Below are 113,503 nucleotides of genomic sequence, written 5' to 3'. Positions count from 1 at the left end.
TATGGGTTCATCAATAATACATATAGTCTCATAAAAATATATAGTCTTATGTGTATATTAAAATAAGTTTAACAAGGATAAATATTTAGCTTTAACAAATCGAATATTCAAGCCAATTTAAAATCTGTTGATAGTAATCTTATAAGTATAATTATAAGTTCAAAACACCGTATATCAAAATAATTATAAATACAAAGCTAAACAATCTATTCTTAATATATAAAAGTAGATACATAAGTTTATCCACATTACTTTTAAAACATTTTTTTCTTTCTACTAATGCCAATATGCCATGTCACCAACATTGCTTACTTGGCAAAATATTAGAATTAACCACTCAGTTTTTGCCAAATCAACTATTATTTCTAAATCAACAACAAAACAAAAAACAAAAATTTGTAATCAAATTTGTAACCTACAAAGACATTGAACCCATATCCATATATTTATTATATCTCACCGTTATAAACAATACAATAAATTTATAATTCCAATAATTAATTTATTAATTTCTATAAATAACTCATTAAATATAATAAACATTCATATTACAAATGTAATAATAATATTATTAATCATAATAAATTTTACGTTACAAATATTTAAATTTCATACTATTTGAACTATTTATATAAGTCTCTTATCACTATTCCTTCAAATGACATCAAATTTAGCACAAAAAATTTATTTCTGAACTACACAACATCTCAAATAGTCAAACTTACTCAATAGAGCATCAATCTTTGGACAATATCACCAAACAAAAAGACAATTAGTTTATCAAAGTTCGCGTGGTTCATCTATAGGAAACATTAACACCCACAAATGAAGAAGAGTCTCTTTGCTTAGAAATGATTATATTAGATGAAAAGGTACAAAACAAACATATTTATCATCTTTTAAAATTAAATTTACAAAAAATACTTTAATTATTTTTACTTTTTATATTATTTTATAATACTTTATATATAATTATATTTAATATCGTTAAAATTATACTTCTTTTAATATACTATTCATTATTCTTTTTTAACTAATTATGAACTATGATTTACTAATATTGCAGGAAAGAAAAAGTCTATACTATAAAAAATTTAAAATAGAAGATACAAATGATTTGTATAGGCCAATTAAAGGTATAATGAAAGCAAACTTTTCACTAGGGGTGTGCATGGGCCGGGTGAAACTGGGTTTGATGTGACCCAGACCCGACCCGAAATATATACCGGGCCTATTTATTAGACCCGAACCCGGCCCTAGACCCGATGAAACCTATATACTTTCGGGCCACGATTATATCGGGTAAAAACCGGGTGAAAACCATGTCGTTAACATTATATTACCTTGATACCTTCTTCTAAGCTAGCATGTGAAAATATCCAAATTTCCAAGACTCCAACCATTATTTGACATGGTAAAATTCACTTAGAAAAATATAACAAGAACCAACTCTTCTCTAAAATTAAAACATAACCATAATCAATACTAATATTGTCTAATAACACCAAATATTTAAATCAATATAAATAATACAATATTATGCATTAGTCTAAAATTTTATGCATTTTAAACATAAAATATTAATTTATAGTCTTATAATAACTAATAACACAAAATATTAAGGTTTACAATACTTAAATTCCACATAAGAATAGCCATCATCCATCACTAATAACACAAAATATTAATTGTGTATGATGACCGGGCCGACTTCGGGTGACCCGAGCCATGGCCCGCACCCGACCCGAAATAATGACCGGGTCTATTTTTGAGACCCTTACCCGGCCCTAGACCCGGTGAAATCACACAAAAATAGCCCCTAAAGTGTTCGGAGTCGGGCCGGGTCTTCAGACCGGACCGGGCCATGCACACCCCTACTTTTTTTTTTACCAAAGATAGGAGACTCGAACCCGCAACCTCTTAATTGAGTATGGGGAGACTATGCCATTTGAGCTATAACTCATTGGCATGCACACCCCTACTTTTCACTCACAATTGTTGTGAAAGAAATTAAAGATCTAATTTTGAACATTTTTCAAGACTATTTTGAATTTGCATCACTTGAGACATTGTCTGACAGAGTGGGTTAAAGAAAAATACTAACAAGTAATTTCATTTTATACTATTTCAATTATTTTTATTAAAAATAACTTATTCAAAAAAAATCTACACATTTTTGTTCTTTTTATTGTAGATGTCATTGGAAAAGTACATCAAGAGATTAAGAAGAAAGAAAACCATACAAATTCAAGACACACCTTCCGAAGAAAAACATACATGTAAAGATGGAACAATAAAATAGAAAGTGCATACAACTCAACAATTCATAAAGAACATACCTTCACAATAACCTCGACAGAAAGAAGAAAGCAACAATTCTGACAATAACTAATAAAGAAAAAGGAGCATGAGCGCCACATAAGAACACTAAATCCATCAACTAAAACAAATGCAAAAATCAAACTATCAAATAAAAATGTCACTTTATACAACTTTAACTTCCAAATCTTTTGTACTACAAATTATTTTAAATAAAACACCTTTCAAATTTAACTTTAGGTTACACATATTTAATTTAATACTATAAAATATAACCATTTTTAATATTTATTATATACTATCATTAATTTACCATTAGCACATTGTGCGAATCTCATCCTAGTTATAAATATAAAACCTACTCATATCGTAGTCTTAAGGGACTGAAGAGACAAACTCAGAGTCGAATTAAAAGTTGAGATAACGCTACATTGCTAGCTACTCACTCATTAACGATATGGGATGCTATCGTCTGACCAAGTCTCCTGGGGAATATCTTATAGTTTATCGTACCCTCTTATAGGACACTTCTCAAATTGGAATTGTAGACACCAAAAGTTGTCTTTATTATCTTTATTCTAACAGGGCTGGACTAACTCACTAACTTACCAAAGTAACATGCCAAATTTCCACATGCAATGCAAGCGATTCAAAATTAAAGCAACATGATGACTATCAACTTGCCTTCTTCATTGAGTTACATTGTATCTGTCCATTCTTTAATACTCGTTCATCTATCCTTCTCTGCATTTTCATGGAGCACTACCTATCCTTTCTTCTATTATTATTACTCTTCACTTTTGCCACTTCCTTAGACACCATCACCTCTTCTTATATCCTTAAGTCCCCTCAAACTTTATGCTCCAAGCATGGTATGTTCCACCTTGGATTCTTCAACCTTACCACCAACTCATCAACATCATTTTACCTCGGAATCTGGTACATAACCAACCCCCCTGTCGTCTGGGTTGCTAACAGAGACCAACCTATCAAAGGTGATGATAGTGTAGCAGTGCTCAAGATATCCGAGGATGGAAACCTTGTTGTCATGGATGCACGTAATAATGAGATCCTTTGGTCAACGAACGTCTCAAACATCGCATCCCCCAACACCACAAGTGCTCAGCTTCTCACCACCGGAAACCTTGTGTTGCAAGATAACGCCACAGGGACGATACTGTGGCAGAGTTTCCAACACCCCACAGACACGTTCCTGCAGAGCATGAAGATTAGCGCCAACAGGATCTCCGGCAAGAAAGTAAAACTAACCTCGTGGAGAACTCCTCATGATCCATCTACTGGAGACTTCTCTGTGAGCCTTGAACGCCTTAGTATCCCTGAAGCGTTCATCTGGAGAGGGAAGAGTCAACCTCACTGGCGAAGTGGCCCATGGAACGGTCAAATATTTCTTGGGATACCCGAGATGACCGCAAATTTGTATTGACAAGTTCTACACGAGTGGAAAAGATGAAGAGAGAAACGGCACTTACTATCTTTCTTATAGCTATGCAATTCGTAATGTAAGGATGTTCGCGTTGGGTGCTGAGGGAAACTTAAATGAGTACTACTGGGATTATTCAAAGAAGCAATGGTCCATGATGTTGTCTGCTATCAACACTGAGTGCGGTGTTTATGGCAAGTGTGGAGTATTTGCAAGTTGCGACCCTAAAACTTCACCTATCTGCACTTGTTTGAGAGGGTATGTTCCAAGGAATGTAGAGGAGTGGAACAAACAAAACTGGAGCAGCGGCTGTGTTAGGAAGACACCTGTGCAGTGTGAGAGTGAGAAAGTCATAAAAAATAATAGTAGTGTTGAATCGGTAGCAGTAGAAGATGGGTTTGTGAAGCTTCAGAATACCAAGGTTCCAGACTATGCTGAGTGGTTGTCTTCCATTGACTTTGACTGCAGAACTGCGTGTTTGGGAAACTGCTCTTGCAAAGCGTATGCTTATGATGTTGGAATTGGTTGTATGCTGTGGAGTGGAAACTTGATTGACATACAGAGATTCTCAATGGGAGGAACCGATCTTTATATACGTGTTCCCTCTTCTGAGCTTGGTAAGTGTATTATATTTATACATATATGTGCATGCAGATGATTTCATATTTACTTATTTGTCTTGTTACTTTGGTTAATTAATAGATGAGCAGAAGAAGAAAAATCATGCCTCAGTGATCATTGCAGTTACAGTCTCAGCAGTAGGAACTATTGGGATTTTGATTTGCGCGTTTATCCTGTGGAAAAGAAAAACTGCAATAAGAGGTGATATATCATTATTCTTTCTATATACCAAAACTACATGCTTTGCCAATTCATGATATTAATGGCTTCTGCAGAATTAGTAGTTAGTTGTATATGACTCTTGAATACTACTGTTTCATCATTTATTCTATTGGCATTATATGCTGTGCAGTTTACAAACATAATGAATAGTGTGGACCATGTGGTATTCATTGTCCCCAAAAAAATGCTTTCCTGTTTTAATTAATTTGTACTTTGATACAGAGAGAGCAAATTTCAGAATACCTACAATAAGCAACACAAAATACCCAAGCAAAGTCAAACTCCCGGAGCTTTCCCAATTTGAGTTTGGAAAGCTTGCAATTGCAACAAACAACTTTCACTTAGCTAATAAGCTGGGGCAAGGAGGATTTGGACTAGTATACAGGGTATTTTTTCCCTCACATTGCAATTCACCATCCCACAAAAGACAATTTTTGTGTCGCTATAGTTCATGAAAATGTTTTGTAGGGAACATTGGAAGATGGACTAGAAGTAGCAGTTAAAAGACTTTCAAGAGCTTCATATCAAGGACTAGAAGAATTTATGAATGAGGTTCTAGTAATATCAAAACTTCAGCACCGTAATCTTGTTAGACTTCTTGGATGTTGTGTAGAAGGAGATGAGAAGATTTTGGTGTATGAATACATGCCAAATAAAAGTTTAGATGCATATCTGTTTGGTTAGTTCTCGTTATCAACCCTTTTCTTATCGATAAATATGGTATGTTTATCAAAGAGGCAACGACTATTTGGTGAAAAATATTCTCATCTAAAAATATATAATTTGTATTCTCGTCACTAGTTTATCCTTTTAATTTTTTGCAGATTCATGTAAGCAAGTATTAAATTGGGAAAAACGCTTTCATATTATTGAAGGAATAGCTCGAGGTTTACTTTATCTTCACAGAGACTCTCGACTAAGAATTATCCATAGAGATTTGAAGCTAAGCAATATATTACTTGACGAAGAGCTAAATCCAAAGATTTCAGATTTTGGAATGGCAAAGATTTTTTGCCACACTGAAAATGAGGCAAATACTATGAGAGTTGTTGGAACATAGTAAGAATTTCTTTTGATTTACAATTTTAAATATAAAATAATCTCATAGTCAAGAATTTTAATGACAAATTTTGTGCAGTGGTTATATGTCACCAGAATATGCTATGGAAGGACTATTTTCAGAGAAATCTGATGTATTCAGCTTTGGTGTTTTATTACTAGAAATTGTCAGTAGGAGAAAGAACACTAAATTTTATGAAGATGCAGAATCTTTGAGTCTTTTAGGATTTGTAAGTCTTCTATTTACAAAAATCTTATTTCATCTGAATGACACAAATTTGATACTGATCGAATAACTAGATCATTCTTATTGATGTTTGTAGGCATGGAAATTGTGGAATGCTGATAACATTCCACCTCTGATAGATCAAGAGATATTAAATTCGATCTGCAATGAAGATATAAAGAGGTGCATACATATTGGCCTTTTGTGTGTACAAGAACTTGCAAGAGATAGGCCTACAATGACTGCAGTGGTTTCAATGCTTAATAGTGAGACTGTTAATCTTCCTTCTCCCAAGCAGCCAGCATTCGTTCAGAGGCAGACTTTGCTGGATATAGAGTCTTCTATGACAAGTGATGGATTATGCTCCATTAATAATGTGAGCCTAACAAATGTCCAAGGAAGATAACCGATTGGCCACAATGTTGGTTCAAAATAGTCACATTATGTATTGAAACAACCTTGGTTGAGAGACAGTAGCATTTTGTTGAAGGGTCTACTTTAATAAGGCTGGGATTTTATGTAATATATTACTTTACCATCATGTTTGTTGATTGAGTTAATTAAGTACACTAATATTTAGAAAATATAAAAAGTACTGCAAGATGAAATCAAAAGTGAAATGCGTGAATCACTTGAATCAGTGCTGATAGAATAACTAATCAATTTTTTAAAAGATAATATAACCCTCATAATTAATTAAATTGAGAAACTATTGCCCAAAAATTTCACATGTCCATGACAGTGACATAGAGTTGATTAATTTGCGTATACTGTAACACACAATTGGTTGTAGCAACAGTGAAGAAATCCAAAAGCAAGATAACATCAAACTCAATACATGCAATGTTGAGTCTGCAGCGGAATTTTGACTTCTAATAGATAGAAAGTAATATGAAATTGAACGTTACTTACAATAATACACTCGCTATATAATTATTAAAGAGAAAAAGAAAGAAAATGAATAATTGCTATGGATGTGAATTCCTTTGATTTTAATTGAATTGAATACATTTTGATTTCACTCGTTTATATAGTTTCCTAACTTCTATAAATAACAAGAGAGCATACTATAAAATAGTTTCCTATAAAAGCTCTTTAACTATCCACCATTTTCTCTCTTCCATCCTTTGTCTGCCTCCCTTTGTTTTCTCTCTGCCTTTCTTTTATTCTCACAATTCTCCACCTCGTTCACAATTTGAAATCTACTCAAATTTTGGACGATAAAGTGTGGTATTCATATCCAGTTGCATCATTTTTACAATGACTGCCTACGTACCGTTGTTCAGGATCAAACCAATCGTAATTCCTCTATTTCTCCATGTAATGCCTAACATGAAGCAATATTGAGCAATTCCAAACAGTGTTAGAACTTGTTTCCTGACACTACTTTAGTCAGCATATCAGCAGGATTTTTATCTATGTGTACTTTTATAAGAGAAATATTACCTTTCTCTATAACATCGCGCACGAAGTGATATCTTACATCAATATGCTTGGTACAAGCATGATGAACCTGATTTTTAGCCAAATGAATTGCACTTTGACTATCACAACTCAGATTCACGCAATCTTGCTTCAACTCTAAATCATCTAGAAGACCTCTTAGCTACAATGCTTCTTTCACCCCTTCTACTACTGCCATGTACTTAGCTTCTGTAGTAGATAGTGCCACTGTAGCTTGTAACATCGATCGCCAACTAACTGGAGCACCTTGTATTTTATATACATAACCATTCGTAGAATGTCTTCTATCTAGATCTCCAGCATAATCAGAATCAACAAAGCCGCTGATTTGACATGATTTTCCACTAAAGCATAAACATGTGTCAATGGTACCCTTCAAGTATCTTAATATCCACTTGACTGCTTCCCAGTGTGCCTTACCCGGGTTTGCCATGAACCTGCTAACAACACTGACTGTCTGTGAAATATCTGGGCGTGTAGACACCATAGTATACATTAGGCTACTGACTGCACTAGTATCAGGTACATTTTCCATGTAAGCCTTATCCTCTGCTGTTGTGGGAGATTGTTTACCAGAGAGCCTGAAATGTGGAGCCAACGGCGTTACCACTAATTTAGCATTTTTCATTTCAAACCTTTCAATGATGTGCTCAATGTATCCTCTTTGGCTCAAGAACAATTTTTGGCTTGATCTCTCTCGTTTAATTTCCATGCCTAATATTTTTCGTGCATCACCCAAGTCTTTTGTTTCAAATTCTTTACCAAGTTGAACCTTTAACATATCTATCTATGCCTTGCTCTTAGAGGCAATAAGCATGTCATCCACATACAATAGAAGATAGATATAATCACCTCTAGGAAGCTTACGAATGTATACACAACAATCATAATTACTTCTGGAAAAACCTTGTTTTAACATAAAGGAGTCAAATCGCTTATACCATTGCCGAGGAGATTGTTTCAATCCATATAGCGATTTCCTCAAGTGACATACCTGACTTTCTTTACCCTCAACCTTGAAACCCTCAGGTTGATACATGTAGATTTCTTCCTCTAAGTCACCGTGCAAGAATGCAGTATTTACGTCTAGTTGTTCCAACTCAAGATCACCATAAGCGACAAGACTTAAAAGCACCCGTATGGAAGTGTGTTTCACCACAGGAGAAAATATCTCATTGTAATCAACACCTTCTTTCTGTGCAAATCCCTTTGCTACTAACCTAGCTTTGAATCTTGTACCATCTGACTTAGTAAGATCTTCTTTTCTTTTATACACCCACTTACAATCAATTGCAGTCTTTTCCACGGGCAATGGGACCACATCTCATATCTCGTTCTTATGAAGAGATTGCATCTCTTCCTCCATAGCGACCAACCAACTCTCTCTATCTTTGTCTTTGATAGCATGTTTGAAGGTGACCGGCTCATCATCCTCCACTGAGAGTGCATAATCTACCAAGTTTACCTGCCCATAATGTCTCAAAGGCTTGTCTGACCCGAACTTCTGATCAAATTTATAATTCCTCTTTGGCCTAGTATATACCAAAGAATCCTATTGTTGCTGTTGTAATGCATGTGCATTTTCTCGCTGAATTTCCTCATGATTAAGTTCATCCTCTGCATCATCTTGAGTAGCATTAGGATGCTCCACCTGAACATTACTAAAGTCTATTTGTTGGTATTTAGATTCTATCTCCACCACTTGAGTATTTGAAGTTTTTCCAACATCACCATCATCTGGCACCATATCTTTAGACAAAGCTACCACAGATCGTTCATCAAAGGTAACATCCCTACTAATTACAAACTTAGAATCATTTACACTCCAAAATGCGATAGCCTTGAAACCCTCTTGGATACCCTAAAAAGATTGCCTTCTTAGCTCTATCATCAAGCTTATTATCTTTGACATGATAATAGGTTGTGCATCCAAAGACTCTGAGTTTCTCGTAATCTGCATGTTCCCCTGACCACACCTTATAAGGTGTGTCTCCATCTAGAGAAGAATGTGGGGATCGATTCAGTATGTAGCAAGCTGTAGCAACCGATTTTGCCCTCCATTCCTACCTAACCCGGAATTAAAGCGCATACACCTTGCCTTCTCAAGTAGCGTACGATTCAGTCGTTCGGCGACTCCATTCTGTTGTGATGTTTCTCTAACTGTCCAGTGTCTTGCAATGCCTTCTCGATCACAGAACTCCTTGAAAGCCCCATCCGTGTACTCTGTGCCATTATCAGATCATAGAGTTTTCAGCTTCCTACCTGTTCGGTTTTCAACCATTGCTCTCCACCGCTTAAAAGTATCGAATACCTCATTCTTATGTTTGAGGAAGTAAATCCAAACATACCTAGAATAGTCATCAACAAAAGTAACAAAATACCTGGAACCACTTTTGGAAGTAACTTTAGTCGGGCCCCAAACATCAGTATGCACGTAGTCTAACAACCCTCTGCTTTTATGCTTGCTTGTAGAAAACTTCACCCTATATGCCTTTTCATACACACAATGCTCACAAAATTCCATTTGTGGTTTCTTCATATTCTTCAGCAAACCTTGTCCACAAAGCAATGATAGACCTTTCTCTGACATATGTCCATGCCGCATGTGACATATTCTTGTGCAATTTGTTTGATCTCTACTTCCACCGATTCCAACTGCTAACTCACCTGTGACTGTTGTTCCCAAAGGAAAATAAAGATTACCGTGACGAACTCCCTTCATCACTACCAAAGAACCACAAACAACTTTTAGTACCCCATTTTTGCAACTATTTTGCAGCCATTTTTCTCCAACAAACCTATGGAGATAAGATTTTTCTGCAAGTCTGGAATATGCCTCACATCCTTTAAGGTTCTTACTCCTCCATCATGCATCTTGATTCTTATAGTACCCAACCCCACAGTTTTACAAGCACGATCATTGCCCATTAAAACTGTGCCACCATTTATGCTTTCATAGGTAGTAAACCACTTCCTATTTGGACACATATGGTGAGAGGCTCCTGAATCAAGAACCCACTTACCGAAGATTTCATGAGATTGTTCTGTTACACAGTAACAATCCTCCTCATCATTTGAGACGTAGCTTGCTTCCTGCTTTTCTTTTGGGTTGTCATTGTTCTGTTTCTTGAAAGTTATCTTCTTATTTGGACAATTTGCTTTGAAATGTCCATCCTCACCACATTTAAAGCATGTTCTCTCCGCGTGAGGTCTAGATTTTGGCCTAGACTTTCCACGCTTATTACCTTTTCCTCTTTCATTAGTCCTTCCTCTAGCCGCGAACAAACCTTGTGCTTGATCATTATACTCTCTTCCATTTGAAGATGACATTACACTTGCAGCAACCTTACGTAGATCATCCGCTAAAAGTGATGCCCTCGTCTCTGTCACGGCCGAAAATGAGCCATGACTGGCGCTCAGGAAAATAATCCCTCAGCAAGCCTAACCGACTCAAATATAAGTTGAATAAAAAAATTACAAATATTTTAAATAAATTTACAGTTTCTAAAATGAATAATTATATATTTAAAAAACAAAAATAAAATAAATATGGATGGATCCTGCCTGTGACATGGAGCAGATGACATCTTAGAACTCAACAAAGAACAGATACCCATTGCAGATCATTACTCTTGAATCGAAAGGCTCACATAATCAAATATTTACTCCTGAAAAATATTTTTAGAAAATATGGTGAGTTTTGCAACTCAGTGACTAGACAATACATCTATAATCGACATGAGACCATATAAACATCATTATTAAAGTAATTTTTAATTAGAAAATAATAGTTGATAATAATAGGTGAATCAACAAGGGAGTTCTATACAGAAATCAAATCAAAAGTCCACACATGGGCGGCTCCACCTCTATGGGTAGCCCTTTCCTCTTGTGTGTCCTAACAGAATAACAGATCTAACGTGTGGCCTACACGTTAGGCTAGCAACACCCCTGCTAGCTGGAGTCTGAGTTAGATACATCTAAGTTAACGTCATAATCGCCGTTAACTATGGTTTTCTAATACAAGCCTCCCAAACCAATTCAAAACATATAGTTTCAAATACAATAAATCTTTAATCTCTCAAATATATAAGGTATCGAATCAAATCAACCAGATAATACTTTTTTATCAGAAATCTTTTAAAATCATATTTTCTCAATCATAAAAACATATTTCATAATTTCAAAGTGAGTGCCAACAAATACTTTAAAATTTCAAAAGGATATATCCGAATAAAATCAATATTCTAAAATAATATAAAGCTTTATTAAACATATATATAGTCTCATGTAAAATTTTTAAAGTATGAATTTCATAAAAATAATTATTCAGTTATAATAAATCAATTATTCTAATCAAATCAAATTTCTTCAATAATAGTTTTATAAATATAATTAAAAACTCATAATAGCATAAACCAAAAGCTTAACGGTTATAAATGTAAAGCCTACTCACAGCATGGTCCTAACGAACCAAAGAGACGAAACCCGTAGTGTCAAATTAAAGGGTACGAAACTGCGTAGAATTTGGACCAGAGTAGCGACAAGATGGAGTTGGCGATAGTTCTGGGAATTTAAAATAGGCAAAACTAAAATCGAATTAAAATAAGGACAAGATAGAATAAATGGTGGCATAATAGGACATGAAAGCTAGAGCAAAATCAAGAAAAAAGGCTGGACCGGGATAATGATAGGAGCGGTTTAGCTCTAGCAACACCAACAACTCCGGTGGCAAGGACGATGGCTTGGCTCAGGTACATCCGAACGGCAACAGGAACAGCGCAGCAACGGATGGTCCCTCTTCCTTGGCATTTCTCTCTCCCCGAGAACTCCTCTCTCTTCGAAGCTCTAAATCTGCAACTACGACAACGGCGGCGAGGCTGGCTTTGACGGCGACAGCTAGGCGTTTCTTGGCGGTAGAGGCGCGGCGGCCATGGCAGCAGCAGTTCCATCAGTGACGGTTTCCTCCAATCATGTATCTCCAATGACAATAGCGGCTTTAGAAAGACAAACCAAAAACAGGGGCAGAGCTCAGCAGCAGTGACAGATTCTTTCCCCACCATCACGTTTCTTCCCACGGCGGATCCAACAGCAGCGGCTCGGTCGGCAACGCCGGCTCGGTCGGCAGCAGCGACCATGGAGGCTTCAGCGATGGTGACCAGCTTCAACGGACTCCTCTGTCGCGTCCTCTCTGCTATGTGAACTCTTATCTCTCTCTCTCTCTCTCTCTCTCTCTCTCTCTCTCTCTCTCTCTCTCTCTCTCTCTCTCCGTGCTCGTCGACAGTGACAGAAGTGGCGGCCACGAACCCTAGTAGCGGCGGCGGCGGATCAATGGCGATGGAGGCATGGCGGCGTTTCCTTCCTCTCGGCCTTGGCTTGCATCACGTCGCCCTCTTCTCTCCTCTGTGGCAGCATTGACGATGGCAGAACGAGCTCGGCGTGCAGCACCAGGCGCGATGGCGGTGACAGCGGGACGCAGCATGGCGGTGATGACTGGGCGCGGTCCGGTCTCCCCCTACTTCCTCTTCTTCCCTCGCGGCTCCCTCACTCTTTGAATCTCTCATCTCTCTCTTCTGTGGGTATGGCTGGTGGCTGGGTAAAGGGTTTCAAGGTCAGGGTTTCCTAATTTGGGAACTAGGGTTTCTGATTTGGAAAAAAGATAAGTAAGGGTATTTTAGAGATTTTACATTCTACCCTTCTTACAAAAATTTTCGCCCTCGAAAATTGATATAACTTGAAAAACTTTACTTGGTTTTAGCACTTTACCAAACATGAGAAAGAACTATAATGAGGTGCAAAAATTACAAGATAGGTTTCTCTTAAAATGATGCGGTTGACATTCACCGACTCACATTCCCTTGACAGCTCAGATGTACATAGCACTCTTTACTTCGTTCATCAATCTCCTCAAAATACAATCTTACTTCATACTCTCCTTGGTTTGTAGTATATATCCATGGAAGCAACCAGTCTTACGTCATGTCTTAGAATTTCAACTTTGCGAACTTCAGCATTGATAAGCTGTGTCCTAATGAACTAATGTATCGTTTGCTATCTGGGAGTCGCACGGCACGTGACACTGAAACAAGCACGAGTTTACTCAAAAGAATTCAAAACTTAGGAAGAGAAGAGCAAACCTCACCGATGGTGTTTGCACGAACGTGGAAGGATGCTTAAGATTGCAATTAAGCAATGATGTACAGAAACAATGAAGTGTCCCAGAAAGAGAGTCAATTGAATCTTAACGAGAAAATTTGAATCAAGAAATTTTGATAAACAATAAAAGAAAAGATAGTGCATTAGGTCAAAACAAGTTTAAGTGGAATCAAAGAAGTACAAAGTTCACCAAAAGAAGGTAACCAAAGTCAATGGAAAATTTTTTTTTTGAAAGATTTAAGTGGATGATTAGGGGCACGATAAGGCAAGAAAGGAATCAAATCAAAAACTTTTTCAAAGAAGATTTGGAACAAGAATTCGAAAATACTAGAAGATATGATGTATCATAGTAAAGCAAGTTCAGATTACATCAAGGAGTTACATAATTCACGTAAAGAAATGCAACATCAACACCTATGTTGTCGAGAATCTATGGGATAACCAAAAGCACGATAAGATCGAGATATCCATAAGATGTAGGACATGAAACAAAATAATCAAATTTCATTTTAACAAGAATTAAAACAAGGAACTTCCGATATGAAATATAGCAGAATGAACGATACATCAAATCATGCGGCACGATTATAGCGCATACTTCAACACATTCCATCCCAAGAAGAATACCTAATGTTCCCAAACTTAACGATTACCATTACTTAGATAAAAGAAACAAAAGAGTTTAGAAGAACTATTTCTCACAGGTTATAATTTCTAGTCCTCCGTATGCACCATGCTCAACAATCATACTACAAGATGTGACAACGCTAGATAGAATATAGATTTTTTTTTCAACAAAACTAGAAAACGAACAAAACAAAACAAAGTCCAGTAGAACAATATCATCATAGCATGAGAGGCTTTAGGACATAAGTAAATGTTGAAATCACCAAAAAAGCTTCACCATATTCCTTATTCCATAACCATTCCTCATCATCATCATCAAGACTTTAAAAGGGCCAAAAAAATAATGAGAGTATTGCAAATAATTGAGAGTAGATTAGAAAAAAGACATAGATGTTGTATCCAAAATTAGAAGCTAGCATATAAAAAAAATAGTATGACTTGAAATTTTTTATTTATAAACATCAACAACCATAACAAAACGAAATATTCAAAAATAATCAATCAAAGCATACAGATAAAGGAAAGATTCAAAACAAGCAAATGCAACATATGATAAAATTCGAAATAAATGAATCAATTAAAAATAGGAAACTCATGAAAAGAAAGAAAAAAAATTGATAAATTTTACATCTTCAAGATCAAACTATGACCAATCCATACCCATTATTTCTTAGATTAACAAGCTATGATGGAACAACTCAAGATCAAACCCAATAACTCAAAAAGAACTCACAGTACAAAAATTCATTCATCAATTTATTTAGAGTTTAGACATCCTCAATTTTCATATATTGCAAACAAGAAATTTTCCAATCTCCATCGCCCATAATTTCAGTGCAAGGTGTCAAATATGAATGGGCTGGCAATTTAAAATATTTCCGACATAGTTCTATAATCATAAAAGAAAACATATGCAACATATAGGAGTTTATGCCACAATACAGTATTTGTTGTACAAGCACATGGTTCTCAAGTGAGCATTACCATACTAATCATATAAATTTAAAAGGAAAATTTCTTCCTTGATATCTTAAAAGTGAAATATCTAAAGAAAATAGCATCAACTAATCGAGAGCCATCACTATATCATAAAGCCAATGACGTATAAGTTGAGCAATTAGAACTTAGTTTTTTCACTCTTTGTTCATGGAAGAATAACAAAAATAAATAAATAAATAAATAAATAATCACATAAGTATGAAAGTCAAGTTTAAGCCATAAACACTTTATGAATAAGATAAGACACGAGAACTTCCTAGCTCACTATTAACTAATTTTAGCAATTTTCAACCAAGATTCATCAAGTTACAACCACATCAATTACCAATTCAGCAACAATTACATATTATTAAACTACTTTACAGCAGCAACCAATAACCTCATGCATCCCTCAAAAGCAATTAACCCAGATTACTTATTTGTTATGTTAGTTACTGAAATAATCACTAATCAAGCAACGTATATCAGCAAACAACTATCTAAATTAATGGCTAACACTCACATGCAAGCTACAATTTAACACATATTCAAGATAATCATCATATGCTTTATGATCATTAGTTGAATATAACAAGGAAAAAAACTTTTATATAAAATTTGTTCAGCTTTAAGAATTTAGATATCTAGTCTTTTTCGTTCAAAATCAATAAAAATTCTTTTCAATATGCAAGATCTATAATCCCAATCTCATAAGGCACTACAAACCAAGAAAATTAATCTCTCTAAACTTCTTAGAATAAAAACTACTTGAGAGCAGAAAAATTTTCAAAAAAACTAAGGTTGAGAGAATTCTCAAGTTTTAGATCTTAGCCAAGAGCAAAATTCATTATCTAATCACCAACAAAAAGCAAGCATTCATAATCTAGATATCACCTAAACAATCAGAAAAATAGTTCCGTAACAAAAAAGTCATATTTGACAACATAGTACCATAATAAAACCAGATCAGCAAATTAAAAAAACTCAACCGAACTTCTAGATTGAAAAACATTTTCAATCCAGCCAATTAATCACCCAAATAATTCATTACACCTAAGAAGAGAAAATCATCAATCTAACAAACAACAATAACACTTCATTCATATGTTTATCGCATAATTCTTATCCTTGAGCAACTGAATAACAATTTTCAAAATTATTGATTCAAAAGAAAGATAGAATCACAAATAAATCAAACCTCATAACTTCAAATATTATTAATATAAGAAGAACAAACTCCAATATCCAGAACAAAGCATCTCGATCAACAACTAAGCAAATTTATGCAATCCGTAAATTCAAATAAAGTTCTATAAAGGAATTTAGATAATGATGCACATCAAACACCAATCGAATCTTCTAAATAAGGCATAAAACCTTGTCATCAGGAATCGTACGGAACACGAAGACGAAGAAGAATAAAGTATGCATTTACAAAAGCGAGAAAGATTAGAACTGGCTACAAGAGAAATTACGAACCGGAGCTAAACCTGAAGCCATTGAAAAAAACACGTTCAAGAAATCTACCAATGGATAATCGAAGATTGGGTAGAAGAAAAGGATAAGAGTAGCAAAAGCGGCAGAGGACGCATCATCACAATAATCAGAAGACAACAATGACATAGAGGACAACGATGACATTCCTATAGGCCTCTGATAGTACCACAATTTGTACAAATAGGCGCGCTTCTATTTATACAATTGTGATCCTACCATAGGGTACTTGCTCCATATTACACAAATTAAACCTAGGCACTGATACCACTTTGTCACGGCCAAAAATGAGCCATGACTGGCGCTCAGGAAAATAATCCCTAAGCAAGCCTAACCGACTCAAATATAAGTTAAATAAAAAAATGACAAATATTTTAAATAAATTTACAGTTTCTAAATGAATATTATATTTTAAAAAAACAAAAATAAAATAAATATGGATGGATCCTGCCTGTGACATATGGAGCAGATGACGTCTAAGAACTCAACAAAGAACAGATACCCATTGCAGATCATTACTCTTGAATCGAAAGGCTCACATAATCAAATATTTACTCCTGAAAAATATTTTTAGAAAACAAGGTAAGTTTTGCAACTCAGTGACTAGATAATACATATATAATCGACATGAGACCATATAAACATCATTATTAAAGTAATTTTTAATTAGAAAATAATAGTTGATAATAATAGGTGAATCAACAAGGGAGTTCTCGTACAGAAATCAAATCAAAAGTCCACACATGGGCGGCTCCACCTCTATGGGTAGCCCTTTTCTCTTGTGTGTCCTAACAGAATAACAGATCTAACGTGTGGCCTACACGTTAGGCTAGCAACACCCCTCTAGCTGGAGTCTGAGTTAGATGCATCTAAGTTAACGTCATAACTGCCATTAACTACGGTTTTCTAATACGAGCCTCCCAAACCAATTCAAAACATATAGTTTCAAATACAATAAATCTTTAATCTCTCAAATATATAAGGTATCGAATCAAATCAATCAGATAATACTTTCTTATCAGAAATCTTTTCAAATCATATTTTCTCAATCATAAAAACATATTTCATAATTTCAAAGTAAGTGCCAACAAATACTTTAATATTTCAATAGTATATATCCGAATAAAATTAATATTCTAAAATAATATAAAGCTTTATCAAACATATATATAGTCTCATGTAAAATTTCTAAAGTATGAATTTCATAAAAATAATTATTCAGTTATAATAAATCAATTATTCTAATCAAATCAAAGTTCTTCAATAATAGTTTTATAAATATAATTATAAACTCATAATAGCATAAACCAAAAGCTTAACGGTTATAAATGTAAAGCCTACTCACAGCATGGTCCTAACGGACCAAAGAGGCGAAACCCGGAGTGTCGAATTAAAGGGTACGAAACTGTGCAGAATTTGGACCGGAGTAGCAACAAGATGGAGCTGGCGATAGTTCTGGGAATCTAAAACAGGCAAAACTAAAATCAAATTAAAACAAGGACAAGATAGATTAAATGGTGGCATAATAGGACATGAAAGCTAGAGTAGAATCAAGAAAAAAGGCTGGACCGGGATAATGATAGGAGCGGTTCAACTCTAGCAACACCAACAACTCCAGCGGCAAGGACGATGCCTTGGCTCAGGTACATCCGAACGGCGACAGAAATAGCACAGCAGTGGACGGTCCCTCCTCCTTGGCGTTTTTCTCTCTCCGGGAACTCCTCTCTCTTCGAAGCTCCAAATCTGCAACTACGACAACGGTGGCGAGGCTGGCTTTGACGGCGGCGGCTAGGCGTTTCTTGGCGGTAGAGGTGCGGGGGCCATGGCAGCAGCAATTCCATCAGTGACGATTTTTTCCAATCCTGTAACTCCAATGACAACAGCGGCTTTAGAAAGACAAACCAAAAACAGGGGCAGAGCTCAGCAGCAGTGACAGATTCTTTCCCCACCATCGCGTTTCTTCCCACGGCGGACCCAACAGCGGCGGCTCAATCGGCAGTGGCGACCATGGTGGCTTCAGCGATGGTGACCAGCTTCAACGGACTCCTCTATCGCGTCCTCTTTGCTATGCAATCTCTTATCTCTCTCTCTCCGTGCTTGTCGATAGTGACAGAATTGGCGGCCACGAACCCTAGTAGCGGCGGCGGCGGATCAATCGCAATGGAGGCACGACGGCGTTTCCTTCCTCTCGGCCTTGGCTTGCATCACGTCGCCCTCTTCTCTCCTCTGTGGCAGCGTTGACGATGGCGGAACGAGCTCGGCGAGCAGCACCAGGCGCGATGGCGGCGACAGCGGGACGCAGCATGGCGGTGACGACTGGGCGCGGTCCGGTCTCCCCCTACTTCCTCTTCTTCCCTCGCGGCTCCCTCACTCTCTGAATCTCTCATCACTCTCTTCCGTGGGTGTGGCTGGTGGCTGGGTAAAGGGTTTCAAGGTCAGGGTTTCCCAATTTGGGAACTAGGGTTTCTGATTTGGAAAAAAGAGAAGTAAGGGAATTTTAGGGATTTTACAGTCTCATCCATGGTCAGAGTGTCACCCACCAGCATCAATGTCTGCACCAGATTTTCATAGGACTTTGGAAATAAAAGTAGCAATATGAGTGCCAGGTCTTCATCATCAACCTTCACATCTATATCCTTTAAGTTTGATATGATCCTATCAAACTTATTGATATATTCTCGGATTGAGGTGCCTTCCTCCATCTTGCATGTATACAATTTGGATTTTAAGTAGATCCTGTTAGTTGGAGTCTTTGTCATGAAGTTACTCTCTAACTTTGTCCAGACGCCTGCTGCAGTTGTTTCTTCGTTCACCAAGAAAGCAACATCCCTCTCAAGGCATAAGATTATTGCAGCCCATGCCTCAAGATCTAATTCTTCCCAATCCTCATCTTTCATTCCTTCCGGCTTTTTCTCTTTTTTCACTAGTGCCTTGTGTAACTTTTGTGATATAAGCAGATTTTTCATCTGCATCCTCCAATAGGAAAAATCATTTTTCCCATTGAACTTCTCGATTTCATATTTGCCTACTTTGACACTACTACTAGTAGAAGCCATTATATTCAAAATTGAATTTTACCACTCAAATAATGAATAATATAATGTTGGATCTAATACCAATTGTTGAGTCTGCAGCGGAATTTTGACTTCTAATAGATAGAAAGTAATATGAAATTGAACATTACTCACAATAATACACTCGCTATATAATTATTAAAGAGAAAAAGAAAGAAAATGAATAATTGCTATGGATGTGAATTCCTTTTATTTTAATTGAATTGAATACATTTTGATTTCACTCATTTATATAGTTTCCTAACTTCTATAAATAACAAGAGAGCATACTATAAAATAGTTTCCTATAAAAGCTCCTTAACTATCCACTATTTTCTCTCTTCCATCCTTTGTCTGCCTTCCTTTGTTTTCTCTCTGCCTTTCTTTTATTCTCACATGCAAGAATTTAAAAACTTAGTTGAATCTTCATTACATGGATCAAACATGTTATTGCGCTAAAGCTAGGTCATTACCCGAAAGCAACACGCTATATGGCTCGCGTACAGTGTCACATGAGCATGAGCCTCTAAATTGGTGCCCGGGTGTAGTGTCAAATGAGCAATGGTTCTTGCGTTTTCGTGAACAGACAATGATAAATAAGTTAGTTCACAAATAAAAAGGTAAAGGTAAAGGTCGGAGCAATAGAAAGTTGAGATTTGGGACATGAAATAGGCACTCTAACAGGAAGATAAGATTTTCTTAGGAGGAGATTTAAATGGCCATATTGGAAGAGAAGTGACTAGATATAGAAGTATTCACGTAGGCCATAGTTTCGGGGTGGTCAATACCAAGGGTAAAACTATTTTGGACTTTTTCTCAATCTTTGATCTTCTCATCGCAAATGCATGTTTTATAAAGAGAGACGAACATCTTATAACCTATAGGAGTGGCATGACAGGTTCACAATTCAACTTCTTTTTGTTGAGGAGAGTCGACCGAAAATTTTGCATTAATTGTAAAATTAATTCGGGAGAGAGTTTAACAACACAACATATGATACTCGACATAGATTTTCGCATTGAGTAAAAGTTGAGGAAAAGACATCATACGAAAAACTCAAGGACGAGGTGGTGGCGGATGACAGGTGAGGAACAAAAAAACTTCCTAAGACAGGTAGGAGAAGAGGCAAAGTAGGAAGGGGATGGAAGCGCAAAGGAGATGTAGAGGAGGATGGCAAAAGTTATTAGAAAAATAACAAAAAATATTTTGGTGAATCTAGAGGGATAGACCAACAGACAAGGAGTCCTGGTGGTAGAATATGAGTGTACAAGAAAAGATAAAGGAAAAAAAAGAGTGCTTTAAAGAGTAGTCTTTGTGCCGCAATGCAGATAATTGGAAAAAATATAAGGCGGCTAAGAAAGATACAAAGTGGCTGTAAGTGAAGCAAGAACAAGAGCATATAAGGGTCTCTACCAATCTTTAGGCACGAAAGAAGGAGAAAAAGATATATATAGAATCGCAAAGAGCTGTGAAAGAAGAACGGGAGACTTGGATCAGTTTAAGTGCATAAAAGATAAAGACAGAGAAGTTTTAACTCAAGATAAGAAGATCAATGAAAGGTAGAAGAGTTACTTCTACGAGTTATTTAATGAAGGATAGAAGAATCTTTCGAGCCTTGGTCGGTTATGCACGAGGAAAGAAGATCAAAACTTCGACTACTATCAAAGGATTCGAGACTTTGAGGTAAAAGAGGCTCTAAAGTAGATGAAAAATGGCAGGGCAGTAGGACCTGATAATATTACGATTGAAGTTTGGAAGGGCCTTGGAGAGAAATGCATCAATTGGTTAACTAAGCTTTTTAATGAGATTTTAAGGTCAAATAAGATGCCAGATGAGTGGAGAAAGTGCACCTTGTTACCTATCTACAAGAATAAGGGGGATATATAGAGTTGCGAGAATTATAGAGGGATCAACCTCATGAGCCATACCATGAAATTATGGAAAAGGGTGATAGAACGGAGGCTGAGACAAGAGACACAAGTAACAGAGAACCAATTTAATTTTATGCCAGGTAGATCTACCACTAAAGTTATTATATATCTGTTAAGAAGGATGATGGAGAGGTATCGTAGTAATAAAATGGATCTATATATGGTGTTTATTGATTTGGAAAAAACATACGATAGGGTGCCAAGAGATGTCTTATGGAAGGTTTTGGAAAGGAAGAGAGTAATGATTGTATATACTCATGCAATTAAAAGACATGTATAATGGAGCTACAACTAGTGTGAAGACTCAAGGTGGTGTGACAGAGGAATTTTCTATTGGTATAGGATTACACCAGGGATCATCCTTAAGTCCATACATTTTCACATTAGTCTTGAAAGTACTCACAGAGTATATCCAAGAGCCTGTGCCATGGTGCATGCCTTTTGTCGATGATATCATCCTTATGGGAGAGTCAAGGAAAGACCTAAATAAGAAGTTAGATTTATGGAGAGAAGCTCTAGAAGTGTATGGTCTGCGCATAACGTAACAAGACGAAATATTGGAATGTAAGTTCGGCCGCTGAAAGGAAGACCTTAATAAGCTAATACAGAGGTGAAGATTGGAGAAAACATCCTGCAAAAAGTTAAACGTTTTAAGTATCTTAAGTGCATTATATAAGATAATGGAGACATTGAACATGATGTAAATTATAGGATCCAAGCAGGTTGGTCAAAATGGTGGAGTGCGTCTGATTTTATACATGACAAAAAAATTCCTTTAAAACTTGAAGGTAAATTCTATTGCATTGTTTTCAGACCGGTTATTCTTTATAATGCAGAGTGTTGGACGGCCAAAGGGGAGTACGAACATAAGTTAAGTGTGACAGAGATGAAGATGTTGAGATGGATGAGTGGTCATACGCAATTGGATAGAATCAGGAACGAAGATATAAGAGAGAGAGTTGGAGTAGCACCTATTATAGAAAAGATGGTAGAACCACGTCTCAGGTGGTTTAGACATGTGAGAAGAAGACCAACAGAGCACCCAGTTAGGAGTGTGGATGAGATGGAAGATGGATAAGGAGTGAAAGGCAGAAGAAGCCCTAGGAAGATCATCCATGAGGTGGTCAAACGAGATCTACATGTAAACAGTTTCTCTGTAGATATGAAACATGATAGAGATCAATAGCGTCATTTGATCCATGTAGCCGACCCTACCTAATGAGACAAGGCTTTGTTGTTGTTGTTATTGTTAATCTTCCTCTGCCAAAGCAGCCAGCATTCATGCATAGGCAGACAATATTGGATAATTGTGATTGATTTATTCGTTGAAAATTTGGAGGCCAAATTTTTTAAGAAGGAAGAATATAATAACCGAATAATAATTATATAAAAAAAGAATTTGTAGAACCCACTCCACCTGATATTTTCTTCTTTCCCCTTAACCTTAACTTTATTAACATACACCTCACCATCCTTCTCACTCAATCGCACAAAAACAAATATCTCTCACTCTCACAATCTCACGACACACTTAATAAAAGAAAGGAAAAGAGAAGAAGATAATGATACTGAGAACAGAAGAAGAGAAAAGAAAAAAAAAGAAAAGGAGAGGAGGAAGAGGGGACGACGCCGGCAGGGCTGCTGTTGCCATCGGCATATTGAGAGAGAGAGAGAGAGAGAGAGAGAGAGAGAGAGAGAGAGAGAGAGAGAGAGAGAAAAGAGAGAGAGAGAGAGGGAGGGCGAGCTGATTCCACAGACCCGTCGGAGCTTGAGGAGGAGGACGCGATGGCCACCAGTGCTAACGCCTCTGTTGCCGTCACCATGGAAGGAGGCTGCCACGGGAGTTATGCTACTGTTGGGTTTGAAGGGAGATGGAGCTCGCCGGAGCTGCTTTGCTCTACTCCGTTATTGTCACCTCGAGTCTTCCATGTTCACTAGAGTTGAAGCTCACTGCCAAACTGCACTACGCCATTGGAGCCATTGACGTCCACCACTGCTGTGTCGCTGTTGTTGCCTTTTATCATCATTGTTGCCTTCTTTGTTTAGTGTTGTCACCTTAACAACCACCATGGGGTTTCAACGTTTAATTTGACACTTTGAGTTCGATCTTTTTGGTCCCGTGGGACCAAATTATGAGTAGGTTTTACATTTATAATTATTTAATTTTGCATCTATAATTATTTTGATATACAGTGCTTTGCACTTATAATTATATTTACAAAGATTATTATCAAAGGATTTTAAATTAGCTTGAATAATCGATTTATTAGAACTAAATATTTATCTTTGTTAAACTCATTTTAATATGCACATGAGACTATATATTTTATGAGACTATATGTATGTTTGATGAAGCTTTATATTATTTTAAAATATTTGATTTTATTCGAATATGTATTTTTAAAATATTAAAGTATTTGTTGGTATTCACTTACTTTAAAATTGTGAAATATGTTTAAAATTCCTTGTGATTGAAAAAATATAATTGAAAAGGATTTGGATAAGAAAGAGTTATTTGATTTGATACCTTATATATTTGAAAGATTTAAGCAATTTGTATACTACAAGAATTTGGCAAATTAGCGACGAATTTTTGCGAGAAATATTTGTTGTCACTAATCGGTCACTTACTTGCAAGGAATTAGTGACGCACTAACGACAAAATTAATGAGTGGTCACAAAATACCCGAACTTGAGAAAAGCGACTGATTAGCGAGAGATTTACGAGTAAGTTTGTTTCTCGCAGATTGACTTTTGTAGCTAAAAAAAGAGCGGGGAAAATTTCCTCACTAATTTGTCACAAATTAATTAGCGAGTGACAATGTTCTAGCAAATCAGTCACTTAGGGGTTCAATCGAATAAAAGTAAAGTAGCGAGGGATATTATTGTCACTATTCGGTCGCAAGTGTTTGACATACAATTAGCGAGAAACAATTCACACACTAGTTCGTCACTAAATCAACTTTGTACGAAAAGGCAAATTAGTGAGGAACAATGTTACTAGCTAATCCTTCACAAAGACTTGAAATGTATTTTGCGATGGACAATTTTCTAGCTAATTTGTCACCAAAATTTTTATTTTTCGCGAGAAACTAATTTCTCGCTAATTTGTCACATAATATTGTAAAATTCAAAATTAGGGTAGCGATAGAAAACAGTCGTCGCTAACTCGTCGCAATGGATAAACCATTTAGCTAGGGAAGTGTTCCTTGCTAATTAGTCGCTAAAGTGGAAATACGGATATTGAAGTCCTAGGACCTAAGTAGCAAGAAATTTGCGACCATTTAACAACTGAAACACTTCATTCACTGATTTCAAGTCGCTGATTAGTGGACGAAATGCATTTGTCGCTAAGTTGTCGCAATTTTACTTTAGCGAGCGACTTGGCAAATGCAATCTTGTCGTAAAACAAAAGCTATATCCTACCTATTTTGTAGCAAATTACTCGCTAATGTCGTTGGAAATCTGTCGCAGAGTTATAACAAATACAAAGCTAATCGTGAAAATTTTAGAAGTAACTGGTCGCAATTGAGTCACTAATCAAAAGCTTATTTAGTGAGGAATTAGTGACCGCTTAACAACTGATAAACTTTTCTCGCATATTTCATGTTGCTACTAATTTTTTAGGAAAAATGTTAGCCCTTATTCTGTCCTTATTTCATGTTACTATAACCGCTAACCTCTATATAAATCCATAAAAAAATTTTAAGCAAATTTTTCAAACAAGCTAATGTAATTTGTCACAATTCTGTCACTAATCTAAAGCTATTTTAAACGAGAGAATAATTAAAATATTATATATGAGAATTTATTTGCATATGATCGTACAAGTTTTATTGTTAATTAGAATCATTTAGGAATTCATTCAATAAAGATTAAACTGAACTAGCTCTTGAATTAATTAGGATCGTCAAAATGGGCTAAATTCGTCGGACTAGCTCATTTACCTGACTTAAATAGATGGGTATTTAACTCTAAAATCAAACTTGTAAGAAAAGAGAGCCTAAACGACTTAGCTCGACTAACCAAAAAAAGGGCAAATTAAGCTGGTCTATTCTCAGGCCAAACAGATGCCTCTTGTTTTTTTTTTTCCAAAATAAGCTAGTATATTTTTTCTTTTTTGTGGACCTGACCTGAAATTCGACTAGTCCCTAAAAAAAGTGACACGATTAATTTAAAAGTTTTTTTTAGCTAATATTTTTTTTTAAATTGCTCACCCTAAAAAAATTGGAGTTTTTTTTCAATATTTAATAGAAAAAAATTTATCCAGTTGGACTCTGACCATAAATTATTCAGAATAGCTAAAAAATTAATGCGTATAAATAAAGAATTTTCAATAACTAAACTACATTGATACAAGAAGTAATCAATACCTATGTATACGAGTAGATTCAAGAATATATATATATATATATATATATTAGAGTATTCAGATCAGATATATGACCTATTAAATATTTTATATGAATGATTAAGATTAAAGTAAAAAGCCATAAAATATTTTAAAGTGGTCGTCTATTTATCATATTTATAAATCCACTTTTTATTGGTAAAATAACATATCTTATATATATACCTGTACTAATTTTAATTTTAATGGTATTCCTTAACTTGACAAGTGATTAGAGTTTTATTTAATTGTTTGTCACTAGTCAATAAATTATTACATACACGAAATGAGATTTAAATACCAAATATTTATTATGGGCAAAATGAACAATTAAACCAAATGGAAGATAAAATTATATGATTCTACCAAATTTAAAAACGTTACCTGAATCACCCAAAACCATCTTTTTATGTAATTCGAATGAATCTCATTCGAATTAGGAAAATCAAGTAATTCGAATTAGATCAATTCGAATTAGTAGTAATGTTTGTAATTCGAATTTGACCAATTCGAATTATGCATGCATATGGTCTTAAGGTAGTTCGAATAAGCTTAATTCGAATTATACATGCATGAGTGTTAAGGTAGTTCGAATCAGAGTGACATAATTTAAATAAATTTATTAAAAAAATTAATAATTTAAAAATTAAAAAATATATTTTATTTCATGCATTAAAAATAAAGCTAGCAAAATATTTAATTACGAGACTTCTTCAAAATATTTATGAGCTATCAATTTGAATTTCATACAATACTCTTCCGTCTATTCTTGATAGCTCATGAATATTTTGAAAAAGTCTCGTAATTAAATATTTTGTTAGCTTTATTGTTAATGCATGGAATAAAATATATATTTTTTAATTTTTAAATTATTAATTTTTTTTAGTAAATTTATTTAAATTATGTCAAAAAAATATTTTATTCCATGCAAAACAATTTTAAAAAAATGGTTTAAAAGATGTTAGGAGTACTATAAAAATTTGTAATATTCTAGTGACTTAGGTAATTACATTATAAAAATATTTTTTAATTTTAAATTATTATTGACTATGTAGAGTATTTTATTTAAAATTTGAGTACATGCATGTATTTACCTAAGTCACTAGGATATTATAAATTTTTATAGTACTCCTAATATCTTTTAAGCCATTTTTTAAAAATTATTTTGCATGGAATAAAATATTTTTGTGACATAATTTAAATAAATTTATTAAAAAAATTAATAATTTAAAAATTAAAATATATATTTTTTATTCCATATTTCCATGCATTGAAAAAAAAAAAACTAACAAAATATTTAATTACGAGACTTTTTCAAAATATTCATTAGTTATCAAGAATGGATAGAAGAGTATTGTATGAAATTTGAATTGATAGCTCATAAATAGTTTGAAGAAGTCTCATAATTAAATATTTTGTTAGCTTTATTTTTAATGCATGGAATAAAATATATTTTTTATTTAAATAATTAATTTTTTTAATAAATTGATTTAAATTATGTCACTCTGATTCGAACTACCCTAACACTATATGCATGTATAATTCGAATCAATCTGATTCGAACTACCTTAGCTCTCATGCATGTATAATTCGAATCAAGCTGATTCGAACTACCTTAAGACCACATGCATGTATAATTTGAATTGGTCAAATTCGAATTACAAACATCACTATTAATTCGAATTGATCTAATTTAAATTACCGTTGGTTTTTCTAATTTGAATGGCCGTTGATTTTTCTAATTTCGATAGTGTTGGATGATTCAGGTATCATTTTTAAATTTAGTAGAATCATATAATTTTATTTTCTATTTGATTTAATGGTGCATTTTGCCCTATTATTTATTTATATGATATATATCGTTATATTAAAAATTATATTTTAAATAAATTTTACTATATACAAATTATCTAATAACTTATATTCACATTAAACTTATATGTGAGATTTTGGTGGTGAAAATATAAATTATAAAATATAAAAATATTTTTAAATTAAAAAATAATACAAATTATTTTAGTTTATTTATTTTAATAATATTATTGATATTTACATAAATCTTTTTATGTTTATTTAAAATTTTTTATCTATTTATACAAGATTTTTTAAAAGTAATTTAAAAAAAAATCAAAATAAAAATTAAAAACAAAAAAATAATAACTCAAAAATTAAAATAAACTATATTAATTTAAAAAAATTAAAATAAACTATATAAGTGCCGTTTTCAGTACTTCAAATCAAAAATTTAAAATTTCATTATCACCAGTAATTTTCTAATCTACAACCGCTAAACATTAGCCCGCACTACTCATAACTGCACTACCCTCTGCCCACTAAAACCTAATCATAACACACACGTCACACTCCAGTGCCGCAGTCTCCAGCCTCCCCTCTCCAAGTTTCTCACACTCCTCAAGCTCCCACCAGAGGCTCACCACACTTTTCGGCGGCGGATTCCATCACATCGCATTTTGTTCTGCGTCGCTCCTTTTCCAGCGCTGTCGTGGCCTCAATCCAGCGGCTTCGTCGTCTCTTCGATTTCAGCCCCGTTGTCTACGTCATCTCACCATCCAGCATCTTTCCGTCTCTCTTTGATTTCTTCTGTCATAAGCTTTGTTCAGTGGCTGCTGCTGCTATTGGTTGCGTTGCTGGCGGTCCTGCTTGATGTTCTTGTCACTGTCGGTATTGTATTTCGAGTCTTCTGAATCCTGCACCTTTCACGGTTCTGTTATTATTATTGATTCTAAACTGATTTTAAATTCTGATTTTTGTTATGATTACTTGTTTTTGGTTCTGATTTTTGGTTTAGGGTTTTAGTTATGTTCTTATTGTTTTTATTATTCATTCTATATTTTTGGTTCTGATGTATTTTTTCTAATTATCTGGTTATGATTTTTAGTTCTAATTATTTATGCTAAAAACATAAATTTATTTACGAAGGTTACCTTTAACTTGAGTTTCTACTCACTGCTTCTGGTGCATCTAATCACATATGCTTGTATCACAAATTGAAACCTTATGGAAAATTTACTTTTACTTTTAAAATATTTCTTATTTCCTTTGTCAAAAATCTAAAATGATTTTAGATCTAATTGAATGGTCAATCAGTTATTGTTACTTTGTTATTTGTTCAGTGTAAGTTATCTTTTTTCTATTGCGTCTTTTAAGATATGGTCACTGGAGTGAACAAGATGCTGCAATTTTAGTACCAGGAGACATAATCAACATTAAATTAGGAGAGATCATTCCGGCCGATGCTTGTCTTCTCGAGGGCGACCCTCTAAGTGTTGATCAGTCTGCTTTAACAGGAGAATCTCTTCTAGTGACCAAGAACCCCACTGATGAAGTATTTACTAGATCAACAGTCAAGAAGGGTGAGATAGAAGCAGTTGTGATTGCCACTGGTGTGCACACATTCTTAAGTAAAGCGGCTCATTTGGTGGATACGCTAACCAAGTTGGACACTTCTAGAAAGTGCTTACAGCAATTGGTAACTTCTGCATTTTCTCAATTGCTAAAAACATATGATGACTATTGAGGAAATGGCTGGGATGGATGTCCTCTGCAGTGACAAAACTGTAACCTTGACATTGAATAAGCTCAATGTTGATAGAAACTTGATTGAGGTATTTGCTAAGGGTGTTGAGAAGGAGTATGTTATCCTTCTTGCTGCAAGGGCCTCTAGGACCAAAAATTAGGATGCTATAGATGCTGCAATTGTTGGGATGCTTGCTGATCCAAAGGAGGTAAATATAGGAAAACCACTCTCTTTAGGACAAGAAGGATACAGATAAAATGTTTAATTTAACTCATAATTTTAATGTTTTGACTGACCAGGCTCAAGCCAGAATCAGGGAGGTCCATTTTCTTCCATTCAATCCTGTAGACAAGAGGACTGCTCTAACTTACATTGATTCTGATGAAAATTGGCACCGTGTGAGCAAAGTGGCTTCGGCAAAAGGTAAAAACCTGTTTAATTGGCACCTTCTTATGATGGTTATAAGGATGACAGAGGGAGCAGGTATATCCCTTTTGCTTTTAGTAGATAAATGTAGAACAAAGTTATATGTGCAAACTGAATTTTTAACACTAAAAGAAATTGAGTTTGGTATACTTCAACCGATAATCAAGCATACGAGACATTGAATGCTTAGAATTTTGAAAGGCATTTGATAAAATGATCTACTCCTTGTCATAAAATGTGTGTTGTCGATGGTTTATCAACATGATTATATGATGATACGTTTTCAATTATTTTTAATGTGGTTGTAGGAGACGCATTTGTTGGAGGATTCTTTTCACAATTGGTTCAGGAGCAGCCAATAATCTCAGAATGGGTTAGAGCTGGTTGCTATGCAGCAAATGTAATCATCCAAAGGTCTGGCTGCACATACCCAGAGAAGCCCGATTTTCAATGATTCTGTTGCCGCCATCAAATTTTGATTATTTTGAGGATTTTATTGCAATTCGTTTATGCTACTCTTAACTGGTATGTGATTTTTTAATCCCTCAGCAAAAGGGAAAATACGTGAAGTTCAACAGGGAGACATTATAATTATTGATATATTTGAGTCCTCATTATTGTTGTCATTTCCTTTTTTGGTTGGTTACATGTTATCTGTTAGATACGTAACAAGGTGTTTGCACTTAATAATTGTGATTGCCTACAAGGAACCATCGCAACTTAGCCTATGATCTTGGGAGAAGTTTCGTAGGTGCCTTGAATTTTCAGGACTCAACTTAACCACTCTGGTTCATGTCTTCATGATTATATGTATTCAATGATATAATCTTTTCTATGCATATTTCTATTCTTGCATTTTAGATACAAATTCTCAAGTAAAAGAAGAAAGAGAGGAAATAAACACTGCCTTTAGTTGTAGATTTACAATTGGTCTAGCCTTTTGCCGTGGCTTAAATGGGTAAGGAAGGATTTAACCAAACGATAGTTAAAAATTGACAGTAATTAAAGGAAAACAAGACAATCTTTTATATCGGGAAAAAATCTACGAGCATTATATTATAGCGTCAACTAAGCATTGCAACTAATTGACTACATATTATTTCCTAGCATTAGCGACTATTTCATAATTTTACTTTCTCATTTCGAATAGCTTTGGTTTAGCGACAACATCCCTACAAATTTGATTAAGGATTTTCAAAGATTAGCTATAGATTTGCTACAAAATGTGACAGATTTGCGATCATATTAGCAGACAACTTGCAAAAAAATTTTTCGCTAATTACCGTCAACTAAGTATTCGTCAACTAAGTATTCTATTTTGTCTATGAAGTTAGCTTGCATTTAGCGATGACTCTACCGCAGTAAAGTTTGTCGCTAATTAGCGACTACCGTTTAGTCTATTTCTTCTATGGAATTAGCTTTTACTTTAGTGATGGATTTGCGACTATCTAATCGGTAGCTAAAATTGTGTTTGCCTCATCTGCGACTTGTAATTAGCGAGGAAAGCATTAGTTGCTAGGCGGTAGCTAATCCGTCACAAATTATATTTTACGTCAGATTAGCGATGATTTTACGACTTTTTTTGTGGTAGCTAATTGGCCATATTCTTGTAGTATTGTGTTTGAAATTATATATTTTAAATTAGTTTGGGAGGCTCGTATTAGAAAACCGTAGTTAACGGTGGTTATGACATTAATCTAGATACATTTGGCTCATACCTCAACTAATAGGGGCGTTGCCAAGGTAGAGAAAATCGAGATTTTACGTGAAATCGAAAAAATAAATAAAAAACGTAAAACGTAAAATCTTAACAAGATTTAAATCGTAAAATCGTCAGACTTAGTACAAATTTCGTAAAATCGATAAACTCATTTAAAATCGTAATATCGGAAAATTTTAAGAGTTAAATCGAGATTCTAGCTACTATGGGCGTTGCTAGCCTAACGTGTAGGCCACAAGTTAGATTTGTTATTCTGTTTGGATACACAAGAAAAAAGGACTACCCTTAGAGGTGGAGCCGCCCAAGTGTGGACTATTTGATTTGATTTCTGTAATGAAAACTCTCTTATTGATTCATTTATTTGTCACAGCCCAAAATGAGCCATGACTGACGCTCAGGGAAATAGTCCCCTAACAAAACTAACAGATTCGAATATAAGATAAATAAGAAGGTTACATATATTTTTTGATAAATTTACACTTTCTAGAATGAATAATTACATATTTTAAACAAAAATAAAATAAATAAATATGGATGGATCCTGTATGTGACATATGGAGCAGATGATGTCTAAGAACTCAACAAAGAATCGATATCCATTGCAGATCATTACTCTTGAATACAAAGGCTCACATAATCAAATATTTATTCCTAAAATTTTTTTTAGAAAAACGGGGTGAATTTTGCAACTCAATGACTAGACAATACATCTATAATCAACATGAGACCATATAAACATTATTATCAAAGTAATTTTAATTAGAAAATAGTAGTTAATAATAATAAGTGAATCAATAAGAGAGTTCTCATACAGAAATCAAATTAAAAGTCGACACTCAGGCGGCTCCACCTCTATGGGTAGCCATTTCCTCTTGTGTGTCCTAATATATCTAACGTGTGGCCTACACGTTAGGCTAGCAACACCCCTCTTAGCTGGAGTCTGAGTTAAATGCATCTAAGTTAACATCATAACTGCCGTTAACTACGGTTTTCTAATACGAGCCTTCCAAACCAACTCAAAATATATAATTTCAAATATAAGAAATTCTTCGTTCTTTCAAACACGAGGTATCAAATCAAATCAAATAATACTTTCTCATCCAAATCCTTTTCAATCATATTTTCTCAATCTTAAGGCATTTCAAACATATTTCACAATTTCAAAATAAGTAAGTACCAACCAATATTTCAATGCTCCAAAAATACATATTCGAATAAAATCAAATGTTTTAAAATAATATAAAGCTTCATCAAGAATACATATAGTCTCATAAAAACATATAGTCTTATGTGCATATTAAAATAAGCTTAACAAGGATAAATATTTAGCTTTAACAAATCGAATATTCAAGCCAATTTAAAATCCTTTGATAGTAATCATATAAGTATAATTATAAGTTCAAAGCACCGTATATCAAAATAATTATAAATGCAAAGCCAAACAGTTATAAATGTAAAGCTTACTCACAGCGTGGTCCTAAGGGATTGAAGAGACCAAACTTAGAGTGTTGAATTAAAAGGTGAGAAAGGTTGTGTAATACCTTACCACACAGATCTTTACGCCTAGATCGTAAATCAAAGGTGGTAAGACACTACGACTTCTATAAACAAAATATATACATAGAAATATAACAAGGATAATATATCTAGGAGTCTTGAAAGAAAGTTGAACAAAAACGTTAAACAAAAAAACGCATACCACTCGACGTCGATAAAAGTAAACTGTAAGAGATAAGAGAGAAGTATTATAGATACATAGTGAAGAGTTCCAAGGATACAGATAACAAAGCTTCTGACTCGGTCCACGAAGCAAAGACCGGCCAGAGCACATATATATATATATAACCCAACGATATCCAAAAGACAGAATACAAGTCCTAGTTCTCTAAAATCAACTTCTAAGAGGCACAAAACATGTTTTGAAACAAAAGCAAAAAAATACATATAAAACTAAGTACATAATACAAAAATCCCAAAAATACGAATTTTCGCTTCCAAGAAGACAAACCCAGCACGTTCAGCGAGGCGCGTCACGTCTTACATCTGAAAAACAATAAATACGTATGGAATGAGAACCGGAGGTTCTCGGTATGGTAATGGTACCCACATAATTAATACATAAGGTCCCAAGAAGGACAAAGGCATTCCTAGAACTTCCGACATTTGATTCAATCTTATAAAACACAACTAAACCAAAAATTTAGGCAACTAGCTAAGGATCTTCCTTCTAATCTAACACTCCCATTTCCAACTCCTCCGAACCTCCCAACCTCCACTGAAATTATTTATTTTCAAACACAGGTATTAATACAAAGAAATCACAACTTGAATGCAGATACAACAGATAAATAAGTAACAAGTAGTTCATATGTTTAGTTAGGCATTCTCAACAAAGCACACCAAACAAACACGTATATGCATATGATGTATGTTTATCCTATGGCTGATGAGTCTCATTTGTCGGTTATATAGCGAACCCGACAAGTCCTGGTAGCAAACCATTGGACTGTCCCTCTCAAATCATAATCATTCATAATCATATAACACACACCTGTGTATATCCATGGGGGCAAGCTCATCCAGAAAGGTATAAGTGTCCGGCCACACTTACGACATAAGGTCAGCAGAGTATCGTGTCTCAACCTGGAGCACATGGTGGCAAGCCACTACTTTTACCCAAGAAAACTCGTACCTCAGATATTTAAAAATGCAACAAATCACATAATCAATCAATAATCACATCATCATTATCAGCCATAATTCATTATCAATATAGTTATCCGGCTCATAACATAATCAACACTTCTGCAATTATCATCAATGAATTCATATCATCATTACTAGCCATTATTCATTGTTAACTTTACCTCTTTCTTTACCAACAAGATACTTCTTTCCATAATCATAGCCACACTCCGCTACCCAATAACCACCTATTAGGCTTTAAACATAGTTTTTTAGAAGTTTGGAAAAAACCAGAATAATGGTTAATAGTGTAGAAATAGTGAATTTTATTCAACATAGTAGTTTCAGAGTGTAACAAGATTGTCGAGAAGTTAAATAGTGGAAAACAGAGATTTTGGAAAAACAGGGTAGTGTGCGTACACACATATGTGTGCGTGCGCACACTCCACTCAATCTTTTAAAAGTGTGTGTATGCACAAGGGTATGCATACGCAGGCAACAGTAAGTCTTCCCATGTGTGTGCATACACACCGTAGTGTGCATGTGCACACTTGCCAAATTCCCAGTGTGTGCGTACGCACAAGCCGAATCTCACACTCTGCCCCGTGCGTGCGCACACGCACCAGCATTTTCAAAATTCTGCAACTTAACAAAAATTAGTTTTCTGCACCTGTTTTTCGATATCCATAACTTTCTCTACTAAATTCTATTTTCCTCAAATTTTTTTTACCGTTTTAAAGCTGTTGAAAATATCCTTAATTTGAGATAGATTTTATTCAAATCCAAAATTTGAGACTCAAGTTATAGACTGCCAAAGTTCGTTAAAATTCTGTTTTGACCAAAACTTAAAACTCAAGTTTTTCCCAATCTTTCCAAATCCAAAACCATATCAAAACTTACCAAAACTGCATTAAATCCACCCAATCATATCTCAACAGTCCTCATTCATCCAATACTACTCCAACTCGACATTTCATCCGTCTCAACACAATAATTCATATGCAAACAACTATATACATAGTTATCAACATGTATCATTAATTACTCAAAATTCATTATTTACCAAAAACATCCTCATTAATATCACTATCCGTTCATTCCAAAATATACTACATCCAAAGCCTCCAATCTAATCAACTTTTACAATCATAACTCTCACCAATTTCAACATCAAACATAAAAAATCCACATCTCATGCTCATACAATAACTAATCAATCCAACCAACTAATTCAACACCCATTTACATCAAATTCGACAATTATTCTCATTATTTACTAAACATAACAATTCACATATTCATCCTATCCTACGGTCAACTAGCCTAAGTTTTCACAATATATTAAGTATTAATTACGAAAAATCGAAACCATACCTTAGCCAATTCCTCTTTAAGCTCAAAACCACCAAAAATTCAAGCTTCAAGATTCCCAATCAACTCCAATAAATTCCATCCACTAAAGCTTTATTCCAAGTGCTTCAATTTGCTAATTCAACATAATCTCAAGCTAGTTCATACAATTTACTCAAATTAGTACAAAGACACACCAAATTGGACAAATCTCAAGGGTTTAGAGTTTTCTTACCTTACCCATTAATGATTGGAGTAAAACCCAATAATTATTTCATGTTAGATTGTACCTAAACTACCAAAATCATCAAAATCACTCAAAACTCATACAAAAATGCGAATTTAGAAAGGGAGAAGGAAACTGGGAAAAATTTACAAATTTCTTACCACTTTGTTTAAATAAAAATGAAGAAAACTCTGAGATGAACACGTGGTCACAAACGGCTCGTCAATTGGAACTCCGGATTGAAAGTTACAAGGATTTGAAGTTGGAAGTGGAATGAGTTAGGGTTCTCTTACTCTTCTCTCTCCTCACTGTGGATTCCCTTTCCAAAAATGAAAATAGAACTGTTGTGGCTACAAAGGGGAAGAAAGGGATTATATGGGTTGGGTCTTGAGCCCAATATGGGTCTGGTTCAATCGGTTTAGCCCGTTGATCCAATTTTAGACAAAATCCTTTAAAATTAGTATCAAAATTCGTATTTTTAATATTTCTACTTCCCTAAATTATAAAATTTAATGTCCTAATTTCTTTAAATAATAATTAATTTATTGGCTCATTATTTATTAATTTCACAGATTTTACAGGTTGGAATAGAATAGAATCGAACGAAAGAACGTAGAATTTGGACCAAACCAGTGGTAGCAACTTCAATTCAAACAACAGCAACGACCACATCACGGATGTAATCTCGACAACAACAGCAGTATCGCTACTATTTCTAGCCCATAACAAACAACAGCAAAAGCAAATTAATCAAGAAAGACAACACGAAAATAGAGAGAGACAGTAAGGTAGATAAAAGCAGAACATGAATAGAGAGATGTCAAGTACAAGCAGAATGGGATTTGTTTTACCAAGATAAAGGTATAGCAGTGGTGGCTCTTGGCGGCAACAATCATGGCTCCAGAGACTCCGACAACCAATGAAAAACTAAAAGCAGAAGCAAAACAGAACAATATCTTCTCTAGTGACCTCCTCCACCTGCAATGGAGGCAACCACAATGACAGTGGAAGAATAGAAGGTTGGCCTATCTCGCGGTGGTGGAAGGCAGCAGCATCTCGGTGATGAGCTCCAGCAGAGCTCTGTAAGGCCCAGAATCTTTGAAAAGTCTTATTATGATCAAGTCTCAAATCCTACAATTATTTATAGCCTTAATTTCAGAGATTATTTTATTAAAGATAATTAAGGCAAGTTTTGATTTATTGGATTTGAGATAAGCTATGATTATTATCCAATTTTATAATTATTGGATTATTTTCTATATTTGAATTATAAAGTTGATAATTATAAAATAATAAGTATTTTATATGATTTGGGTTGGATAAGTAATATTTTAAATATTAATACTGTTATTTTGGAAAATGAAGAAATTAAGTATATTATTTCTTATTATTTGATTTGGGCATTTTATTGAAAATAATTGTAGAGTTGATGAACAAATAGTATTTTATATATTATTATTATTGGATTAGAATTTATTTCTAATTACTATATTATCCCTATTTTTAAGTGAAATTACTAAAATGTCCCTAACCCTAATTTTTGAAAATGAAACCCTAACCCAGTAACCCGCTAACCGACCCGGTTTCCTTCACTCACACTCAGCAGCAGCAGCTGCTGCCCCTCTAACCTAAGCACACACACAGCCGCAACCTTCCCCATTTCAGCCAGCAGCAACATCTGCAAAAATGAAAGAAAGAAAGAGAGGGAAGGGAGAAACGGATTCGTGGAGGAGAAGAAGGAGAGGAGGGGAGGAAAGAGACTGCGCCGCGCGCTGGGCTTCTCTGCCACCGCGCCGTCGCCGTGACTGCCGGAGTCGCCGCCGTTACGTGTAAGTCCACCTTGGTGCCGGTCGAAGAGGGGTGAAGGAGAGATGTCGAGAGTGAGACGCGATGGAGGTGAGTGAATAGAACTGCCATCACCACCGTCCTGTCCGTGGGGTTGAGATCGCGTCGCCATCTTGGATCCTCGACGCCGCCGCAGTGGAGAGTGGAGCAGTCACCGCCAAAGGAGGTGTTTCGCGCATTACCGTGAGCTGCGAACCACTGACCGAGAAGAAGCTCCATCCTCGTCCCTGCTGTGCAGCGCCGGCGCTATTAGGGTTTCACCGCCGCCATCCTCGTGGTAGCTGGTGTCGTCACCGGAGAAGACCACCGGAGTTGCTGTCTGCTTCTGCCTCGGGATTATGCAAGTTGCCGGAGCCCACTGCCACCAGAGCTGACCAGAACCACCACTGTGGTTGCCGCTGGGATTGTGAACGGAAGAAGGAGACGCTGGTCCTGTCACAGCCGTTCCCGGGGGAGAAATCAGTCGCGCCGCCGTGCCTGGCAGCCGGGAATGCCACTGCCGTCGCCGAAAAATTTGTCGGTAAGGGTTTTAAGTTGATTCTCCTTCCGTTGAGTTTCCGGAAACCTCATTGTTGCTGCGTGTTGTTCAGGTCACCGCTGCCGCTTTAGGTGGCTATCGGGCTGCCGCCGAACCAGTTCGGAGACCGTCGCTGTTTCGGTTCAGCCGTTCCTTCTTCGGTTCGGTAAGCGTTTCAATTGGAAAGCCCTTTTGTTATTGTTCCGTTATCTCAAGCTGAGGTTTGTGGCATTAATTGCTATGAGATTGAGTTTTGGTTGTTGTATGTTGCGATTAGAGTTGCTGAGATTGTTGAGAACGCAAGTGGAGCCAAGTTGCTGGCTGCAGTTGGTTTTGGGTTGAGGCGGAGATGACTCTATGAGACTTTTGGGCTATGGAATTGCGTTTTGAGGTAGGGGCGCTTTCCAAAAACTATAGTTTATTATTGGAATTATTACATATGGGTACTGATGTGAGATATTGTGTATTTGGTGATTGTATCTGCCTTATGTATTATTTGATTGACTCGAATGACTATGGATGTTGGTTTGGCCGAATTGTTGTGTGGCTTGTGAAATGTAATGTTTGAAGTTGATTCCTTAAAGATTTGAAATGAGTTTAATCCGTTGAGGATTGGTTTGAATTGAGTCAATTATTTTGATGATGTGGAAGATAGAATACTCTTGAAATTCAGCCTGTGTTGCTTTAATTGATTTGGTTTTGATAAATGATTTATTGCTGAACCGATTCTTTAAAGCTTTGGAAATGAGTTAAATCGGTTGATATTGAGTTGATTTTTGAAATGGCTTCCTTGAGATATGCCACTGAGGCGACTGTTGGATTTAGCTTGCTTTTGAATTGATTTCTGGTTTTGAGCTGTTGAAAAGGAATGAGAAACGGTTTAGTTGGGACCCGAACCGGGTGGCAAAAGTCCAAGTTTTAGGGGAGGTGCTGCCGAAATTTCTATAGAATCCGAGTCCTTATTTGAAATGTTAATTGGGGAATTTTGAGTTTAATGCCTTTCCTATCTATTTTGAGGATTGTGAAATTATGGCTTCTTTATTACCTTTACTTAGAGCAATTAAGAAAGCAATGAAGTTATGCTTTGAAAGAATTATTGAAAAGAGAATCATGATTTATCCTTATTTTCCAAGAAGAACAGTATGTCTTTGGGTACAAGTCATTTGAAAGAGAATTTTGCTTTGAGGCTGTTTTAAAAGGTAAAGCGGGTTTATGTTTTTCTCTATTAAACACAAAGATTGTCCCTTGGGAGAGTTTTCGTGATTTTAAAAGGAATTGGATTTCGATTGATGAGCCTCATTATTTTGACGTTTTAAATAAGATTCAAAGTATCTTTTGAACTCTAGTTTAACACAACAAAAATGATTCTCTTATCAGTTTGAAACGCTTCAGATTTAATTATGGAATTGAAGCCGGTTTTGTTTAAGTAAAGGAAATGGTTTTGAAAGAAGTAAAGGTTACGTGACTCGGTTTGGCTTAGATCCTATTTTCTTACTCAAATCAGAAAGCCAATGTTTTAATGATTTTAAATGATTTTGGCGAAATGAGATATGTTATTCTCCCCTAAAGACTTGGGACTCTGCCGAGAAACTTTGTTATAAAATCCCATTGTTGAATGGATGATTTTGAGTGTTTCCAAAAAGAATCTTTAACTTGCCATGGTTATGGAAGTTTGGAAAGAGGATGCCGAGAGTGACATTGTTTTCAAAGGGGAATTTACCTTGAGTAAAAATGGCTTATGAGCCTAAAATGATTTGAGAAATGAGATCTTTAAAGCCAAGGCTGAAAAGAGTTGAAACTCGATTTCAAAGTGAAATGAATTGAGGAAATGATTTATGGCTTAAATGCCGACTTTATGAATTTAATGATGTTGAATGGTGGAAGTGCTGTTTTGTTGTGAGCCGGAATGGCTGTGTATGATTATACATATTGGTTGGTTTTGGATTGAACCGTGAGCCGGAATGGCTGTGTATGATATGAATATTGGCTGGTTCTGGACTGAACCGTGAGCCGGATGGCTGAGATGGATGTTGATCCATGGATGAGATTGAATGCATGTTTATGCTGAATCATTGATAAATGTGAATGTTGCACTTCCACTATCTGAGATACGAGTTTCCCTGGGTAGTAGCAGTGGCTAGCCACCACGTGCTCCAGGTCGAGACTTGATACTCTGTTGACCCTATGTCGTAAGTGTGGCCGGGCACTGTGAAAGGCCCGGATGAGCTCGCCCCCATAAATATTCACCAGTGATGGTGATGGATAAATATTCACCAGTGAGGGTGATGGATATGGATCATGATTATGATCAAGTTTATGATGAGTATAACTCGAGTTGGGGATGCACGACAGAGGGACAGTCCAATGGTTAGCTACCAGGACTTGTCGGGTTGGCTCTATAACCGACAGATGATATCATCAGCCACTAGGGACAGGCATGCATCATATGCATTTGTGTGACATTGGTTGGGTGTGCATATTATACTTGGTTTGCATATGTGATTAATTGCTAACTGTTCTACTTGTAATAACTGTTTGTTTGTGCTTGAACTTCCTATCTGTGTTTGCATCTGGGACTCTGTTGGACTGTGGTGATTGATTGATGGTTGGATTGTTTGGGCCTAGGGCCGTGGTTGGAATGAGATGAATCGATGGTTGATTTCGGTTTTGTGTTTCTGGTTTGGAATAAAATATGAAAGGCTATTTTGTTCAGTATAGATAAACCGTTTTGAAAGGCTTTTGAGTTTTTGAGAATTGAATGGTTCCTCTTTCAGAAAAGATTTCCGACTTTACTTTTATTGTGAACCGTTGTTTTTGAAAAGAGGCATAAGACGGTTATTAATCACTGGTACGGTTTATCTTCACGTATCCTATTACAGTAATTCCCAAAAACCCTCTACTGAGAACCCTTTCGAGGATGATGTTCTCACCCCCCTACATTTTTCCCCTTTCAGGATATGGGCGCAGAAGTTACGAAGAGCTTATTTAATTGTTGTTGTGGTGCTCTGTATTGTTTTAGTTATGGCTTACTGCACCCTCGCCTTCATTTGATATAATCTGTAAGAGGGATAGGAATTGTATTGGATTATGTTTGTAACATTATTTATATATATTTATGTATATATATGGATGTACTATTTATGAGTTGTTGTAAGTTGAATGGTATTTATGGATGTACGCTATCGAACGAAAGTATCTTTGGGAGCGGTATTGCGGTTTAAAGTTTCAAACAGGCTCATATTTTAGTATTAAATAATATAAGTGTCGTCGTAATGTCCAAAGCTATCAGAGTCGCGCAGCCGGAAGTGCGAGCTTTGGTAGTTAGGGTGTTACAAGCTCCCCTTTCTCTCTCCCATTGGCGCCCTCCTTCTCTACCCTATTTTCAACTGGGACGGCGACGGTCTCGATCAACGGCAACAGCGGCAACGGGCACAACAATGACAACAGGACTCCCTCCTTCCTCTTCTCCGTCGTGCGCTTTCTTCTTTCTCCATGGAAGGTCTGTGATCTCACTCTCATCTCTCTTGTGCGTCTCTTCTTTTCTCTGCGACGGCAACAGCGGCGCCTAGTCTCGCCGGCGTCGTCTCTTCCCTCTTCTCCCTTTCTTCTTCTTCCTTTGTTTTTCAATCGCTCCTCTTCTCCCTTTCTTCTTCTTCCTTTGTTTTTCAATCGCTCCCCCTCTGATTTATGTTCTCCTCCCTTTTTCTTTTTCTTTTTCCTGTTTGTGGGTGTATGTGTTGTAATGAAATTAGGACAAAATTAGGAATTTTTGGATTAGGGTTAAGGATGGAAAGAGAGGGGTAAAGATAGTTTAAGAATTTTGATAAAATTAGAGGGTAGGGTAGTAATAATAAAAAAAGAAGCTTGGGACATTACATTATTAGTATCAATTACTAATTTCTAATTAAAGTTACTTTGATAATAATATTTATATGGTCTCATATGAACTCTAGATATACTGTCTAGTTACTGAATTGTAAAACTCACTCTGCTTTTTTCAAAAAATATTTTTCAGAAATAAATACTTGATTATGTGAGTCTTTCTATTCAAGGGTAATGATCTGCAATGAATACATATTCTTTGTTCAGTTTTCAGACATTATATGCACCATATGTCACAGGCAGGATCCAACTATATTTATTTATTTTATCTTTTTGTTAAAAATGTGTAACCATTCATTCTAGAACTTGTAAATTCATTAAAAATACTTGTAACTTTTTTATTTAATTTATATTCGAATCTATTAGACTTGTTAGGGGATTATTTTTCCAAACATCAATTATGACTCATTTTAGGTTGTAACATTTTAAAATTCGAAAAATTAGGATAGTAGAAAAATTTTTTTTGTAACATATCTATTTTTTAATTAGTTGACTAGAGTTCGCTTCTCTCTTAATTGATTCCCTAATGAAATTAAATACAATAAAATATTTATTATCTAATATTTTTCTTTCATTACTAAAATATAGGAGCATAGTTTCTCTCACCTTCTTGCGTATTTGTTTTGTCTCTCCTCTTCTAATGGACCGGACCAGATGACCATATATCAGTCTTCACCAAAATGTCAATCCCAAAAGCTTTCTTTTATATATATAAATTTTTGGGTTAATGACTTATCACCCTGACGACCTGACTATGGCCAGTTTTGATAAATAATTTAAATAAGTTTTTTTGAAAAAAAAATTTAAAATATAAGAATTTTTATTAATAGCAGCTTATAAATAAGTTATTTTGTGTTTGGCTTTTTAGTTATAAAAATACTTATTTTAAAATTGTAGTGTTTGAATAAATAACTCAAAAAATAAATTTTTTTATAGAAGAAAATAAATATTAAAATAACGATGATAACAAATACTTTCCAATATTGAATGTTGATTTTACATAACCTAATCACTAATATTGTGTATGATATGGTAGGTGAAAATAAAAAATAAATATAAAATGTGTGTCAATGTATATTTTGTTGCTGTTTTTTATTTTTTTTTACTCCTATTGGCTATTAGAACTCTCTTCTCCTTTATTGAGGTCAAGAATTTGCTATAATTAACTATGAAAATAATAGCAAGCTATAAAATCACATATAAAAAAATAAAATTAAAACTAAAATTTCATACCACAGTTAAATACAAATTTAATAATAAAAAATAGAGTGATAAAATGATAAAAAAAAACTTAGAAGGAATATATGCAGTAGATTGTTCAGATACAATATTGTCTGAAAATGGTGGTGGAGGATCAATACTTCCATCAGATGAATCATTACGTGAAAATGGTGAAGTTTGGAACATTGCGTGAGAATAATGGTGAAATGATGGTGGAAGGCCAATAGCAGACCTTGTGTGAAAATGGTGGTGAAGGATCAGTATTTTTCATAGAGTCAAGAAGAAAAGTAGATTTTTTTTGTTTTGAAATTAAATTTTTTTTAAGTAAGTGGTAGAATGACTTATCAAAAAGTAGAGAAGTCATATATTTCTAATTCTTCAAAAAACTACAAATTAACTTTTTGACAAATTAAAAATTTTTTTTAAAATAGTGCCAAACACTCAAATTTTAACTTTTTATAATCCAAAAAAAAAAAAAGTAGCTTGTACTACTTTCTAAACGGGCTCTATCCAAAAATGGCTATGTGTGTGTTTGGCAAACGCGTTGGAGAAAAGAGAAGTGATTCCACCTCTAAACACACGTTCACGTGAAGCTAAAATTTGTTGCTTATGCATTCATGTTCATGGTGGCTGGTTTAGATGAGAAATTTTGTTCATATAATATATGTTGTTAGTTTTATGAAATTTTTATTCTTTCTTATCTGAATGAGTTTGTTTATGTCACGGCCCAAAATGAGCCATGATCGACGCTCAGGAAAATAATCCCCAAGCAAGCCTAACCGACTCAAATATAAGTTGAATAAGAAAATTATAAATGTTTTAAATAAATTTACAATGTCTAAAATGAATAATTACATATTTTTAACAAACAAAAAATAAAATAAATATGGGTGGATCCTGCCTGTGACACATGGAACAGATGATGTCTAAGAATTCAACAACGAATAGATACCCATTGCAGATCATTACTCTTGAATAGAAAGGCTCACATAATCAAATATTTATTCCTGAAAAATATTTTTACAAAAAACGGAGTGAGTTTTTCAACCCAGTGACTAGACAGTACATCTATAATTCACATGAGACCATATAAACATAATTTTAGTTAGAAGATAATAATTTATATAAATAAGTGAATCAATAAGGGAGTTCTCATACAGAAATCAAATCAAAAGTCTACACTTGGGCGGCTCCACCTCTATGGGTAGCCCTTTTCTCTTGTGTGTCCTAATAGAATAACAGATCTAACGTGTGGCCTACACGTTAGGCTAGCAACACCCTTGCTAGCTGGGGTCTGAGTTAGATGCATCTAGGTTAACGTCATAATCGCCGTTAACTACGGTTTTCTAATACGAGCCTCCCAAACCAATTCAAAACATATAATTTCGAATATAATCAATTCTTCAGTCTTTCATACATACGAGGTATCAAATCAAATCAAATCAAATAATACTTTCTCATCTAATCTTTTTCAATCATATTTTCTCAATCTTAAGGCACTTCAAACATATTTCACAATTTTAAAATATCTGAGTACCAATAAATACTTCAATACTTCAAAAACAGATATTCAAGTAAAATTAAATATTTTGGAATAATGCAAAACTTCATAAAAAAAATATATAGTCTCATGTATAGTTTCGAAAGTATAAACTTCATAAAAAACGAATTATTTAATTCTAATAAATCAATTATTCTAATCAATTTAAAATCATTCAAAGCAAATATAGTGAGTATAATTCAAAGATCATAATAGATATATATCAAAATAATTGTAGATGCACAATCAAATAATTATAAATGTAAAGCCTACTCACAAATTGGTCCCAAGGGACCGAAGAAACCAAACCAGAGTACCAAGATAAAACCTGAGGAAGGTTGAAGTAGAATGGAATGAAAGAGCACGAAATTTGGACCAAGGTAGTAGCAACAACTTCGATTTCTCACTGCAGCAACCTCAACAACAGCCCTAGTATCAATGACATAGAACAACCACAGTAACAATGGCAGCGAATCTAATAGCCTACGGTGGTTTAAACTAAGCAAAGACAAAAAGGGACAGCAAACATGATAGGACAGAGTCAATAATAGAGCTTTATGGCAAGACAAGTCAGAACAGGTTTAGTCTTACCAAAGGAATAAGAGGATGGAGCATCAGCAGCTCCGGTAACCCCCCCCCCCCACCGGCAAGGGCAGAACAGGCATAAGCAAAGCTGAGCTAGGGCAAACTTGCAGAGTTTCCAACAGCGGCTTCTGGCGACATCAGCACAGTTCTCGGTGACCAGAGGCGCGGTGGCACAGCCTGTAGCAACGATGGAGGCGTACCAGCTCCCCCCTCCTTGCGAGACTCTCCTCTCTCTGACCATTGCCTTTCTCTCTCCTCAGCGAGCTCCTCTCTCTCTCTCTTCGAAGCCCCATACCCGTAGTCATGACGGCGATGACGAAGCTCCTCTTCTAGCGGCAGCAACAAGGCACGGCTGCGACGAGATGTCATTCCCTCCCTTTGTTCGTGTCGCGTCTTTCTCTTTCACATGCGGTGGCTTCTTGTGGCAGCGATGGAGTCCTCGACGACGGCAGTGGAAGCTCCGACTGCGGCAGGGATTGTCTTCAGAGCCGACGGCGGGACAGCACCACCTCGTGCTTCTTCTTTTCTCCTCCCATTCCCTGTTTCAAGCTCCTGCTCCCTCTCTCTTCTTGATCCAAGACAACGATAGCGACGGCGACTCCCAGCCCCGCCGGCGCCGTCCCTTCCTCCCCTCTCTTCTTCTTCCCGATCCTCACTCTCTCTACTTCTCCTGTGTGTGTATGTGTGTAGCGTGTGAGGTGAGAGTTGAGAGCGTGAGTTAATTTTGAAATTATGGTTAGATTTGGGAAAAAGAATAATAAGGGTATTGTAGGGATTTTACATTCTACCCTCCTTATAAAAATTTTTGCCCTCGAAAATTGATATAATCTGCAAAACTTTACATGGTTTTAGCACTTTACCAAACATGAGAAAAAAAGAAGTATAATGTGGTGCAAAGGTTACAATGTAGGTTCGTTTGTGTTAAAAAGATGGGGTTAACATTTACACACTCTTATTCTCTTGATAAGTCAAACACATATGGTGCTTTTCACTTTGTTCATCACTCCCAAAGTACATACGAAAGTCAAACATCAAGACTAACTTTTCAACTTGTACCAAAATCTCCTAAACTTCCTCCTCGGAATACTCTTACTTCATAATCTTCTTGATGTCGCCATGTCCTAAAACTAACGTATTGCTCCCTGTATCTAGGGATTACACGTTAACCAATAGAATCTCGAGTTTACTCAAAGGAATACAAAACTTAGGAAGAAAAGAATAAGTATCTCAGATGATGTTCGCAAGAATTTGAAAGGATGTGTAAGATCGCAATTAAACATGGATGTTTAGAAACAACGATGTGTGCTAGAAAAACAGTCAAATCGCGTCTTAACAACGAAATCTGAATCAAGAAATTTCAATAGAAACAATAAAAAGATAGAGTATTAGGTCGAAACAAATTCAAGTTGAATAGAAGGAGTGCATAGCTCACAAGAGATGACCACTAAAGTCGATGGCAATGTTCACAAAGGTTTAAGAGAATGATTAAGAACACGATCAGGTAGGATATCCATCTACAACAGATACAACTAAGAGAAAATCATTTCCCAATTTTGAAGAAAAGATATGAGACGAACATTTATAAAGAAATGATAAAAGTATAAATACTATCACGTTAAACAAATTCAAGTTGAAACAAAAAGATGAAAGGTTTATGAATTGAAGATTAATAGGAGTCATATGCAAATATTTCCCTCAAAAACTCTAGAGGATACTTAGGTGTACCATCAAGCAAGGATATGCATAAGCAAAAAGACAAAATCAACAACAGAGAAAGCAAAGCAAAACACAAATTAAAAATACGACAACACATTCTAGAATAGGCAACTTAGCCGTCATAAAAAAAATCGAAAACGGTAACTATCCCAAAAATCAGTATGCTTTTTTTCCCTTTTTTTTTATAGAAACCTTCAACTAAGTACCTTTGAGATTATTATCATGACTTTGGACATTAAATAATTATGTCAATACAAATTTGATATCTCCTAACTCAGAATAGTAAATAGATTATGTAAAACATGACAAGAAATGCAATTGATCTCCTTGTTGTCCCTTAAGACAAAATTTACATATACATTTAGGTATTTAACTCATTATAGTCACTGTTGGTAAAATACAATAATGTGATTTCCTATAATCATGCAATTTGACTTAGTATGAGGTTACAAATAAATTCACATATAAAATAATGATAATAATAAAACTAAAATTTAAAGTATTGGCAATTAACACACTAGATCAGTTACAATAACTTTTTTTTTTTTTTTGGTTTTGTTTTGCTTTTGACATAACCCAAGCACATAGCAAAAGAATTTCAGAAAATTGGTATGGGATCATATTTCATGTAAAGATAAAACATCAAAAAAAGAATTCACCTTCATAAATAGTTCACTGAACTAAAGACAAACTCAAATATATATATATATATTGAATCAAAATAAAAAAATATATATATCTCCGAAATTCTTGTCGTATCTTGAAAAATATATCATAAAAAAAGAACTTTTTTTTAAAAAAAAATTACACCAATTAATTCATGGCAATAAAAAAAACACCATAAAAAGTAGCATTATCCCATGCACCCCATTAACATAACACTTAACACTAGAATCCCCAACATATGCAACAATTCAAGGTTCAAATCAGAACATGGTTAACTTGCACAAGGTAAAGAAACTTCAAGCAAAATGTTTTTTTTTTATCATAAATTTGGAATAAGAAAACAGCTAAAAATCAATAAACGGATTAGGAACTTGTGAGTAAAGGGTCTTCAATAAAAATCCAAACAAGCAAAGCATTGTAGAAGCACAAGGATAAAACTTGCATTGAATAAAACAAAAGTCTACAAAAGAAGGAAGCTTGAATATTCAAAGCACTTTTTTCATAAATAAATAATGTTACCATCTTCAAAAATCAAACAAATAAAATGCATAAAAAGAGAGAACTAACTAACAAGTATAAGTTCAAAACTTTTGAAAGGTATTGAAAACAATGCTCAATTTGGGTGTTGAAAAACAACAAAGAATCTTAAATTTCAAAACATGATTGAAAAAACAAATGAAGGAGGAAAGAAAGACCCTTCTTCAGAATTCAATACAATATTTAGTATACAATAAACTAAACTGGTTTGAGTTATTTTTCACAACAAAGTAAGAGTATTAATCCAAAGCAACATCAACCAGTAGGAAAACAAAAAAGAAAAAAGAAAAAGAAAGCACGGATTTTGAAGAAGTGATTACTACACAGAAATTTCTATGCACAAAATTCATGCCCTATAATTTGCATGCTATTTTGAGTCTTCTTACCATGAAAAATATGAAGCACTATCAGTACAGAGCAGAAGCAAAATGAGTCAATTGAAATCCAAAAATTTTAGAATCAAATGAACCCTAAGATTGAAAAGGGAAGAACTTGAAAGTTCCCAGAAGAAATAGTACCCTTGAAAGAAAAGCCATGTTCAACAAACAAAACCATAGCAGAACAGATTATCAAACAAAAAAAAAAACTCAATCAAACTTTCAGATTGAAAAAGATCTTCAAATCAACTAAAGCATCATAAAAAATTTGCCACACCTAAACAGAGCAAATTATAATTCCAATCCAGCAAACAAGAATAACACTCCATGCATATGTTCGTCACGTAGTTCTTCTACCTGAGCAACCGAATAACAGTTTTCAAGGTTATTGATTCGAAAGAAAGAATCACGAGTGGTTCAAAATTATGTTAACTTCAAAGATCATCAACATAAGAAGAACAAACTTGTTGTATCGAAATCCAGAATAAAGCATCTCAATCAGCAGCTAAGTAAATCCACAATCCGCAAATCTAAATACAATTCTATAACAGGAATAAGATAATAATTCACAGCAAAAACATATCGAATCTTCTAGATTATGGATGAAATCTTGAAATTAGAAACCATAGAAAACAACATGAATATGAAGAAGATTAAAGCAAATATTCACAAAAACGAGGAAGATTAGAACTAGCTATAAGGCAGGAATCGCGAACCAAAACCGAAACTGAAGTCATTGCAAAAGCAAGTTCAAGAAAAGCAACCAAATAATAACTCAATGTTGGGTACAAAGAAGAGGAAAGAGGTGTCAAGAATCGACAGATAACTCATGATGACAAGAACCAAAAGACAAGAATGACAAAAAGACAAGGATGACATTCCTATAGCCCTCTGATAGTGCCACAATTTGTACAAATAGGCACACTTCTATTTATACAATTGTGATCCTATCATAGGACACTTGCTCCATATTACACAGATTAAACCTAAGCTCTGATACCACTTTGTCACGGCCCAAAATGAGCCATGATCGGTGCTCAGGAAAATAATCCCCAAGCAAGCCTAACCGACTCAAATATAAGTTGAATAAGAAAATTACAAATGTTTTAAATAAATTTACAATGTCTAAAATGAATAATTACATATTTTTAACAAACAAAAAATAAAATAAATATGGGTGGATCCTGCCTGTGACACATGGAGCAGATGACGTCTAAGAACTCAACAATGAATAGATACCCATTGCAGATCATTATTCTTGAATAGAAAGGCTCACATAATCAAATATTTATTCCTGGAAAATATTTTTAGAAAAAACGGAGTGAGTTTTGCAACTCATTGACTAGATAGTACATCTATAATTCACATGAGACCATATAAACATAATTTTAGTTAGAAGATAATAATTTATATAAATAAGTGAATCAATAAGGGAGTTCTCATACAGAAATTAAATCAAAAGTCCACACTTGGACGGCTCCACCTCTATGGGTAGCCCTTTCCTCTTGTGTGTCCTAACAGAATAACAGATCTAACGTGTGGCCTACACGTTAGGCTAACAATACCCCTGCTAACTGGGGTCTGAGTTAGATGCATCTAGGTTAACATCATAACCGCCGTTAACTACGGTTTTCTAATACGAGCCTCCCAAACCAATTCAAAACATATAATTTCGAATATAATCAATTCTTCAGTCTTTCATACATACGAGGTATCAAATCAAATCAAATCAAATAATACTTTCTCATCTAATCCTTTTCAATCATATTTTCTCAATCTTAAGGCATTTCAAACATATTTCATAATTTTAAAATAACTGAGTACCAATAAATACTTCAATATTTCAAAAATAGATATTCAAGTAAAATTAAATATTTTGGAATAATGCAAAACTTCAAAAAAAAAATATATAGTCTCATGTATAGTTCCGAAAGTATAAACTTCATAAAAAATGAATTATTTAATTCTAATAAATCAATTATTCTAACCAATTTAAAATCATTCAAAGCAAATATAGTGAGTATAATTCAAAGATCATAATAGATATATATCAAAATAATTGTAGATGCACAATCAAATAATTATAAATGTAAAGCCTACTCACAAATTGGTCCCAAGGGACCGAAGAAACCAAACCAGAGTGCCAAGATAAAACCTGAGGAAGGTTGAAGTAGATGGAATGAAAGAGCACGAAATTTGGACCAAGGTAGTAGCAACAACTTCGATTCCTCACTGCAGCAACCTCAACAACAGCCCTAGTATCAATGACATAGAACAACCACAGTAACAATGGCAGCGAATCTAATAGCCTACGGTGGTTTAAACTAAGCAAAGACAAAAAGGGACAGCAAACATGATAGGACAGAGTCAATAATAGAGCTTTATGGCAAGACAAGGCAGAACAAGTTTAGTCTTACCAAAGGAAATAAGAGGATGGAGCATTAGTAGCTCCGGTGACCCCCCCACCGACAAGGACAGAATAGGCATAAGCAAAGCTGAGCTAGGGCAAACTTGTAGAGTTTCCAACAGCGGCTTCCGACGACATCAGCACGGTTCCCGGTGACCAGAGGCGCGGTGGCGCAGCCTGTAGCAACGATGGAGGCATACCAGCTCCCCCTCCTTGCGAGACTCTCCTCTCTCTGACCATTGCCTTTCTCTCTCCTCAGCGAGCTCCTCTCTCTCTCTCTCTTTGAAGCCCCATACCCACAGCCATGACGGCAACGACGAAGCTCCTCTTCCAGCGGCAGCAACAAGGCGCGGCTGCGACGAGATGTCATTCCCTCCCTCTGTTCTGTGTCGCGTCTTTCTCTTTCACATGCGGTGGCTTCTTGTGGTGACGATGGAGTCCTCGACAACGACAGTGGAAGCTCCGACTGCGGCAGGGATGGTCTTCAGGGGCGACGGCGGGAGAGCACCACCTCGTGCTTCTTCCTTTATCCTCCCATTCCCTGTTTTGAGCTCCTTCTCCCTCTCTCTTCCTGATCCACGACAACGACGGCGACGACGGCTCCCAGCCCCACCGGCGCCGTCCCTTCCTTCCCTCTCTTCTTCTTCCCGATCCTCACTCTCTCTGCCTCTCCTATGTGTGTATGTGTGTAGCGTGTGAGGTGAGAGTTGAGAGTGTGAGTTAATTTTGAAATTAGAGTTAGATTTGGGAAAAAGAATAATAAGGATATTGTAGGAATTTTACAGTTTAGATGAGAAATTTTGTTCATATAATATATGTTGTTGAAAAAAATAATAATATACATGAAAAATCAGAAGTGAAATAATATAAAAATTATTTATGATATAAATAAAATAAATACAATAAAAGATAAAAATATGAAAGAGAGCACTATAAATTTTATAATGTCAAATAAAAAGAAAATATTCTATAATTTTTTTAGTTTTATCAGTACTCTGTAATTTAATATTACTTTAAACTATAAATTTTTATTATTTATGATTCTATTGTTACTTATAATTAGTTTTTTATTTATTTTATACTTTTTGATAGGATCATAATTCATATTATGCAAAATTTTGATAATAAACGTATTATATAATAATTACAATTACAAATTTTACAAACCCAAAAAAATTAATTTTTTTTATACAAAATGAAAATAGAGTACATCAAATAAAGAATAGAAAAAAATTCATATAGATAAGAAAGAATACAAATTCCATAAAACCAACCACATATATCATATAAACAAAAAAATATAAAAATTAAAATATGAAAGAGTACTAAAAATAATAAAGAAAATCAAAATATTCACCTTGTTAGTGATTGAAACAAATTTAAAAGATTTTGATGAAAAAAATATTGGAACGAAGAAAATTTTTCATCTAATTTTCTAACAGTAACCAGCCACCATGAACATGAACGCAGAAGAAACAAATTTTAGCTTCTCGTGAACGTGTGTTCAGAGGTGGAATCACTTTTCTTTTCTCTAACGCGTTTGCCAAACACACACATAGGCATCTTCCAAACAGCCACATTGTGAAGAAACCGTTGTAGGGTATCACGGTTTATATAGTGAGCCAACTCCTTCGTAGTCCGCTACAGGGTCTCGCGAAATACACTTTGGGCCTCTCTCTTCATAATCTGCTACAGGGTGTAGCGGTTTATGTGTTTTTGCTTCTGAACGTAATCCACGACAGAGTGTAGCGGATTATGTGTAAATGAAATCAGCGTTAGGGTGTCGCGGATTACATATAATGAGGTTTGTTGCATTTGCGTCTGGTTTTTCCTATTGTTGTATTTACGTAACACTTTCTCTCCTTCATTTTATTTATGTAAATTGTCCTAAATTTCTTATGCTAAATTTGATATTATTTGAAGGAATGGTGATAAGAAACTTATATAAATAGTTCATATAGTATGGAATTTGAATATTTGTAACGTAAAATTTATTACTACTAATAATATTATTATGACATTTGTAATATGGATGTTTATTACACTTAATGAGTTATTTATAGAAACTAATAAATTAAGTATTGGAGTTATAAATTTATTGTATTGTTTATAATGGTGAGATATAATAAATATAGGGATATGGATTCAATGTCTTTGTAGGTTACAAATTTGATTACAATTTTTTTTTTTTTTTTTTTTGCTGATTTAGAATAATGGTTGATTTGGCAAAAATTGAGTGGTTGATTCTAAGATTTTGCCAAGTAAGCGATGTTGCTGACATGACATTAATAGAAAGAAAAAGATGTTTTAAAAGTAATGTATGTAAACTTATGTATCAACTTTTATATATTAAGAATAGAAACTTGGAACATTACATTTTACCCTCCTTACAAAAATTTTTGCCTTCGAAAATTGATACAGTATACAAAATGTTACATGGTTTTAGCCTTCTACCAAACATGAGAAAGAAGTATAATCGGGTACAAAAAGTTACAAGATAAGTTTGTGTTAAAAAGATGTGGTTAACATTCACACTCTTGTTCTCTTGATAAGTCAAACACATATGGCGCTTTTTATTTTGTTCATCACTCCCAATGTACATCCGATCCGAAAGTCAAACATCAGGACTAACTTTTCAATTTGTACCAAAATCTCCTTAACTTCCTCCTCCGAATACTCCTACTTCATAATCTTTTTGACGTCGCACACTTATAAGTTTCACCTTCTGGGTCTACGAGCTATGTCCTAAAAACTAATGTTTTGCTTGCTATATCTAGGGATTACATGTTAACCAATAGAATCTCAAGTTTACTCAAAGGAATATAAAACTTAGGAAGAGAAGAACAAGCATCTCAGATTATGTTCACAAGAATTCGGGAGGATGCGTAAGATCGCAATTAAACAAGGATGTTCAGAAATAACGAAGTGTGCTAGAAAGAGAGTCAAATCACATCTTAACAAAGAAATCTGAATCAAGAAATTTCGATAGAAACAATAAAAGAAAGATAGAGTATTAGGTTGAAACAAATTCAAGCTGAATAGAAGGAGTACATAGCTCACAAGAGCTGGCCATTAAAGTCAATGGCAATGTTCACAAAGGTTTAAGAGAATGATTAAGAACATAATCAGGTAGGATATCCATTTACAATGGAAGAGAGAATCATTTCACAATCTCAAAGAAAATATATGAGACGAACATTTCAAAAGAAATTATAAAAGCATAAATACTATCACGTCAAACAAATTCAAGTTGAAACAAAAAGACGAAAGGTTTATGAATTGAAGATTAATAGGAGTCATGGGCAAATATTTTTCCTCAAAAACACTAGAGGATACTTAAGTGTACAACAAGTAAGGATACGTATAAACATAAAGATAAAATCAACAATAGAGAAAACAAAGCAAAACATAAATTAAAAATACGACAACACATTTTAGAATAGGCAACTTAACAGTCATAAAAAATCGAAAACAGTTACTATCACAAATATCAGTATGCTTCTTTTCCCTTTCTATAGAAACCTTCAACTAAGTACCTTTGAGATTATTATCATGATTTTAGACATTAAATAATTATGTCAATATAAAATTTGATATCTCCTAACTCAAAATAGTAGATAGATTATGTAAAATATGACAAGAAATGTAATTGATCTCTTTGTTGTCCATTAAGCCAAGATTTACATATACATTTACGTATTTAAATCATTATGGTCACTGTTGGTAAAATACAGTCATATGATTTTCTATAATCATGCAGCTAGACTTTGTATGAAGTTACAAATAAATTCACTTATAAAATAACAATAATAATAAAACTAAAAAATTTGAAGTATTGACAATTAACACACTAAGATTAGTTATAATAACTACTTTTTTTGTTTTGCTTTTGACAAAATCCAAGCACATAGCAAAAGAATTTTAAAAAATTGGTATGAGATCATATTTCTTGTAAAGATAAAACACTAAAAAAAACTTCACCTTCATAAATAGTAAACTGAACTTAAAGCTTATGAACTAAGGACAAACTCAAATATATATATATTGAATCCAAATATTACAAAAATATATCTCCAAAATTCTTGTCGTACCTGGGAAATTATATCATAAAAAAGCCCTTTTTTTTTCTATACAGAGTCTTTGACAAGTTTGCAAGCCGAAAGTGAGGTTAGGAAACACAAAAATAACCACTACATACAAATCAAAAAACTCAGAAATCTAATCACAAAAGAAATTGACTTGCTTGTTACTTATAAAATCTCAATGATCTCGATTAATATTAGTCATATAACCATATTTTGGGTTTAATCATAGTAGGAAACCACTTATCACTCTTCTCTTCATATACATTGACCTGAGTTTTCATATATACAAATTGTAGGCTTGTAGCTTTCTAGGGAACATTTAACTCATGTTGTATTTTATTATCTTATTATCGGAATATAAGAAAATCAGTCGAAATTGCAAAATTAACATTAAGCATACTGTAATAAAATTGAGATAAAAGTATCACTTAGATTATCAAAATCAAAGTACAAGATCTGAAAAGATAAACTGGGATCTAATTTTAATGTATTAGAAAGTATAGCAGATTTATTGGCAATAATTAAGTTACAATAGTAGCTAGGGATCTATGTGAGATAGTTAATTGAAAGGACAATAGAATCATTACTAAGAATGAAATACGTATTATCTTACAATTGCCACAATATGTTGACTAATAAGATAATCATTTTAACTATAAATCTATAAACTTGCAAAGCAACAGTATTGTTGAGTTTGGAAAACTTCAATTCATTATGATGATCAAACATTATTAAAATAGTAATTAGAAATTATTAAATTAATTTTTGCTTCAAAATTGTTTAATTAATAATTTCTATGTTGCTTGCAGATTTTGGTCATTGGGCTTTAAGCAATGAAAAGCCCAAAATATTGACAAAACTTTCAGCCTTTAGTGCAAAAATGTTTTAAACATTATGGCTGAATTATTCATATGTTGATTGGGCCAGGGAATTAATGTGAAGCCCAATTAATCTTTGCTACAAGACCAACAAGGCTTAGTCCGAAAAGTTGAAAAGAAAGAAGGAAAGAGTAGTGCATGTTTGGTTCGGTTACCCACTCCCTCTTTGAATGGAATTCAAATTTTATGAACTTGCTTTAATTGCATTGGTAATATGAAAGAGAAAATGCAATTGATTTGATGGCATTAATTGATTTCACACGCTACAAGGCATGGGGGAAGGGAAGTGGATAAGTAACTCATTTTAATTTCTTTCTTTACTTCCATTGAAAGCTTTTCACTCTTCTCTCTCTAGTTTCGGTCACTTCACTGACAGTGAAGAAGCTTGAAGATGCAAGCTATCAGAGGTAGAAGCAGAGAAGCTATAAGCAAGCAAGAGGCCTAGGTGATGATAGCCCTTGTAAAAAGAAGATCTACAGTATGGCGTGGCTGAGATCTTTACCACTAATGGCAAGATGTGGTGAAAAAACCTCAAGATCACCATGCCTAAAAATGGTAGCAATCCAATTCGGTCAGAGAAGAAGATCCCTGGGGTATGGCTCGTTTCTACTTTTTGTTCAACCATCATAAAAGGTAGCTACTGTAGCTACATGGAGGAAGAAGCAGAAGTGGAGCAGATGGAGCTGTCAAGGATCAAGTGTTCATCAAGGGTCAGAAATCCTTCTTGGGGACCAAGTCAAGATGGAAGGGCGGATTGATGAAGCTTGATGAGAAGGGATGAGAGAGAGGTAATTGCATGTTGATTTGCTTTCGGTTTCCCTCTCTCTTCTCTCTGTCTGAACCGGTTTATGTTGAAGAAGAAGAAGTTGGCTCGGTTGGACCGATTTCAATTTTGGAAGCTTCCCCTTCTATAATAAGGGTGAACGGCCAAGGCTTGAGACAAGGAGAGAAAGCACAGAGTTCTCATAGCTACCCAAGCTAACAGAAGTTCTTCTCCTTCAATGTGTTTCATTTTGTATTTTCTTTAGTTTTGTCTGTCTTGAGTCTCATGGTGAAAAAAGGCAAACAGATTGAGGTTTGTAAGAAAAGCCAGTGAGTGGAAAAAGGCAGAGTGTACAAAATTAAAAAAAAAATCCATAGATATCTTAGAGGTCCTTTGTACATCTGTGTTGTGTATCATGATTCTGTGGGAATTTCCTTGTAAGTTGGGTTAGCATTTAGCAGTTGAAAGCTTAACAGGTGACCAAGTCAAGTTCAGGATTGGGGATAAATTCTGAACTTGTCCCAAATAGGAAGGGTAGTTCCTAGGGAGAATTGGTGTGTGTAATCAAGATGATTATAGTGAAATTTCATTATTGTTGTGATGGAGACTGGATGTAGGCTGCATTATACTTAGCAGCTGAACCAGGATACTTCTTGGTGTGATTCTCTCTCTCTCTTCTACTCCATTTCTGGTTCTGTTGCATAGGAGACAAAATTAAAAATATCTCTTATCTAGTTACAAGACAAAATGAAAACGTCTCTTGACTAGGTACGAGACAAAAATAAGAAAAATCTCCTAAAGCTATTTTAAAGGGCAGAAAGTAACACTCAGCAAAAAGGGGCTAAGATTTAACCCCCCTTCTCTTAGCCACTGATTACCATCAAGTATATTTGACTATTCTTTATATTATCCTAAACAAGAACAAAAGATTTGCAAATGTCAGATAAAAAAAAGGAACACCAAAGGAGATACGAGCCTTTTAAAAATCATGTTGAGAATAGAGAAGACAATGGCTGCTGTAAACTTTCTTTATATGTGAGCCAATAGTTATAATATACTAAAGATTATTTTATATGACAAAGGAAGGAAAATTCTGGTGCCAAAAACCAATATTATTACTATACGGCAACATGGCTTAACAAAGCAAATTTTCTTATAGTTGGGTTCTCTATACTTTTGGCAAAACAAATTTCTTGCTTTCAAAACACGAACTAACAATTTTTACGAGATAAATAACAAGGTTCATCAGGCAAAATAGTTTGCATCACAAAGCACTAAAAATCAAGAAAATCAATCTTCCTAAAACTCTGAGAATGAGAACAATAGTTGAGAATAGGGGAATTTTTAGAAAAGCAAGGGGTTAAGACAATTCTCATGTTTCAGATTTTAGCCAAAAACTAAATTCATCCTCCAATCACCAATAAAAAGCAAGTGTTCACAATCTAGATCTCGCCTGAATAATCAAGAAAACAGTCCCATGAAAGAAAAGCCATGTTCAACAAACAAAACTATAACAGAACTGATTATCAAACTAAAAAAGCTTAACCAAACTTTCAGATCGGAAAAGATCTTCAATTCAATTAACAGATCATTCAAAAAAGTTTGCTACACTTAAATAGAGAAAATCATAATTCCAATCCAACAAACAAGAATAACACTCCATTCATATGTTCGTCATGTAGTTCTTCTACCTGAGCAACTGAATAACAGTTTTCATAGTTATTGATTCAAAAGAAAGAATCACGAGTGGTTCAAATTATGTTAGCTTCAAAGATCATCAACATAAGAAGAACAAACTTGTTTTTATCAAAATTCAGAACAAAGCATCTCATTTAGCAGTTAAGTAAATCCATAATCCACAAATCCAAATGCAGTTCTATAAAAGAAATAAGATAATAATTCACAGTAAAAAACATATCGAATCTTTTAGATCATGGATGAAATCTTGAAATTAGAAACCATAGAAAATAACATGAAGATAAAGAAGATTAAAGCAAATATTCACAAAAAGCGAGAAAGAGTAGAATCAGCTAAAAGATAGAGAATCGAAACCAAAACCATTGCACCAATGCGTTCAAAATAACCTACCAAAGAATACGTCAAGATTGGTATAAGAAAAGGATAGGAATTTCAAGAAGCGATAGAGGACGCAGGATCACAATAACCAAAAGACAACAATGACATAGAGAGGACAAAGATGACATTCCTACAGGCTTCTGATAGTGCCACAATTCGTACAAATAGGCGCGCTTCTATTTATACAATTGTGATCCTACCATAGGACACTTGCTCCATATTTCACAGGTTAACCTAAAGCTTTTATACCACTCTGTCACATCCCAAAATGAGTCATGACTGGCGCTCAGGGAAATAGTCCCCTAGCAAAATCAACAGATTCGAATATAAGATAAATAAGAAGGTTACATATATTTTTTGATAAATTTACACTTTCTAGAATGAATAATTACATATTTTAAACAAAAATAAAATAAATAAATATTGATGGATCCTGTCTGTGACATACGGAGCAGATGACGTCTAAGAATTCAACAAAGAATAGATACACATTGCAGATCATTACTCTTGAATAGAAAGGCTGACATAATCAAATACTTATTGCTGAAAATATTTTTAGAAAAATGGGGTAAGTTTTGCAACTCAATGACTAGACAATACATCTATAATCGACATGATACCATATAAACATTATTATCAAAGTAATTTTAATTAGAAAATAGTAGTTAATAATAATAAGTGAATTAATAAGAGAGTTCTCATACAGAAATCAAATCAAAAGTCTACACTCGGGCGGCTCCACCTCTATGGGTAGTCATTTCCTCTTGTGTGTCCTAACAGATCTAACGTGTGGCCTACACGTTAGGCTAGCAACACCCCTGCTAGCTGGAGTCTGAGTTAGATGCATCTAAGTTAACGTCATAATCGCCGTTAACTACGATTTTCTAATACGAGCCTTCCAAACCAATTCAAAATATATAATTTTAAATATAACAAATTCTTCGATCTTTCAAACATATGAGGTATCAAATCAAATCAAATAATAATTTCTTATCCAAATCCTTTTCAATCATATTTTCTCAATTTTAAGACATTTCAAACATATTTCACAATTTCAAAATAAGTAAGTACCAACTAATATTTCAATGCTTCAAAAATACATATTCGAATAAAATCAAATGTTTTAAAATAATATAAAGCTTCATCAATAATACATATAGTCTCATAAAAATATATAGTCTTATGTGTATATTAAAATAAGTTTAACAAGGATAAATATTTAGCTTTAACAAATCGAATATTCAAGCCAATTTAAAATCTGTTGATAGTAATCTTATAAGTATAATTATAAGTTCAAAACACCGTATATCAAAATAATTATAAATACAAAGCTAAACAATCTATTCTTAATATATAAAAGTAGATACATAAGTTTATCCACATTACTTTTAAAACATTTTTTTCTTTCTACTAATGCCAATATGCCATGTCACCAACATTGCTTACTTGGCAAAATATTAGAATTAACCACTCAGTTTTTGCCAAATCAACTATTATTTCCAAATCAACAACAAAACAAAAAACAAAAATTTGTAATCAAATTTGTAACCTACAAAGACATTGAACCCATATCCATATATTTATTATATCTCACCGTTATAAACAATACAATAAATTTATAATTCCAATAATTAATTTATTAATTTCTATAAATAACTCATTAAATATAATAAACATTCATATTACAAATGTAATAATAATATTATTAATCATAATAAATTTTACGTTACAAATATTTAAATTTCATACTATTTGAACTATTTATATAAGTCTCTTATCACTATTCCTTCAAATGACATCAAATTTAGCACAAAAAATTTATTTCTGAACTACACAACATCTCAAATAGTCAAACTTACTCAATAGAGCATCAATCTTTGGACAATATCACCAAACAAAAAGACAATTAGTTTATCAAAGTTCGCGTGGTTCATCTATAGGAAACATTAACACCCACAAATGAAGAAGAGTCTCTTTGCTTAGAAATGATTATATTAGATGAAAAGGTACAAAACAAACATATTTATCATCTTTTAAAATTAAATTTACAAAAAAATACTTTAATTATTTTTACTTTTTATATTATTTTATAATACTTTATATATAATTATATTTTAATATCGTTAAAATTATACTTCTTTTAATATACTATTCATTATTCTTTTTTAACTAATTATGAACTATGATTTACTAATATTGCAGGAAAGAAAAAGTCTATACTATAAAAAATTTAAAATAGAAGATACAAATGATTTGTATAGGCCAATTAAAGGTATAATGAAAGCAAACTTTTCACTAGGGGTGTGCATGGGCCGGGTGAAACTGGGTTTGATGTGACCCAGACCCGACCCGAAATATATACCGGGCCTATTTATTAGACCCGAACCCGGCCCTAGACCCGATGAAACCTATATACTTTCGGGCCACGATTATATCGGGTAAAAACCGGGTGAAAACCATGTCGTTAACATTATATTACCTTGATACCTTCTTCTAAGCTAGCATGTGAAAATATCCAAATTTCCAAGACTCCAACCATTATTTGACATGGTAAAATTCACTTAGAAAAATATAACAAGAACCAACTCTTCTCTAAAATTAAAACATAACCATAATCAATACTAATATTGTCTAATAACACCAAATATTTAAATCAATATAAATAATACAATATTATGCATTAGTCTAAAATTTTATGCATTTTAAACATAAAATATTAATTTATAGTCTTATAATAACTAATAACACAAAATATTAAGGTTTACAATACTTAAATTCCACATAAGAATAGCCATCATCCATCACTAATAACACAAAATATTAATTGTGTATGATGACCGGGCCACCGGGCCGACTTCGGGTGACCCGAGCCATGGCCCGCACCCGACCCGAAATAATGACCGGGTCTATTTTTGAGACCCTTACCCGGCCCTAGACCCGGTGAAATCACACAAAAATAGCCCCTAAAGTGTTCGGAGTCGGGCCGGGTCTTCGGACCGGACCGGGCCATGCACACCCCTACTTTTTTTTTTACCAAAGATAGGAGACTCGAACCCGCAACCTCTTAATTGAGTATGGGGAGACTATGCCATTTGAGCTATAACTCATTGGCATGCACACCCCCTACTTTTCACTCACAATTGTTGTGAAAGAAATTAAAGATCTAATTTTGAACATTTTTCAAGACTATTTTGAATTTGCATCACTTGAGACATTGTCTGACAGAGTGGGTTAAAGAAAAATACTAACAAGTAATTTCATTTTATACTATTTCAATTATTTTTATTAAAAATAACTTATTCAAAAAAAATCTACACATTTTTGTTCTTTTTATTGTAGATGTCATTGGAAAAGTACATCAAGAGATTAAGAAGAAAGAAAACCATACAAATTCAAGACACACCTTCCGAAGAAAAACATACATGTAAAGATGGAACAATAAAATAGAAAGTGCATACAACTCAACAATTCATAAAGAACATACCTTCACAATAACCTCGACAGAAAGAAGAAAGCAACAATTCTGACAATAACTAATAAAGAAAAAGGAGCATGAGCGCCACATAAGAACACTAAATCCATCAACTAAAACAAATGCAAAAATCAAACTATCAAATAAAAATGTCACTTTATACAACTTTAACTTCCAAATCTTTTGTACTACAAATTATTTTAAATAAAACACCTTTCAAATTTAACTTTAGGTTACACATATTTAATTTAATACTATAAAATATAACCATTTTTAATATTTATTATATACTATCATTAATTTACCATTAGCACATTGTGCGAATCTCATCCTAGTTATAAATATAAAACCTACTCATATCGTAGTCTTAAGGGACTGAAGAGACAAACTCAGAGTCGAATTAAAAGTTGAGATAACGCTACATTGCTAGCTACTCACTCATTAACGATATGGGATGCTATCGTCTGACCAAGTCTCCTGGGGAATATCTTATAGTTTATCGTACCCTCTTATAGGACACTTCTCAAATTGGAATTGTAGACACCAAAAGTTGTCTTTATTATCTTTATTCTAACAGGGCTGGACTAACTCACTAACTTACCAAAGTAACATGCCAAATTTCCACATGCAATGCAAGCGATTCAAAATTAAAGCAACATGATGACTATCAACTTGCCTTCTTCATTGAGTTACATTGTATCTGTCCATTCTTTAATACTCGTTCATCTATCCTTCTCTGCATTTTCATGGAGCACTACCTATCCTTTCTTCTATTATTATTACTCTTCACTTTTGCCACTTCCTTAGACACCATCACCTCTTCTTATATCCTTAAGTCCCCTCAAACTTTATGCTCCAAGCATGGTATGTTCCACCTTGGATTCTTCAACCTTACCACCAACTCATCAACATCATTTTACCTCGGAATCTGGTACATAACCAACCCCCCTGTCGTCTGGGTTGCTAACAGAGACCAACCTATCAAAGGTGATGATAGTGTAGCAGTGCTCAAGATATCCGAGGATGGAAACCTTGTTGTCATGGATGCACGTAATAATGAGATCCTTTGGTCAACGAACGTCTCAAACATCGCATCCCCCAACACCACAAGTGCTCAGCTTCTCACCACCGGAAACCTTGTGTTGCAAGATAACGCCACAGGGACGATACTGTGGCAGAGTTTCCAACACCCCACAGACACGTTCCTGCAGAGCATGAAGATTAGCGCCAACAGGATCTCCGGCAAGAAAGTAAAACTAACCTCGTGGAGAACTCCTCATGATCCATCTACTGGAGACTTCTCTGTGAGCCTTGAACGCCTTAGTATCCCTGAAGCGTTCATCTGGAGAGGGAAGAGTCAACCTCACTGGCGAAGTGGCCCATGGAACGGTCAAATATTTCTTGGGATACCCGAGATGACCGCAAATTTGTATTGACAAGTTCTACACGAGTGGAAAAGATGAAGAGAGAAACGGCACTTACTATCTTTCTTATAGCTATGCAATTCGTAATGTAAGGATGTTCGCGTTGGGTGCTGAGGGAAACTTAAATGAGTACTACTGGGATTATTCAAAGAAGCAATGGTCCATGATGTTGTCTGCTATCAACACTGAGTGCGGTGTTTATGGCAAGTGTGGAGTATTTGCAAGTTGCGACCCTAAAACTTCACCTATCTGCACTTGTTTGAGAGGGTATGTTCCAAGGAATGTAGAGGAGTGGAACAAACAAAACTGGAGCAGCGGCTGTGTTAGGAAGACACCTGTGCAGTGTGAGAGTGAGAAAGTCATAAAAAATAATAGTAGTGTTGAATCGGTAGCAGTAGAAGATGGGTTTGTGAAGCTTCAGAATACCAAGGTTCCAGACTATGCTGAGTGGTTGTCTTCCATTGACTTTGACTGCAGAACTGCGTGTTTGGGAAACTGCTCTTGCAAAGCGTATGCTTATGATGTTGGAATTGGTTGTATGCTGTGGAGTGGAAACTTGATTGACATACAGAGATTCTCAATGGGAGGAACCGATCTTTATATACGTGTTCCCTCTTCTGAGCTTGGTAAGTGTATATATATGACATACACATACATGTGCATGCAGATGATTTCGTACTTAATTACTTTGGTTAATTAATAGATGAGCAGAAGAAGAAAAATCATGCCGCAGTGATCATTGCAGTTACAGTCTCAGTAGCAGGAACTATTGGGATTGTGATTTGCGCGTTTATCCTGTGGAAAAGAAGAACTGCAATGGGAGGTGATGTATCATTCTTTCTGTATACCAAAACTACATGAGTGGCAAAGATGAAGAGAGCAACGGCACTTACTATCTTTCTTATAGCTATGCAATTCGTAATGTAAGGATGTTCGCGTTGGGTGCTGAGGGAAACTTAAATGAGTACTACTGGGATTATTCAAAGAAGCAATGGTCCATGATGTTGTCTGCTATCAACACTGAGTGCGGTGTTTATGGCAAGTGTGGAGTATTTGCAAGTTGCGACCCTAAAACTTCACCTATCTGCACTTGTTTGAGAGGGTATGTTCCAAGGAATGTAGAGGAGTGGAACAAACAAAACTGGAGCAGCGGCTGTGTTAGGAAGACACCTGTGCAGTGTGAGAGTGAGAAAGTCATAAAAAATAATAGTAGTGTTGAATCGGTAGCAGTAGAAGATGGGTTTGTGAAGCTTCAGAATACCAAGGTTCCAGACTATGCTGAGTGGTTGTCTTCCATTGACTTTGACTGCAGAACTGCGTGTTTGGGAAACTGCTCTTGCAAAGCGTATGCTTATGATGTTGGAATTGGTTGTATGCTGTGGAGTGGAAACTTGATTGACATACAGAGATTCTCAATGGGAGGAACCGATCTTTATATACGTGTTCCCTCTTCTGAGCTTGGTAAGTGTATATATATGACATACACATACATGTGCATGCAGATGATTTCGTACTTAATTACTTTGGTTAATTAATAGATGAGCAGAAGAAGAAAAATCATGCCGCAGTGATCATTGCAGTTACAGTCTCAGTAGCAGGAACTATTGGGATTGTGATTTGCGCGTTTATCCTGTGGAAAAGAAGAACTGCAATGGGAGGTGATGTATCATTCTTTCTGTATACCAAAACTACATGAGTGGCAAAGATGAAGAGAGCAACGGCACTTACTATCTTTCTTATAGCTATGCAAATCATAATCTAAGGATGTTCGCGTTGGGTGTTGATGGAAACTTAAATGAATACTACTGGGATTATTCAAAGAAGCAATGGTCCATGATGTGGTCTGCTATCAACACTGAGTGCGGTGTTTATGGCAAGTGTGGAGTATTTGCAAGTTGCGACCCTAAAACTTCACCTATCTGCACTTGTTTGAGAGGGTATGTTCCAAGGAATGTAGAGGAGTGGAACAAACAAAACTGGAGCAGCGGCTGTGTTAGGAAGACACCTGTGCAGTGTGAGAGTGAGAAAGTCATAAAAAATAATAGTAGTGTTGAATCGGTAGCAGTAGAAGATGGGTTTGTGAAGCTTCAGAATACCAAGGTTCCAGACTATGCTGAGTGGTTGTCTTCCATTGACTTTGACTGCAGAACTGCGTGTTTGGGAAACTGCTCTTGCAAAGCGTATGCTTATGATGTTGGAATTGGTTGTATGCTGTGGAGTGGAAACTTGATTGACATACAGAGATTCTCAATGGGAGGAACCGATCTTTATATACGTGTTCCCTCTTCTGAGCTTGGTAAGTGTATATATATGACATACACATACATGTGCATGCAGATGATTTCGTACTTAATTACTTTGGTTAATTAATAGATGAGCAGAAGAAGAAAAATCATGCCGCAGTGATCATTGCAGTTACAGTCTCAGTAGCAGGAACTATTGGGATTGTGATTTGCGCGTTTATCCTGTGGAAAAGAAGAACTGCAATGGGAGGTGATGTATCATTCTTTCTGTATACCAAAACTACATGAGTGGCAAAGATGAAGAGAGCAACGGCACTTACTATCTTTCTTATAGCTATGCAAATCATAATCTAAGGATGTTCGCGTTGGGTGTTGATGGAAACTTAAATGAATACTACTGGGATTATTCAAAGAAGCAATGGTCCATGATGTGGTCTGTTATTAACACTGAGTGCGGTGTTTATGGCAAGTGTGGAGTATTTGCAAGTTGCGACCCTAAAACTTCACCTATCTGCACTTGTTTGAGAGGGTATGTTCCAAGGAATGTAGAGGAGTGGAACAAACAAAACTGGAGCAGCGGCTGTGTTAGGAAGACACCTGTGCAGTGTGAGAGTGAGAAAGTCATAAAAAATAATAGTAGTGTTGAATCGGTAGCAGTAGAAGATGGGTTTGTGAAGCTTCAGAATACCAAGGTTCCAGACTATGCTGAGTGGTTGTCTTCCATTGACTTTGACTGCAGAACTGCGTGTTTGGGAAACTGCTCTTGCAAAGCGTATGCTTATGATGTTGGAATTGGTTGTATGCTGTGGAGTGGAAACTTGATTGACATACAGAGATTCTCAATGGGAGGAACCGATCTTTATATACGTGTTCCCTCTTCTGAGCTTGGTAAGTGTATATATATGACATACACATACATGTGCATGCAGATGATTTCGTACTTAATTACTTTGGTTAATTAATAGATGAGCAGAAGAAGAAAAATCATGCCGCAGTGATCATTGCAGTTACAGTCTCAGTAGCAGGAACTATTGGGATTGTGATTTGCGCGTTTATCCTGTGGAAAAGAAGAACTGCAATGGGAGGTGATGTATCATTCTTTCTGTATACCAAAACTACATGAGTGGCAAAGATGAAGAGAGCAACGGCACTTACTATCTTTCTTATAGCTATGCAAATCATAATCTAAGGATGTTCGCGTTGGGTGTTGATGGAAACTTAAATGAATACTACTGGGATTATTCAAAGAAGCAATGGTCCATGATGTGGTCTGTTATTAACACTGAGTGCGGTGTTTATGGCAAGTGTGGAGTATTTGCAAGTTGCGACCCTAAAACTTCACCTATCTGCACTTGTTTGAGAGGGTATGTTCCAAGGAATGTAGAGGAGTGGAACAAACAAAACTGGAGCAGCGGCTGTGTTAGGAAGACACCTGTGCAGTGTGAGAGTGAGAAAGTCATAAAAAATAATAGTAGTGTTGAATCGGTAGCAGTAGAAGATGGGTTTGTGAAGCTTCAGAATACCAAGGTTCCAGACTATGCTGAGTGGTTGTCTTCCATTGACTTTGACTGCAGAACTGCGTGTTTGGGAAACTGCTCTTGCAAAGCGTATGCTTATGATGTTGGAATTGGTTGTATGCTGTGGAGTGGAAACTTGATTGACATACAGAGATTCTCAATGGGAGGAACCGATCTTTATATACGTGTTCCCTCTTCTGAGCTTGGTAAGTGTATATATATGACATACACATACATGTGCATGCAGATGATTTCGTACTTAATTACTTTGGTTAATTAATAGATGAGCAGAAGAAGAAAAATCATGCCGCAGTGATCATTGCAGTTACAGTCTCAGTAGCAGGAACTATTGGGATTGTGATTTGCGCGTTTATCCTGTGGAAAAGAAGAACTGCAATGGGAGGTGATGTATCATTCTTTCTGTATACCAAAACTACATGAGTGGCAAAGATGAAGAGAGCAACGGCACTTACTATCTTTCTTATAGCTATGCAAATCATAATCTAAGGATGTTCGCGTTGGGTGTTGATGGAAACTTAAATGAATACTACTGGGATTATTCAAAGAAGCAATGGTCCATGATGTGGTCTGTTATTAACACTGAGTGCGGTGTTTATGGCAAGTGTGGAGTATTTGCAAGTTGCGACCCTAAAACTTCACCTATCTGCACTTGTTTGAGAGGGTATGTTCCAAGGAATGTAGAGGAGTGGAACAAACAAAACTGGAGCAGCGGCTGTGTTAGGAAGACACCTGTGCAGTGTGAGAGTGAGAAAGTCATAAAAAATAATAGTAGTGTTGAATCGGTAGCAGTAGAAGATGGGTTTGTGAAGCTTCAGAATACCAAGGTTCCAGACTATGCTGAGTGGTTGTCTTCCATTGACTTTGACTGCAGAACTGCGTGTTTGGGAAACTGCTCTTGCAAAGCGTATGCTTATGATGTTGGAATTGGTTGTATGCTGTGGAGTGGAAACTTGATTGACATACAGAGATTCTCAATGGGAGGAACCGATCTTTATATACGTGTTCCCTCTTCTGAGCTTGGTAAGTGTATATATATGACATACACATACATGTGCATGCAGATGATTTCGTACTTAATTACTTTGGTTAATTAATAGATGAGCAGAAGAAGAAAAATCATGCCGCAGTGATCATTGCAGTTACAGTCTCAGTAGCAGGAACTATTGGGATTGTGATTTGCGCGTTTATCCTGTGGAAAAGAAGAACTGCAATGGGAGGTGATGTATCATTCTTTCTGTATACCAAAACTACATGCTTTGCCAATTGATGATATTAATGGCTTCTGCAGAATTAGTTTGATTGTATAAAACTCTTGAATACTACTGTTTCTTCATTTATTCTTTTGGCCATATATCCTATACAGTATACAAACATGATTAATAGTGAAAACCACGTGGTATTTATGGTCATAAAAAAACAATAGGGAGATATAGTCCAAATATATGTAAAAAATAAGAAGCTCTCCACAAATTATCTAAATAAAAAAATTTACATCAATAAAAATAAAAAATAATTATTAATATATTTAACGACTTGAAAAATTAAAAGTACCGCATACATATCACCTTAAACTGGCCATTGAAATAAAAGAAGGAAACTAATAAACAGAAAAAGGAACCCCTTCACTCCACGCCCTTCTCATCGGATACGAGACATTGTTACCCTTGGGCAGCTTGTGGGTGCACGCGCCACCTCCGTTACGGGACTTGCTATGCAGTGCGCAGCTGCAATTGCGGTAGTAGGGCCGGCGCTCCATGCAGTGGTCAAACCCAGAGATGCTCCCCTCAAAGATCGGCCGGAAAAGACCATCTGCTGCGGGCCGGAGGCCATGCCAAACAGCACCCGAACCAGGAAGGAAAAATATGTGTTGCCTTTAGCACTGGCTTCCTTCCTTGGTTGTTATCGCTTCTCCTGCAACGGGGCGGATCAATCAACATGCAGAGTTCATCGGCCTTTGCTACGGAGGGAGACTGCAGTGGCGTCGGTGCAGCCGGCGGGGGTGCAGCGGCGAGAACCATGACGGCAAAGATGCGTATTAGAGGTTACGGTAAGAATAGAAATAACGGTACTCAGTATAAATGCGTTTTTTTTTTGGTGACTTAGTATAAATGCGTTTAAATGCTAATACTAATTTTTTAAATTTTAAAATTAGAAATTAAATAATTAATTAATAATCTAATTTTTTATTTTAATTATTTTTTAATTCATTGTTTAGGTTGTTCACAATTATTATTATTTTCCTATACTTTCTCGTTGACAAATTTGTACTTTGATACAGAGAGAGCAAATTTCAGACTACCTACAATAAGCAACACAAAATACCCAAGCAAAGTTAAACTCCCGGAGCTTTCCCAATTTGAGTTTGAAAAGCTTGCAATTGCAACAGATAACTTTCACTTAGCTAATAAGCTGGGGCAAGGAGGATTTGGACTAGTATATAGGGTATTTCTTTTTCTCATATTGCAATTCACCATTCCTCAAAAGGCAATTTTTGCGTCGCTATAGTTCATGAAAATGTTTTGTAGGGAACATTGGAAGATGGACTAGAAGTAGCAGTTAAAAGACTTTCAAGAGCATCATGTCAAGGATTAGAAGAATTTATGAATGAGGTTCTAGTAATATCAAAACTTCAGCACCGTAATCTTGTTAGACTTCTTGGATGTTGTGTAGAAGGAGATGAGAAGATTTTGGTGTATGAATACATGCCAAATAAAAGTTTAGATGCATATCTGTTTGGTTAGTTCTCGTTATCAACTCTTTTCTTATCAATAAATATGGTATGTGTATATCAAGGAGGCAACAACCATTTGGTGAAAAATATTCTCATCTAAAAATATATAATTTGTCAATTTTATTTATGAGTTTAAAGATGTTTTACTTATATCACAAGTTTATCCTTTTAATCTTTTGCAGATTCATGTAAGCAAGTATTAAATTGGGAAAAACGTTTTCATATTATCGAAGGAATAGCTCGAGGTTTACTTTATCTTCACAGAGACTCTCGACTAAGAATTATCCATAGAGATTTAAAGCCAAGCAATATATTACTTGATGAAGAGCTAAATCCAAAGATTTCAGATTTTGGTATGGCAAGGATTTTTTGCCACACTGAAAATGAGGCAAATACTATGAGAGTTGCTGGGACATAGTAAGAATTCCTTTTGGTTTACAATTTTATGTATAAAATAACCTCATAATCAAGAATTTTAAAGACGAATTTTGTGCAGTGGTTATATGTCACCGGAATATGCTATGGAAGGATTATTTTCAGAAAAGTCTGATGTATTCAGCTTTGGTGTTTTACTACTAGAGATTGTCAGCCGTAGAAAGAATACTAGATTTTATGAAGATGCAGAATCTTTGAGTCTTTTAGGATTTGTAAGTCTTCTATTTACAAAAATCTTATTTCATCTGAATGACATGAATTTGATGCTGATCAACTAACTAGTTCATGTTTATTAATGTTTGTAGGCATGGAAACTGTGGAATGCTGATAACATTCCACCTCTGACAGATCCAGATATATCAAATCTGAGCTGCAATGAAGATATAAAGAGGTGCATACATATTGGTCTTTTGTGTGTACAAGAACTTGCAAGAGATAGGCCTACAATAACTGCAGTGGTTTCAATGCTTAATAGTGAGACTGTTAATCTTCCTTCTCCCAAGCAGCCAGCATTCGTTCAGAGGCAGACTCTGCTGGATATAGAGTCTTCTATGACAAGTGATGGATTATGCTCCATTAATAATGTGAGCCTAACAAATGTCCAAGGAAGATAACCGATTGGCCACAATGTTGGTTCAAAATAGTCACATTATGTATTTACACAACCTTGGTTGAGAGACAGTAGCATTTTGCTGAAGGGTCTACTTTAATAAGGCTGAGATTTTATGTAATATACTACTTTACCATCATGTTTGTTGATTGACTTAATTAAAAGTGATTTCATAAAGATTAGTACACTAATATTTGGAAAATATGAAAAGTACTGCAAGATGAAATCTAAAGGGAAATGCCTGAATCACTTGAATCAGTGCTGATAGATTAACTAATCAATACATGCAAGAACTTAAGGATGTTACATTACATACAAATCTTCCAAGTTAAAATAACAAAAAAAAAAAAAAAAAGAATTACAAGGACAAAAGAATTCATAACATGAATCTTAAAACCAAAACAAAAAAACAAACCAACAGAAAAACAACAATTTAAAGAGACAAAAGGAACATCTCAGAGTTCTACATGACAAGGGGTCCTTTGAAAAGTCTTGCTCCTATTAAATTTCACCAAAACAGAAGAACAGAAAATTTTCATAGTACGATGATCTGATTTCCACTTGCCAACCTTGAACCTTATCTTTGCCTTGATCCACACGTCAAGTTCAATATCTCCTGAGGTTCTCTCAAGCTTAAGATCCTTAGGCACATTCCCAAACAATGCAACAGTTTGAGCAGCAAGCCTCACCTGAAGCCTAGTCACATTCTTATGTCCTTGGTAGAACGGTTGAACTGCATTGGTGGCTAGTGTTTGGTCCTCATAACGCACTGAAACCTCTACAGAGTCATAGTATAGAGAGACTCTACGGTTGGGATTGTAAGCTCTTATGGTGAACTCGAAATTCGAATTCAGATGGTTTGCATCAGTTAGGTTGAAGTTGTGGATTGCAGCATCTTCAACACTGTATACTAAGTTCTTTGGCCTCAAAACAAGCCATGTTATCAGCACTGCTATGCCTACAAGGATGATCAATGCCAGGATCACCATTGCTATATAGCGAAGCAGGCTCGGCCGCGCTGATTGTGAATTAGAAGGAGCCATTTTGATGTTGCAGTAGCAGGATTCAGGGGAATCAGTGTTTGAATGATGATGAGAAACCAAATCAAATGATGTTTATATATTGGTATGAAAATGTGTAGGATAATGTTTGGGGTTAACCATGAAACCTTTGTTTCAAAAAAAATAATTAGTTGAACACTTTTTCACTTTGAGAATTTCTTGTATGAAACTCAAGACATCAAAGGGATTCTATATGAGGGCCAGTTATAATGTTCTTTTCTTGAAATTCAAGTCTTAGGAATAAGATGCATACATATAGTAACATTAACATACTATCACAAGTAATATAGCTGGCGGTATAAAGTGTCGCTTATATAAATAAACAAAACTAAATTCAAGTAATCTACACGTATAAAATTCGACCAAACTCTCACTTAGTCTAAGAATACATGCACGTATAAATTTTCGAAATGCCATTTTATTTTTTTTGACTCTGAAAAATTTCCATCACACAATCGAAATTCAGAAGTGAATCATGTTATGATAATTAGCAAAAGAAATAGTTCAACAACTCATTATGTACCAAGATTAATGGTGTGGGTTAATAATGTGACTTTACTTGGAATACTTTGACTAATTAAATCAATTCATATTTCTCTTTTCGTTTTTGTTTTTTTTTCTTTTTGTTTCGTTTTTGTATCTTATTTTTGGACGTGATACTGTGTTTGATGCTTTTATTTTTGGTAAACGTTTGATGCTTTTTCTAGGGCAAGTTCTTAATTGTTCTTGAAACTACTTTTGCCATATAAATAATATAAGAAAAAGTATGGGTAAGACAATGAAAATATTAAACAATGTGAACAATGGATATGTGTGCGGATGGTTATTCTAATATTAAGATTTAGGTAGATAATTTGGAGGTGTGATGTGTTTTTATTTTGTTGGTGGTTGTTCATATTGTTCAAAAAAGTCATTGGTTACCTAGCATAATCCATAATATAAATATCAGCCCAATAACCTTGTCAGTGCACTTATGTAACAACGAGTAAATGGGCCTTATTAACCATATTTCTATATCTTAGTCTTGCTGAAAGAAAATAGTATTAACGTAATGACAAAAAATTAAAATCATAGAAATTAATTATGTTATGGACATAATTATTTATGGTGAACAATTATGCATTCATTCGCTAATATAAAAACAAAAGTTCTACACTTCTACTTATTCTTTATAAAGTTTAGTCAATGATAATTTATATTTCACAATGTTTGTTCGAGTGACAAACGTTTCGCTATCAATTAAGTAAAAATTTAAAATTCGTTTTTTTTTTATAACATTGAGATTTTGATCATTTGGACAAAAATAACACACTAAACATTAAAAGAGTGACTGAAACTCTTTTTGCTAGCCATATATAGTAATACCATAAGCAGAGAGGATTCCATGGGTTCCAATTTTAGCATTGGTTCTTTATTTGTCTCAAGTGGTTAAGACTTTCTTTCATAAGGTGTTCTAAAACTGATGCTTTCCTTGCCTCAGCATCAAAACATAAACAATCATTTGCCTAAATGCCTGTTACATCTATTTTTTTTTGTTTAACTAGAGTGAGACCCGCGCAATGTTATATTAAAGATATTTTAGATAACATATTATTTAAATTTATTTATTTTTAAAAAAGACATAGGTTATTTATATTAGAGTTATACAAATTTGTATTTTTTTTTTCATTTTTCGATTTGCATTAATGGCTACACTTTGTCTTTTCTTGCGGTTTTTTTGTTTGTAAATAATCAAAAAAATAAATAAATGAGAATAAAAACATAAAAAAATGTTATATTAAATTTAAGAAATTTTTTACAATTAGTATGAGAGATTAAGCAATGAAGAGTAGTAAACGTGTATAAGTTGTAGAATTTAAATACTTGTAACTGAAATTTTTTATAATTATTATTATTATGACACTTTTAATGTATGTTTATTGCATTTAATTAGTACTTGATGTTTCAATTGAATAATAATAGATAAGAGTTTTTTGTTTTAATTTTTTTAAAATATTTTACTAAATAGTAATTGGTTGATTTTCATTTTTGCCAAGTCATTAGAATTACTGATGTGACATCATTAACAAAAAAAATGGCTTAAATTCATTGTAGAGAGAGTTGGTACCAACTTTTATATATTATAAATAGATAGATGTCTTTCTAATACATGCCTAAAGCTATCTTAAGTTTTTTCTACTGTATTATGAATAATTTCTAACATGTGTATTCTCTTATGCAACTTGTACCTCACTCTTTTTTTCTTTCAAATTTTCCGTGATCCAAAATTCAATCTATTTACTAGAAATTAACCAAGTTTAATAATTGTGCAAGGGACAATAATTCTTAAGTAAAGTCTAGTCTCTTATATTAGAAATTTATACAGTGTCCGATATTGGAAGCATGGTTGAGGACAAAAAGTCTAATCAAAGGACAGCAGAAAAGGTGGAAATAACACACACAATAATGAGAAAAAGATGGATCCTAACTCATAAGGCAACATTAAATGCTGCTTTGCTTACCATTATTCCATTTTCACACATTTGAATACCAACATTTTCTTCCTATTACTCTATTTAGTGTCATGGTTTCCACCATTTGGAAGTTTCGATATAAACATTGCAAGTTTAGCGGTTTTGACTTTTGACCATCCAGTTTTTCTTCTTAGAATCTTATTATAATTATATCATCAAACAGTTTAACCCGCCAATGTTGACCAATATATTTCCTACTTTACACATTGCAAGATATGATATCTCTTTCTAAATGCTTCAACGTTCTGAAAGGATATTGATCCATGGAATCTAATATTATATCAAATTCATAAGACAACAATGGTAAATAAGAGTAATTGAACTATTTATTTAATTTCTTCAGCACATGCAATGGCAGAAATTCTTGTCTATAATGCTATCTGCCACGGATTTCAGTAAGAGTAACATTGTTATTTGAGTTACATTGATTTTCCTGAGAGGAAGATTCCAAACTTGATGAATATTCCTTCTGCACAAATGCAACTTGCTTAGGAGGAGGAAGATGGAAAGTCTCATCACTATTCAGCATGGACACAACACTAGTCATAGGAGGTCTTTCTTTTGCAACTTCTTGAACACATAGAAATGCTATGTGTATGCACCTCAGAATATGATTCTCAGAAGCTGAATTCAAATCAGATATATCTGGATCTATCAAGGATCTAATGTCATCTTCATTCCATAGCCTCCATGCCTATGTAAAAGAAGCAGAGTTCTTGGTAAGTTAAATGGAGTTATCAGCAGGCAAAGAAAAGACTCAAGTGAGAAAAAGAATTACAAATCCAATAAGGCTGAGGGATTTCTCATGGTTGCGAAAGCTTGTATTTCTTCTTCCGCTGACAATCTCTAGTAACAAAACTCCGAAGCTGTAAACATCTGATTTCTCCGAAAATAGTCCTTCCATTGCATATTCCGGAGCCATGTAACCACTGTATTAATTTGTCGCATAAAAAGTTACTTATCAAAGGAGACTATGCTAAAAATAAGTATTGTACAGTATAAAACATACTTACTATGTACCAACAACTCTTCTAGTATTAACCTCGTCTTCACCTTTGTATATTCTCGCCAAACCAAAGTCTGATATTTTAGGATTCATCTCCGCATCAAGCAAGATATTGCTTGCCTTCAAATCTCTGTGTATAATTCTTAATCTAGAATCTCTGTGAAGATAAAGTATGCCACGAGCAATCCCTTCAATTATGTTGAAACGTTTTGTCCAATCTAAAAGTTTTCTTTGTAGAGGATCTGAAGAAGAAAAGAGAATTAGATTAACAATCAAAATAAAATTGTTCATATCTCAATTCACTAATTCTGATTGAACTTGAATCCAAGGCAAAATATATCGATATATAAACTGACCAAAGATAAATGCATCCAGACTTTTATTTGGCATGAACTCATAGACCAGCATCTTTTCATCTCCATCAATGCAGCAGCCAAGAAGTCTCACAAGATTGCGATGTTGAAGCTTAGAAATCACAGCCACCTCATTCATGAACTCTTCAGCCCCTTGTCCAGATGCTCTGGACAATCTTTTCACTGCAATTTCTTGACCATCTGGCAATAACCCCTATTAAACAATTTAAAGAAAAAAAATTATATTAGCAATCACAAACACATGTGAATATTAAAGAACAAAACCTAAGCAGAATAATACCTTGTACACTGGACCAAAGCCACCCTTCCCAAGTGTATTTGACAAGTGAAAATTGTTTGTAGCAGTTGCAACCACTTCAAAATCAAATAGTGGCAATTCATGCTCATCCAGTTTAACTTGCTTCTTAACCCCAATCAATCTATGACTCTGATTTTCTAGATGAGTTTTCCAAAGATTAATAATAAATCCAACACATGAGGAAACCAGTTTTTAGAACATGAGATAAGTTCTTTCTAAGATACCTGAATCCTTAAGTCTTCTTTTCCTGGTGTGCTTGGCACAAATGACTAGATATGCACAAGCCGCCAAGATAATGGCTCCGGCTGCTCCCACTGTTACAGCAATGATCAATGTGTTCTTTCTTGAACTCTTATGGTTGTTTACTGCGTTTTCTGATAACATTTAAAAGGTAGATTCATTAAGAAAGTTATAATAGCATGTCCTAGTTTCTAAGCAAGAACAAGAAGGAAAGATACTTAGTTGTGAATGGGGGAGACGGATGAAGAGATCAACTCCTCCACTTGAGAATTGTTGCAAGTCAATCAAATCTGTGATCCAATACAAGCAGCCAATGCCAGTATCAAATGCATATGCTAAACAGGAGCAATTCTTCAAGCACTGAGGTCCACATTGTTCTTCCTCAACATCCAACCTCTCTGCGAAATCCGGAACCTTCATAGTTGCAAGTTTCAAGAAACCATCATCTTCTTGGACTTGGCCTGCTACTACTTCACTTCCATTCTTCCTCATTCTCTCACACTTGAGTGGTTCCTTCATCACACAACCACTGGTCCAGTTTTGCCTCTTCCACTCCTCCAAATTCCTAGGCTCATATCCACTCAAACAGCTGCAGACTGGTGAATTCTGTGTATTACAACTCCCAAATGGCCCACATACCCCATAAACATCACAATCAGAAATTTCCAACTCTATATCAAGAACTTGCTTTCTGTTATAATATCTCAACAATCGAAGCTTGCCAATAGGAGTTAGTGAAAGGATTCCAAATGCAGATTGATCAGCAAAACTGTAAGTAAGATAAACAGTTTCATTCCCTTCATATCCAACACTCCATCCATATAGGTACCCTGTTGACATCATTGTTGTCCCAATGAAGATCCTACCATTCCATGGACCAGTCCTCCAAAGCGGTCGAGTTCCATTTACCCAAAAGAATACTTCTGGAGCATCCAAGCGTTCAAGAGAAGCAGAGAAGCTCCCAGTAGAAGGATCAGAAGCACTCTTCCTTGATATGAACCTGACTTTCTCACCTGTGATCCTGTTAGCACTGATTCTCATAGTTGGCACTGCTGCATCACAAGGGTGCTTGAAACTCTCCCAAATGGTTTGTCCAGTGATGTTATCTTGCAACACAAGATTCCCGGATCGCAAGAGTTGAGCAGTGGAGCTGTTAGCCATGTTTGTTGACACATTTGATGACCAAACTAATTGGTTTTTTCCATCTAGGAGTACAAGATTACCATCTCCAGAGATTTTCAGTGTCCCTGAAGAATCCAAGAGTGGTTGGTTCCTGTTGGCAATCCATATAACACTGATGTCAGACTCAGAGAGATACCAGATTCCAACATAGCGGTTAGTTGAATTTTGAGGGCTGAAGAATCCAAGTTTGAAGACACTGTCAGATGAGCTTATTGTCTCTGAGTCTCTGATGAATTGAGATGATGTAATGGTATCCCTGGCAGAACTGAAGCCAAAGAAAATGAAGGAAAACATGATCAAAGCATCTAAAAAGTTGGTGTGAGTTGTGGATCCCATGATTAGAACATAGAATATGAGCAAGGTGATTAGAACATAGAATATGAGCAATTAATGAGGCATATGCATATCCTATTGCTACCCTCTTGGCTCTTCTTGTACATGATTGACTTTCACTATGCCAGCCAGCTTTGTGAGCAGTTGCAACCGTGTGGTGAAGTCAAATCCTATGAGAATCATTGACTAAACAATAAACAACATTTAAGCAATTATAATTTATAAACTATGGATTTGTGCTTAAACAAAAGAAACAAGTCAAGTCAACTACTTACACTTATTGCATACTTGGATCACTGCTTTTGCACACTAAATAAAGAGACAGAGAAGACTAATCTGTCTCTTTATGTATTATTAAGGACTAAATAATCACTTAAGAGCATCATTTACCAATCTTTTTGTCATTTTATATACTTCATTATCTTTGACTTTGATGTGATTGTAACGAGGGGAAGATTTAGTTCTAGAAGACAATTTTTAGTTTAATCTTTTTATTTTTTCAGAGGCACAAAAAATTGTGTCCACAAAATCCTCAAGTGAGAATAGCCGAACTTGCTGACTCGAGTTGGGCAGCTTTGTAATTTCACAACAATTAGATTATTGCTGCCTTTATTGGGAAGGTAACACGAATAACGCGCTAAGGCATAATAACAAAAGGACATAATATTACCGAAGCTTTTTGGGCCTTGAACTAAGGGCTAAGGTCCGAAAAATATTATGGGCCTCCATCTGCATAGGCCTTAAAGAAATTGAATAATGTTTTTGTTTTTATTTCAGGCCCAAACTTTAAATATGTCAGGCCCAAATGCTTTAAGTTCTATTTGCCGTTATACTAAACATATTCCCCTGTCCCAAAAAAAAAAAAAAAAAAAAAACTAAACAAACTCACATTTCCGGGGTCTAAGTTTCTTGGAATATTTTTCTTATACTTTTCAAGGAAAAAATAAATAAATAAATCCTGTGTTTTCTGGGAATTAGGAAAAGGAAACTCACACTAACTATTTGCACTGTTCAAGAGATTTTTCATAGGAATCAATTAGCCTTTTTCATCATTAGATTGTTGTTGTTGCTTTTCGCTAATAATAGATATATGGAAGATTCATCCTTTAACATAGTTTTTTATTTCTTTCCACCCAACAAGCTTAACCGATGTGGGGCTAATTGAGCTTCATTTATGGATACCGAGCCAAAGTGAGACTCAGACTCACTTTGTTGGTAGGCTTTTAATGAACAAAGTTAAAGCTAGCTTCCAAAGTCAAATTTTAAAATTGACCTAGATTCCCTATTTAGCTTCTGCTACGAACTTTCGGGCATCTTTTACAGTGTTGGAAATCTGACAAACATAAGCATCTCCTTCCTAAGAGTCCAAATATTGCACATGGAATAAGGGTTCTGTATTAGTAGAAGTTAGCCCCAGAAGATAATTAGGAGTCTAAAACTTTGTGACTATAGTTTAAAGCATGATTCTCATTTAATTTTGCATCTAATGCACAATAATCACACTAGGAAAGTGTCGGTTGAAAATTGAAATGATCTTACATTGCAAGTTGCTACTCAATTGCATGATTTAATGCTCATTAGAGAGTACAATTATAAATGTCATTATTGTTTCATTGGTCATTATCCATCATTTCATTTCAAACAGAAGTCTTGGCCTTACTATGGTTGTATAGTCACAATCTCTCTAATAAATAAATGGTTATACAATTTCATTTTATTTCATAATTATATCAGAAATTCTGATTATATTATCCTAGATGTGCATGGATGCTTTTTAAATAAACAGGCATGAATAATTTGAATTGTGATGTATAAATGTTGGGTTTTATTTTTGAAGATGAAAATAGGACCCACAATAGGACAAAGATCTGTCACATAGCAATGAGTGTAGTGCATACTTTATAGCAAACCATGTTTCATAGAAACCACATAACTGCAGAGTCCAAACGATGAAAGACAGAATCAGTTCAAACAACACACTTAACTCCAAACTCTCGAAAACTACATGAAATTTCTATGACATAACCCCTTTGTTCTTTTTCTTTACATGATCCAAAAAGCTAGAAGATTTCGGCACCTTCCCTAGGTACTTTGCGCCTTGTAATTTTATTGCTCTTATAATGATGAGACTCAACACTGAACTCACAAGGCATGGAACCATTACCATTACCATTACCAAACAATGTACAATAAAGGTTTAATCACTCCTTTCCAAACCAAAACTATGTCAATCCTACAAAAGTGAAAAATACTATAAATAGACAAAGACATAAACACAGTATTTGTTAATGATAATAAATGAGACTACAACTTAGCACTCTCTATTAAATATTAATGTAAAAATAACAGTGAAAAAGACGGATTAATTTGTCTTTATTATGCGTGGTAAGTGTAAGATATTTTATAATGAATAATAGCTCAAATGGCATAGACTCCTCATACTCAATTAAGAGGTTGCGGATTCGAGTCTCCTATCTTTCAAAATTTAGCCAATGAGTAATAACTCAACTGGTATAGTCTCCTATCTTTGGTAAAAAAAAAAAGTGTAAGATATTTTATATAAGAATTAGTACATGAATCCATTTTTAATTAATTAATATTAATCAATTTTTTATTGTAAAATAATCATCATTTTTTAGAATTTAGAGTTTAAATTCTAAAAATTAATATAAAAATAACTAACAAATAATTAATTCTCTAATTGAATTCTTTTTTATTAAATTGAACTCATTATAGTTGGGTATATAAGAAAAAAAATATTATGTATACATAATAATCAGCTACTAAAATTAGTCATTATATATTTGTATAAAAATATATGTATTATTTAACTTATTTTAATAAATATGTTATACCTAGCACCGTTGACATATATAGGAAATATATCTGCTTTTGTTATCAACAATTGAGAAGGTAATTGCGAACCTATTGAGTGTTTTAATTGTTCTTTGATCCTATTTTCGTGTTGTGATGAATATTGTTAAACAAAATCCAAACACATAGTACATATAAAATGATTCATGGATAGAGAATTAAATGGGAAATTGACAATTGTGAGGGGGAAGGAACCACAAAAAAAGACTTGGCGCTCATGGTATTAATTATATGTGGGTCAACTCTCTGGATTATGTAGCTACATCATGGCATCTTCGTTTTCGTATCTTACGCTGCTTATTTTTGTTTGCTTTTGGCGTCTGGATTTGGTAATTAAGGAACAATAGTCATAGTGTGAGGAAAGTAACATAATACTTAGACTTGTAAGAAGTGCAGTATTAAGATGGAAAAAAATTATTTAGTATATTATAGTTTTTTTCTTAATAATATTTATATGAAATTTTTTATTTATGTGAGAATATTAGTATTAATTTGTATAAAATAAAAATAGATTAATATTTACTTGAGGGAATACGTAATCTGTGTCATGAGTGATGAGTGATGATGAGTGTTTTGTACCATCCCTTGGGCACACTATAGAGCTTCCCAGGCACCTTCCACGAAAGAGTAACACCTTTTTTCATTTTTATTTCTTAAAATGATTAATAAATATGAATAAATTATCATTTGTATTCATGAAAGATACAAACACTTTGACAAATGTACCTATATAAGAATAAAATGACAATTGTAACACAGGAGATTACTTTTAACGGACCAATTAGGTAACCAACGTCTGAGTACTCTTGCCATCTTCCGTGATTACAATGGTCGTTTTATTTTTATATGGGTACATTTGTCAGTGTTTTGCATTTTTTATGGGTACAAATGGTAATTTATTCTAATATATATTTAAAGTTTTGAATGCATAATAAGAAAATATTTGTTGAAGGGAAAAGGTTTTGGTGTCTGAGTGAATGTCGCTTTCAAGAGAAATCCACTCTTATCTGTACTTGAATTGTCAACTTCTCAGTTCTCATCACTTACTCTTCCTTCATAGTTCGTTTATTCTCCGTGTCTAACTATATAAACGCTCTTAATAATCCTTCTACTGCATTGTTCTCACTTCTCATTACTTGATATATATAGTTATTGTGGTGGTCAATGGGATCGAAGAGGAACACGGTGGTTTTCGAGGACTACTTCCCGGCAATGGTGGAGAAACTGGGGACTGAAGGGTTCATGAAGGAGCTGACAAATGGGTTCCAGTTGTTGATGGACAGAGAGAAGAAAGTGATCACATTTGAGAGCCTCAAGAGGAACTCTGCATTGCTTGGGTTGGAAGGGATGAGTGATGATGAGATAATGAGCATGCTGAGAGAAGGTGATCTTGATGGAGATGGTGCTCTTGATGAGATGGAGTTCTGCACGCTCATGTTCAGGTTGAGCCCTGCTTTGATGAATAACTCTAAGCAACTTTTGGAGGAAGCCATTTTTAGTGCCCATTAGAAAAAAACTCTTTTGATTTTGCTCTTTCAGTTTCAGCTCCCTCTGTTGTGTTATAAGCTTCTTATTTCCCTATATTTTTCTGGGGCTGTTTCTGTACTTTGTAATTGCAGAGTTGTAACTGAGTTTCTTCACCAATCAGACTTCAATTTCCTGTGTCTTGCTGACAAAGCAATCAAACAAGGTAGGTAAACACATTATTAACATTTAAGAATTTGAAACATGGAAGCAACAACTTGGTCAATGAGGCTTATGCACGTCTAAATCTTAGATTTTAGAAATTTAAAGTACTGAAATTTCACTTGTTCATACACTTGGAAATCAAAACACATTTACACTAGTTTTCTTGAATGAAGAATCACAAGTATGGACCGAAGCTAGATGATGACTTTCCAAATCAAAGCACATTTACACTGCTATAAGATTTGCTGGCCTTTTCAATTAAGGGAATGTTTGATTGAAAGATACAGATATGATGAACATTTTCATGAGTGAATTTAATTTGTAAAATTATACATGTCACAAAGTTTATCCGCAATAACTTCAGCTCCATTTTTGTCCCCCAAACTAAAATTCTATTCTTTTAGTCTCTTAACCAATATCTTCAAACCACCGCTAACAATATCCGTATGTCTTATTTAATGATTGGAGATTCGCTACATGTTTACTACGGACAAAACTCAATTATACTGAACCTCTAAAGTTTGGTGCTGTGTAAAAAAGTGATTTAAGCCAATATTGTCTAAACAAATTTGCAAGCTCCATGAGAACTTTGTGTTAATCTATTTAAGGACTAGCTCCCTCTTTTAAAAACTACCCTCCTCCTTATCTCTCGTTTGCATGATATGTGATTGATGTATAACATTGATTTTCTGTTAACAACGTTTATATTGTACTGTGAAAATAAGCGAGGCTAACTCAGATCTGGCAATATAGAAAGCCAACACTGTAACATGGCGATAGCTTCTCACGCATGTCTGCAAATCTTACTGTAATACTCGCTTCTCTTGTTGCATGATATTATCAATCAATAAAATTGAATCTTTTGACCAAAACAATAATAAACAGAAAACCATATATATAGTACCTCATGATTATCCATAAACATTGCAGGGTTATTACGAATTAATTACTAGTGAAGCATTACGGTGAAAGATGGGCACACATGCAAAGATTGGAAGCAGCAGCAACGAGATAATACAAGGAAGCTGCAAGGAGCCATGCCAACGTGTAACACGCATCAAAGTGAGTTTTGATTATTAGAGCATTGATGCTAATGTACTTTGTGCTGGTTAATCAGTACTAAACAGATGAAACTTCTAGACAAATTGACCATTCAACATTAACAAAGTTACAAGACTAAGACCGTTCTTAGTAGCATAGCTCAGTGCAGAGCTGTTGCGGCTCCAAAACACCACCAAAAAGTGTAACTGGAGATCTTCCTGAGTAGGCTCTCATTTTGGATAGAGGATATCATAGTGACCAGGGCGATATAGCAACGTGATGAATGGATTATTCTTTCCATCGCTAACACTAGCATTTGGGAGATCACTGGCAGCTGGCATGAAATCGTGATGATTTACGCTGACACCTCCAGTATCGCAAGAACTGCGGTCAAGATACACAACACGGATTGGAACACCCAATGCATCAGAAAGGGCAGTGATCTGCACATGGTCGCTCTCTTCACCCATTGGTTCAACCGATGATTTGCAAAACTAAACCACAAGATATAATGTGAGAGATTGATAATCATATGAATAAAATTGGGGAAAAAAAATCCTAAGAAGGAGACCAAGCAAAATTATTCAACAAAAGAAGTAATTGTACATCATTTTTTAAGATATTAAATTTACAAGCAGCTTTTGGAGGGGTAGAATAATTCTATGTTGAACAAACCTGCTCGACTGTAGTATTAGTCAGACCCATTATGAAAGGTTCAAAAAACACTGAGCGCTTTTGTATCTCAGCAGAGGTAACAAATCTGAAGAACATTACAACTAAACAAACAAATTCGTCAAGAGATAAGACAAATGAGATTAAGGTATTTCGGGGGGGTGTTGCAACTTGCAAGTCACTCACCATAATCAGAAACTGATGGATCTCGGCATCTAGAAACAAGTTCTTCATGACTGTAATCATAAAAGTTTATTCAGACAAAACCCGAAGGAAAAGAGAGAAAAGAAACAGAAAAAGGAAAACCAAATCCAGAAAAATAGCAAAAGAACATAATTAGATATTTTGTGGAACATGTACTTCCAACTTATGATAGTCAATGCTAATTCATGGGGAAGGAAAGAAAAACTTAAACTTAACACCTTATGGAAGTCTCTTTCCCTTGAATAACACCTTCCAGCTGCTCAATGAATAACTGAAAATTTATAACTACTATCAGATAATCAGAAGTAAATTTACATTTAAATAAGGGAAATATTCATGTGTAAAGCTTTCTATAGCCGCTGAAAATTTCTCCACATATTTAGAATTCGAAAATGTTTGGTAACTAAAAAGAATTAGCCAAAAACAGCCAAAACTTACCTTATTTATTTAGCATTCATTAATTGTATGATTTTCATTTCCCCACTTTTTTTTTGAACCACCAAAGTCTTATCATTCAATAAATCCAGCAAAAATATACCAAATGCCATAAACAGCAATGCAAATTTGGGGCAATTTTCAAAGCTTAGTAGATTCATAGCAAACTTGCCTAGTAAATCTTACTGTTGCAGTATACCCCCAAAAAAATAAAGAAGGAAGATGTGATATGAGTTACCGCAAAAAAATCTTCAAATGTCAAGTCTGCATAACCCAAGGACTGTAGTGCCTTCCTACTCTTTTCAATATTAGCTTGTATACGTTCAACCTCTGCTTGATCTTGACTTAGCAAAATATGCTCCTGAAACAAGTTAACAATAAGTTATTCATTGGTAAAAGATATTGGAATATTTGATTGCTGATTCCATACTCCACAGACCATAGTGCAGCCATAAACGCATTAAAACATACAAGGTATGAAAACATAAAGCCGCGAAAGAAGCAGTTGCCATCTCCCCGAGTTCGCCGAATAGCAGCATATTGCTCATCAAGCACCTGTATTAAGGGTGACAAAAGAAATGGGTTCAACAAACAAGGTTACATGCAATCACAATAGATACGAAGAAAGATACAAAGAAAAAAGAAAAGGTTAACCAAACCTTTATTTTCTCCAGCAAGATTGGACTGCCTGATTCATATTCAGCAGCTAAGCTACTTATTGGTTCCTGCCAATTTGTCACATTAATTAAAAGTCAAAAACTTTTTCCCACTCGTGACTATAATCATGTTCCACCCCTTTTATTTAGGACTATAACAGTAATAACAATAATGATAATAATCAGTAATCACAAACGTGTATCACGTATTCAAATCCTTCACAAAGATTCAAGAAATTCGAAAGAGATGAAGGTGTTAGGCTTACCTTATCGCCGAGAAATGGAATTTTCTTGGCTTCCTCAGCATTAATTGCAGATTTCTGCTGCATTATGTCATCATCCACAAAATTGCCCCAATCATGAACCTCAGTCGCATGCGCTGCTTGGCCATCTTCCAGTACTGCTTCTTTGTTCTGCATTTTACCGTCTCGAACCAATTCCCTACTTTCTTGGAAATGAAAGGAAAATATGCGGTGAACTGCGAAGTCTCATCCAATTCACCTTATGAGAGAAAAGGAGAAGAAAGAACGCTAGACGTTAAAGAGCTTTACCTTACACAAGAGACGGGAGCTTTCGATTAGAATATCTTCTTCAAAAACAAGAATGAGTGAGTGAGAGAACAGCAAACACCTCGAATCCCTAAATTCCCAAATTTGCGATCACTTCTGCAACTGAACTGAAGCAAAACGCACCCGTCTTGCCAATTTATACTGCACGGCGTAACGTAAAGTCGTAAACGCTTCATGTGAAAAATAAGAGATATGGATAAATTATTTATGATTTGTTATTTTAAGTAATAAAATTAAGGGTCGCACTAGTGTACAGATATTATTTTGTACAGATATATAGATATACAATGATATTATTTTAGGACTTGACACGTGTTGCTCCCATGTGCAGGATGTAGCTAGCTCCGAGGAAATTGAGGGCGCTGATGGGATGGGCGACTGAGCCGACTTCGTATCAATCCCCATTTTCATTTGTCGTGGCTGGGTTGGAGTGGGGGTACCTTTCTTCTTCATCCTGGAACCCAACTACATGGGTTGATACGTGGAACGATACCATACCATGCATGCTATTGGTAATAAAGGGTAACTTTTCGATGAAATAAGAATTAAAATAATCAAATAAAATATTTTCGGTGTTATTTATGTAAATTATTTAAAAATATTAATTAAAAATAAATAACTAACAAAGATAACTATAAAAAAGTTGAATCGCGCCTGAATAATCCTAAAAACAATTATAACGAATTATTTTTTGGGCATAAACATATTAAGGAATTATTAATTACAAATGTTATTCAAAATATCCGTTGGTATTATTGTTACAATAACTATGACGAATAATTTTGATAAGACTCCTCACTTAAAATGTATAAGAGACAGAAAATTATTTTCGGATCACACTTAATTTTAAATTTATGCCCCAGTATTTTACTTATGGATCAAAGTTATATCGTCTTTACTCACAAAAATTAATACTACCAAAAAACTCTCTTTATATACAAGTATGAATCCAAAAATTTTAAATTGGAGGGGCTAAATTTTAGATTTTTTTTTTCATTCCACCAAACTAATTCATATAACGTTATTAGAGTTAACTTTTCCAAAAATTTATCTATATATATAATTATCAATTTTTTTCCATAATTTTATTATTAATATGATATATAGTTACATAAAAGAACTATAAAAATATCAATAAGACGTTAGAAAAGTATAAAATACCAATAATTTATAGCGTATTTGATTACAAATTATTACACACCTTATTGATTAAATTTAATTCTTTCAAAGCTTTCAACATATTTGAAAACAAATTATAACTTATTAATTATTTGAAAGACATAATACTCTTATTGTAAGACCCATAAATTTTTAAAAGTTATTAATAAATTATTATGATGTATTATATTTATTTAAGACTACATTTTAGATATTTTTATATAAAAGTTGAGTAAACCCTTATTTATTATTTAGAGTTTTTATAACTGAAAAATAATGAATAGTTTGTATGCCTTAATTTTAATATATAGATTTTTAACCTTATTTTATAAATAAAGAAAAATTAATTTACTTATCTCTAATTTTTATTAAACTGGTCTTTGATTGAAAATAATTTATAGATTAGTAATTAAAAGATATTTTTAAAGATAGATACTTTACATTTAATTTGGTTTTAAATTATTATTTTATCTTTTCATTTATTTTATAAAATTATATTATTACCCCTATCTTTATTAAAATTTCATAATCTACCCCAAACCTTAACTAAATAACACCCCATCCCTCACGTGACACTCACCATCCCTCACGTGACACTCATTCTCTCACCGCCCTCACTAACGGTTACCCCACCCACACAATCAGCACACACACACAAATAATACACTCATTCACTAACACACACAGATTCCAGTGAAAGAAAGAAGAAAAGAAAGGAAAGAGAGTGAGGGCTGCGAGAGAAGGGGGAGGATCCGAGAGAAGGAGAGCGCCCGGAAAGGGGGCAGCTGTCCGTGCCGCCAGACCGTGTCCAGCCCGCGTCGCCATTGCGCCATGCCCCGCCGTCAAGCTTGCCTCGTCGTTCGTCCTCGTGTCGCCGTGCTCCTCGTCACCATCGTCGAGGCCACCGTGTGTCGCCGCCATCGCCGTCACGGAGGAAAGAACTCAGAGGAGAGAAAGACCGTGTGACGCTGAGGGAGGAGGACGCGGGCCGGTGCCGCGAGGAGGAGCGACCCGCTGCACGAAACTGCGGCGCCACGTGCTGTTGCCGTCCCCGAGTTCCCATGGTTGCCGCCGGCAAGATTCGAAGAGAGAGTTTGAGGAGAGAGGGATTGACGAAGGGGGTTACTGTTCACGCGGCCGTGCCTCCACTGCCTTTCACCGCCACAGATCCACCATCGTCCGCCGCGCCGCACCACGCCACGTTGTCGCCGGAAACTGTCACTGAGGTCCCTTTTTCCCTTGGGCCGAGTTGTGATTCTCGCATGCTGGGTTTAGTAGTTGTGCATGCGACATCGAGCTGCCGCGTCGCCAACGGAGCCACCGCCGTTCAGTTTTCTCGGCTATTCATAAGTTCGGTTTGAGTTTCGGTCCTTATGTGCCGTGATTAGAGTTGCCGTGATTGCGGCTGCCGCAGATTTCGGGCTGAGAGAAAAGAGTTCAGTTGACGCGTTTGGCTTTCGGATTTTGTGTTTCGACTTTTCGAGGTAGGGATTTTTCTTAAAATCTATTTTACATTACAGAGTTGTGATAAATAGATATTGACGCAAAAAAATATACTTCTGTGATTATAATTGTTTTGTGGATGTGATGGTTTGTTGGATTAGATTATTGGGTGCTTGATTGCGTGAGTGGTGTATCGTTGTTGGTAAAAACCGGTTTGAAATGTTATTTACCTTATTATTATGAAAGATGGATTTTCTTGGTTTTAGAGTTTACTTGGTAATATAAATGAATCGATTTATGGAAATAATTTGAGATATGAAAATGAACTGCTTCTGGGAGCGGTTTGATTTTAAGTTAGTCTGATTTTATAAATGATTTAATATTTGAGTTGATTTGATTTCTCAAAGAGTTTTATTGGTGGAATTTGTTTGATTTGAAAATGAATTGATATTGGAACTGGTTCAACTCTGGAAAATGTTTGAGATTTGGAAATGGTTGAGAAAATGTTTGAGAAATGTTTGGATGGGACCCGAAAATGGTGGCAAAGTCCGAGTTTTAAAGGAGATGCTGGCGAAATTTTATAAAATTGGAAGTTTCGTTTGAAGTAATTATTTAAAAAGATTTGGTTTCAAACGTTATATATTTTAAGATTGATTTATTTAAAAGAAGGAATTATGTCTTGAATTGGAATTGTTAATGAACGGAATAGAAAGAAGGATGATGATGATTTTCTTTGAAACGTGGGTTTTGAATGAAATTGGAAATAAGATTTGAGTTGATGAATGATGATGATGTTGAGAATGTTGAGATATGATCTTTGAATTATTCATATGGCTTATGAATTTGATTTATCTGAGATACGAGGTTCCCTGGATAAAGTACCATGGCTTGCCACCACGTGTACCGGGTTGAAAACTCGATACTCTGTTGACCCTACGACGTAAGTGTGACCGGGCACTATATAAATTCTCGGGAATGTTACCCCCATTGAGCAATATTGATTATTTGAGAAAAAGCTATGCATAGACTCTTGGGGATGCACGTCGGGGGACAGTCTAAGGACAATTCAGACTTGTCGGGCTGGCTGGATAACCGACAGATGAGTCTCATCAGCCATAGGACAGGCATGCATCATATGCATTTGTATGCTTTGCTTGGGTTTGAACTTGTTTTGGTTTGCCTAATTGCTAAACTGTTCTTAACTGCTACTTGAACTATTTGATGTAACTGCTACCTACTTGTGCTTTCCTTGTCTGTCTTGCCTGTGTTTGTCCTGGCGTGCTATGTTTGAGAATGAACTTTGGTGCTGAATTAATGACTGTGTTGTTTGATTGCGTGGTTAGTTTTTGATTGAGATTTTCTTATAAGAAAGGAAAGGTTTCGGATTTCTGAAAGATTAAACATTGTTTCTTTGAAAAGGTTTTGAACGGTTACCTATTGGTTTTTAAAAGATTCATAAAGCAATGATAATCACTAAGTTTGAAAACAATTTTCTTATTAAATATCTTCTTATGACAACTTTGAAACTCCATGGTGAGACCGTGTGGTTAGGTTCTCACCCCCCTACAGCTTTACTTTTTCAGGAACCAGATGAGGAAGCATTATGGAGAGTTATACTGCGTTTGGTTTATATATGTTGTTGTATTAATTAGATTATTTTCTTCCCTCGTTTTTATTATTACAATTTTTTAAGAGGGATAGGAGTTGTATGTTTTATATATATTATAAGATATTATGTAAGAAGTCTTGTATATGAATCTATGCCTGCTTGTTTTTTTTAAGATAAAGTATTCATTTCCGGTTTTCAAAGAAATCAGCGATACAGTGTCGAGTCACAGGCTTCTATTTTAATATTAAGTATATAAAGTAGTCGTAATACTTCTTTCTATCAGAGTGGCGCAGCCGGAAGCGTGACAATCTGGTAGTGAGGGTGTTACACTTATAGAATACAAGATATAAGATATTTTTATAAAATTTTTGCTATTCAGGACATAAATTTAGAAAAAAAAAAAGTATTTTTTATAAGAAAAGAAAATCTAAAGTACATGATGTGATTATTGAAATATAACTATGTAGGTCATTATTAATATAATAATATAAATGTTAAATATATTAATATAAAAAAAACAAAAGACTTTTTTTTAATAAATATAGAGATTATTATATAAAAACTTATTTAAAAGGTACAAAGATTTCCGGATATGATATTAAATTCATTAAGTGAGAAATATTAGTGAGTTAAACAATTAAAACATAATAAATTCATCATATAATAAAATATAATACATATAAAATTACTAAATTACATACTATTTTTTAATTTTTTTAAGCACATATCTCATATATAAACATAATTTCTCTAAATTTTGGGAGGGGGGGACCGAAGCTACTGTTCGCCCCCTCTAAGTCTGTCCCTGATATATATATATATATATATATATATATATTCTTATTTACCTAAATTCCTAGCAAATTTTTTTTCTACCCCCTCTAATAAATAAAAACAAGAGTAACAGTCACTTCAATATGAGTATACAAATACCCTATATTCTGTATGCATATAACTTTAATCACATTTTTTGAAGTTGTCTAGACCTCAACTTAATACAGATATCATGTCACAATGTTTATTTCTGCCAACTGAAATTAAAAAAACAAAAAGCGGCTTGAAATTATATAAACCTGACCGACCACTCTATCTTTGTTATACTAGCACAGAGGTAAAAACTAAATCGGTTTATGAAAGATTTTGGCGCTGATATAGAAGTTCCTGACGTTTACATTTAACCACATAGTTTGTAAATTAATTTTAAAATTTTATAAACGTATCCCTAAGCTCGTTGCACCACAAATCCAACGACGACAGTACTGACATGTCCACCAAAAAGTTCAAGGTGAAATTTTTAATTACTTAATCAACCCGTCCAACCTGGAACCTTAATCCTCTGCATTCCCTCGCTGAACCCTAAACTGCCAACCTATCCAATGCACTCTCTCACTCATGAGTTGCTCTAACCCAGTAAATCCTCCTGAACCCCGATCCGACAAAAGATCCTCCCTTTCCATCACACTCTCGCTTTTTCAACCCTGAATTGTTCCAAATTGTGAGATTACTTTACAATTCAAACGGATTGATAACAACAACGCCCAGAAAATTATAAACAGATTCACATACAATAATCACAATACAATAAATTAAAATAACACACCACCCCACAACAATAAGAGACAGATGAGACACGACACAGCAGAACCAACAAAGAACACTGACAAAGGGTGTAGGGCAGCGACTGGCGACAAGCAGCGAGCAGCTACGAACAACGACTGGTGGTGATGCCGCGATCAGAAGGGACAAAAACGATAAGTGAGCTGCTGCTGTTATGTGTGCCTGTCCCTATGCTTGACCACTCGGGGGGAAGGGAGCAGCCGCGCTTCACGTTCCTACAGTGTGACATTCCAAAGACGACAGTGAAGGTGCAGGGAAGACAGAAAGTGGCGGTTTAGGGAAGGCGAAATTGTTTAGGGCGCACGCACGATGCGGACCCACCGGAAAAGATAGACGATAGAGTATTTCGTAGACGCAACAGAACTTAATACGAGATGGCGACCATGCGGTATCGGTGGCATCGGCGCCGTGTCAGACTGAGAAGCTTTAGCTCTATTGTTTTGGGGAGAGTGCGTTCAGATGGTGACAGATTGCATTGGGGAAGGGGGATTAGCGGTCAAATGGGAAACGGAGTGGGATTCGCGAGATTTGAGGCTTACATTCTGGATAATGATTAATTACAAATTCTATCTAACATTTTTGGGTGGGCACCTCAGCATCCTTCTCATAAAAAACGTGCTCGGGCAAGTCTAGGCATATGCTTTTCAAGTTTTAAAGTCATGTAAGGACTACTTTGTCAATTAAAATAGCCTGGTGTTATTTTATCAGTTGCAAAATATTTCCGATACCGATTCGTTATTTACCTAAACATAGTTTATATATACTTAAAAAGATGTTTAATTACTCTGTTGGTTCCTATCGTTTCGCAAAATTCTGAATTAGGTCCCTATGCTTTTTTTCCTTTTAATTGAGTCTTTACACCAATTTATTTTTTAATTTGGGTCCCTATACTTTATTTTCCTTCTCATTGGGTCCCTGTACCTATTTCTTTTGTTTTAATTAAATGCCTATACAATTAAGCCAACTACTGTTAAGAAAGACCTGAATGAAAAAAAAATGGATGTAGAGAGCCAAGGACCCAATTAAAAGAAAAAGAAAATATAGGGTCATAATTGAAAATTTTCCCAAACTACATGCCTCAACAGAATAATTAAACCCTAAAAATATTCAGAACGTATAATGCTATGTCTTATTCTCTATTTCCATATTTTCATTGCATTCTTTAAAAGAAGATTTAATTTCTCTGATGGTCCTTATAGTTTTGCAAAATTTATAATTAAGTCCTTGTATTTTTTTTAATTGAGTCCTTGCATTGAATTTTTTTTAATTGGATCCCTATATTTTTTTTATTTGGGTCCTTACACTAATTCTTTTTTAAGTTTGGTACCTAAAAAATTAACACAATTACTGCTAAGAAGGACCTACTTAAAAAAAAATATTTAGTGCAGGTCTCCAATTAAAAAAAAAAAAAAATATACACACCTAATTAAAAATTTTGCAACACCATAGAAATTTACAAAATAATTAAACCTTAATAGAATACTTACAAATTATTAACATTTTCACCACCATAAAAAAGGGTCACGTTGACATAGAAGTGTTGAATTTATCATCCCATTTCCTTTATTTTTTTTGGGTAACAGTCCCCTAGCACCAAAATCTCCTAGAGAGTCAATCTAACCCACGGCCCACTCACAATATTTTAAGATACGGGGCCCAAGAAAGACAAGTCCATTCATCAGCTTAGCTACAATCTGAACCAATTTAAACCAGCCATGCAGCCTCTGCAAGCCGTTCAGTAACGTTAGCGAGCTGCTCCCCCAACTACGGACAGAGATTCACGCGTCAACTATGCAACGAACCAAAGAGCATATCTGTATCTTCACATCTGTACGCTATAATTACCCTAAAATTAAATAAATGACAGTTTAATTCCATTTAACATAATTGTTTGTTTACAGAATTTGGTAAATTAGAAATTAGAAGTGTTCGGACAAGGATACTCTTTCCGTGTTATATATTGGTTTTACACTGCTATGAAGTGCTCGACAATTTTTAGACTAGAATTAGAGTATTCTTGTGAATTCAGATTCGAACGTAGTACTTGCAAAAAGAATTTCGACGCTCAAGTCAGTAAAAAAAATCTCTAAATAAAGTATGTATAATATCGGAATGGTATTGTATTGTGTTTGTTCTACTTCTTATCGTCAGTGTGAGCCAAAATCTTCGCGGCCGACTTTAGGGCGAGATTTTGGGGGAGAAGTTTGTTACGATAGGGAGTTATTGATTTTCGAATTTGGATGACCATGCCGAGGTATAACCCGTTTCTTCCAATGTATTAGGGATATGGTACATAACCCCCAAGATTGACTTGCCAAACTTATGTTTAGCAAGTTGAGCTTTTGTCATGTAGTTATACCTCGATCAGTGAATGAATGTGTTAGCCCCGAATCTCAACACACGTTGCTGTTTTTTTCAAGTTTGGGTCTTTAATGAAATAACGATAATTAAAATATAAGAAATATTTTTACCTTGTTAACTGGGTTGCAATTAATTTTGTTTGTCAAAAAAGATCTGGACCGTTCTTTTGCACTTAGGCATGTGAACAGTTACACTTTAAATTACCCACTAAGTTAGTGGATTGTAATAATGCTTTATTGCCATTTCCACCTTGGGAGGAGTCACAAACGTATAACCCAAGTTAGTTTTGCTTAAGTGGTGAAAATGACATGTTTTTCAGAGGTTAGTATTCTCCTTTTCTTGTCTTTCTCTGTGTCTTGTTTTTCTTCGATAATGGTTAGAGAAAAAGAAAAAGTGATCGAAGTGAAAAGTGATAACCCGTATCATTGGGTGCATGTTGATGTTAAGACTCGTGCTTCGTCCTATTGCGATGCTGAGTCGCTTCGTGAGCTTCATATTCTGAAGTTTGTGAGAGATGGGTCGGGTATTGGTATCGAACTTATCCCTTGCACCAGCGAGGAGAGAGTTTGTGAAAAGAGAGGGGACTGAGAATATTGTTATATGTATACTCCTTGCTTTACTGAACTAAATGTAAAATTTCCTTTTTCAGATTTCGAGTGCAAGATTCTTACCCAGTTTAACTGTGCTCCTTCACAGGTACATCCAAATTCTTGGGCATTTTTGCGAGCATTTGAGTGTTTAAGGGATTTTCTGGATTTTTCTGTATCTCTGAATGTTTTCTTTTCTCTGTTTCAATCAAAAGGGGTGTGGAAGGGTTTGTGGGTTTACCTTAGCAGCTTCCCTGGACTTTCCATTTCTCTACTTTATAAATCTTTCTTTAAAAATTTCAAATCTATGTTTGTGAAAATTCGTTCTTTAGAGACCGAATATCCCTTCTATTTGGATAATGAATTGATAGAAAAGTTTCCGCTGTATTGGTTTCCGAAATCAATGCAAATCCTTGAGGCTGTAGAGAGAACTGAAGAGGAGAGCTTGTTTTTGGATTTCTTGATAGAGAATTTTGCTGCTGGCGAGTGTTTGTCCATTCCAAGATTATTATGTTTTAAGAGGGAAAAAGATAAAGAGAGGTTAAAGGCTTATATAGGTAATGTTACTTTGTATTTTTGTTTATTGATTTATGACTGCTGACATGGTGTTGCTTTTGACTGTAGGTAGACGAGTACCTAATCTGAGCACGTCCCGATTGCAGTCTTTTTTTAAAAAGAAAAATGAAAAAGGTGGTAGTGGCCTGGGGGTGGTAAAGGAGGTGGGTGGGGATGCTGCTCATTCCATTGCCCGACCTATTGCTTCCCCAAAAAGGAAAAAGGATGAATCAGAGAAATCTCTGGAGGTCTTGTCCGAAGAAGGCAAGGAAGGTGATAGGTCTGTTTTTGAGAAACAGAGGATTTTATAGTTGGGGTGAATCCTCAGTCTTTCTGGAGTGATCAGTATCCTATTTTGGAACTTGCTGACAGGGTTTCCCATTATCTTGGGGACATGCAATTGACTCGTCGGACTGGTATGGAAGGGATAGGGAAGTTCATTCAGGTTGGTATCCCTTTTTTCATTTATCCGCATTCTATATATGTGTTCTTCACTGTTTATGTATGTATTCTGTAGATTGTGGCATCTCGTTTACTATGTGTTGGTCGCGCCACCGAGTTGTTGGGAGCGAAGCAGCATGCTGTTGCTGAGAAAATTGTTGGCTTAGAGCGATCTATTAAGGAGAGGGAAGATGTAGTCATTGATGTGACTGCTAAGATGAAAAGCAAAGAGGACGAGATTACAAAGCTTCAGGATCAAATTCACCTTCTGCAAAGTGAAATTAAAGACAATGATAAGACGAAGGGTGAACTGACTTCTTGTATTCATGAACTGGAAAATGATGTTTTGGAGATGTTTGTTGCCGGTTTTGACCGAGTAGTGAGTCAGGTGTCTGTTTTAGCCCCCGAGTTTGATGTCGGAAAGCTTGATGTGACGAAGATTGTAGTCAATGGCGAATTAGTGGACGATGAGGTGGATGAGGAACATGATGAGAATGTACCCCCTCCCCTTTGATTAACTTTCCTTGTTAGGGATTTATTTGTTTTTGGTTTTTGACTATTATACTGGTGACCGATTTTGTATCAGTTTGTTAAACTGTCTTACCGACGTTTAATGTTGGATTGAAGAATTTTGAATGTTTGTTGTTTGAATGATAGATCCAACTTTTTATTCATGTTGGTTTGAATGTTATATCCAACTTTTTGGTTTGAGTTGGTTTGAATGAATTGATGTAGTAGATAGAGTAATAAAGCAATTTAGGTGAAAAGAAAGATGTCTCATTTGTTATTTGTAAAAGGAATCTTCTGACCTTTGAGGCGTTTGGAGTGGTCGGCCTCGTTAAAACCTACTCGGGTAAAACCCTCCTTAGGGAAAAAATCCCGTGATTAGGAAAAAGAGTACTTGGCCACTCCAACTTGTTACAGAGAGAGATTAACTATAATAAAACTTTAGTGATGAGATATTCCAAGTATTGAGTAGGGTTGTTCCATCTAATGTCTCGAGGCAATAAGCCTCCTTTTCAATGACTTTGGTGACCCTAAAAGGGCACTCCCAGGTAGCTGCTAATTTTCCATGACCTGCAGGCTTCCTGACTTCTTCTATTTGTCTTAGCACCAAATCTCCTTGTTGTAGCTTTCTTGGCCGTACTTTTTTGTTATATTGCCTTTGCATAGCCAACTGCATTGACTTCTGCCTGATTTCAGCCAAACATCGACTCGGTCTGGGTTGAACCTTGGCCCACTTCTATGGGGATCATATAGTCTGTGCCATATACTAGCCAAAATGGGGTTTCATTGGTTGTGGATTGTAGTGTTGTATTGTAGCTCCGCAATATCTCTGGTATTAGCTCAGTCCATCGTCCCTTAGCATCTGTCAATTTTTTCTTTAGGCATGCAAGATGATTTTGTTAGCTGCCTCTGTGAGCCCGTTACTTTGTGAGTGCTCAACAGAAGAAAAACAGTGCTTAATGTGAAGGTCAGTTAAAAATCATGCAACTTTTTTTGTCGGTGAACTGCCGACCATTTCTCTAGGTAAGCCATACCTACATACTATTGATTTCCAGGTGAAAGTGCGTACCTTGTCCAAAGTTATTTTCGCAAGTGATTGCGCTTCTATCCACTTAGTAAAATAATCAATTGCCACTAATAAAAACTTTACATGTCCCGGGGATGTTGGGAATGGTCCAAGAATGTCTATTCCCCATTTGTAAAATGGCCAGCTGACGTCTGTAGTATGTAATAGTTCGGCTGGGCTATGAATTAGTGGGGCGCACTTTTGACATGCGTCGCACCTCTGTACTTTACTTATAACATCCTTGCGTAAGCTCGGCCAGTAGTACCCGGCCCTTAGAATTTTCGTAGCCAGACTTCGTCCTCCAGTGTGGTGGCCACATATGCCGTCATGTACTTCGGCTATGGCAGCTTCTGCTTCTGTTCGTCCAAGACATTTCAGTAAAGGTTGAGAGAAACCTCGTTTGTATAGGTCGTCTCCCATGATAGTGTAATAGCTTGTTTTATGTCTGAATGACCTCGGGTTTTCATTTTATTGTATTTCTCCAGTTCTCAAATAGTGAATAAATGGACTTCGCCAGTCTTCTTCCTGTGACACACTTAGAACATATTTGATATCTAAACTTGGTTCTGTTAGTGTAAGATGAGATGGTATGTCTAATGAATCAGTTGCCTTAGATGTAGCTAACTTGGATAAAATATCAGCCTTACAGTTTTGCTCTCTAGGTATATGTGATATTTCAAAATTTTAAAAATGTTGTATCATGTCTTTTGCCAAATTTAAATATTTCTCTAAGAGTGGATCTCGTACCTGAAAATAACCAGTTACCTGTTGTACTATGAGGAGCGAGTCACAATATACCATTACGTTTTTTACTTCTATTTTCCTTGATAGTCTTAGGCCGGCTAGCAGTGCTTCATATTCAGCTTGATTATTGGTTGTTTGAAAAAGAAATTTGATTGATTGCTCGGCATGCACTCCAGTGTTGTCTTTTAGTAAGATTCTGGCTCCGTACCCACTTTCATTTGAGGCACCGTCAACATAAAGTTCCCATTCGGTGGTTATATTCTCGTCAGTGGTGAGTTCTAAGATAAAATTGGCCAGTGCCTGGGCTTTGGGAGATCCTCGTGATTGGTAGGAAACGTCAAATTCTGAGAGTTCTATTGACCACTTTGTGAGTCATCCTGCTAGATCCGATTTTGATAATATTTGCTGTAGAAGATGACTAGTCCGAACGATTATCAAGTGTGTCTGGAAATAGTGTCGTAAACGCCGAGCTGTAATGATCAAGCCAAATGCTAGTTTTTCTATCGTTGGGTATCTTCTTTAGGCGTTTTGCAGTACTTTGCTTACAAAATACACCAGGTGCTATTCTTTTCCTGTTTCTGATAAGCACGGAACTAATCGTGTTAGTTGAAATTGAAAGGTATACGTAAAGAGCCTTACCTTGTTGAGGTTTCCGAAGTATGGGTGGCGAACTGAGGAGTTCTTTGAATTCGGTAAAGGCTTTTTCACATTTATCTATCCAAGCAAACTTTTTGGCCTTCTTCAGGGTGCTGAAAAAATGATATGATTTGGCGGCCGCTGCGGGCAGGAATTGTGACAGGGTTGCTAGGCGACCTGTGAGTTGTTGTACCTCCTTTACTGACCGAGGTGATTGCATTTGTATCACAGCCTAACATGGGTCAGGGTTGGCTTCTATTCCTCTGTGCGTTAATAGAAATCCGAGAAATTTGCCTCCGTGTACCCCGAATGCGCACTTTTCTGGATTTAATCTCATCTTGTATTTTCGGAGCTGCTGGAATATCTCGTTGAGGTCGTCCTTATGCTATTTTTCTGAGATTGATTTTACCACCATATCATCAACATATATTTCAATGTTTCGGGCGATCTGGTCTTTGAAGATCTTGTCAATTAATCGCTATAAGTGGCTCATGCATTTTTCAGCCCAAAAGGCATGACTTTATAACAAAAGTTACCTTGATCGATCACGAATGCTATTTTGTCCTCATCGTCGGGGTGCATTAGTATTTGATTGTAGCTGGAATAGGCATCCATGAAGTTGAGCACTTGAAACCCCGATGTGTTGTCTACCAATCTATCCATGTTTGGGAGTGGGTAAGAATCCTTCGGGCAAGCTTTATTTAGATTTGTAAAATCCACATACATACGCCATTTTTCCGAACTCTAGTTTACCATTACCACGTTTGCTAGCCATGAGAAAATCGAAATCTCGGATGAAACCTGCATCGAGTAGTTTTTGTGTTTCTGCTATTGCTGCATTTCTTCTTTCCGTGCCTAGGTTTCGCTTCTTTTATTTTATAGGTCGAACTTTAGGATTGACTGCTAGCTTGTGGCATATGAAGTTCGGATCGATCCCTGGCATGTCAGCAGGTGTCCATGCAAAAAGATCGGAATTGGATCTTAATATTTCAATCAGATCTTGCTTTGTTCCTGCAGAGAAAACAGAGTGAAAGTTACTAGATTGGTCAGTTGTCCCTAGTTGTACCTTTTTTAGGTCATCCGTTGGGGCAGGACAACTTGTACTGCTCCTCGGATCCAACTCGGCCAAGGTTGGAATGCTCTCTGTGTTATAAACGGAATGGATTCTTAGGATAATCTCCTTTGGAATGGCCTTCAAGTCTGCATTGTAGCGTTGCCGAGCCTCTTTGTAGTCGGCATGCACCGTTGCTACTGTATTGTCCTGCACAGGGAACTTAACACAAAGGTGAACTATAGAAACAATAGCTCCAAAAGAGTTAAGGACTGGCGTCCTAAAATAACATTATAAGGACTAGTGCAATTAACCACTAAAAATTGAATATCTAGGATTTTTGAGTTCGGGGACTCCCCTAGCGTTGTTCTCTGTAACACCCCAACTTTCGACACGTTATGACCAATGCTAAACGTTCAGGTGTTACTCATCGTAAGGACCTACTTGGCTTTAGACTCAATTTTGTAAACAAATACTAATAAAAGCCTTTATTAGTTTAGCGTGACTAAACTATTAATCATGAAATATCATTTAGTTGCTCGCAAGGTTAGTTCTTAAAGCTTTGTCACAGATAAATATATGATAGCAGAGAATATTATACATACATATATACAAATATACACATGAGTTAAGCTTAGAGATACATGTCGTTTATCAAAAGTCGAGTACTACGCCAAGTTATATATACAGATACAAAAGAGGAAGTCAGTCACAACCCTCACACGAGTTTTCTAAACTGGAACCAAACTACTAAGAGGTCCTACCCCTCTAAAAGTCCTACAAAAGCGAGGGGAAAGTAATACTACTGATTATCAAAAGGGAGTAGAAGGTCCGCCGTGCCTAACTCTGGTGTGAACTCTGAATCATCTCTTGGAAGTCGGCCCAAGATGGAAGCGGCTCCTCGTCGGACTCCGAATCCTCCTCCGGCTCATCATCTCAGACGGGAAAGTCATCTAAAGGATCGGCCTCCATGGCTGCTGCCACGAACTCCAGAAGGTCGTCAGACTCGATGGGCTCAGTCTGTAGTGCAAAAACAGGGAGGTACTACGCAAGGTCCAAGCTAGTCTCATATGCGTGCGGAGAATCCGGGTGAGGGATATCGTGGCATGGTCCTACCAAGAAAAGAGGGCGAGAAGAGGGGGACTGATCTCCAACTAGGTGTAACTCAGATAACATGAACGCGTACGGCATGCCAAAGTCAAAGAGAGGGTGCTGTATAGAAACGTGAAACTCAGGCTCGTGTGAAATATAGAGGCGGGTCCACAGCATGCTCCATATGAAGACTTCGTCCCGCGTCGGGTCCTCATAGTTCAGGATAAGACGAAACTCATAGAAATCCTCTGCCGAACCCATCTAGGGAGGGGGAAAAGAAAGAAAAGAACGGTGAGAACCTAGAGTTCTCAGCAAGGTAAAAAGGGACCTAAGGTCTTTGTATCTAAGTTGTCGTGAAATAGAAAAAAAATAAACACAGAAATTCAGGGCACAAATATACATACAACAAGTAAATAGTATATACAATTAGAAAATGGCAATAAACAATTCATAGTAAGTTCATATGCGCAAACAAGATGATGCATGCCTGTTCCTAGTGCAGGCTATGAGTTCATGCATCAATTGTCTACCTGCAACCCGACATTACTCAGAGTGAACTCCAAATATAGTTCATTTACTGTGTCAATTAGACACCTTGGCATCACGGTTATCCATGTCAGTTAGGCCTCATCATAATAACATTTTAATGTGCATCACAGTAAGAAATAGTGCTATCAGTTAAGTGAACATTCTCGCATTAGCAACCTTAGGCTATCACTTAGGCGGACACTTTCGCATTAGCAGTTTGGTACAAGGCGCATTCAACATACACTTTTCATAAATTATTATCCGTTTCGGTTATCTCTTTCATACATGACTTCTCATTTTCCTTTTTCTTTATTATACCTCCACATCACCAATTAACCTTAAACCTTCCTTGGTTGTTCTAATACTACTAATTTAGAATCCAAAAATTGGTATTAAGATAATTTGGTCATAGTTTAAACTTGTACTATATATCTCTCTTGAATAAAATGCTGTCATTATTTTTAAGAAGGTGCAGAAAAATAGCAAGGGCAGTAAATTTGTTAAATTCACTAAAAATCCAATTTTCACCCATCGCCTTTCAAGCTTTATGACCTTAAATAAGACTATTCTAGTTTTCCAATGAATCAAATTCCATATCATTAGCATGTCATATGAAAAAGTTATGAGGTTAGAAACACAGCTCTGCCTTTTAGAATTTTGTTTTCAAAATTCAGTGAGCAACCCACACTCTTTGCAACATATCTAATTGGTTAAAAAGAGTTTTGACATGAAATTTAAACTGAAAATTTTGGACACACAAAGCTTGGAATTTCTGTTAGTTTCAGCTCAAACCACGCATCATAATTGTAAATTAAGTGGTTGAAAGTTAGTGATTCTGCAGTAAAGAAACAGAATTTTCTGCAGAAACCATCAACCTTTAAAAATTGATTTCTCCCAAACCACTCATAACACATTAAAGTTTCATAGAAAAATAGTTCATTCAAAATATGGCCTGGTATGCTCCCAGAAACGGATTTATTCAACGGTCAATTATGCAGAAATTCTGTCTTAAACTTTTTCAGCAATCTTACATACCATATTCCATACTTAAACCTATAACCCTTTCAAAATTATACTTCTAACCTTTCTTCAGTTATTCAAAGATGATTTCACATTCAACACAGCCCAAGAACCCAAATTCAATAAATTTCATAATTTCAAGTACTTAATCATAATCAAACTTCCACTTTTTAGCACTATATCAAACATAACAATTCATATACCTTGACCATCATTCAAACACATATTAAAGCTATATTCATCATCAATCATGCATATGATAATTCATCAATTCTCATCACAGGTACAACCACAAGAATAACAATCTAACTGTCCTATCCCTCACTTGTTGGTGTCGAAAATCGAAGGGCTTTGCTCTTAGGTTCACTTGCTGGGCTACAATACCTAATGCATCATAATTTAATTTCATTCATCATCATCATCATTATGGCCTTGAGTCCGAACCTATGATCATAAAAAGGGGAAGATGAAATACTCACCTCCTCAAGCTAGATAGTTCGGTGGTTCAGGGAGATTAGGAAAAATGTCCTTGAGCTTCACAAACTGGAAGGAAGAACAAGGTTGGACTACTTGATGATGATGAAAACCGAATTGAATGAAGGGGAAGGAATCGAAGCTAGCTTACCTATTGAGGGGTTCTAAGTCACAAAGGTTGATGAAGGAAGATGAGAGCTAGGTTCCTCAAACTCCTATGGAAATCGAAGGGTTGAAGAAGGTTGCATGCTAGCTGTGTCCTTCTACTGGGTCACTCTCGGTCTTCTCTCTTTTCCCTTATTTGAATCAAGTGATATGCTTTGTGAGTGTTTGAATGAGTTAAGGTGGAATAGGTGTAAGTTTCATATGTGTTTCGTGGCTCAAGGGGAAAGATGAAGTAACACATGTGCTTAGGATTAGTGACTAAGCATTCACAAGGTTAGCTGACCATGAAGTGTAATCATGGTTTGGGAGGGTGCTATAAAGAAAGACTAATGTTGTTGCCTCTAATCATGACTAAACTATAATTGGGTTAGGTAAGCTAATGGTTTAGTTGGTCTTAGGGTTTTACATAAGGATGACTAAAGCTTTAATTTGATTTATCCTATAGCAAGAGTATTTTGGGTTAGGAATAGAAATTGTGATCATGTACTAATTGTTGATTGATGATGCATCTAAGGTTGTTCCTCTGCTAGTTTATTATTTAGTGAACTTAATAAATTAACAAAATAAAGAAAAATTGATTATAGCGGTCATTATTTAATTACCCAAAACTTATCGTTTGGAAAAGCTAAAAAGTTTTAGCGCCACAGATTGTAATTCTAATTTAATACCTATGCCGTATATATACCTAAACCTATGCGTATCGGTAGACGTCATAAAGAATGAGAAATCTCATGCCTCGTGGGGTAGGGTGGTTACATTCTCAACTATACATAACCTGATATAGGGACTCTTTCTTCGGAGAACCCTACCAATTCTCCGGTTGAGGGTTGTAGTGCTTTTGTCGCTGAGCTACATCTTTTTGAATGTGGAGTAGAATAATACGTCGGCACTGCTTCTGGGGTCGAGTAAGACCTTTTTTACTGTCAGTTCCCCATGTGTATCGAAATCACCACTGGATCATCCAGGTTTGGGCATTGTGATTCGAGGTCAGATGTGTCGAAAACTATTCGTTCTACCGGAGGTGGATTGTGTATCCCTTGACTAGATCCATCCATTGTCATCATGGCTCGGTAACTTCTTTTCCTGGCCGTTGAGGTCGTTTTTCCTCCTGCAAAGCCCCCTAAAAAATAATTTATTATCCCTTTCGAGGTAGGAGTTTCCACCACTCCATGCCAAGTTCCTTTGTCTTTATGATCCGAACTATTGCTCAGTTTGTCAGTGTCCATGGCTGATCCCTTTTGATTTCTAGAGGTGACATATTTTTCCAGTAAGCACTGCCTGGCTAATCTCTCTAGTAGGTCTTTGGCTACTACACATTCATCAGTGGTATAACCATACTTTTGGTGAAATGTATAGTGTTTGGTCTTATCTACGTACTTCTGATCCTGGTATGTTCCTGTTTTGCTCGGCGGCTTTATCATCTTGTTGTGTAGGATTTGTTTAATTATGTCATCTCTCTTGGTGTTGAACTTGGTGTACAAATCAAAAATTGGTGTCAATTTGAAAGGTTTCTTAATGTCTCTGTTATGGGATATGTGCGGCTTTTCTTCCTATTTTCAAGTTAGTGGTCTTTCCATTCTCTGAGCTTCTCTTAATTCTTCGACTTCTATCTGTCCGATGGCTTTGTCTCTGAATTCTTTCGGTTTCACAACTGCTATCGCTTCCTGGAATTTTCCAAGTCAGAGGCCACTTTTATTGCATGCTCCGGGTTGAGGTCCGGAATTTCCATGGCTGCCATTGTGAAGCATGTCATACAGTCTTTTAGGCTCTCATGTGGTCCCTGCTTAAGTATACTGAGGTAATCTGAATCTCGTACATAAATTTTGGATGTTGCAAAGTTATTTATGAATAGCTTGGCAAATTTGTCAAAGCTGGAGATCGAACCTGCAGACAAATTAGAAAACCATAATAACGCAACTCCATCTAAGAAAGTAGAAAAGATCGGCATAAAATAAGGTCGGAGTCACTGTTAAGTAACATCACGACTTCAAATTTTGTAACGTGGACTTTCGGATCCCCAATCCCTTTGTATGGTGCTAATGTCATTGGGAGTGTAAAATTTGTAGGCATTTCAAAATTCATGATCTCCTCGAAGAATGGACCAATTCTCCATCTTTCTGTTTTGGGAGGTGCTCCGCCTGGTTTCACGTTTGACTCAGATTGGTGTTCTTCGTTTAGGTCGTTATTAACCTTCTTGTGCTCGTTTTTTCCCTCGTCATTGTTATGTCTTGTTGATAACAGTTCGGCCATGCATTGGACTTCCGCCTGAAGAGCGGTGTTTGACACTAAAAGTTCGGCAGTGGTTGGGGTGGCATGGGGAGTGACCGAATGATCTGTCATAGCGTGAACCTCTACGAAGAAAAGAAAAACACAAGAAAAGCTAGCAAAGTGTTAGATGAAATTGGACGTGGATTCTGGCTCCATGGTAGGCGCCAAATGTTCGGGCAATGATACTCTTTCCGTGTTATATATCGGTTCCACACTGCTATGAAGTGCTCGACAGCTCTTGGACCAGAATCGGAGTATCCTGGTGAACTCGGACCCAAGTACCTGTAAAAAGAATTCCGACGCTCAAGTCAATAAAGAAAATCTCTAAATAAAGTAAGTATAATATCAGAATAGTATTGTGTTGTGTTTGTTCTATTCCTTATCATCGGCCTCCACTTTGATTTATAATTTGTCGAGGCTGAATTATTCATTGATGTGAGCCGAAATCTTCGCAGCCGACTTAGGACGAGATTTTGGGAAAGAAGTTTGTTACGATAGAAAGTTATTAATTTTTGAATTTGAATGACTATGCCGAAGTATAACCTGTTTTTTTCAATATATTAGGAATACAGTACAAAAAGTAAAGTATTTACTATTTTTGTTCAATATATTCTTTCACATTTCTTTTCCCTAGGAAATTATTCGTTAAGGCTAATGATGAATTGTTGTTATTTTATATTTAGCCTTGAATGGAGGAGAGGGAGAATGGAGGGTATATTTAATTTAATTTAGTTATCATGCAATCTAATGAATCCAATACATGTAACACTTCTATAGTTGAAAGTTGGAAGTCGGAAATTATGAAATGAAATGAAATATGACTAGCTCCAAACATTTATTTTGTTCCTTAGCTTGTTTTATTTGAGGGCAAAAAACCCAAATGAGCCAAGGGCAGCTCATTTTTACCCAAATCAGCCAATTCAAACTTTGATACCTCAATCCACCAGAACTCATATTTATGTAATTCGAATCAATTGGATTCGAATCATTTTTCCACGTAATTCAAATTGATTCCATTCGAATTACTTGAAAGAACTTTATCAACGTAATTCGAAACAATAAGACTCGAATTATGCACGCAATATTTCTAAGTAATTCGAAACGATAAGCTTCGAATTAGGATAGCGTAGTTCGAATTATATAAATTCGAATTAGTGGGAGAGTTGCACTCGAGGGATTTTCGAATCAAATTGATTCGAATTAGGTGTAGTTGGTGGTTTTGAGTAATTCGAATGGAGTTGATTCGAATTACAATAGTTTCGGCTATATAAGGAGTTCGAACCAAGTTCATTCGAATCACTCTCTCATTTCCATACCCCACCAAATCCCAGAGAAAACGACCAACATTTGGGCCGAGTAAGACCGGAGCGGCATATTCAGGCGATGGGAGACGATCCTGGGAGGCTTTATCGTTTGAATGGAGTTGCTCATATCGCCGGGGTGATCAACGACGAGGTTAGTGGTTTATGATGTTGCGCTGTTGATAGTGTTTTCTGTTAGTGGTTCAAGGTAGTGGTTGATGAAAGCGGTTTATGATATTGCCATTTCTCCGTGTCTTATGATAGTGGTTTAGTGATAGTGGTATTTCTTATCGGTTTTTGATAATGGTTTATGTTATTGTTAGTGGTTTAGGATAGTGGTTTAGGAAAGTGGTTTGAGATAGCGGTTTAGGAGAGGGGTTTAGGATAGTGGTTTAGGCAAGTGGTTTTTGTTAATGGTTTTTTATAGCGGTTTATGTTAGTGTTAGCGGTTTACTGGATAGTGGTGTGAGCAAGTGGTTTTTTTTAATGGTTTTTTATAGCGGTTTACGTCAGTGTTAGCGGTTTACGATAATGGTGTAGGGAGGTGGTTTTTTTTTAAATGGTTTTTGTGTTAGTGGGTTTTGTTATTGGTTTCTGTTAGGGGTATGTGGTAGCTGCTTTTGTTAACGGTTTTACTTGTTAGTGATTGTTCTATTTGTTAATGGTTTTTTCACGTGGTTTGTGTTAGCTATTTCTGAAGACAATGTTGATAATTCATTTACTATGCGTTAAGTTTTACGATTTTTGTTTTGGTTCTTTATGAAGTAAACTGTATATGTTATTGGTTTTTGGATATGTTCTAATTATGCGTTTTATCTATTGCCCAGCCTCGGCGTTGCATATCCAGCGTTAGGCGGCAGCAGGGGATACGTCTTGATGAGAGGTATGTTCCGTACTTGCAGATGGCCGGCTTGTACCATCTTGTGAGACTGAACGACAGATGGTTTCGACTAGACGAGCCCCTAGTCAATGCATTTGTCGAGAGGTGGCGGCCTGAGACGCACACCTTCCACATGCCGTTCAGAGAGTGCACCATCACGCTTCAGGACGTCGCATACCAGCTGGGGTTGCCAGTTGACGGACATTACGTCAGTGGTTGCCTGACAGACTTCCACCTTTACATTGAGGGTGGGAGGCCTGCCTGGCAGTGGTTCCATGAGTTACTTGGTGTTTTACCTCCCGAGAACCAAGTTCAGAAATTCGCAGTGAACTGCACTTGGTTCCAGGAGACATTTGGAGAGTGTCCCGTGGGGGCGGACGAGGAGACAGTTAGGCGCTTTGCCCGTGCCTACATGATGATGTTACTGGGCACGCAGCTGTTTGCCGATAAGTCCGGCAATCGTATACACATCAGATGGCTACCATATGTCGCTCGGCTTGAGGAGATGGGTGGCTACAGTTGGGGGTCGGCGGCACTAGCGTGGTTGTACCGGTGCATGTGCCGGGTCGCCAACAGACATGTCGTGAAGTTAGCTGGGCCTCTACAGTTACTGCAGTCTTGGATCTTCTGGAGGTTTCCTACTTTTAGGCCTACTGGGTATGATGCGTTTAGCTGGCCCCTTGCCTCGAGGTACCAATATTGTTTTGTAATATGTATGCCTGTTGTATATATTTTCGATTATGCAAGCAGTTTCATGCATTGTACAGTGACTCATGATCGCAATAAAATGTTTAACTTCTTACGCAGATGGTCTGGTTACAATCCTGGGATTAGCAACAAGGGACCCCGCGTACAGATGGCTTGCCTGAAGATCAACTTGTTACAGCCTCGGGATGTAAGTACGCTGAGCCGATATGTATTATCCACCTGTTCTTTCAGTTTATCTTTTGTGTCAGAAGTATAAAATTGCGTTTATTTGGTTTTTTTACAGTTCATATGGATGCCCTATAGCGCACTGGACGTCATCCAGGTTGTCCATCCGGAGGTCTTGGAGCCTCGGCATACGATGTTATGGCGGTGTGTGACGTCCCTGATTTACTTTGCGGTGGTCGAGTGGCATCAGGTTGATAGAGTGTTACCGCAGTTAGGTGGCGTTCAGCCCCCACCGCGACCCGCCCTGAACATCGACTTCTTGATGTCGAAGGACGGGAGAGGAGGTGACCGTTGGTTTCCGTCGCACTTACCTGACTGGCATCTTCACTGGCAGGAGCGTGCGGATCACATTTTACAGTTCGACATCGTGCCCGATCCCGGACCCTCCCATGAGTTCTTGTTATGGTGGCATCAGCACGGAAAGAGGTTCCTTTCACCGGAGAAGCTCTTGGGGGATCCGAGAGGTATTCCTATTCCGGAGGAGGCTACGCAGAGGGGGGCAGGCCGAGTTCCAGAGATGGATCGAGTCGATGATGTTCCTGACAGACGTCGTATTGAGAGGAGAGCCCGAGTCGGGACACGTCGTAGCCAGCGTGAGGTAGATTGGTTGGAGCAAGCTATAGATGACGGTGACGACGCAGTTAGGGGTGGCGGGAGACGACGTGGTCGTGGAGGCAGGAGGAGAGGGGTTGCGCCCAGAGAGGCTGCCCATCAGCCTGGGGGGGATGCAGCTGGGGGGGGGTGATGCGGCGGGGGTTGATAGGCCCCATCAGGGGGGTCCTCACGGTGAGTGGTATGGTTCTGGTATGGGGGATCCCACGAGCCACGCTGACGCTGGGGGTGTTGGTGGTTCTCTTGGAGATTATTTTGTCGGTGTTCCCGATGACGATCAGACCCTTCAAGAGAGTACTCCATGGGTGAGTCCGGGCTCCATGTTTCCAGACTTCCTTGCCAGTGATGGCGTTGTTGCCGAGTTCGGTGGACCACATTTCCTTAAGGATATCAGGACCATCATGCAGGAGGATGAGGCTGTACCAGGACGGGTTCACACGTCAGGGCCACAGGCACCGCTAGGTGTAGATCTGAACGAGCCACCCACGGTGCCTCCTGTGCATACCTTTGCCCTTGGTGGGACACCTGCATCGGCCCAGACTATGGGGTCACATTCAGTTGCTGGCCCGTCATCATCCAGACCCGTCCATGTCCCGTCGAGGACCCCTACACAGGCAGCTCCCGATGACGACAGCGACTCGATTGAGGACGAGGAGCCACTTGTACGGTGACCACAGAGGACACGTGTTCCACGCCGTTGCTTCACGGGGTCCCACCTCTTTAGATGACTTAGGGATATTGGTGTATGTCGTGTTGTTATGTTTATCTTATGTACCTTGTTTGTTGGTTATCGTTCATATGTATGGTTTCATTAATGTATTTGTTCATCAAGCAGTCTCCTTATAATTATGTTATGTATTATTAGACATTCCATTAGCTTAAGAACTTTGTTTTAGAAACTTAAATCCATAACTAGAATGACAATCAACTTTCATAACTTATAAGTTACAACTTAGTTCCATGTAGAACACTGGATGATAACTGAAATTAAATTCATGGGGTGATTCTAAAATAAATAAAACAAGACGCAACAACGCTCCTACTCATTCCCAACTGTCCCGGTGTGTCGTCCGGCTTGAGGACAACTCCGACGACTGTGTCCTGGCTGCCTGCAGAGGCCGCATCTCTTTGGCCGGTTCGGATCTGCATCATCCATGTTGGTGCGAATGCGTGTGAACCTTGGACGACCCTCCTTCGCACGCCTCATGTTCGGATCCGGTATAACGGTAGGCCCGGCATAGGGTGGCCAGAAACTCTCCGGAATGGGAGGTGTAAATCCCATCTGGTAGACACCGAAAACGGAACTAAGGCGATAGACCTGGTGGACGTAAGGCTGCCAAGTAAGACGTGAATAAGCACAGCATGCTAATGCGTGAGGACACGGGAAATGAAGTGCTTGGAAGTATCCACAATCACATGTCTGAGACCCCAGTGAGACCCTGTAGGTACCAAGTGAGAATGAACCTGTTGGCGTCGTCTCTGCCACGGTGTACTCCGAGTTATCCCTATCATAAACAGTCACGGTGAAGCACCTGGCTGTCTTCAGGTTGGCCTCGATACACTTTACTAGGTATTGACTGAATTGTTGTCCGGTACCCATCTGAGCCTCGGCCTCCCTCCCCTTACGGACAAATAGCTCAGCCAGCCTTCCGTATGTGGCTTTCACAAGCGAGCACACGGGGAGGTTCCTTACCCCCTTAAGGATTGAATTGACACACTCTGATATATTTGTCATCATGTGCCCGAATCTCCGACCCTCGTCATAGTACTGTGTCCACAACGAGTACTCAATTCGGTTTGCCCAGTCACACATTGCCGGATTCTCAGAGCGCAGGATGTCAAACCAGTAGTCAAACTCCACCTCGGTCTTCGCATATGCGGCGTTCACAAGAAGCCTCCGGGCATCTTTGCCCTTGAAGGTCAGGGCGAAATTCGCTGCAACGTGTCGAATACAGAATGCCCGGTATGCAGACGGAGGTAGCCATCCCCCATCAGGTGCCTCAAGTGCTGCCTTGATGCCGTTATGCCTATCTGAAATAACTAACAGACCTGGCTGAGGTGTCACGTGCTGACGGAGGTGGGAGAGAAAGAAGGACCATGACTCAGCATTCTCACCCTCAACTAGTGCGAATGCCACAGGGAGTATGTTGGAATTCCCGTCCTGTGCAATCGCCACAAGCAACGTTCCCCCATACTTGCCATATAGATGGGTGCCGTCAATACTCACCAACGGCTTGCAATGACGAAATGCTTCGATACAAGGGGGAAAAGTCCAGAACATCCTATGAAAATAAGCTTGAGACTCGTCCACCTGTCCACCAACTCGAACAGGACAGGTCCTGAGGACTGCTACAGTGCCAGGCATAGTCAACTGAACTCCTAAGACCCACCGAGGGAGCTCGTTGTACGACTCATCCCAGTCCCCGTAGATGATTGCGACCGCCTTCTGCTTCGCCATCCACACCCTATGTAGGCCTGAAGCCAAAGTGTGCTGCCGTTGCATTTAGAAGCACCTTGATGTTGACGGATGCGTCAGCCCTAACCATTGGCATGATGAATGTCGCTATCACGTGGTAGTCCAAGCTCCTATGGTCGCTGGAGATGGAGGTGGCGAGACAGGTATGCGGCCCATTGTACCGCTTGACTTCCCAGATGCCCTTGCGTTGTCGGAGGCTCAGCCTAATCAACCATGTGCACCCATTCCCAAACTCCGAACACTTTCCCACGTACCGGTGATAGTCAGACTCAACTACCTTGTACTGTACCCCTCGGCGGATGCTGTACGTCTTGACACTCAACAGCGCCTCATCTTTATCCTGGAATTGTTGGCCAACCTGGAACTCTGTCATACCGGCAGACCCTTCGGTATCTCTAGCGCCAAATCCAACTAGCTGCCCAAGGTGTTCGTCCTGCCTCATGGCATCCAGATCCAAAGATGAAAAATGGGGTGGGTACTGATTTGTGCCAGAACTAGAACCACCAGTAGGCCTTATCGGATCACTCGCTCCAACATCATCGCCGTTTTCATCAGCGATAATATCCGGCTCGACTTCATCATCATCTGGATCATCACACAATCCCTCGCCAACACCAGCCGGTGGAGGACACTGTACTTCAGTCGGATGATGTTCCTCGTATCCAACCTCGTCTCCAACATTGCCGGCGAGATCAACAGCAAACGATGGGGAGGCGGCAGGCTGGACCGCTACCTCATACACTGGAACGGAGGAAGAAGCAACCGCAGGTCTCGAGCTCGAACCGGCCGCCGTGGCTATAGTGTTGGCATTCCGGTTCGACCCACCAGAGCTAGATACCACGTCGACGAACTTAGCCAACAGCTCCGGTGTCCTCACCTCCGGAAACTGCCTACGAGAAAGAAACATGACCTGCAAGTCCTCATCACTCCCGATAGTGAAACAATCATACTTCACCGTATCGTGGAGCACCGTGATTGGAATGCGATAGAAAAACTTCTTAACTCTCTTCACTCCTTCTAGACCAAGTTTGCCAAGCACGGAGCTCACGAGACCATCGTAACTGGTCGCGGGGCTCACGATAATACATAGAGGATCCTTATCCGTGAACTTCACCCCAGACCGAGTTTTTCTCTTAATCGATCCTCTGTGGTGTACTAGCACTAGAAAACTATCCTCACTAGCCATCTCACCTCTTTGTTCACAGCAACCTGATTTCACAACATATATATAGAAAACGGCTCCAAACTAATTCGAATCAACTTCATTCGCACTATATATATATAATTCGAATCAATTAAATTCGAATTACCCAGTATGAGTAATTCGAATCCATATGTTTCGAAATATGAGTTTCTAA

The 113,503-nt window shown here is 36.1% G+C and overlaps 9 protein-coding genes, 2 long non-coding RNA genes and 1 pseudogene across 16 annotated transcripts; 8 read left to right on the top strand and 4 right to left on the bottom strand.

The window, feature by feature from the left end:
- Window positions 1-3,007: 3,007 nt before the first annotated feature.
- Window positions 3,008-6,429, top strand: LOC112786649 (G-type lectin S-receptor-like serine/threonine-protein kinase At1g11300; annotated as a pseudogene).
- A 21,794-nt stretch (window positions 6,430-28,223) lies between these two features.
- Window positions 28,224-30,559, top strand: LOC112783386 (uncharacterized). 4 transcript variants are annotated; one of them, XM_072229129.1, is made up of 4 exons: window positions 28,224-28,663; window positions 29,150-29,727; window positions 29,819-29,942; window positions 30,254-30,559. In XM_072229129.1, exons 2-4 carry the CDS (start codon window positions 29,707-29,709, stop codon window positions 30,397-30,399), a joined length of 291 nt encoding a protein of 96 aa, XP_072085230.1. In that variant the 5' UTR covers window positions 28,224-28,663; window positions 29,150-29,706; the 3' UTR covers window positions 30,400-30,559. The 4 variants fall into 4 exon arrangements, with proteins under 4 accessions (XP_072085230.1, XP_072085231.1, XP_072085232.1 ...); XM_072229130.1 differs by having other exon boundaries at window positions 28,235-28,659; XM_072229131.1 differs by having other exon boundaries at window positions 28,268-28,663; window positions 29,188-29,727.
- A 6,936-nt stretch (window positions 30,560-37,495) lies between these two features.
- LOC112784307 (uncharacterized) lies at window positions 37,496-41,429 on the top strand. Its single transcript, XR_003193834.3, has 4 exons — window positions 37,496-38,291; window positions 38,362-38,454; window positions 38,566-38,679; window positions 41,243-41,429. It is a non-coding gene; the product is annotated as an uncharacterized lncRNA (long non-coding RNA).
- A 21,763-nt stretch (window positions 41,430-63,192) lies between these two features.
- Window positions 63,193-64,732, top strand: LOC114926099 (S-locus-specific glycoprotein S6-like). The gene is made up of 2 exons (XM_072229127.1): window positions 63,193-64,543; window positions 64,621-64,732. Exon 1 carries the CDS (start codon window positions 63,240-63,242, stop codon window positions 63,927-63,929), a length of 690 nt encoding a protein of 229 aa, XP_072085228.1. The 5' UTR covers window positions 63,193-63,239; the 3' UTR covers window positions 63,930-64,543; window positions 64,621-64,732.
- A 42-nt stretch (window positions 64,733-64,774) lies between these two features.
- Window positions 64,775-65,579, top strand: LOC114926098 (G-type lectin S-receptor-like serine/threonine-protein kinase At1g11330). Its single transcript, XM_072230885.1, has 3 exons — window positions 64,775-65,378; window positions 65,456-65,508; window positions 65,559-65,579. The coding sequence occupies exons 1-3, from the start codon at window positions 64,775-64,777 to the stop codon at window positions 65,577-65,579; spliced, it is 678 nt and encodes a 225-aa protein (XP_072086986.1).
- A 15-nt stretch (window positions 65,580-65,594) lies between these two features.
- LOC112785328 (uncharacterized) lies at window positions 65,595-71,651 on the top strand. The gene is made up of 14 exons (XM_029296552.2): window positions 65,595-66,213; window positions 66,291-66,429; window positions 66,516-67,048; window positions 67,126-67,264; window positions 67,351-67,883; window positions 67,961-68,099; window positions 68,186-68,718; window positions 68,796-68,869; window positions 69,292-69,745; window positions 69,977-70,140; window positions 70,224-70,434; window positions 70,612-70,846; window positions 70,926-71,076; window positions 71,170-71,651. The coding sequence occupies exons 1-14, from the start codon at window positions 65,610-65,612 to the stop codon at window positions 71,476-71,478; spliced, it is 4,218 nt and encodes a 1,405-aa protein (XP_029152385.1). The 5' UTR covers window positions 65,595-65,609; the 3' UTR covers window positions 71,479-71,651.
- A 51-nt stretch (window positions 71,652-71,702) lies between these two features.
- On the bottom strand, window positions 71,703-72,517 carry LOC112782829 (uncharacterized protein At1g08160). Its single transcript, XM_025825444.3, has one exon. The coding sequence runs from the start codon at window positions 72,515-72,517 to the stop codon at window positions 71,930-71,932; it is 588 nt and encodes a 195-aa protein (XP_025681229.1). The 3' UTR covers window positions 71,703-71,929.
- A 2,839-nt stretch (window positions 72,518-75,356) lies between these two features.
- On the bottom strand, window positions 75,357-79,543 carry LOC112782828 (G-type lectin S-receptor-like serine/threonine-protein kinase At1g11300). Its single transcript, XM_025825443.3, has 7 exons — window positions 77,185-79,543; window positions 76,951-77,100; window positions 76,709-76,863; window positions 76,411-76,621; window positions 76,062-76,296; window positions 75,827-75,977; window positions 75,357-75,742 (listed from the first exon to the last, which is right to left on the bottom strand). The coding sequence occupies exons 1-7, from the start codon at window positions 78,482-78,484 to the stop codon at window positions 75,425-75,427; spliced, it is 2,520 nt and encodes an 839-aa protein (XP_025681228.1). The 5' UTR covers window positions 78,485-79,543; the 3' UTR covers window positions 75,357-75,424.
- Window positions 79,544-82,407: 2,864 nt separating this feature from the next.
- On the top strand, window positions 82,408-83,010 carry LOC112783235 (calcium-binding protein PBP1). Its single transcript, XM_072229128.1, has one exon. The coding sequence runs from the start codon at window positions 82,520-82,522 to the stop codon at window positions 82,862-82,864; it is 345 nt and encodes a 114-aa protein (XP_072085229.1). The 5' UTR covers window positions 82,408-82,519; the 3' UTR covers window positions 82,865-83,010.
- A 1,082-nt stretch (window positions 83,011-84,092) lies between these two features.
- On the bottom strand, window positions 84,093-87,033 carry LOC112783234 (OVARIAN TUMOR DOMAIN-containing deubiquitinating enzyme 1). 3 transcript variants are annotated; one of them, XM_025826078.3, is made up of 9 exons: window positions 86,604-87,033; window positions 86,319-86,496; window positions 86,056-86,121; window positions 85,868-85,951; window positions 85,635-85,757; window positions 85,180-85,232; window positions 84,944-84,993; window positions 84,761-84,861; window positions 84,093-84,579 (listed from the first exon to the last, which is right to left on the bottom strand). In XM_025826078.3, the coding sequence occupies exons 2-9, from the start codon at window positions 86,469-86,471 to the stop codon at window positions 84,316-84,318; spliced, it is 894 nt and encodes a 297-aa protein (XP_025681863.1). In that variant the 5' UTR covers window positions 86,472-86,496; window positions 86,604-87,033; the 3' UTR covers window positions 84,093-84,315. The 3 variants fall into 3 exon arrangements, with proteins under 3 accessions (XP_025681863.1, XP_025681862.1, XP_025681864.1); XM_025826077.3 differs by having other exon boundaries at window positions 86,319-86,500; window positions 86,604-87,025; XM_025826079.3 differs by having other exon boundaries at window positions 86,319-86,493; window positions 86,604-86,869.
- A 1,317-nt stretch (window positions 87,034-88,350) lies between these two features.
- Window positions 88,351-91,035, top strand: LOC140182506 (uncharacterized). The gene is made up of 2 exons (XR_011878228.1): window positions 88,351-89,263; window positions 90,792-91,035. It is a non-coding gene; the product is annotated as an uncharacterized lncRNA (long non-coding RNA).
- Window positions 91,036-110,708: 19,673 nt separating this feature from the next.
- On the bottom strand, window positions 110,709-112,127 carry LOC112785327 (uncharacterized). Its single transcript, XM_025828792.1, has 2 exons — window positions 111,897-112,127; window positions 110,709-111,830 (listed from the first exon to the last, which is right to left on the bottom strand). Exons 1-2 carry the CDS (start codon window positions 112,125-112,127, stop codon window positions 110,709-110,711), a joined length of 1,353 nt encoding a protein of 450 aa, XP_025684577.1.
- Between the last annotated feature and the right edge of the window lie 1,376 nt (window positions 112,128-113,503).

This window comes from Arachis hypogaea, chromosome 20 (genome assembly GCF_003086295.3).
Source record: "Arachis hypogaea cultivar Tifrunner chromosome 20, arahy.Tifrunner.gnm2.J5K5, whole genome shotgun sequence".
Lineage (NCBI taxonomy): Eukaryota > Viridiplantae > Streptophyta > Magnoliopsida > Fabales > Fabaceae > Arachis > Arachis hypogaea.
Note: the sequence above shows the minus strand (reverse complement) of the source record. Positions and strands in the feature narration are given on the sequence as shown.

What these genes read in the sequence shown, in the direction of transcription:
- LOC112785327 (XM_025828792.1), bottom strand. Translation starts at nt 112,127, where the DNA reads ATGGCGAAGCAGAAGGCGGTCGCAATCATCTACGGGGACTGGGATGAG. An exon ending in TTCGTCATTGCAAGCCGTTG is followed by an intron (nt 111,831 to 111,896) that starts GTGAGTATTGAC and finishes GCGATTGCACAG; the next exon opens with GACGGGAATTCCAACATACT.
- LOC112783235 (XM_072229128.1), top strand. Translation starts at nt 82,520, where the DNA reads ATGGGATCGAAGAGGAACACGGTGGTTTTCGAGGACTACTTCCCGGCA.
- LOC112785328 (XM_029296552.2), top strand. Translation starts at nt 65,610, where the DNA reads ATGAGTGGCAAAGATGAAGAGAGCAACGGCACTTACTATCTTTCTTAT. An exon ending in TGTTCCCTCTTCTGAGCTTG is followed by an intron (nt 67,049 to 67,125) that starts GTAAGTGTATAT and finishes GTTAATTAATAG; the next exon opens with ATGAGCAGAAGAAGAAAAAT. An exon ending in CTTTGAGTCTTTTAGGATTT is followed by an intron (nt 71,077 to 71,169) that starts GTAAGTCTTCTA and finishes TAATGTTTGTAG; the next exon opens with GCATGGAAACTGTGGAATGC.
- LOC112783234 (XM_025826078.3), bottom strand. Translation starts at nt 86,471, where the DNA reads ATGCAGAACAAAGAAGCAGTACTGGAAGATGGCCAAGCAGCGCATGCG. An exon ending in TTCCATTTCTCGGCGATAAG is followed by an intron (nt 86,122 to 86,318) that starts GTAAGCCTAACA and finishes ACAAATTGGCAG; the next exon opens with GAACCAATAAGTAGCTTAGC. An exon ending in GGGAAAGAGACTTCCATAAG is followed by an intron (nt 84,994 to 85,179) that starts GTGTTAAGTTTA and finishes TTATGATTACAG; the next exon opens with TCATGAAGAACTTGTTTCTA.
- LOC112782829 (XM_025825444.3), bottom strand. Translation starts at nt 72,517, where the DNA reads ATGGCTCCTTCTAATTCACAATCAGCGCGGCCGAGCCTGCTTCGCTAT.
- LOC112782828 (XM_025825443.3), bottom strand. Translation starts at nt 78,484, where the DNA reads ATGGGATCCACAACTCACACCAACTTTTTAGATGCTTTGATCATGTTT. An exon ending in AAGAAGACTTAAGGATTCAG is followed by an intron (nt 76,864 to 76,950) that starts GTATCTTAGAAA and finishes AAACTCATCTAG; the next exon opens with AAAATCAGAGTCATAGATTG. An exon ending in AGAAGAGTTGTTGGTACATA is followed by an intron (nt 75,978 to 76,061) that starts GTAAGTATGTTT and finishes AAATTAATACAG; the next exon opens with TGGTTACATGGCTCCGGAAT.
- LOC114926099 (XM_072229127.1), top strand. Translation starts at nt 63,240, where the DNA reads ATGGAGCACTACCTATCCTTTCTTCTATTATTATTACTCTTCACTTTT.
- LOC112783386 (XM_072229129.1), top strand. Translation starts at nt 29,707, where the DNA reads ATGCTTGCTGATCCAAAGGAG. An exon ending in TGCTTGCTGATCCAAAGGAG is followed by an intron (nt 29,728 to 29,818) that starts GTAAATATAGGA and finishes TTGACTGACCAG; the next exon opens with GCTCAAGCCAGAATCAGGGA. An exon ending in CAAAGTGGCTTCGGCAAAAG is followed by an intron (nt 29,943 to 30,253) that starts GTAAAAACCTGT and finishes ATGTGGTTGTAG; the next exon opens with GAGACGCATTTGTTGGAGGA.
- LOC114926098 (XM_072230885.1), top strand. Translation starts at nt 64,775, where the DNA reads ATGAGTGGCAAAGATGAAGAGAGCAACGGCACTTACTATCTTTCTTAT. An exon ending in TGTTCCCTCTTCTGAGCTTG is followed by an intron (nt 65,379 to 65,455) that starts GTAAGTGTATAT and finishes GTTAATTAATAG; the next exon opens with ATGAGCAGAAGAAGAAAAAT. An exon ending in TCATTGCAGTTACAGTCTCA is followed by an intron (nt 65,509 to 65,558) that starts GTAGCAGGAACT and finishes CCTGTGGAAAAG; the next exon opens with AAGAACTGCAATGGGAGGTG.